This window comes from Megalobrama amblycephala, linkage group LG13, assembly GCF_018812025.1.
Source record: "Megalobrama amblycephala isolate DHTTF-2021 linkage group LG13, ASM1881202v1, whole genome shotgun sequence".
NCBI lineage: Eukaryota > Metazoa > Chordata > Actinopteri > Cypriniformes > Xenocyprididae > Megalobrama > Megalobrama amblycephala.
In genome coordinates, this window is record NC_063056.1 from 36314194 (window position 1) to 36423972 (window position 109779).

Here is a 109779-nt window from a genome sequence, read left to right on the forward strand (position 1 = left end):
TGTACAATATAAGTGTTTGTTGTGCCTAAAGTCAAGTGTTGATATGCATGCATGATATTTCTGATGTCGCTCTGATGAAAGATGTGCTTAGTTTGAGTATAAATATATGTGTGGATAGCTCTCATATAGCTGTTGCAAGGCATGCAAAACTGAATGCCAGCTAAGAGCTTTAAGAAAACACTTATTGATTTTATTGAAATTCACACTATTCTAAATACACATTCCCTCTGCGACAGCAGTCCTAAATTAATGCATATCTGCAATGCAAGTTTATTATGAAACAAAGTTATTGATTGTTGTGTTTAACACACATTTAATTGTAAACTCTATTATAGACCCTATAATCTCAAACTTTTTAAAAATTCAGAGATGCTATTATGTTTGTGCACATGCAATACTTTCAATTATTCTGTCCTCTGACAATTTGCTTTAAACACCCTCTCCCTTCCCCTTCAATTTATTAGCTGCCATCTTTGACCCGAAGAGTGACCCCTATCTTAAACACATTTCAATGCAGCCAACAAAATTAATCTGACAGATAAATCACGGCCTTACAAATGCTGGTGGCGAGGAAGACAAGGTCAAAGTCACAGAGGGAATATAAAATTAAGCTAGAATCAGTGTAGCATTATAAAATCTACTCCATATCTGAAGGTTAAAAAAAATGAAGAAACGGGATATTCTAGTAGCAGCGGTTTGCTGTCTGCTGTCTCTGCTCTGTTAATAGGCCAGGTCATTTTAAACAGCTAGTAGAGCTAGCAGCTGATTTGATTTGTATGACAAGTCAACCAATCGAGCATATTTTCAATGACCTTTGAACTCAAAGCTTTCCAGTTGGCTGCTTGGGGATGCCACCTTCACTTGACCCCTCACCCTACACAGTCATTCCATGGTCATGTGAGAAAACAGGGCCCACACAGCATGTCTAAAAGAGTCAGTGTTTATCCATATACCTACTTCTATTCTTTAAAGTGCCCCATTATGTTTTTTCGATTTCTGTTTCGATCTTTACGTATCATGCAGTGTGTAATATAGCTGGTAGTGAATGTAAAATGTCTGCAAAGTGCCTGAGAAATTGTGGCTGAGGCCTGGAAGAGTTTGGTTTGTGTTGTTGACATGTCGAAAAGACACTTTTCTGCTCTGCGAATCCACTGTGCATGCACTTCAAAAGGATGAGGACTCAGGCTCCAACTGATAGGACAAAAACAGCGCCATTGTTACTGTTCATATTACTGTGTATCAAGTGCTGAGGAAGCTGAAATCCATATATGGTAATGGGAGTTTCGCTTCCGACACGTGCTGTAAGTGATTGACCAATCACAACAGACTGGGCCATCTGACCAATCAGAGCAGAGCAAGCTCTTGGAAAGGAGGGATTTAGAGAGACAGAATCTTCGAACGAACCGTTTTCAGACTCTTTGAGAATTGTGGTGTATTTTGACTGCATGCAAGTAAACCTATTGTGGGAGACTCCAAAACAAAATTAGGAAGCTTTAAATAGCATAATATGGGCACTTTAATACATTTATCTACACTAGTGTTGTCAAAAGTACTGAATTCCGTACCAAGTTAGTTCTGAAATTTTAATAATGTGATGCTTTGAGTGCTGTTGAGCAGATTCGTAAACACCTGATTGGCCGTTGTGTTCACGCGCTCAACAGATATGTCAAGAGTATAACAATTAATTATCATTTTAAGGCGTCTTATATTTTGTGGATGGAAAAACAAATTGCAATAGTCCCTTATGTGATTAACTTTAATTTCATTAATTTGCATGTATTAAAGTCAAAAGATGGTGCTGTTGCGCGTTCTTCAGGCTCTTGCAACAGTGCTTCAGAACATCTTGCAATCAATGATTAGCGCACATTTGTCAACCGATTGCTTATGAACTTATGCTGATCAATTATGACAAAGTTTACTTTATATTATTTATATTGTAATGTGTTGTATACGGTTGTAACAACAAATTAAATCTTCCTCATCTGAAAGTAAATTTCAAAATAAGAGTCCTGCTGTATTTCGGCCTGTTCATTAATCAAAGTCAAGTAGTATGTATATCAATTTCACCTGTTTGTTATTTGGTTACACAAACAAAATTTTATATATTTATATATTTATTTCCATATATTTATATTTATTTTCATTTGATTCAAAGTACACTGTTGTAGCTTCAGGAAGGAAAGACTAAGAACATTATCAATATAAATATTTTACTAGCATCAAGGTTATTATAGTTAACTAAAACCATTAAAAACATTTTTCATTGCTTGAAATAAATGTTAATACTGAAATAAAAATTTATACAAACTAAAAAGACATATTTAAAAACAACAAAAAATAAAACTAAAAACTAAAAAAATATTAAAACTTAATGAAAAATTAAAGCAGAAAATATAAAAATTGAACCGGATTCAAAATATTTAAAAAACTATAATAGTATTAAATGAAAATAGTACAGAAGAGGATTAGGGCCAAGCAATAATAAAAAAATAAAACCATCTCGAGAATAAACTCGTTAAATTACGAGAAAAAACTAGTTAAATTTTGAGAAAAAGGTCGAGATAAAATGTTAAGAATAAAATCATTAAATTACGAGAAAAACTCGTTAAATTTCAAGAAAAAAGTCGAGATAAAATGTTGAGAATAAAGTTAAAATTAAAAATTAAATTAAAATTAAATTACGAGAAAAAAGGTTGTTAAATTATGAGAAAAATGTTGTTAAATTTTGAGAAAAATGTTGAGAATAAACTCGACTCGTAATTTAACGACTTTTTTCTCGGAATTTAACGACTTTTTTCTCATAATTTAATGAGTTTATTCTCAACATTTTATTTCACATTTTTTCTCGAAATTTAACAACTTTAATCTCGAGATGGTTTTATTTTTTTATTATTGCTCGGCCCTAATCCTCTTCCGTAAAATAGTGACATTCAATTTCCAGAAAAATTACAAGATGAAAAAGCTGAAACTGTATAGGGGAGATATATAAACACAACACTATGACTAAAAGTAAGTGATTTAAAAATGTAAGTTCATTGTTGTGTGGCTCTTAAAAAATGATTTGGTGCTCCTTAATGAATTTTTTTGTCTGGAGCCCTGTCTTAAGCAGTCAAATTCTAGCAGATTGACTAATATTTATTATTTTATGGCTTTGAGTCACTTGTGAAGCTTGACAGCCCCAGTCCTTATTCATTGTCAAGTCACTTTTGGTGTTCCATGGTAGAAAAAAGTCTTTGGACTGACATGAAGGTGAGTAAATAATCTTAATTTTAAGTGAACTATTCCAAGTCTTTAAGGTGATGTGGTGCAATTAGACGGATCTGTAGGCAGCTACTGTTCAGCAGCCCAAGGAATATCCTCCTCACTTTACAGCTGGCAGGATTAAAGGGGCTTCCTGTCCCATGACTGACCTTAAAAGCCAATCCAGATGTCCTACAGCCCTCGAGACAAAGAACTCAGGTGACATATCTTGTCTTGAGGGCACTTGAGCTCCTCTTCTAAAGAGGCGGTTCTTTTAAGTGCTCCGTCATCCTGGCAAATGCCTTTTCAATTATTGCACGAGTTTCTCCCTCGCTTGTCTGCAAACACCATAATTGTCCAGGAGAGAGCATTATGCATTCAGAACGGCTTCAGAGGTTTTTCTGGGGTTAAAAGTGACAAATCTCTGAATATTAGATAAAGGAAAAGGCCACACAAATGGAACCTCAAAGAGAGGTTAATGCTCATGAAGAGATTGGAGGATTAGCTGGTCCTCAGGGCCAGATTTTATGCTGAGCTCATAGCATAGTTCTTAAGCCAGCAGAAGACTCACAAATGGAGGGCACAAAAGATGAATATGTAGGAACAAATCTGCAGAATCTTTTTAGACATCTGATACACTACCATTCCAAAGTTTGAGGTTTGTATGTTTTTGTAATGTTTAATGTTAAGCTCTCCAAGGCCAATTTATTTGAACAAAAATACATTAAATACAGTAATATTGTGAAACATTATTACCATTTAAAATGTTATTTATTCCTGTGATGCAAAGATGAATTTTCAGCATCATTACTCCAGTCTTCAGTGTCACATGATCCTTCAGAAATCATTCTAATATGCTGATTTGCTGCTCAAGAAACATTTCTGATTATTATCAATGTTGAAAACAGTTGTGCTGCTTATTTTGTAGAAACCGTGATGCATTTTTTTTTAGGATTCTTTGATGAATATAAAGTTCAAATGATTTATTTGAAATAGAAGTTTTGTATAACAAAGTAAAAGTCTTTACTGTCTGTCACTTTTGATCAATTTGATCTGTCCTTGCTGAATACATTTTTTTTTTTAAATGTCACTGACCCCTGAACTTTGCTTCCTAAATAATGTACAAATCTAAAGAAAGAAAGAAAGAAAGAAAGAAAGAAAGAAAGAAAAAGTGTTTTGAGGTTATTACCTAGATCATTGGTTCTCAACTAACACTAAACATGCTAAAAGCAAATAATCAAATGCATCTAACTATATTTTTGTTGGAACCATCAAATGCCATATGTTCAGTTAAACTCTTAAATTCACAATATTAACAAGGTTGTGTGATGTGCCTTTGTCCATGAAAATCATAAAAAAACTGCTCAAGGGAAAAGAAAATACAACCCAGACTACATTAAATAAGGGTCCAATTGCAGTGAGGATAAACATGATTGATGCTGACCACAAGTTTTCTTTTTCAAAAGAGATATAGAAACCAAAACTGTCTGTTTTACTGTTCAGATTGGTAACACTTTACAATAAGGTTCATTAGTTAACATTAGTTACCTACATTAGTTAACATGAACTAATAATGAACTGCACTTAAACAGCATTTATTAATCATTGTTAATGTTAATTTCAACATTTACTAATATGTTAATAAAATCTTGTTAACATTAGTTAAGGCATTGTGAACTAACATGAACAAGCAATGAACAACATATTTTCATCAACTAACGTTAACGAAGATTAGTAAATACAGTAACAAATGTATTGCTCATCATGGTTAGTTCATGTTGGTTAATACATTAACTAATGTTTAACTAATGATAAAATAAAAAATTAAAATGTATATACTTTTTAACCACAAATGCTTGTCTTGCATTGCTCTGCTAAACGCCACACATTACGTAATCACATTGAAAAGGTCACTCGGAAGTACCAAACCAGCGTCTACAAAGCGAACGTGCAAAAACTAAGTCAAACGGCCTTTACAAAAAAAGGTAAAACAACGATATCGGACAATTTTGAAGTTGGGCTTTCCAACGTGATTATGTAATGCGTGGCGCATCGCAGAGCAGTGCAAGACAGTTCACCCAAAAATGAACATTTTGTCATCATTTACTCACCCTCATGTTGTTCCAAACCGGTATGAGTTTCATTCTTCTATTGAACACAAAAGAAGATATTTTAAAGAATGTCAGTAACCAAACAGAAGATGGTAGCCATTGACTTGCATAGTTTTTTTCCTACTAAGTTAATGGCTACCGTCAACTGTTTGGTTGCCGACATTCTTTAAATTATCATCTTTTGTGTTCAACAGAAGAAAGAAACGATTTGATTTTAAGAACATTTTTGTTTACTTTTGAAAAATATCAGTGCTGTTTAAGGTCACTTTGGTTCTAAAGCAAAACAAGTCTACAAGACACTGTAATAGTCACTGTAGTTCTCCCTCATCACTCCACATATTCCTATTTTCCCTAGGCCTTCAAATTCCCCTTGTTCAGTTCATAACATCATTCTACCCTTCCATTTCTCCTCGCTTCTCTTCCTTTCTCAGTATAAGGTTGTCAGAGTTTTTTGGGATCCAGTGAGCTGTGAAATCGCACAAATTGCTGTTGCTTTACGTCTGGCCCTGTGACAGAAAGAGAAAGAGGAGGAGGAGAGAGAAGAGAGATTTTCTGCTCCAACACTTCTGAACCTTTCCTGCACCCCCCGTAATCACACACAGACACAGAAGCACACGCACAGCTGCAAAACTGCACCCCCCCCATCTCTAATCCACTCTCATCATACAAGCCCCCCACCCACACCCCCGTTCCCACTCGACAACACCTCCACCACTTTGCTTTAGAATCCGGGTCACTTCACCGAACAACCACGCGAGGCCTCGAGAGTGATAAAACCTTCCGACATGGTACCGCATCCTCTGATAAAACTAACACTTTCACCAACTACTATAGACAAGTGTCATTAGCACCAACAAGGTGAAATTGTGATGTTCCAGCCCAATATTTGGGCAAAACATTTGTAAATAATGAGGCTTCTGGTGTTTTTTGAAACTATTTTTCAATCAATTCTGACATATTTACTCACTTCAATGTAAGTGAAATGATGCTGTTGCGCTCCAAACATAACATAAAGCATACTTAATAAAGAATAAATAAAAAAAATAAAATAATAATTAAAATAAAAATATATTTTGGAGCTTGACAGGGCCCACATTCATTATATGGAAAGTATGTGCAAAGGAAAAGAAAGTAGCACATTTTTGGAATGACACGAGGGTGAATTTCAATTGAGATTTAGGCCTACATATTTAGCAGAAATGTCCAGAGCTTCTTCCAAAACATGCTTTGCGTTCATGTGAGACTGCCATAGTGATGCATATATATATATATATATATATATATATATATATATATATTCTTCAAGTACATTTGAATTCCTTAGGAACAGCTACAGTGTATGTTTGTATAGCACACATGCATTTGCATCTTTTGTGTGTTTGAGTATGTCTGTTAGACAAGGTACACATTCTGAATGCAATCTGCTTTGAAAGCTACAGTATGTAGCCTATGTACCTATGTATCTACACACACACACACACACACACACACACACACACACACACACACACACACACACACACACACACAATAATCAATATTTCCGTAAGTGGAGTAATAAAGAGTTAAAACCTGAAACAGTTGCATGTCCACAATCTGTCCAGCTTTGTGTCCAGTGCTGTTTAGTCAGATATATACTTCCCTCTTGTGGTGGATAGCTGATACTACAATCTGTCTGTAGCTTTGAAGTTTCAATCATTTTCAGGATTTTTTTCTTAAAGGGTTAGTTCACCCAAAAATGAAAATAATGTCATTTATCATACCCGTAAGACCTTCGTTCATCTTCAGAACACAAATTAAGATATTTTTGTTGAAATCCGATGGCTCAGTGAAGCCTCCATAGCCAGCAATAACATTTCCTCTCTCAAGATCCATAAAGGTACTAAAAACATATTTAAATCAGTTCATGTGAGTACAGTGGTTCAATAATAATATTATAAAGCAACAAGAATATTTTTGGTGCACCAAAAAACAAAATAACGACTTATTTAGTGATGGCCGATTTCAAAACACTGCTTCCTGAAGCAGTGTTTTGAAATCCGATGGCTCAGTGAGGCCTCCATAGGGAGTAATATTACTCCCTATGGAGGCCTCACTGAGCCATCGGATTTCAACAAAAATATCTTAATTTGTGTTCTGAAGATGAACGAAGGTCTCACGGGTGTGAAACGGCATGAGGGTGAACTAACCCTTTAAAGAGTATGTAGAATAACACAAGGGCACCATTTTGTAGGCTAGTGCTTTAAGGTTTAAAGAGATTTATGTGCTCTGATTCGCGTTTTGACTGTTATAAACTCACTGTAATGTCTCTCGTGGCTTCTTTTCATTGATTGTTGTGTTTTTGAACTGGTCTCCTCCCTAGTGATGGGAAAATGAAGCTTTCATCAAATTGTGCCGAAAAACGGTTCATTCCTTGAAGCTTTTCAACACCGTGCACACTAACGACATCTTGTGGACAAAAGGTGGAAAAGCTACCTTTGCGTCCTATACGACCAAGCCGGTTTTCATTTAGTCTAATAAATCAGTTTGTGTTATGAAAAACATGAAGACAATACAAATAATTAATCTATATAAATACTCTTTTACGTGTCATGGTACTTACATGAATAAATAAGTTTGTGAATTAATTTATAAAAAGCATAAATGGGACGAATTAAAGGTACAGGTTGTAGGACCTGCCACTAGAGGGCGCACTACCAAAACAATAACAATCGCGTGGTTTGATGACGCTAAGAAGGTGCGTGGAATGATGGGATTTGTTGTCTTCTACCCAACCGTGGACGGCCATCAATCAGACGGAAAGATAAATCATGGATTTAACGGATGAGGTAAAGTTTTACAATACTATAATACCATAATACTAATCATGTTGATCGTTATAATGGCATATGTTTTCTGTAAAGATACGAATCAAAACAACTCACCTGTCGAGTAAAACCGGGTGTGTCTCATACGTCCTGAAAAGTGAAGCTGCGGGCTCTTTGATCGCCCCCTGGTGGCTGGATGCAGTACAGGTCATAAACCCCGCCCTCTCAATGCAGTCGAATGAGACCTCAGTGAAAACTTAAAAATAAATTCTGCTTCACATAAAGCTTTCTGAAAGATGGTTTTGGTCATTTAAGGTAGTTGTTATCCCGCTGATATATATTCAATTGTTCGTTTTTGTGATGATTTAGATTTTAGCTAGCAATTTGATGCTATAAAAACGGGGCGTGTCGTGATTCGAAGTTGATTGACAGCTTGTCTGAGGACTGTCGGAGCTTCGAGGGGAGATTGAAGATGTATTAACTAACTGTTAATTTTCGATTTCTTTGTTATTTAACACCAACAAAATGAGTTGTTCAGCAGTAAACTGTACTAACCGACCTACAGGATCTGACCGATCACTGAACTTTTTTTCTGTAACATAAGCTAGCTAATTAATAAATGTTATTAGTTAAGATAACACACGTGTTAACCATGTCGGGAAAAAGCAGGTGATCGTTATCTGGCAGTTACTTATTATTTTTATGGGTATAAAATAATAATTAGCAAGACAAAACTAATGATAGCTTACTCTAATTACAGCAATCGATCTCCTGTAACGTTAGTTGAACAGAATAGCCTATTATTTTATAGGTAGAATTTTAAATTGTGTATAATTTTTATAGTCTATTTAAAATACATGAATGATGACGCATTCGTCTGGGCGGAAGTTTGATACCGCAACTCCGCCTCCGGGCTCCACTGACGATTCCTTCTGCGCATGCCCAGGCTCCAAATTTTTTTTTTTTTCAACAGACGCTGAACTGTTTTGATAGTATTTTGACATTTATAACGTAGATAAAACCACTTTTACCCTTTTCCTTTTTGTCTTTATGCAATTAGTTTCATTTAAAGCAGAAGTTTAGAACATCTTTTCTGATCGTCAACTGACAACTGTACAACACATTGTTAGCCATTGGGGGGCGCTGTGATAATGAAGCAACACTTTCTCAATGTCTCTGACCAATGGAAGAAGAGATAAGATGTACGTAGAAAAATATGATTCCGTTGAATGCCTCCTACTCTGAATAATGTTCATTACATTCAGCCTCAATTTAATAATTCGAGGTGGCGCTGGTCCGAAACTTCTCAGGCTCCTTCAGGCCATTGTGCTGATGACCCATACCGAGTTTTGTAAAGATACGCTAATGCGTTCGTAAAATACAGCATTTTAGCACAAAATTCAAAATGGCCGACGGCCAAAATGTCTGATATGGGAAAATAGGGAGGAGTTCGAAAAAGTACGTTTTTCAGAAAATTCAAAATGGCGGAAAACTTTTCATGACATGGTGTGTAATCGATTCGTCTTGACCCAAGGAATCAGAGGAAAAAGGAATTTGGATTCTAGCCCTTACGGTTCAAAAGTTATTAGCATAAACATGAGCGCAACTTCGGACAGCTGGTGGCGCTAGAGGGATTGAGTTAGAGACTCCAAATTTGCTATGGACACTGATCAGACTGTCTTCTAACTGTGTGCCAAATTTCACAACTTTCCCGCAAGCGGTTCTATGGGCTGCCATAGACTTCAAGAGCGGAAGAAGAAGAAGAATAATAAAAAGAAATCTAACGATTACAATAGGTGCCTACGCACCTTCGGTGCTTGGCCCCTAATAACATTGATTTCCGTAAGGTAATACAGCACAGAAACAGCAGAAATAGACAGCTAATTTACAAGATGACATTATACTTGTTATCATCACCAATGCCGTAATATGGTTTTGTTTTGGTTTTGTGATGTTTCCACATTATACTCATCATCTTGTAAAGTCGCTTTCTGTTTCAGACTGGATGTGAGAGCTGAGAACAGAGCAATAAACTGCAATGTCCGTAATATGAAAGATGCCTGAGACAGTGCTACAGGGAGACAGAAGGACAGCTGATTATCCTTGCAGTGTCAAACGATAACCATAAGTCCCCACAGACATGTTTGAGAATGCAAAGTGCCTTGGTGGAAGAGTGGAGTAACATCTCGCAGCAAGTTCTGGCAAATCTGGTGCTGACCATGAGGATGAGATTCTCTGTAAAGCAGCTGGTGCCACATCAGACTTATAATTCCTTACATTTATATCCATGGGTTTCAAAGACGTCACTTCCGCTATATTTGTGTCCGAGATGGCACTAACACATCAGCGCTTCATTGTATTGATGAACATCTTTAGCTTCAGCGCGAGTGCTCAAACAGCAACACAAAACATTATCTACGATTATGGCTGTCATATTAATAACATTTTAATTGTCTACACTATTGTATTAAAATATTGTGAATTCTAGTTGCTGTGTTTCGGCGTGTTGTTACAGGAAGAACGCATATACAACAGGAGCTATTCTGACTACGTTACTAGTTCAAGTTCATGCGCGCATGATTTTGTGCAAATAAGTTGTAATTTTATGTTTATCTTGTATAAATATATATGAATTACCATATAGCTATAGGATGTGTTTCGTTGAGTTAATTAACCTAGCAAAGCGCTTCAGTTTACGGGTGTTCATTCAGCGTGTGTAACGTTAGCTCAATCAGTGATGTTATTATCAAAATGAGATGATTTGAGGAAAAAGTCTGTTATTGTTCGCGATCCTTATTATTAACCAAACCATGCGTTTTTTGAAAATAATACAAGAACAATATAAGTGCTAGTTATTACAAATAATGCATTCATTTTTTGAAAACATGAACGTTTTAATATTACAGTAGTAAACATTGCTGTTTTGAGCTGCGCACGCTGAAGCTGAAGATAATCAAAACCCATAAACTGAAGTAACGTAGGCTAGTCAATAACTCCGAAACACAGCAAATAAGCCCAAAGAATTCACAACGTTATATTACAAGTGTATACGATTAAAATATCATATATAAGAAGACAGTCCCAATCATATTAATGTTTTGCCTTACTTTTTGAGCCCTCGCATCAGCTCTGCGGGTTATTTACCTCAACGAAACACATCCTTTATGAGATTAATCAGATATTTATACTTATCAAATTTAAAAAATGACGCTAATGCACAAGTGAAGTTTGAACAAGTTGTGTAATCAATGTTTAACTCCAGTAGACGCGCTCTTCCCACAACAACACGTCGAAACAACAACAACCTCTATGTTCACAACGCTTTATTACAATAGTGTTCTCGTTATAATATTATGTAAATTACAGTCCCAGCAGTTATTAATGTTGTGCATTTCTGTTTGGCTGCCAGTGGTGTGGTCCCTTTTGATTGAAGCCAACAATTCCTCCATCAATCTAACTCCTTTGGGATCGAATAAAATTGTAGTTCGGGGTTTCTCTGACGACTGTTAAAACGGCTAATAACACAACATATCCCAGATATATTGTAAACTTGTTGTGAACCTTCTGAGAGCATTTTGTTGGCCTCCCTCTGGTAGTTGTAGCTGCTGTCACCATTAACTTCAACAGGGCGTGCAGCTGTGACCGGACACAAATATGGCGACGATAACATACAGTGACGTCACATGAAACCCATGGATAGCGTTTTTCTGGGCACTCAAAGTGCTTTACATATTGAAGGGGGAATCTCCTCAACCACCACCAATGTGCAGCATCCACCTGGATGATGTGACGGCAGCCATATTGCGCCAGAACGCCCACCACACACCAGCTTATTGGTGAAGAGGAGACAGTGATGAAGCCAATCAGTGTATGGGGATGATTAGGAGGCCATGATGGACAGAGGCCAATGGGCAAATTTGGCCAGGATGTCAGGGTTACTTTTCGAAGGACATCCTGGGAATTTTAATGACCACAGAGAGTCAGGACCTCGGTTTAACATCTCATCCGAAGGACGGTGCTTTTTGACAGTATAGTGTCCCCATCACTATAATGGACCCACACAGACCACAGGGTGAGCGCCCCCTGCTGGCCTCACTAACACCTCTTCCAGCAGCAACCTAGTTTTCCCAGGAGGTCTCCCATCCAGGTACCAACCAGGCTCAGTCCTGCTTAGCTTCAGTTGGCAACCAGTCTTGAGCTACAGGCTGATATGGCTGACTTTATTTATCAAATGTCTGTGAAATTTGTTCAATTTATGTCTCAGTTTTTGAATCTTTTTGTTTATACAAATATTTACATTTAAAGAAATTTGCTAAATGAAAATGAAATTGAAACACCATTATGAAATACATGACATGAAAGTAGGATGGTTTTCAAAATTCTTTTCAAGCCCATTCATTCAAATGATTAATAATGGGAAATAACAAGCACTTCCATTTCAGAGTCCCTGTTATCAGATCTGTTGAAGATGTTGCTGTTCATGTTTGCCAGCGCAGGACATTTTACAAATCCAGACCAGACAATGTTCTACGACCATGTCCTAATAAAGAGTAACCTATCCATGTCACACAGTACAGTTAGGATGATATTTTATGACTAAACCCATGATATAAGATTTTGGCCATACTATCCAAGTCATTCATCCCAGTGTCAACAGGCTACACTTCTTGTATTTCGGCCACACCACAAGGTGTCAATGTAGCCTCAACGCTTTGCTCTCACCTACTCTGAGCTCGATTGCTATGTCTGAGGTAAACCACGCCCTCCTCATTACCCTACGGACAAAGAAATGTAAAAATACATAAATGTAAAAATAAAGAAATGTAGAAATGAATAAATGTGGAAATGAACAAATATGGAAATATACGGTGCCCCTAAAGGGACGTGGTGGTAAAAAAAAGGAGGAAATTTTATGTGCTGTGGAAAAAAAATTTGGGATGGGAGGAATTTTTTTTCTTCAAATCTTTTGCGTTCGCTCGCAAAACGTATGTGTTCCCTCGCAAAACTTTTGCGTTATGAACTTAATTTGGTGACAGTACAGTGTGTTACAGTGAAGTTATTGAGTATTTTTCATAATATAAAATGAGCAAAAGGGTTTCGGGTTTTGCACTTTTCAGACGGTCCCTTCAGGCGTGTATCTCCGCCGCCTGCTCATAGAGACCAATTTATTATAAAGCGCATTTGAGGAAAATTAGGTTGTTGTAGCTCGTTGTCTAGGTTACTATGATTGGAAGTAGCTGCATTTGTGTTTTAGCCTAACAACGTTTAGCTCACGAGTTATTAATCCGGAAAGCTCGAATCTGTGAATATATTGCCAACGTTACTGAACTTGACATAAGCACTGACTGCATTTCTTTATATTTGAGTCCAACAAGATCAAATTCTAAGAGCTGCGCATTATTTGTGTGCATTATTAACGTTACTAACTGAAACACTACTGCCAGCCAGCGGGACATTAAAGAGGAAGTGTTTCTCCGAGCTCACAGCAAGGGAACGATTATAACTTTGCGTGGGAACGCAAAAGTTTTCCGAGGGAACGCAAATATCTTTGCGTGGGAACGCAAAAGATTTAAAAAACAAAACAAAAAAAAAATAATAAAATCCTCCCATCCCAATTTTTTTTTTCCACCAGCACGTAAAATTTCCTCCCTTCCCATTTTTTTTCCATCACCACGTCCCTTTAGGGGCTCCGTAGAAATAAATAAATAAATAAATAAATGTTCACATAAATAAAAATTAATCAATGTATAAATAAATAAAAGAAAAAATAAATAAATGTGGAAAAAATACATGTATACATAAATAAGGAAATAAATGTATAAATAATAATTTATTTTTGCTTTTATATGTATATTTATTTATGTATTTATTTATTTTTAATTTCGGCAGACTTGGGACACTATAAACATTATGTGGGGAGGAATATGTGATGCACTTAATGTTTCTATGCACTAGAGGGCGCGCTAGTTCACTCGCTCGTATGTTGTGTTGGAGTAACAAAAAACGACTGAGTTCCCAAACAAAGTGAGTTAACACGGCAATCGTCTATCATATAACAATATAACACCCACCAAGTTAAACAAGAGAAAAAAGAACACAAACTCAAACATACAACACCACATGTCTTGTTAGATTTGACTTGTGTGCTGTCTAGTTTTATGTTTGAGTTTGTTCTTTTTTCCCTTGTTTAACTTGGTGGGGTTGTGTTTTTGGTTTAGAAAACGTAAGCTTTGCTCTTTATGATTCTATGTTTTGAACTGTGTACTTTCCAGAGACTAACACAGAAAACACAGCAAAATTGTGTTCTGTTTATGAAGTGTTTCATATGGAGTTTCAAACACTGTCATTTTATAGTGATGCTTCAGGCTGAAGAGAGACCTTAGAGTGTATTATTATTACTACTAGCCTATTATTAAAAAATTATATTTTGAATGTTTAAAAATGTTCAAAGAATAATGTTTTCATAACTTAATGGGAATATTAGCTTTCTAAAACATTTTTAGCTGAGATTAAATGTATTATTCCTGCTTGCCTGTATATTTATTATTTGTTCCTTATGCATGTCTTGTGACTTCATGTTCAATTCTCTTTAATGATCAAACAAGTAGTAACATTTCAAAAAAAAAAAACACACACAAAAAGAAGCAAATATTAATAACATCATAACGACGTTACGAGAATGTTGTTCTAGAACGTTTTCTTTTAATGTTATGAGAATGTTCAAGTAAAAATAACATTGTAAGGATGTTCCATGAACGTTGTTCTCACGTTTTCTCTCTATATTACAAAAACATTGTAGTACAAAGTACAAATTACATTGTAATGATGTTCATGAACATTGAACTCAGAACGTATTATGATAACATGAAAACATTCAGCGAATAATAACGTTAAAAGAAAGGAAGTTCTGAGAATGTTACCCTAAGAACGTTTTCTCTCAACATTATGAGAACATCAGTCAAGAACAAATAACATCATAACGTTTCAACAATGTTGTTAATGTTTCCTCTCAACGTTACGAGAATGTATTTTAACTATGAAAACATAAGACTGTTCCAGAAACATTATTTCAAGAAACGTTTTTTAAACAGGTAAAAAAAAAAAAGTCTTTTTAAATTGTTTGTCCTGCTTTTTTGCAGTCTATTTAATCTGTCCCGCCACAGTTTGTAATGAATCTAAAATATAACTAACACGGTGTTTTGCATCATTGCATTGGCAAAGCATCCGTCAACTGAACAGAAAACAAAATCGAGATATCATATAGGCTATCTTAGTGCGCTTATCACAGGGCAAAGGCTGATCTAATAAAAAAGAAAAAAGAAAAGAAGGAAATGCACTATGATCACACAAGAAGCGCATGATTCACGTCTCAAAGCGTCATCACTGCATGCGCTGTGATTTTAACCGCATTTTTCTGTATTCAATTGAAGTTGCATATATTTTGTTCTTGCGTTGGTGCAGGCCCGGTTCCAGAATCAAATAATTGAGGGTGCTTCTGAAATTAGTGAGGGTGCAATAGTAAAGTGCAGATGTAATGTAACGGCTCCACCAAACAATGTACAGTGAGACATTTAAGACTTTTTACAAGTTTTACAAATAATTGGAATAGAATTTAAAAAATATTGATACGAAAATACAAATATTTTTCTAGTCTGCATTTACATTTGTTTTTTTTGTGTGTGTGTGTGTGCATATTTTTGTCCTGTTTTATGGTTATGGTAGCAATTTTGAAGGTGAATCCTGCATTTATATGTAGGCTATATCACTTCTGAAACTGTAGAGTGCAACTGGTCGTAGGTCCTTTTATGGCATGAAAAACAAAACTTTCATTTAAATTCTGAATGTATGATATAAAGCATGCAAAGAGCGCTTCCTTTATAATCACTAAAACGTTGTAACTCATCTCAGTTATAGCTGTCTACACTGCTGCACAATAAGTTTCTTACAATATGTCTAAACTTCGTTAAAGGGTTAGTTCACCCAAAAATGAAAATCATGTCATTAGTTACTCATCCTCATGTTGTTCCACACCTGTAAGACCTTCATTCATCTTCAGAACACAGTGTAAGATATTTTTGATAAAATCTGATGGCTCAGTGAGGCCTGCATCACCAGCAATGACACTTCCTTTTTCAATGCCCAGAAAGCTACTAAAAACATATTTAAAACAGTTCATGTGAGTACAGTGGTTCAATCTTATTATAAAGCAACAAGAATACATTTTGTGCTCCAAAAATAACAAAATAATGACTTTATTCCACAATATCTAGTGAAGGGCAAATTCAAAACACTGCTTCATGAAGCTTCGAATCTTTCGGAATCGTTTTGAATCAGTGGTTCGGATCACTGCCAAAATCACATGATTTTAGTAAACGAGGCTTGGTTACGTCATAAGCGTTTTGAAACTTCAATAGTTCACGTGACTTTGGCAGTTTGATACGCGCTCCGAACCACTTATTCGAAACAAATGATTCGTAAAGATTCAAAGCTTCATGAAACAGTGTTTTGAAATTGCCCTTCACTAGATATTGTGCAATAAAGTCACTATTTTGTTATTTTTGGCACACAAAAAATATTCTTGTCGCTTTATAATATTAAGGTTGAACAACTATTGTCACATGAACTGTTTTAAAATGTTTTTAGTAGCTTTCTGGGCATTGAAAAAGGGAGTGTTCTTGCGGTCTATGCAGGCCTCACTGAGCCATCGGATTTGATCAAAAATATCTTAATTTGTGTTCCGAAGATCAATGAAGGTCTTACGGGTGTGGAACGACATGAGGGCGAGTAACAAATGACATAATTTTTATTTTCGGGTGTTACGTCCCCCTTTTGTTTAGGGGTGACGGGAGAGTAAGAAATAAAAATTAATGAAAACGTATCCTTTCGAAAAACAGGGCCAAAAACGAGAGAGAGTTGGTTCTGTCGGCACTCCCAGAACTCACACAAACACAGATTAACTCTTCAAGGTTTTATTCAAAGTAAAAGTCTGTTATAACAATTAAGAATAAGGCAAAACAATAGAGAGAACTCAAAGTAGTAATGATAAATAATGAGAAGACGCTTCTAGCTTCAGGAGGGGGTTAAAGCCAAAATAACAAACAAAAGGAGTAAGCTACCTGGAAGTAAGGGAGTTTAAATAACCTATCAAACAAAAACATCAAATAAACAACAAATCTCTTACCTGACTACCTTACTAACCGAAAACAGGGGTTAGTAAAAACAAAAGGCACCCACCTCCCTACTGCATCTACAGGCAGTGATAATGGGGAAATTACACACTTAGCACTACAGCATATACATACAGTATTTTATAGCTAGTTTACAAAATAAAACAGTACGCTTTGAAATCATAATTGTAGTGCATTGCGTTGTAAACATTTTATGTAAACATTCTTCACTAACAGTTATTTGTAATAGGCTCTGTCATTGTAAAAAAAATAAAATAAAATAAAATAAAAAAATCAAAGTAGTTTTAATGTACAGTGGCATGAAAAAGTATGTGAACCCCTTGCAGAATCTGTGGAAATGAGAATTATTTTAATTTTAAAATAATACAATTTTATTTTACAAGAGACATGAGTCTCTTGTTTGTCCTGAGCAGTTAAACTGAGCTCTGTTCTTCAGAAAAATCCTCCAGCTCCTGCAGATTCATCAGTTTTCAAGCATTTTTGCATATTTGAACCCTTTCCAGCAGTGACTGAATGATTTTGAGATCTGTGTTTTCATACTGAGGAAACCTGAGGGACTCAAACTCAACTATTAAAGGTGCCCTCGAATGAAAAATTGAATTTATCTTGGCATAGTCAAATAACAAGAGTTCAGTACATGGAAATGACATACAGTGAGTCTCATACTCCATTGTTTCCTCCTTCTTATATAAATCTCATTTGTTTAAAAGACCTCCGAAGAACAGGCGAATCTCAACATAACACCGACTGTTACGTAACAGTCGGGGTGTACGCCCCCAATATTTGCATATGCCAGCCCATGTTCCCAACATTATGAAAGGCATTAGACAAGGGCAGGCAGTAACGTCTGGATTTGCACAGCTGAATCAACAGACTAGGTAAGCAAGCAAGAACAACAGCGAAAAATGGTAGATGGAGCAATAATAACTGACATGATCCATGATATTTTTAGTGATATTTGTAAATTGTCTTTCTAAATGTTTCGTTAGCATGTTGCTAATGTACTGTTAAATGTGGTTAAAGTTACCATCGTTTCTTACTGTATTCACGGAGACAAGAGAGCCGTCGCTATTTTCATTTTTAAACACTTGCAGTCTGTATAATGCATAAACAACTTAATTCTTTATAAATCTCTCCAACAGTGTAGCATTAGCCGTTAGCCACGGAGCACAGCCTCAAATTCATTTAGAATCAAATGTAAACAATATAATAGTATACAATACTCACACAATCCAACGCATGCATGCCGCATGCATGACGAACACTTTGTAAAGATCCATTTGAGCGTTATATTAGCTGTGTAAACTTTGTTTATGCACTGTTCAAGGCAAGCGCGAGCTCCGTGGGCGTGGAGCACGAGAATTAAAGGGCCAGTAGCCCTGAATCGGCTCATTTATAATGATGCCCTAAAATAGGCAGTTAAAAAAATGAATTAAAAAAAATCTAAGGGGTCTTTTGAGCTGAAACTTCACAGACACATTCAGGGGACACCTTAGACTTATATTACATCTTTTTAAAAAAAGTTCTAGGGCACCTTTAAAAAAAGGTTCAAACATTCACTGATGCTCCAGAAGGAAACACGATGCATTAAGAGTCAGGGTGTGAAAACTTTTGAACAGGAGGAAGATGTCACAATTTTTCTTATTTTGTTTAAATATCATTGTTTTTCATTTAGTACTGCCCTTCAGAAGCAACAGAAGATACTTGCATGTTTCCCGGCAGAAAAATTAAGTACAATTTACCTTGATATTTGAATTCAAAAGTTTTCATCTCTCGGCTCTTAATGCATCGTGTTTCCTTCTGGAGCATCAGTGAATGTTTGAACCTTTTTTAATAGTTGAGTTTGAGTCCCTCGATTCTCCTCAGTGAGAAAAGATGAATCTCAAAATCATACATCCACTGCTAGAAAAGGGTTCAAATATGCAAAAATGCTTGAAATCTGAAGAATCTGCAGGACCTGGAGGAATTTTCTGAAGAACAGAGCTCAGTTTAACTGCTCAGAACAAACAAGAGACTCATGAACAACCATCACAAAACATAACAGTCGTGGATCATCAGGTAACCACACACAGTATTGAGAACCAGTGGTTCACATACTTATGAATGGGGTTATTTTAATAAATTCAGCTATTGTTTTGTCTTGTGAACTAAATGCAAACATCTTGTATGTAAAATATCTTACTCAGGACAGTACTAAACAAAAAATAACATGCATTTTTTATTATCCCTCTTATTTTATTAAAATAATTCTCATTTTCACAGATTCTGCAAGGGGTTCACATACTTTTTCATGCCACTGTAGCTACTTTTTGATAGTAACTTGCAGTGTAGCTTACTACTTTTTCAGAAGGGTAGCTTGACTGTAGTTTAACTACTTTAATTTACAGTATGAGTAGCTTGTAGCTTGTCAAACTAGTTTCAGTAGCTTCCCCAACACTGTTAGTTGTCTTGTTTATGAACTCGTCTCCTCACCTCACGGAACGCGGGAACATCTAAATAACTGTTTTTATAGTGTTTTAACATTTATGACGTAGATAAAATCCACCTTTACCTTTCTCCTTTGTGCCTTTATGAAATTCATTTCATTTAAAGCATAAGTTTAAAACATTCTTTCTGATCGTCAACCGACAACCGTACAGCACAATGTTAGCCATTGGGGGGGGGCGCTGTGATAATGAAGAAACACTTCTCAATGACTCTGACCAATGGAAGAAGAGATAAGTTGTACGCCATAGAAACTGAGATCGTAGAAAAATAAGATTCCGTTCAGAGCACGTAACCTGTTATACTAAAACCGAATTCATTTAAATGAACAATATATGTGGGTCTCCTTCAACACTCAAAAAAATGAACTTTCACTGTTGTTAGTTTCACTCAAACCACCCTTGTTCACATTACTTAAAAAAGTCATATAACTACATGAATGTAATTTAACTGCGTTGTTTCTACTAAAATTGAGTATTGTCAGCTTTACTTAGTAAGTTTTTGTTCAGTCAACTTAACATTGCTGTGTGAAACGCACACATTATTGTTGACATAACTAACTGTGCGCTGGATCCGTAGTTCCCAGCATGCTTTGCAAGGGATTGCATTAGGAGAGTAAATTTAGGGATTAAAGTGTTATTTTATGTGTTTTTCAGTAAAGGGAAAGATGTTGTTAGTTTATGTTAGTGTTTAATGTTCAGTTATGTTCGACATTTAGAGTAGTTTCTGTAATGTTTTTGCATTCTGTGGTTACCATCATGCAGAAGAGTGTCGCCTGTGTTTAGGCTGTGCGCACTCATATACACATGTTTATAGGATGAAATTCCTGCTCTCAATTCAATTGAGTTTGTTCAATTAGTTATTTTTTTTTGAATGCATTTTGGGGTGAGGGGCTGCATTCTGATATGTTGTATCCTTTTTATTTAAATGATTATTCAAAAAAAAAAAAAAAAAAAATGTGTTCACCTTATGTAATCAACATAACATTATTAAGTAAACTGCACATATAAATATTATGTAACAGTGACATTCAAATGATTTGTATTTACTCAAAGAAATTTTGTCAGCCTTACTTAAATTTCTTTTGTTCATTCAACTAAATAGTGTTTTGTAAAAATTACTCAATATTGTTGCGTGGAACCACTTGACACTTATTTTTTAAGTAAATCCAACAATTCATTTTTTTGAGTGAAGTATGCGTGTTGAAACCATTAAAACACTCGGTGTAGAGTTAGACATATGCGGCACAAGCCAACTCTTTGATTGTTTTGGAACACTGTTCTGCAAATTTCATTCAAATAACAATTCAGTGTGTTCACATGCCGTGCTTTTGCCTCTTCAGGTCCCGGAAAATGATCTGAAATAAACTTCAAGAGTTCAGAGTTAGTGGGCAATGTTTCGTTTGAACCATTACTGTAGTGTTTGTTAAAGTTTTGTTCTTCACTTTGACTTTGTGACTTGGCATGGGAATATCTGTCCACCCCTGTGAATTGTGCTATGCCAGAATTTAATGCTAGAAAATAAAGTAAAAACTGTATATATACATGAGCTCTAAACTTGTGAATGTTGGGGAGTGTTTGACAGATGGATTTCTACTGCAGGTTGGTAGCTTGATTTTATTTTTCAGTGACTGTGGAAGCATGTGAGGACAAAGATAATCAAACGGCAACATAATCTTTAAGTAATCTTGTACAAAGGAAAACAAAATAGCATGCATTATCTTCACCACCTCCCTACCTATCCAAATCCAAGAGGAAAAAGATGGCAGTCACAGAAATCCTACAGCACCATGGACAGTACCTACAGACGGCACTCCATGATCCTTCAGGCGTTTTCACTTTTTGTCACATGCCTGACATGTTTTATACTGTTTGAGTGAGTGCTGAAGAATGGCTCCTACTCTGAATAATGTTCATTACATTCAGCCTCAAAACATTGAATGGGTGATATCATGAAAAATCTAATCTTCCTTGACCTTTTTCCAATGAAGAAGAAAGATATAGGCTATGCTTTCATTTTTAAACACCAGAAAAACACACTATTACTAGAGATTCTATGTATGTTACATAACCAACCATGAGGCATTTTTATAAATTTATATTAATATTTTGTAATCACAAACTATAGTAACTTGGACACATGCAATGGAGACAATAATTGTACATAAGGTAGACAAGCCTTTATTTGGCATTTCACATTACATGTATATTGTCATCTATAATCTTTATTATAAAAATAAATTTTAGCTCAGCATTATGGTGACAATATTACATTACATAAAGATACATTTTACTCACCTCTTTGATTATTACAGTAATCTGTTGTTGAATATAAGTTTGACACATTTCCCCCACATCATCTTGTCAATAAAGACAATTCAGTCACAAGCTTTGAAAGGAATTCAGAAAGTTTTCAAAACCAAGATAAAGCCTTAATAAACTGTTGGACTTGAACTTCACAGAAAGCTGTATTAAGAAACGTAAATTTCAGCCACTGGGACTCTTAATATACAGATCTTTTATGTGGTAATCTGCATTTCATATCAGGTCAAAGAAGGCATGTTTGTCTATATGTGTAAATTATTGAAGTTGCTCAAAAATTATTGTTCATTTTGTAATAAAGGAAACTAAAAAAACCATACCTTGAAGAAACCTTTAAATGAAAACACAAAACAAAAGAAAGAAAAGAAGAACTCAAACAAATGTAATCCCCATTTCAAATGTAGGCCTATAATAAAATAGTAAAATAATCTTTCATGCAAGACTTTTAAATCAACAGGCTTTTCTAGACTTGAGGTCGGATATTTTAAATTAATGTCTAATATTTATTATTCATTTCTGACATTAGTATATAAATGTCTATATTTAATATACAAATACAGCCAGTTTGTTATAGGCTATAAATATTCTAGAATACGACTTCGAAAATCTCTGAAAGCAATCCATGAACATCAAGACTGACTGTAAGTCTACATTTGACATTTTTGTTTTCATCGTACCTTCATATGTTGTCTCAGTTCCTGGCATCATATCAGAATCAGTAGGCTAATCTGTTGTCAGGCAAAGTTGCGATATTTCACATTAGATCTGTTAGCCGATTCTTAGGCCGCGTACACCTGTCAGTGATGAAAACACACAGCGTCGGCCAGTTAACAGATGCCTTTCTGAAAATAATCCTTCACTCGATTGTTATTGGATTGTGTTCGCCATAAGACTTGGGTAGTTTAATGCATTGTAATTTTTCTCAGTTTTATCAAAACATCCCATCCGCTGCTATCAGCTTTGCCGCATTCTCCCTTCAGTTTTTGCACGACGCCGGTAAGCGTTTTTGTCATTTTAGTTGATTCGGTTTTTGTATCTAAGCAGGTTTAAGTACAGACACCGCTACTGATGAGTGTTGTAACACCGTCAGTTCACCCAGTTAAAGACAATAACAGGATGAAATCACAATCATGGTCTACATAAGGACCACCAACGTCCTGAGGTAACATAATCATACAACATAATATAGGAACACCCACACAATCTTTTCATTTGCATGCTAAAAACCTAGAAATATCATGGCTGAGCAGACTGGGAGGGTTGTAAGACTTACCAATGTGGCTTCTACTTCTACTGGATTCACAAAAAATGCACAACATGAGACAATAAATTTGACTTAATTGGGTGACTACTGAATAGCCAGAGCCTTTTTATTTGCTCTTTGAACTGAAATGTTTTCTATGTTTAACATTTATAATTATGTTTTAAAAGAAATGGTGATGGAATAACAATGTTAAACCAGTAAGAGTGGATAGCACAGTAAATGTATGCACAAAATTCTTCAAAATCCTTTTGATTTCAAATTTGTGTTGCAAACCCTGGTATTGGGTTAGAATAGCACACCAGTATTTTGTTTGTACTTGTACTTGTAGTATTGTAGATTTCTAAACTACATTCATTTGTAGCAGATAAATATGCAAATATTATAATAAATGTTTGAGTCTGTGACACATAGAGCAAAACATGGTGTTACAGACAAAATATAAAATAAACTTGTGTAGGTCTGTACATGTGCTTTTCAATACCCAAATATCTTTTTTTCTAACTATGACTTTACTCATCCTGTGACTTCACACCTCTGTGCACTTAGATAGATGTTTGCTTCTCTGGGAGTTATTTTTAGTTTTAGCATACATTATGTTTCAAGACATCCTAATATTCTAGCGATCACATTTAAAACACATATCCTGTGTTTGCACCATTTTGCAGAGAAAAATATCTGTTTCTGGCCTGTCAGGAGACTCTGTGTGCCCTCAGCTGCCTCCAGAAGTGACAGTCGGTTCTCTGTATAGACTATCTGACTGTTGGAAGCCTGGAATATTTGAATGTCATTGGGGGAGGTCATCTGTGGCTTGAGGAGGGGGCTGGTCAATAGGGGTTCATACATGCCTCTGCAATGGAGCAAGTGGAGACTTGAATTAATATTGGTGGCCAAAGGGCCCCTTTTGAGGCCCCAGGGCCATCTGTACACCAGTTTAAATGGTATAGTCCAATTTGAACACCCCCCTATATTGAGCTAAAATGGAAGAGCCTCTTTTGCAGTGTTTGCTGGGAAGAAGAAGTAGCTACAGTCGGGATAGGGACTTTGGAGAGAGCAGTCTGAAAAGGTAAGAGGAGCTGTGTTCTCCAATGGCCCAGGCCACTAATGGATGGATGGGCTCATTGGGATGTTCATTGGCCTAATGCATGCCTGTATATGGTTTTTTACAAGTCTTGCATGGTGTCTGTATAGGGTGAGAATAGATATCATGGTTAGCATGAACAAGGAAATATGAAGGGAGCTGCTAGGGGGAGCTATACCAGGGAAGACAGCAGCTGGCTGAAAGTGATCCACTCCAAATGGGCTGTAGATGTTTTAAAATACTCACATTGGTTGGGAAAACACAGGAAGATGTTGAATTGTTGTGCTTTGGCTTGTTAAAGATGGTCAGCAATTGTTCTGTCCTGATCCCTTGGCTGCTTGTCCAAGGGAAGTGGCCAATTTGACAGACAGGCAATGCTGTACAAAAGAAAGAGAGGAAACATGTTAATGATGGTCCCTGAAGAATTAAACACACTTAAATGTACTATAAGCTTGTAAATCATGTATATTATTGTGTATTTATGTGATTTTTACAAGATAATTTTGACATATTAGCTTCTGTGAGTGAACTGATGGAGAGCTTTAAAGATGGCCGCTACTTGGAGTGGTGAGTGCTGTTGGGACGGCTTACTTCCTGACTCACTCGACACTCTGCATCATTTATCACTTTACTGAAGCATATAAAACTGTTTTTAAATGAAACTGCATGAAAAATAGTAACTAATAATAAAAGTTATGGTTAGTATTGTAGACTTGGAGAAACCTTTAGGAGATCATATTCCAGTCTTAACTGAGTGAGTGTGGAGTGTAAACACTCTGACATGAACTGTTTTTCTAGTCAAGCATGGAGAATGGCACTAAGTTAAGCACACAGTATGGACTAGTCTCAGATTAGTGTAACCACAGAGTCATCAGGACCCTTGTCTATGTTCTGATATGGACTAGTTATGGACCAGTTTTTTATTATTTATCTATCTATCTATATGTGTATATATATATATATACATATATGAAACTTACAACATTTTGCTGTTGGGATGGTGTTGGTGCAGATGACACATTAACCCTTTCAGTGATGATCATATTAATCAATTATCATTCATCTTTTGATTTTATGTGTCTGTCTTGTTGTAAATGGAGTGAAGTTATATTATATTTAAGTGAGTAATAGTTAATATAAATATAAATGATTAATATAAATATAGTTAATATCAATGAACCTAATTATATTTGTTTACACAAGTTAAGCCATAAAGATGAATTGAAAGGGTTAAATACTCAAAAGTGATCATCATATTAATCAATAATCATTCATCTTTTGATTTTATGTGTGCATGTCTTGTTAGAATTGGAGGGAAGTTGTGTTATATTTAAAAAGTGAGTTATTCAATTAATATAATGAACCTAATCATATTTGTTTACAATAGATAAGGCATAAAGATGAATTGAAAGGGTTAAATACTCAAAATGATCATCATATTAATCAATTATCATTCATCTTTTGATTTTATGTGTGTCTTTCCTGTTGGAAATGGACGGAAGTTGTGTCATAAGTAAGTGAGTTATTCAGTTAATATAAATGAACCTAATCATATTTGGTAAGATGAACTGAAAGGGTTAAATACTGAAAGAATAGAAAGGATGGAGGATGTAGTAGGTGCAACTTTGTTAGTCATATCCTAAAACCATCCAGCATTTAAAGAGTTAAATTTTAGGCCTCATGGGGGCATCACAGTCAATGACACCCTTTCACTTTGTCACTGTCTGGTGTTTTTATCAGAAATCTGAAAATGTAAATTACTGCCCCCTCTGGATGGATCAGGAACAAGGGTCTGTGTTTCCATTGGAAAAATGTAAACAGAGTAAACATGCTCTTATTTAGAGTTGCATCCGCTTTTTTGCTTGATTCTCCAAGCTCTCAGTACAATACCATCACAGTCAACAGTTTGACACAAATTTTGACCTCTAAAGGCAGCTGCACATCATAATTCTGCTGTGAAGTTTCATAAGCTCGTTTCTCTCATAAACTACTACTAAATTTTGTCCCATACACTTGTAAATCCAGCAAGTGTAAATGTTAAAGTTTTCTGTTTGACAATAGTTTTTCAACTGAGTAGATGAATTTGACAAAGCTTCATACTGCATCATGCAGTGTCCTTATTGTGATGGCCGGTTGCCTATCTAAAAGTGCTTTTTAACAAAAATTAACTTTTATATTTTTATAGTTCTCTGTACTACAGCCATACTTCTGTACAGGTATGCCATAATATTATTTGGAAGTCATATTATTTAGTGAGCCATAATGTACTTTGACATCAAAAACATTGATATCTTGTGAATAGGTCACTGTTTAATTGCTTTAATTAGTAGGTCAGACATTTACTTGCACTGTCAACATTGTCACCTCAAAGGATGTTAGATTTTATAACTTACCGTTTATGTTTCAGCAGAATTGTTATGCCATAATATAAGTCATATTCTTTAATGAGTCATAAAGTGACATAAAACATTGACTGAACCTTTAGAACTGATACTATGTCTTGCTTTCATAGCAGAGCTCAGATTTAATTTCTTGCCAACAAGAAAAAACATTTTCACTAATCCATCCCAAATTTTTTTTCCAAAATATTGTGATATGGGGCTTCCATATTAGTGTGTGCTTTTTGAGTTTTAACAAAAATATTTTTTTAATATTTTTATGACCATACTATTTAGCTTCTGTAGAATTATGACATAATATTCCTGTTAATATGATGTACTCTGAGATCTGATAACTTGTTGATGTGTCACTCTTTAACTGCTTTAATTACAAGTCTCAGCAAGAAACCCAGCTAACAAAATGCATTCTAAAAACCTTTTGCTAACATTCTTAAGTTATGAAAACATTTTTTCTGAATGTTCTCTGAAACGTCTTGTTTTTAAATGTTTTTATTAAACGATAAGGAAACATTTCATATTAACATTTTGCGAACATTATTTGAACGCTACTTTTGAATGTTCTCTAAATAATATTTCAAAAATGCTGAGCATCCATCTTAAATGTTTCAGGAAAAAAGTTCCATGAACAATGTATAATTAGTGGTTTTGTGCTAATATTTTGGAAACATTATTATAAAGACTAGATAACTTTGAATGAACATTCTATTAAAAGGGACATATCATAAAAATTTGACTTTTCCCATGTTTAACTCTTAACCTTGAGGCTGATTTGCAGTTCTGGTGTAGTTTTGACATGCCCTGACATTTGTGCTTTTTCAGTTGTTTATAAACATAGTAATGACAAAAGTCTCATTACACTGTATTCAGCAGAAACTAGGCTACAATAATATGTGAGCAACAAGTATGTACATGTTTGTATTTTTGAGAGAACTATATGTGTGGTTTTTGAAAAAAACAAATAAACAAACAAAATAAGTCACTGAAATAAGGCCTCGAAAAACACATACAAAATATTTTTTCACAAGACTTTTGGGAACTGTATATTTTAGCCTAGAGTTTTTGCTTCAAAGTGATGTTAAAATCATTCTGCCTACTCAGACACATAAAACAATGTATTGATTTTAAATTTCTTAGACACTTTTTGTTTAGGGAGCCCATATGCGAAGAGGTGTGAATCTTCATGAATAATGCTGTGATTCACACCTGAGGAGATTAAGACCCTGCCCCTAATGAGCCGCATAATTAGCCATTAGGTCAGGAATGTGATTGAGTCAACTAAGATTGAATGCAATGACAAAAGAAATATATCATTTTTTGATTGTAGTTTATTTAAAGTATAGTTAACTATATAAATGAGAGTCAAAGACAGATTTTGAGTACACAGCTATACCTGGAAATACATCATGTTCAAAGATATATGTGAAAATCACTTACCTGGCATTTGGTGTTTCTGCACTTGAGGAAAAAAAAAGAAAGAAAGAAGAAAAAAACACTTTCCTGTTTCCAGTCAGTGATCTCAGTATCATTTGCATGCAGTTCAATGTGTGCCAATATCTGGTCATTATGATCCTCAAATCTGTGAGAAAAAAAAAACCCATGCTGATAACAGGATCATTGCATTTATTTGATTAAAAAATACAGAAAAAACAGCAATATTGAAATATTTTTACAACTTAAAGTAATGGTTTTCTATTTGAATATACTTTAAAATATAATTTTATTTCAGTAATGCAAAGATTTCATCATTCCTTGCGAACGAAAGCTTCATTGATGTGGCACTACTTAGGCTATTTTACAGTAAACCCTTCATAATCTGTCCAAAACAGGCCAAAGAAATATTGTCTAAACATTCATATTGTTATGACATTTTCTGAATCATTCACACAGAGACACAGAACATGAAGGATTCATATTTAAACCGTCTTTCTGTGGCTTAATATTGACAGACACTAGTCTATATCGCTATTAGAATAAAGAATTTAGGAATAAAAAAATTTGCCATTCACAATCCTCGGCTTGATCAAGTTGATTGTCAAATTGAAAGTGAAACCAGTCATGCTCTTTCTCTGACATAAATCCTTTTAGAATTAAACATGAAACTGACTAAGCTTGATGCGTTGAACTCTCTGTTGCATGTATTGCCTCAGATTTTGCGTTTGAATAGAGCGTGCGCTCTATGGACGTGGCCGCATTAGTGGATAATGAGCTGACTCACAAATGACTGACATCTCTCTCTTTTCAAACAGATTACATAAACAGAGAATATTTGTTTTTCGGAAAAAAACCCGAGGCAGTATTGCAGACGTGACAGATGACTTGAGGGTGTTAGGTTTTATAATCAGGTCCCCGGGGCATCTACCAATCCAGAAAATGTGAAAAAGCACAACCCAGTAACTTTGTTTTGGTAAGCCTTTCTCTGCAAGCATGTGAAAAAACAAGCCGCTCAGATTTCGCTCCCCTAGTGACATAGGAAGAGGATCTTAATCTGCAGGTTTCCACCCACGTTGCCGTCATTTTTGTTTTCGCATGCGACAACGGTGTACCAGTTCTAACATCATGTCAAAAGTTCCAGCAAAGCATGCTAACTGTTCTGTCGTTGGCTGCACAGAACACCATTTAGAGTCTTGTTAGCTTGGATAGCCTGCAAGTTGACTGCCAAAGCTCGATTGCCAAAAAAGAATGTTTCTGCCCGAGTGATATTTTGGAAAAAATATTCATAAACATTAGCCTTGTGTGTATGGCTCTGTTTGGCAAAGAGGTACACTATGTATAGTGAGCGTCCATACGGGTTTTGCACAAAAGATTAACATGACGGCACATGCTAGTGGATGAGTTGAATCAACTCCACAGCAACTACATAAATTTATCCACTAACCATTCAGAAACGTCCAGTTTCATTCTAAAAGTTGTAACTTCTTCCTGAGTCTTTCCATCAGTGTCGACTCCGGTTTGAACAATGTAAGGCTGAACACCGTTACTGACAATCGTTATTTTGGCTGCGTGAGATTCTCCATCTTTGTTGTTGTTGAGCAACCGAAGTGTGAGCTGTTATGGCCATTTCGCAACGCAAGCGTGAGCGGCACGTCAGCTTTACTTTTGCGGTGTGAAGAGGCCATTAAAGCTCCACCCTCTTCTGGAAAGCTGGCACCAGTGTGCCATTATGGCACTGACATCTTGAGTCTCGATTCTGCGCAGTAGTGAGCACGAAGTGGAGCCGTGATATCAATGTCCCGCCCAAACTCAGAACAACTCATTATTTCGGTGTAAAATAAACAGTTATGGAAATGTAGAAATTAAAGTTAAAGCGCCAATCACCTCATGAAGATCCAGAAAAAAGTCTGCTGGTGCCTCAGTGACTACTTCACTCAGAGAAGCTGTCAATCATGACGTCTCATCCCCATTTTTATAGCATCAAATAACTAACTAAAACCAAACGTTTTTTAAAGAACGAACACTTGAACTAACACCAGCGTGATAAAAACTGCCTAAAATGACAGAGATTGTCTTTGGAAATAAATATTTGAAGTGTAATTTAATAGTTTAGTTTGCCTAACGTCCCATTGAAATACACTGAGAGGGCGGGATTAATAATAATTACTGCATCCAGCCACCTGGGGGCGATCAAGACTTTTTGGCTTCATTTTTCAGGACTCGTGTGGCACGCTTGGCCGGGACTATGAGGTCTCTGCGGAACAAAAGTGGGCGTTTCTGAATTTGTGGGTGTTTATAAATCAAATTTAAATTTTATAAATCAAAATTTATAAACATGGGCAAATCAGGTAATGCTCTCAAAAATGCCGCTCTGTTCATGGCATCGCCTACTGATCTGGTAACTCCTATTACTGTCCTTACTGTCCTGCAGAGACCTGGGGTCTCATTTATAAAGCGTGCGTACGCACAAAACGGGGCTGGAAACGTGCGTACGCCAGTTACTACGCAAAGGTTGTGATCTATAAAAACAAACTTGACGGAAGAATGTGCGCACCTTTACGCAAACGTTGAGCTGTGCGTACGCACATTCTGGAGACAAAAGTGATATGAATTGAGATGTGTTACTTTCGATCACTTTTCCAGTGACACGCTGTTTTAATGACAGCGAGGAGCGCTGGGAGCACAATAATTCCTCTTGAATCTAAACTGCAGATGTTATGACAAAATATTTTTTGAGAATGACGATCAGTGATGCACACTTAACTTAGATATTATGGAAGACACTGCTGGATTCGGTGGTCGAACGGTCCGTTGTCCTGTTTGAATAGGTCCAATAATATCTTACTGTACAACCACAGCTGCAGGAGGTGTTGAAGTCGTGTGAAGGATCTTCAAACAATTACTATTTGAAGGATATAATTTGAGGAAAACGGTAAAATTTGCATGTTTTCTTTTTAAAATACTTTGTCAGTGACGCGCCGAGTCAGACGATTGTAGCCTATTTACACTGCAATAAATAAGTAGGCCGATCTGTTTCCACTAAAAATAGCCTATAAACTTCCTAAAATATATGTTCAGCTTATCAGCGGTCCGTGTACGTTTTGATAGTTTGTTTTTCAATTTTAAATGAAATACGCAGAAACGAGAAAACGGTCATTTCCCGTTTTTTCGTTTGTTAAAAATAACGGAAAAACGAGATTTTGACTCGATTTTCGTTTTTTCGGGTCACGGATAGAAAACGGAAACACGACTTCAAAACTCGTTTTCCACATGTGGGCGGTCATTACACGCCCCTTTCAGCCGATTGGTCAATCAAATCTGAGCCAGTGACGTCATCTTCAGTTCGTTTAACAAAATAATAGTCCTCTGCCGGTATATCAGTAGATGTCATAAATCGGCTTTCTTCTGTGCAACCTAACGCGTATTTCACAGAAATATGTTTGCACAGATAAAAAAAAGTTTAAAAAACCTACAGTAAATTTAATTAAGTCTGTTTTTAAGCTGTCATTGTGTTTTCAAAATGTAAAATGTAAATGCCCTTTACATCTGTTACCAAGCGCATGACATCCTTTGGGCTACTACCACCGATCAATAGGCTATACATAATGATAGACTATTCTCTATTATAGATCAGTGGCTACTGCACTCATTTTTTTCTTATTTTAATGTTTTATTTACATTTTATACATTTAAATTCAATCATTTAGCAGACGCATTCCTTGCAGTAGACTATGCAGTCATATTAGAAAATAGGCTATCCATGGCAACACCTAATAACGGTATCACCATCGGGGGGCTTTTTAGTTTTCCTTACTTATAAATGGCCATGCAGATTTTATGTCTTAAATTAAACACTTTTATGAACACAGTGAACATTATTATATGTCACAGTTTACTTGCTATCTTCACTTTTTCTGTCTTTCCTTCGCTTTTGAATGAATTAGCTATACATGGCCCTGAACATTTTACTTTCAATTTCGATTTAACGGCAATTGGCGATTCTGCGTCAATTGCTTTAGTGGACAACAGCAAAACAAAAACTCTCGTATATTAAAGATAGATCTTTTATTATCTTTGTAATTATTTTATTTTGTAAATATTCGTGGCTTAAACAGCGGGAAAATTTACTGTATGCAGTTCTGTAGATGTTTTGAAAAACTTAAACTAAACGAAAATTATTGTTGCCTTGTCAGTATCATTTCTGTTTTTTTCCCCCTGACTTTCAACTGACGCGATCATCGTTTCATTATCCGACAAGATTATATTAAATTAGAATGATAAATGATAAATGTCTGTGAATCATTAAAAAAATCCCAGGGGTTTAGTTTTAGACATGTACAAATAGCAGAATAAACAACAGAACATGAGGATTCATCATCATCACGCACCTGCCGCGCTTCTGTGAACGGAGAAAAAAGGATTCAATTATATAAAAGGAATAAATAGCCTATGTCTATGCGCGAAATTTATTTCACTTAAGTAATTAACATATTACCAAAATGAAAGGGGAAAAAATGCGACAATATGAGTGTCGGTTCATTTTTGAGAAGTTCACAGAAAGGAAACCGAGACAGCAGAAAATGTCTTTGTTTATTTTATGAGCAGTGTTTTGTTTTTATTGTGAGTGTACAAAAATAATAGGCCTATTTAACCCTTCACAGATTCGAATGGTGTTACATATATTTGACCATAAATGTCTGAGTATTTTAAGTTGTTTCCGCTTTTATAAGAAAATTCAAGTGAACGCGTCGGCGCCTCACGCGCTCACACAACATCAGTTTTAGTAACTTGACATAACAGCCTGTTAACTGTCAAAACATAGCCTACATTCAACCAAATATATAAAAAGTTATACTGCTCATTTTAAGTAGTCTGTGTAGGCTACAATATAAAAGCGTTCAAATAATAAATATAGTTTAGCCTCCAAATCGTGATAGAAACATTTGGATTTGTGTCAAATTAGAGAGGTAACCTAGGTTATAACGCTGGTTTCTGTTTCACTTCAGCTTTAAATTAATTCGTTTTGGCTTAACATTTAGGCCTATATATTATTTTTGTCATAACTAAAATAGCTATGTAGCTGTAATTTTGATCTTTAATGTTTGATCTTTACATATTCCCTCAATCTTTTAACCAAAGGGTTATTAACATTAGCCTATATTCAGCAGGCAATGTTAGGCTATATAAAATAAATAAAGAGAGATGAGCTATTGTTCGTTTTTCAAAATTGCTTACACTACTTATTTATTGTGATTTATTGTATTTATTCAAAATAGAATAAAATAATTTTTTTTTTTTTTTTTTTAATCTACAAACAGCATTACAACAGTCTGTGTGCTGATTAACATTTCTGAAATAAATATTTCTGTGAAATACGCGTTAGGTTGCACAGAAGAAAGCCGATTTATGACATCTACTGATATACCGGCAGAGGACTGTTATTTTGTTGAACGAACTGAAGATGATGTCACTGGTTCAGATTTGATTGACCAATCGGCTGAAAGGGGCGTGTAATGACCGCCCACATGTGGAAAACGAGTTTTGAAGTCGTGTTTCCGTTTTCTATCCGTGACCCGAAAAAACGAAAATCGAGTCAAAATCTTGTTATTCCGTTTTTTTTAACAAACGAAAAAACGGGAAACGACCGTTTTCTCGTTTCTGCGTATTTCATTTCAAATTGGAAAACAAACTATCAAAACGTACACGGACCATCAGCAAAACTGCATACATTTGTTTTGAATTGTTTAAAACTATTAAAATACTATCTGGCCAGTTATCTGAAGTATTTTATACAATTTTGTTTTTATGGATATTTAGATATATTTATTCTAAAACATAAAGAGGATATTGGATGATCTTTATCAATATAATGTGTGGCACAAATTCCATTTATAGTCCATATCTAATATTTTCCAATGTCTTGTACCTTTGACGGTGTTAACCGTGGTGTCACGTGGATGGGAATATGTATGGAAATGATATGCAGATGAGGTTATGCATAGTAAAACTAGGCGTCGTAAGCTCCATATATGGTGATTTCGGGGAGGAGACAGGGTGGAGATGCACGTACGCACAATCTTCCGCTGACTGGGATTTATAAAGGGATTTGTGCACAGGATCTGGCGTACGCATGGTTTTATAAATCAGATTTTTTTTGTGCGTACGCAGAATCTAGCTTTTGCGCATACGTACACTTTTAGTAGGGATCCTACGCACAGTTTTATAAATGAGACCCCTGTACTTGTTGGCCGGGAGCAGCAGCTCATTTGCATTTAAAGGGACAAACACAAAAACTGTATGTTTTTGTTCATACCCAAATAGGGGCATATTTGACAAGCTATAATAAATGATCTGTGGGGTATTTTTAGCTGAAACTTCAGACACATTCTGGGGACACCAGAGACTTATATTACATCTTGTGAAAAGGCATAATAGGTCTCCTTTAACATTACTCGAAGAACATTTGTTCATAACTTTGAGAGAACCTTGCCAGAACGTTACCTAAAGTGTTCCTTGTTAGCTGGGAATTTGTGAAATTGAATATATTTACAAAAAAATTACCAGGCTTTTAGTTTGCAACAATAACTGGAAACTGGAAAATGACAGCATATTGTGTGAAACATGTGATTCTCACTGATACTATCAAGATTATCACTAGTCAATCTTGCAATTCCAACTAATTCCTTTCCCCCTCTGTTCTGCCGTAGGTTGGAAGGAAAAAACAAGATCTCCATTTGAGTCATCCTGAAACCTAAAAGTTCATTTTCCTGTCTTAACTGGTTAGAGGTGACACTCATTCGGTGATAAACAAAGTGAAAATGTGACCTTTTCCTCCAAGCATAAAATGCATATTATTTTCTTAGCTATTTAATGTAATCTGCCAGCACTCTGTTTACAAAATGATCCCACACAAAGCCCAGTTGACAGTCACAACACACATCTGTCATGAACTTGACTCTCTTACAGCTGTTCAGTGGCAGTTGCCCGACAGCCTCTCCTTTCAGCGTTTATTCATTCTTTGTTTATGCTTTAGTGGGTTTTTTCTCACTTAACCAGATAAGCCACAACAGGATATACCTTCTTCCTAAATTTTTACACACACAGCCTCATTCATGAAACACGATCTGAATGAATAAAACTTTCTTATGTATTTGTTGCATTCAATTAAATGTAAGTATTGTTTTATAATCTACTGTATGCAGAAATTCATGACTGAGGCCTATTAACTGTTTTTCCACATACACATAGTATACTTTTTGACTCATGCATTAGAATTAGAATAGTCAATGTCAGAATTTCCAATGTGTGTGTGTGTGTGTTCTTCAGAAAGGGGATTGCAGAAAAGCTACTGCTTTTCTTTTTTTTTTTTTTTTTTTTTTTTTCCCTCTTCTAAACCAAACAGCATTGCTGTGGTATGAGTCACTTCCACACCCTTTTTTGACAAAGAGGGAGGGGCTGATTCTCAGACCGGACAGTGAAATGGTGGCTGCTTGTACAAAAACAGCAGCAGCACCATTAGGAACTGAACAGCTGCAGACGCATTTAAAGGTAAGATTTGTAGCTTAGAACATTCTCCTGCTTAAACGTGTATCCTGTGACATGAGTATGGCATAATATTGGTGCTTCATGTACCGAATGTGTTTAGCTGTTCATCTAACCTCCCTCTGAAGCTAATTATGTTAGCCTGTTTACAAGCCATACTGCCATTCATTCAGTCTAGAAACCTATTTTAGTGACTGACAAAGATATTCTGCATGTTATACAAGAAAGTCTGTTTCATTTAAAAAATCTTTTCGTTTATAGTAAGAAAACATGAATAAAATCACAAACATGACATCATTCATTATGCCATGTGGTTTGATGGGTATGTCAAGCTCAACATGCTTATCAACTGTATTGTTTTAGTTTTAGAATTACTAGGTTTTTTTTTTTTTTTTTTTTTTTCTGTGCAAAAGAACTATTTTTGATTAGTACTATTGAATAATTGCTTATTTTACATGAACATTACTTCCTGTGAACTTCCTTTCTGAATGCACAAAATAAAAAATGTTATATACACTTTTTAGACAGTTTAGATATTTTAAATATCTACAGGTATGTCCCAGGCGTGAAAGTTTAATTTTAGCTACTTATTAGGGTGGAAAAAAGTTATAGTTGATTATTACCGCTATGGACATGAAAAATTCAGAACTGGACAGCAACCTTTTATGGTTATAGAAAGACAATATAGCTTTATTCCAAAACCTACTGTTTAGATAAACAGTTGCATTTTAATGTAGAACTTAACAGTCATTGAACCTCACAAGAGATCAATTTGGGACACTCTACATAGGCAGCAACTCAAATAAAAGCATAAGAGTCTCTAATCAAAATTGATTCCAATAGAGGTTGATGTTAGTATGTTGCTAATCTTACAGCCTAATACTGAAAGATCTAATATGCATAAAAATGCAAAACACACAAATATTAAGTAAAATAGTCAATTTTGTAATTTTGCATTGAACTATTTGATAGTTTTCAGTATTGAATGAAATGAAAGGTTAAATTTAAATTTAATATATACATTTATACTCAAACAGAAGGAAATTTCACAAAGCATCTCTCTATTTTGACACTGCAAGTTCAGTTTCCAAATAGAGCAATGCATTTTGGAATTGCCCTCTTTTTAAAGTATACACACAATGTTGAAGGCTAAAGGTTTTCAAGCAGAGAAATTACACTATTTTTTGCCAAAAAAGTTGACGTGCCAACGCAATCCCATAAAAGTGCAAAATTAAAGAACACAGACACAGTCAGATCATTTCAATAATGACAACTCAGTCAATCAAGAGCAACGCAAATTCACGTATGGTTGCAAAAAAGCAGAGCCCATGATAATCAGGTGCGTGTGATCTAACAACTTAGGTGCAAAGTGGCTTAAGACATGCCACAAATACCAGTAAATTGACTAGTGCAAATCTTAGTAAATGTCATTGCATTATTTATTTAAAGTATTAGTTCACTTTCAAATGAAAATGACCCCAAGCTTTACTCACCCTCAAGCCATCCTAGGTGTATATGACTTTCTTCTTATTGATGATCACAATCAGAGTTATATTAATAAATATCCTGACACATCAGATGTGAATCGATGCATTTGTGTTAAAAAAATATCCATATTTAACAAGTTATAAAGTAAAATATCTAGCTTCTGCCTGACCGCCTTCCGTAGTCAACTTACGAAGAAAGTGTAATGCCTCTCGCAGGTCAAAAAGCTTACACTACGTCCAATGCCTTCTGTATTCAACTTACGGAAAAAGCGTAACTGATGCATCATGCACATGCAATAAGGTCAGCTGCAAAAATAACTGTCCACACCTTTTCGTCGCTAATACTTTAGTAAGTCCTGAAAGTTTTTTTTTTTTATTTTACAACAGAAGAGGGTTTGCATTGGCGCAAGCTGTTATTAAATCTGAATTTATTTACAAAATGTCCAAGGATGCATGCCAGTTTTAAACTTCAATGTTGTTCAGGACAGAAGTACTGACATCTTTATACTGTTCTGTTTTTATTAAAAACATGTTTCCCTTTCATTTCAGAATCAGACAAGACTGAAAGACTTGAAGAGCCAAAGTCCAAGATTCAGACCCATCAATGGCAGAAAAACAGCAGATCAAAGCGACTGCGGTCAAAGTGCTGTGCTATGTGGAGAAAGTGTCCTCCTTCGCCTCCTCCATAGATCCTCTCTTCGGGATTGTGACTTCGGTGATCGGGGTCGTCAAGAAAGGCCTCGTAGATGAAGAGGACCATGAGATGCACAAAGACTTCAAGGAGATCCACGAGAAGCTGGAAACCATCTCAGAGAAGAACAAGAAGGTGCTCCAACAGATCCGCATGCACGAGATCAACCAGAATTATAGCAAACACAAGGAGGCCATCAAGCATCAGTACAAAGCTTTCAACACCATGGTGGAAAGAGTAAAACTGGACCCTGAGAACTCAGATCATCACATGCAGGAGTTTGTGAAGATCTACATAGAAGACCAGAGAGACAAGAGCTTAGATGTGTTTTATCGTGGTGTGATGGGCACCCCTACTGCTTTCAGTTCAATGTCCATCCTACAAGTGTACCTGGATAAATGTGATAGGAACAAAAAGGTGATGGAGGCCTGCTGCTCTCACTTGGCCCACCTGTTTTCCATCGGTCTTATGACGCTGATGGCCTACGTCGCCGTCACTGAAGGTGACGAGGATAAAGTGAGAGTCAAATGGGGCCAGAGGGTCATTGAGATTCAAACCAAGATGCAAGAAGCTCTGGACCAATGCACTGAGGAAAACTGAAGATGCACTGAACAATTGCTGAGACAAATCCATTTCATATGCTGAAAGTTTTAATGTCATAAGCAATCTTGAATCAGGAAGTTTCAATAAATCTTGTGGGGTGAAAAATGGGACATTCTTTCTCTGCTTACCAATAGACTTTTCAATGCAGTACTAAAGTAGTGCAATGCATTTATATCACAGCTAAAAATGTTTTTTAAAGAATATTATGCATGTTTTGGTCATTATTGTGACTGAGTTTATTGTAAAAAAAAATAAAAAATAATTCCAATGATGTGAATCTTTGAGTTGCACATTATTATGAACCATTATATAATTATTTGCTTATGTTGTATGATTCTTTGCACAATAAAGGTATTTTTTCCACTCATATTATGGCAGTTTGTCTTTGTATTTATCATGTTATAGCATGTTACGGCACTGTAAAATAAAGTTTTACCAAAGTTTGTAAATATATGTATGTATGTGTATATATATGTATGTGTGTGTGTGTGTGTGTGTGTGTGTGTGTATGTATATATATATATATATATATATATATATTTTTTTTTTTTAGACACACACACACACACTCATATATATTTACAAACTTATGTTAGATTTATCGATTTGACTGCACTAAACTACACAAAATAAGATTATAATCTGTAAGACATTATTAAGAGATTGTATCCAATTTTACAACTTAGTTGCCATGAAAATACAACAGCTTTACTTTGCACTTGCAGTTTTTGCACTTTTTGTGGCCTCTGAAAAATAAATTTGTTTGAGCTTTTTTGGCTTTATTCTCATGTGCGGATCTTTCATGTTTTTTGATTTAGCAGCTTTACAGCTCAAATATTATGCACATTGTAACAGAAAATGTAAAAGCTTTTAAAATAATATTAAAAGACCTAATTTACCTCCGTTAAAAGTGCCTCACAGTTTTTTGCTATTTTTTTTAAGGAAATAAGGAACAAAATTATTCTTGCAGTAATCAACATCACGCCACAAATGCGTACTGAGCTTAACTTGAACTGAACCCGGAATATTCCTTCTAAATAAGTATTTTTAAATAGAATTTATGCTTAACTCTGAGATTGTGATTTGTTTCCTTCTTCAGGGGAACTATAAGATAAGAAAATCTTCCTCCACACGCAATGGCAGACAATGAGATCTTTGACGACCCAGAGAAGCTGAAGAGGGGTCTTGTGAAGGTTCTAGAGTGTGTGGCCACCATCTCGTCTGCCCATCTTCGGTGTGGCGGGCTCTCTCATCCGGGTGGTGCTGCACCATGTGGACGATGAAGACATGCAGAAACTCAGACGTGAGTTTGGCAGCGTGAATCGAGCACTGGATGAAATCTCACAGCAGAACCGTCAAGCACTGCTGCAAATCAAGAAGGAAACAGTGGACAAACAGTACCACGAGGTGGAGGAAAACATTTGCAGTCCGCAAATTCATGGAGATCGTGGAGGCCAAGCCGGAGCAAGTGCAACGCAAGAAGGAAGATTTCGTCGAGAGTTTCATGAATGACAAAGATGACCAGAACATGTACACGCTTTACGAAGGCGTGATTGGGAAGCGCAAACTCTTCAGCCAGCCCGTCCTAGACGTCTACATGAAGCATTCGCAGGGTGACCAGCGCGTCATGGAGAACCTCTGCACCCGACTGGCCTACCTGTTCTGCATCGGTTTCATCGCTCTGATGGGCTACTACGGCATCATAGGGGATGACTTGGAATCTCGGAACGAGGAGTGGGAAGAGAACATGAAGAATGTGCAGGAGAAAATGCAGGAGGTGCTGAGGAGATGCAAGTGATCGTGATACCTTTCTGCACAACCAACGCTCTTTATTGCCTCGTGCTTTGCCTTTTCCTCTAATAGACATCATCGACCTGCAGCATCTAATGCAGCATTATCCTCCTGATGAGCGCAGGTCATGCTGACGGTTACACAGTGATGCCATCATAATCTGCTTCTTGTTTCTGTTTTTTTTTTATCACATTTCTTCATGCCTTTCCTCACTTTAACACTACATGACAAACATAATTCACACTAATCTACAGAATGCTGACTGTGGTTATATAAATATTATTAAAGTTCAAAAGCATTCATAAGCAGTGTCACCTTGAAAATTGTGCTTAAAAGCTTCAACATTACATGAATATAAAGATCTATCTATCTGTCTTCACAAACGTTGCAAAATAAAGAGAATACCATTTTCTGTCTGCATACTAAGATCAAAATTTCTGTCAATGAAATTTTCATATTTATGCTTTTTTTGGCATACTTAAATCTATTTAGTAGTAGATTCAGTGTCATTTTTAGTGCCATTAGAACATTATCAGAGCATATATTTTAATATGAGAAGAGATATCTAAACTGAAGGTTTTTTTTGCATTCCTTTGCCCTTTTTATTTTGGATAAATGAAAATATTATACTTGATGTGCTTGATGTACTGCGATACAATGTACAGTGCTGCATGTTTGGTCTGACACGACTGAAGTTCATCTTGATAATCACATTTGTTTCAAATGTCTTTATCCATAAAGCACTGGCATATATATAAATAATCCTATATAAATTCTGTTTCATGTTCTTTTTGAATGTCTCAAGGATTGGAACATGTTGCCCTCATAATCATTATTAAAATACATTTTCTTGTAATTCAGTCTTTGGAATGCTGTTGCACTTGTACGATTGTACAATATTGTTACATTTTTCAATAAAGATACAAGGAAATATTCCAAGTTGTTTTGACTCAGAGAGGCTCAAATTCATATATATATATATATATATATATATATATATATATATATATATATATATATATATGAATTTAAGCCTCTCTGTATATATATATATATATATATATTTTTTTTTTTTTTTTTTTTTTTTTGGAAGCTGGGAACCCATGTTTGATGCTATTATTAGTGTATGCTGATCTTCAGTCACTAGATGGCGGTAAAAGACCACAACCTGAGCTTATTTAGACTTAAAGATATGAATACTAGCATACTGTTTATAGAATCTACACGTTTTTAATGCATATATAAAAAGCATACAATTGAATGCAACTGTAAACATTTCAAATTGTAGCACGTTTGCGTTTCAACACACATTATCTCACCACGTTGTTAGTATAAATTAATCTAGTTATTTTGCATTTTTACATGTATTTCGTTCAAATTGTAAATATATAAATAAATGTACTGTACATATTAGTATATATGTGTCAAATGCAGCAGACAGGAAATAGTTTTCCTTTTCAAACTTTTAAAAACCCTCCTAACTTGGGCTCAGGTAAAACATCTACTATACTAAATTAAAAATTGTATGTTGTTGCGAAAAACTATTGAATCAGAAGACACTTACTTTTTAATGATCGCAATGTACAGGTGCTGGTCATATAATTAGAATATCGTGAAAAAGTTCATTTTTTTTTATTGTAAATTATTTTTAAAAATGAAACTTTCATATATTCTAGATTCCCTACATGTAAAGTAAAACATTTCAAACGTTTTTTTTTTAATTTTTTTAATTTTTTTTATTTTGATGATTAGAGCGTACAGCTCATGAAAGTCCAAAATCCAGTATCTCAAAATATTAGAATATTTCCTAAGATCAATCAAAAAATGGATTTTCAAAACAGAAAAGTTCAAGTTCTTTAAAGTATGTTCATTTGTACACTCAATACTTGGTCGGCAGCACATATTACAGCAAATGACTTGCTCCTAGCACAAATTACAGCATCAGTGAAGTGTGGCATGGAAGTGATCAGCCTGTGGCACTGATGAGGCACTATTGAGCCTTCAGATCATCTGTATATTGTTGGATCGACTGTTTCTCATCTTTCTCTTGAAAATATCCCATAGATTTAGGGGTCAGGCATGTTGGCTGGCCAATAAAGCACAGTAATATCATGGTCAGCAAACCACTTGGAAGTGGTTTTTGCACTGTGGACAGGTGCTAAAGTCGTGCTGGAAAAGGAAATCAGCATCTCCATAAAGCTTGTCAGCAGATGGAAGCATAAAGTGCTCCAAAATCTCCTGGAAGATGGCTGCATTGACTTTGCATTTGATAAAACACAATGGACCAACACCAGCAGATGTCACGGCCCCCCAAATCATTACTAACTTCAGAAACTTCCCACTAGAAGCAGCTTGGATTCTGTGCCTCTCCAGTCTTCCTTCAGACTCTGGGACCATGATTTCAACATGAAATGCAAAATTTACTTTTATCTGAAAAGAGGACTTTCGACCACTGTTCACTGTCCAGTTCTTTTTCTCCTTAGCCCAGGTAAGATGCTTCTGACGTTGTTTCTGTTTCAGAAGTGGCTTTTCCTGAAGATGTCTGAGTGTGGTGACTCTTGATGCGCTGACTCCGGCTTCATTTGACTCATTGTGAAGCTCTCCCAAGTGTTTTAATCGGCTTTACTTGACAGTATTCTCAAGCTTGCGGTCATCCCTGTTGCTTGTGCACCTTTGCCTACCCAATTTCTTCCTTCTAGTCAACTTTGCATTTAATATGCTTTGATACGTTACTCTGTAAACAGCCACCCCATTCAGTAATGACCTTCTGTCACTTAAGCCGAGTTCAGACTGCACGATTTTAGCCCCGATTTTGGCTCGTCGACAGGTTTTGAGAAATCGCTGACAAATGCCCGAAATCACAGGCAAATCGGTGCTCGTTCACGCGAGTGACAATCACGCAGTGTGAATGAGCAAAGACGTGATCTGAGAGAATCGCCGACGAGTCGCCGACGCCCGTGAGATATTTGGCATGCTAAATATCTGGACCTGTCGGCGATTCAAAATCCTGCTGTGTGAAAAGTGTTCTGACTGAAAACTACATCGGCGATGACCGACAGCCAATGAGAGAGCAAGATACAGAGCAGCGGGGAGTTCAGGGAGGAGTTATAGCTTCGTACACATAAACATTACAATTCTATCAAACAGAAACAAAGCACAAACATTTGCTTGCCCATCCGCAACAGCAGCACATTGAAAAGTTATGTATTTACCTCCAACTCTCGTTGCAGAACACACAATGTCTTCCTCGCGTCTCCCAACCATTTCCTCCTCCATATTCTTCTTTTCTTTTTCTTGTTTTCGCTGCAAATCAGCACACAGGCAATTCGTATTGCAAGCTTCTTGCGGGCTACCGTTTTTAATAATAATAATAACTCCGGTCTTGCACGCGTGATATCGTGTTGTTTCCTTGTCATGTCTCACGTGTGTTTGGTTGTGAAATGTAGTTTGCATGCCAGACAGAGTTGGGCAGAGTACAGGCAACAATGGTTATGAAACAAAAGTTCTCTTTGAAATGTTCAGTTCAGAGGAAATTATCCTTATTTTCCTTTTAAACAATCCTAATTCATTTAATAGTAGCCTATAAACATTAATAAGATTAACTTTACCCCGACATCACAGAAGACAGATTTAGTCTTGTCACCTCATCAGTCAGAAACGATTGCAAAGACTCTTGCGTCAAATCATACACGTGATTCTGAAAGAAAGAAAGAAAGAAAGAAAGAAAGAAAGAAAGAAAGAAAGAAAGAAAGAAAGAAAGAAAGAAAGAAGTGTATGATATTTAGTTATGATACACAAAACAAAACAAAAATGTCAAAATGTAAAAGGAAACAGCAATGGTTTGGCATTTTACTAGGGGAAAAGGAAACTGCAATCAATCAATGAATCAATCAATGAATGAATGAATGAATCAATCAATCAATCAATTAATCAATCAATCAATCAATCAATCGTGCAGCTATGCCAGTCTGACATTTATCAAAAATATGCTTTCAGATCAAATAAATGTGTATCTGTTTGTTTTTATTGTGTTGTTTACCCATCAACGTTTTTTGTTCGGGGGACATTATCACAAAAATACAAGAGACTTTAAAGGTTTTGAAAAAAAAAAAGAGGAATAAAGAAGAAAAAAGCTTTAGATTAACTTTAGACTCAAGACTTTATCTGAAATACAGCCATTATGACAACTTCCCCATCTGACAATCTCTGGTCTCCCTGTAATAGGCCTATAATCAGAATCACCATGTAATAAAACGGGCTAATAAAATAAAATAATTTCTGACGTACCAAACACTATAGGCTATAGGGCTGAAAATCATTCAAAAGCAAACATCTTCTCTGTTGGGTCACATGGGAATAAGTCATCATCCATGTCAGCCATGCATGACGCATTCAGACACAAGGTCACACCTGACTTATTTCCAAACGTTTAGATTGTTAGAAAATAAATGTATATCCGCGACTTGATTTGCAATATTTATAGGCTATTCATATGCATGTGATTTCATCCGCGTATAATTTCATAATAGTCTATGCATATGGACCCTCCTTCATCAGCACACGCTCAGAGAAGAGAACATTTAAGCACAGAGCAGCTGTTATTAAGATTTTGCCTTGAATGAAGGCGACATATAATATCATAATTTTGATACATTATAACATCATAAAATATAAATATCGTTAAGCTCAAATACATAATTAGTGTGTGAAATACCTGCCATCCTTGTGTGGAAAATATCTGCGCATGTTTCTTGTGATCCACTGGAGCTGCTCCATGCTGCGCATTGCGCCTAATATTCCTCTTGATGAACAATCATTGCCCGCTAGTTCTCTCTAGAAACTTGAGAAACTTGATTTTGATCTGTTGTCAAAATATGAATAAAACGCAAGGTACAGCCAAGCACGTCAAAACTGAGACATTTATCCGACTGTTGCCAAGGGCTTTCCAAACCAAAATCATCCTAACGCATCATCAGCGCGCGCAACTCTCTCTCTCGCGCGCGCGCCCTGTCTCTCTGTTCATTTCACACTCACTCAGATCATCACAAATATCCTCCTCGAGCCAATACCTGAGGGAAACCTGAATTTCGGACACGTAATTCGGACAGAAGCTCTTCGACCTGCCAGACGTGAGAAACCTGTTTGAAATCTTTTTTGCTCTGGTTGATGCTGTGATGCATATGTAGGACAGTTATGAGCAAGACTGCGCTTTAAAACGCTTTTCGAGTGTCCTTTACGGAACAGAAGATGCACATTCAGTGGTGCCATATACGCAACGTATGATTCTTAAGTGCAAGTCGCATTTTTTGTGATTATTTAGAGGTTTAAAATGTGTATGGACTTGATTTCACATGATTTGCTTATTAACATGCATGCAGATTTAAAATAGAAAAAAAAAAAATGCTGATGGCACAATTGGCTATCCTTGTAAGATTAGCAACGTGATAAGGCTTTCATGCATACTTTATGCTTTTGGCTGTGATGTGAAACACTTGTACTCCATTTAGATTTTAAAAGGATGATTTATGAGAACAAAAGTATTGTATAATTATATAAAACATCATTACGACAAAGCTGAACAAATGCACTTCAGCTTTTTTTGTCTCTCCCATATTTTTTGCTGTATTGTCTGAGGAAAGTAACTTTTCTAATATTCATTTATGACGTCTTCTCCCAGACAAGAATGAGAGAGACTTTGCTTTGCTTTTTTTGTTTATATGGTAACACTTTACTTGAAGGGGTGTGCATAAGACTGACATGACACCTTCATAATCTTGACATGACACATGTCATGAATATGAAGGTTTTATGCATGTTTATGACAACTGTCATTAAGTGTCATTCGCTCAATTATGTCATTTTTAATGCAAAGATGACATTATTTGAGATGTCTTTGTTACGACAACTTGACATAAACCAACACATCATAACCTGTCAGTGTCTTTGTCATGACAACGTGACATTAGTAAAACATCATAACCTGTCATAAACATGACATAGCAGATTAATTATCAAACTTAAAAAACTACTTAGCTTTATGGGTTAACATTACATTACATTATTTTGGTAACATTTCAGTATAGGGAACACATATATAAACGATTAACTATGACTTTTCCCTCAATAAACTCTTAATTTACTGCTTATTATAGTTAATTGTTAGGTTTAGGTATTGGGTATAGAATGTAGAATAAGATCATGCAGAATAAGGCATTAATATGTGCTTATACTAGTACTAATAGTACTAATAGCTAGTACTAATAAACAGCCAATATTTTAGCCATATGAATGCTAATAGTAATAAGCAACTAGTTAAAAGACCCTAAAATAAAGTGTTACCATTATTTTATAACAGTGTCATCTTTTTTACGAAATTTGAAATTGTCTATTATCTGACCTTCTGTTGGAGGAAACTTAAAAAAACAAACAAACAAACAAACAAAAAAAAAACATGAAATGAAAATTAGTCATGACGCTGTTATAAAATTATTTGTCAGAGTATTGTCACTTAATGACATTTTAATGACAAGTTCAATTTGTACCACTGTACTTGAGCTCAAGATACATATTTATGACACTATTATAATGGCCTCATGTCAAAACCAATGACATGACAGTTTAATGTAATGTTAACCCATAAAGCTAAATGATGTCAAGTTGTCATGACAAAGACACTGACAGGTTACGATGTATTGGTTTATGTCAAGTTGTCATAACTCGGACATCTCAAACAATGTCATCTTTGCATTAAAAATGACATAATTGAGCGAATGACACTTAATGACAGTTGTCATAAACATTCTTAAAACCTCCTTCATATTCATGACACATGTCATGTCAGTCTTATGCACACCCCTTCAAGTAAAGTGTTACCGTTTATATTTTGTCATTATTTACTCTCATGTTGTTCAAAACCCTTAAGACTTTTGTTTATCTTCGGAACACAAATTAATATATTTTTGATGAAATCCGAGAGGTTTCTGATCCCCCATAGAAAGCAAGGTAAGTACCACATTCAAGGTCCAGAAAAGTAGCAAAGGCATCGTTAAAAGAGTCCACATGACCCTAATGTTATGAAGCATCAAGAATACTGTTTGTGTGCAAAAAAGAATGACTTTCTCGGACACTCTCCATCAGTGTCCGACTCCGGTTTGAACACCGTTACTGACTGTTGGAGAGACTTTTGACTGTCAGGATCTGATTTGTTATTGTATGAGTGAAGCTCTCTGGGTGCCGGTCAGAGTACAATAGATATAAGGACGACGAGACAGGTGCTCAGGTTTAGAGGATGTATTGATAAAGATATAAGCCGCAGAGGTACAGGTAGGTATCAGTTACAGGCAATAGAGGCATTAGTCTGGAACATAAGAAATACAATAAAGGATAATGAAAAATCTACAAATAGTTTAACAAATATACAATAATAAACATCCATTGGTACATAAAGGCAGTCAAAGTATATTAAATCCTCATTAATAACATTTCTCCATGAAATATAATATTCAAGAGGGAAAAATTTACATCGTAAGCCATAAGCGATCATCTAACATAATAAACATAACTCCATATATGGATATAATCGCGGATATAATGGATATAATTATAGTGTGATCGCTCGTCTGGTATAAACAGCACACAATATCAAAATCACGTCACAAACTTATCATTGTAAACCGAAGCAGTGTTATACATACATGAACAGAAGAAATAAATCACATGTGAAACAGCGTCATTTAGCTAAACTAACAGAAACCATGACTACGGGCATGTCTTTACATGCGCATGTGACGCAGTTATAAATAACTCAATACCGATCTCAATAGACACAAAAATGAGGCAAACACCTTGAGGTAATTCTGCAGCAAATATCACCAATAAAAGGCAATAAATGTCCTTTCAGCGATCATCAGCATAACAGTTCAGCAGGCAACAGCAGATTAACTCACACACTGCTCTGCTGGAAGATGAAGTGCAATGTCAAAATAAAAGGAGCCTTTACAACAGCCGCCCCCAAAGATGAGAAGCATCTTTGTATTCAGGAAAGGCGACGTTATTTAGGAGGGCTGGGGACCCCAGGATCATCTGAAGGCAACGTTGGTAGTACAACCAAACGGGCTACTGGTCTGGTATAGATCTGACCCTTGATCTGCACATCTGCTGATCTGACATGGCCATCAGGGCTCAGGTGTGTCTGAACGACTTTACCAACAGGCCATAAACCTCGAGGCAACTGAGGGTCAACAATCATGATATAGGTATCCTCTTGTAATTCAGGTGGCGAGGCTTGCCATTTGTGTCTGGTTTGTAGGCTAGGAAGGTAATCCTGGATAAATCTGGACCAGAATCGATCGGCCAGGATCTGGGAATGTCTCGGAAACGATGGAGGACACCTAACAATGAGGCTCCAAGGGTAGGTCTGGGCAATAAGTACTGATTAAGGCTCTGACCTCTGTACTGATGAGAACAATTGAAGACGAGGCGGGACTTTCCATTGTGGCTAACAATATGGTGTGGAATGTACCAACACTCAGGGGTAACAGGAGCAGGATCTGGTACCACACGGACAGCTCCAGTCTCAAGGAGTTTATGCATCTCTGTTCGGTAGGTCTCTGCTTTCTCTGGATCCTTCAGTAGACGTCACTCCACGCTGCGGAGGGTAGGCAAGACTGAATCTCTTGGAGCATTCAACAAGGGCATGTCTTTATGACGAAGAAGGGAAGTGGCTAGGCGATGAACACCCTCTATCTCTTGGGTAATGTTTAGGGCTGTCACAATAATTAAATAATCGTCTCACTGCGATTGTTTGACCTCATCGCGGTGATTTTAGATCACAGCGAAGTCCGAGATGATGCACACATTTCTCTCTAAAAACACAAGAACATCTCTCTCTAAAAAACACAAGAGGGCGCTGCAGCACCTGCAGCATCCCTACATCCACCACTCTGGCTGCACGCAATACAGTGCTCTGATGTCAGTATCATCAGAGTTGTACATCCACGGGTAAAATGGATCTAGTTTTAAAGCCGAATATGATGGCACCGATCTGGAAGTATTTTGGTTTCAAACCAGATGACAAAGGGCAACCAAAGGACATTGAGAAGGCAATATGTCATATGTGTAAAAGAGAAATATCCGTGAAAAGCACTAACACCACAAACTTACGGACTCACCTGAAGACACATCACTCCACAGAATTCGCCGAAATCATGAAGACATCCGCGACCGCGCATCAGTCTCGTCAATTGCCTATAACGCAGGCTTTTGAGCGATCAACTAAGTATAAACGAGACAGTTTCAGATGGTGCTCTTTGACTGAGGTGTAACGCGATACATAGCAAAGGAAATGCAGCCATTCAATACAGTCGAAAAATCAGCATTTAAAGAAATGCTGCAAAACTTCGACAAGCAATATGACCTTCCAGGTAAAACTTACATGTCAAAAACAGCAATTCCAAATTTATACAGGGAAGTAAAGGATGCTATTATCAAGGATCTGTTATGTGTATTGTGTATTAATATTTACTGCTTGGAAAAACTTTAAAATTTAATCAAATTTAATTTAAATAATCACAACAATGTGTGAAAATTATTTCATGAACAAACAAAAAATGTATGAGAATTAAATGTCATAGCAATAAAACAGACAATTAATCGTCATAGCTCTAAAACAGGCAATTAATCGTCATAATCGCCATGATTTATTAGACAATTAACCGTCAGCCAAATTTCATAATCGTGACAGCCCTAGTAATGGTCTTGAGGTCATGCAGTTGAATGGCTTCCTGGTCTTGCTTAGAACGAGTAACGTCTCTACCCTCACTGTTAGGAACTGTATCTAACTGCCACAACCTCTGAACATGATGGAGGAGCTCATCTTGAACAGGTACCAAAGAGGTAAGCAGACACTGGCGAGGAGTAGAAGGACAACCCATAGAAGGAACAGGGCCTTGAAGTGTCCATCCTAAGCGGGTATGAACAGCTACTGGTGCTCCTGGGCCGCCCCATCGAACAGGCTCAGTAGGGGTTATAAGGTGGGGCTGGCCGGAACCAATAAGAAGCAATGGATGGACATCAGCAAGGGCACGGATGGGAAGGACTCTCAAGTGTCTGTACTTGCGCCTTAACTGATCCACAAGATAGGACTGGCGCGACAGGTTAAGGCGATCAGCCGTAAAAGCATGACTGATCTGATAGCTGATCTGTGGTCGATAGACAGGAGAAATCTGGAAGGATATGGAACGACCATGAATGACCTGAACATCGTTTCTGACGGTCCGTAACGGAAGATCTTCTGGAACACCCTGAATGCCCAGGGCTTCAACGGCAGTGGAAAACAGGATTGTTCACTCCAATCCATCATCCAAGAGGGCAAAGGTATCCATAATGCAGGTGTACTGGAACCACCTTAAGCATAACACGGCCGCTAATGGAAGGGCTTATCCAAGAAGAATCTATCTGAGGAGAAGCTCATAAGGCAGCTCTTTTCCACAGTGGTGGAGTCTTCGATAGAGGAAGGACTGACATTCACATCGTGAAGGGAGCGAAGATGTAAGCCACGGCAAAAACTGCAGGGCTTCTTCAGGTCACATCGGGCTGCATGATGGGATCTGGCACAACGGCAACAGCGATTATGGCTACGGATACAGGTCTTAACTTGATCAGGAGTAAGCTGTGCGAATGAAGCACACTGACTCAGGTAATGCTCAGAGGCATCACAGAAAGGACAATAGCGCTTTGCTCTAACAGGCTTGACTGGCTGAACGGAACCCCTACGAGGCATGGAAGATTCAACTTGGGAAGGGGATGAGGATGAGGATGGGGCTGAGGGTGTTCCAACTCCATGCAGGATAGCAACGGATCTCTTTCCAGTATGTGAGCTTTTGGACGTCAATTCTGTATCATAACTATGGCACCAGGTCTCGTAACGAAGCCAATTAGAGAAATCAACTAGGTTAGGGGTAGAACCAGGCTGACGAAACATGTGGCGATGAAACTCTGCTCTCTGCTCTGGGGGAAGCTTGCTCAGAAGGCGTGCAACGTGGGAACCACAACTCAACTCTAACTCCCCATCATGTCCTAAAGTTCTCAGCATGCCGACTAGGGACTGGACTTGGAAAGCGAATCTCTGAATGGCTGGGATATCACCTCGTCTTACATCAGGACTATCAAGAACACTAGCTATCTTCCGCAAAGCTAACTGATGTGGCTGACCGTACTTCTCATAAAGTGCTCTCATAGTATCTGTGAAAGGGGTGACGGAATTTAAGTTAGCATCAGCTATCATCTTAGCTTCCTCGAGCTTAAGGTGATTCACTAAGATCTGGTACTTAAACAGCTTAGTACCATTTGGGGGGAGCAGGTTCTCTAGGGCTATGCGAAGGTGAGCGAATTCACTAGGATCTGGACGAGTAAACTTAGGGATGGTGCACCCTAGGCTCTGCCTGAGGAAGAAAAGCTGGGAGACTAGAATAGGCAGGTGTCGACTGGTGGTGGGTAGGCAAGGGCATGGCACTAGGAGTGAGCAACTCTCTAAGATCCTGAGGAGTAGGTGGCGGAGGAAACTCATCAGCATCTGGAACAACACTAGGCTGAGGAGGGAGTGAGCGAGTGGGAGGGAGCACAAAAGGATACTGCTGAGAACCTGAGACTGCAGGCCGATAGGAAGTAGCTGCATCGGACAACTCTAAGTCACCTAACTTTCTAGCTAAACCTGCATCAGGCTCAGGCCAAGGTGGCGGAGGAAGATCAGGGAAAGTACCACAATCTACTACAGGGGTGGACACACAGGGCTTCTCTGGAGGATTTGACCACTGTAATGCAGAGGACTGCACTGGCGAAAGAGGTTGACCTCTGGCTTGGTTAAGGTCTGTTCTAAGGGACTGTGCTTCTAGAACTAACTCTCTAACTTCTGCATGAACTGCTCTCAACTCTCTCAGGTCTGCTTGAAAGGCTGCACGCTCGTGGCGCTGGTGCTGTAGCTCACTGAGATGTGCAGAAGCAACTGAATCAGCTGCTGAGGGTGAGGAAGGGACTGGCTGAGGGCACACAGCAGGCTGAGTAGGCTTACGACTGAATGACAGGATCTGTGAACCATCTGGATGAGCTCAGTCCCCAACATATGGCTGAAGAGACAGGGTCCAGGCTGGTACAGTAGTCTCCACGGTGCAGGAAACATCAGGCTCTGAGACAGGTCTGCCTCCGGGAAACTGCACCTCATAATGTTGAAGGTAGGCTGGAGGACGAATCAGGCACTTTGGGCGAGCTCCGCCAACAATCTCCTCATCAGAGTCCATCATATCAGAGAGGAACACTCAATCCGGCTCAAAGGACCACAATGTTGGAGAGACTTTTGACTGTCAGGATCTGATTTGTTATTGTCTGAGTGAACCTCTCTGGGTGCCGGTCAGAGCACAATAGATATAAGGATGAGGAGACAGGTGCTCAGGTTTAGAAGATGTATTGATAAAGATATAAGCCGCAGAGGTACAGGTAGGTATCAGTTACAGGCAGTAGAGGCATTAGTCTGGAACATAAGAAATACAATAAAGGATAATGAAAATCTACAAATAGTTTAACAAATATACAATAATAAACATCCATTGGTACATAAAGGCAGTCAAAGTATATTAAATCCTCATTAATAACATTTCTCCATTATAATATAATATTCAAGAGGGAAAATCTACATCGTAAGCCATAAGCGATCATCTAACATAATAAACATATATGGATATAATCGCAGATATAATTATAGTGTGATCACTCGTCTGGTATAAACAGCACACAATATCAAAATCACGTCACAAACTTATCATTGTAAACCGAAGCAGTGTTATACATACACAAACAGAAGAAATAAATCACATGTGAAACAGCGTCATTGAGCTAAACTAACAGAAACCATGACTACGGGCATTTGTCTTTACATGCGCGTGTGACGCAGCTATAAATAACTCAATACCGATCTCAATAGACACAAAAATGAGGCAAACAGGCTTACTTGCAGGTCAATGACTAACACCTTGAAGTAATTCTGCAGCAAATATCACCAATAAACAGCAATAAATGTCCTTTCAGTGATCATCAGCATAACAGTTCAGCAGGCAACAGCAGATTAACTCACATTGCTCTGCTGGAAGATGAAGTGCAATGTCAAAATAAAAGCCCTCTTGTAAAGGAGCCTTTACAACACTGACAATCGTCATTTTGGCTGTGTGAGATTCTACAGCTTTGTTGTTGTTGAGCAACTGAAGCCAGAGATGTTAAAGCTCCGCCCTCTTCTGGAAAGCAGTCGAGAGCAGCAGCTCATTTGCATTTAAAGGGACACACACAAAAACGGCGTGTTTTTGCTCACACCCAAATGGGGCAAATTCGACAAGCTATAATGATCTGTGGGGTATTTTGAGCTGAAACTTCACAGACACATTCTGGGGACACCAGAGACTTATTTTACATCTTGTTAAAGGGGCATTATAGGTCCCCTTTAAGCAATAAATAAGAAAGTGTTCTTAGCTTTGAAAGAACAACCTCTGATCAATTAAAATATTTGCAACCATTTTATTTTACATTATGCAACACTGTGTAAAGAAATTTTGTATCTGGCTTAGTAAAAGAAAGAAAGGCCTCTTTTTTGTAATTGCTTTTTGTTTGTTTTTAGAAATGTCCAGTCCACTAGAGAGGGTTGTAGCCCAGAAGAAGGAGGCGATTGAAGCAGTAATGGAGATGTTTGAGAGAGGAGCCGAGGTGCTGGCCAGCGCTGTTGAAGAGCTGCGTCAGGCTGAACGAGCTGCTCTGCCTGGGAATAATTGCTCTGCTGGGATATTGTTTCCTTACTCAGGGCGAAGAGGCTGAGCAGGAGAAGATTCAATATTGGAGTGTGAAAATCCAAGAAACTGAGAATTGAGAAATGAAGGAAACGATAGAGAAATGCGTGCATTCATTTCCAGAGCAAGCTGAACTGGACATCAAGAGGCTTGTGAAGGAGAGAGAGGATGGGAACCTCCAGGAAACGGCCAAGGAACTGCTGGACTTCCTGGTGAAGAAGTACGACTGGGTGAGCTGGTCCATCAGAGTCGTTGGTAACTTGGGCAAAATTAGAAAATTGAGAGCTGGACAAAACTTTCAGTGTGTGGCCGGACAGAGTTATTTTTAAGTGTCTCAAGGAAATTACATAAACTGGTGGTCTCGTTCTACAGCGCCCCTCAGCCTGTGCCCAATGAGAGCATAAAACAGATGATGGAAGGTCCTGCGAGGAAGGGAGATGCCAAAGCTGTCGTGGAGTTTCTGGAGGAGCAGTTAGCTGGGTTTCTGTTCATGCCATCAGTCGTCACAAGGAGAGCTTTGCTGTGTCCAGTTTTCCTAAAGAATGTCACTACTGGGACAAACACAAGAACGTGAATGTCTGTGTGCATGCAGAGAAGATTTAGACATAAACATATATATATACATTTTAGATGCAAGATATACTTCAACTGTATTCCTGATCTACTGTATCTGATATACTGCCATATTTTCATACAAAATAGGCTGGCTATTTGAGATCTATATTTGCCATGTTTGCACATCATAATGTTATAATATAACTAATTAGGCAGAGAACATGTTAAATGTTGTGATGTTATATAAACCAATGCTTTGTAGTAATAAAAACTGAAGCAATGAGACTGGATGGTATACTGGCAAAGAAAAGTGCTTCCCCATTTAGCCTGCATGAGAATAACCCAAACTGACAGTATCTGTTCCTCATCAGCCATAAAACAGCCCAAGGCAACACGTCTCAGGAAACTAATGCACATGTCTGCACAGCAGAAAGCTCATCATGTTTTCAGACTAAAATACACCCTTTAAAAATTCATGTCAGTTCAAAGTTGAATTTCTACATTTCTAAGAAACAACTTAGGTTCAGAAGTTTACTGGTTTAAATTTTTTTTCAAGATTATACACTAAAAAATAAAAATATTTAGGCCAAAAAGTAAGATTTATGTTTTTGAATTGCATATAAAATTTCCATCCATTTGTAATACACTGCTACAAACAACATAAACGTGATGCATATCTGTCAGTCATATATGAAACAGGTTTGATGTCTGTACTCATAAAATCATTTGCATCTATTTGATTTTATTTAAATAATCATATTTTATAAATGTATTTATTCAAATTGCTTAGAATCAGCATCAATCAGTTCATTGTGAAACAATTAAATGTATTCAGTTAAAAAGTATGAACATGGTTAATATATAGTCAGCTGTGGAACAAGTAATATTCAATTAGGTAAAATGTATGAGATTGTAACAAATTTCATTTACTGATGATAAATATATAAACCTGGTTATTGTGCATTTAAAACACATTCAGTTTATACTAGGGATGTAACGTTAAGTGTATAAAAATTGTGCCCGTAAGTGTATAGAAGTTGGCAAAACCCAGTTTGTAGATATGAGCACGTTGATGACAGTCACTTAGCTGAACTGATACAGGGTCCTTTCTCTTTAACAGGTTTGTTGGAAGACTGAAGACAAGACGAGACGCTGGAGTGGAAACACAAAGACATCAGAGGGGTAAGGAGTCCAGGTAAGTGTAAACAAGACCAGACACCGATGTGAGGGAAGTGCGAGTCTTTATAGTGCTGGTGGAATGGGATTCAGGTGCTGTCAATTAGAACTCGGGTGATTGGGAACGAGTGGGCGGAGTGTGGAGGTCCGGTGACGATGCGCACTGTGTGTTGGTGGTGGGAACTGACTCCGTGACAGTACCCCTTCCACCATGGGCGGCTCCTGACAACCGGATGGGATGCCGACGACAGGGTCTACCTCGACCCCGAGGAGCAAGACAGTCAGGATGGTCTTGGTGGAACTGAGTAAGCAGCGATGGATCAAGGATGTCGTGACGATTTACCCAGGACCGCTCCTCGGGGCCGTTGTCCTCCCAGTCGACTAGGTATTCCAGCACTGGACCCCGCCTTCGAGAGTCAACGATTGTCTGCACCCGGTAGATGTTCTCGCCTTCGATGATCTCGGGAGGAGGAGGTACCACATCGTCACCAGGATCTGTGGAAGGAGGAGACAAGGGTTCGGTGTGAGGTTTTAACAGTGAAACATGGAATGAAGGTGAGATGCGATACTCTGGGGGTACGTTGAGCCAGTAGGTGACCTCGTTGAGCTGCCTCTGGATGGTGAATGGACCTATGTACCGGGGACTCAGCTTGCGACAGGGCAGTCGGAGACGGATGTCCCGGGTCGAGAGCCATACCTTCTGGCCAGGTTGGTATTGCAGAGTTGGGCCTCTTCTGGCATCAGCCTGTTCCTTATGTCTCCGAACTGCCTGTTGCAGATGTACATGAGCTGAGTCCCACACTCTCTCGCTCTGCTGGAACCAGTGGTTGACAGCTGGAACCTCCGAGGGCTCACCCGACCATGGTAAGAGTGGAGGTTGGAAACACAGGATGCACTGGAACGGGGTGAGCCCTGTGGTGGATTGACGGAGGGAGTTCTGGGCATATTCCGCCCAGGGCAGGAACTGGCTCCAGCTGTCCTGGTTCCGGTGGCAGTATACCCGCAGGTATCTCCCGATCTCCTGGATCTTCCGCTCAGTCTGGCTGTTGGTTTGAGGGTGGTATCCTGATGACAGGCTGACTGACACTCCTAGGAGCTTGAAGAAGGCCTTTCAGACTTGAGAGATGAATTGGGGTCCGTGGTCCGAGACAATGTCCTCTGGAATTCCAAAGTTGCAGAACACATGATGGAATAGAGCCTCAGCGGCCTCGAAAGCAGTAGGCAGTCCTTTGAGAGGGATGAGTTTGCAGGTTTTGGAGAATCGATCTACGACGAAGAAGACACAGGTGTAACCACTGGAGGGAGGAAGATCCGTCATGAAATCGATACCCAGGTGAGTCCACGGTCTTTGAGGGATAGGTAGAGGAACCAGTTTACCCTCTGGGAGTTTCCTAGGAGTGTTAGCAATGGCACAGACTGAGCATCCCTTGACATATTGGGAGACATCCTGGGGCATGGACGGCTACCAGTAGTGTTGCTGCAGGAGCGAGAGGGTACGTGAACTACCTGGGTGTCCAGAGCCCGGAGAGGTGTGAGCCAAGTCCATGAGGGTTTGACGGTGAGTTGGCCCCTCAGGACCTTCCGGCGGAGCAGGGTCGGTGGAGTTAGCCTCGGAGATTTGTTGGTTAACGCTCCACTGGATGGGACTGACGATCATGGCTGGAGGGAGGATGGGTTCTGGGTCAGTATTCTCTGGATCAGGTTGGTACAAACGAGATAGGGCATCAGCTTTACCATTCTTATCTCCAGGACGATAGGTTACAGTGAAGTTGAATCTTGTAAAGAACAGAGCCCAGCGAGCTTGGCGATGATTGAGTCTTCTGGCTTCCCGTAGGTATTCGAGGTTACGATGGTCAGTGATGACTTCAAATGGATGAATAGCCCCCTCCAGCCAGTGTCTCCATTCCTCCAAGGCTAACTTGATGGCAAGAAGTTCCCGGTTCCCGATATCGTAGTTCTGCTCCACTGAGGATAGCTTCTTAGAGTAAAAGGCACATGGATGGAGTCGTAGTGGCTCACCCTGCCGCTGTGACAACACTGCTCCGACCCCGGTGGAAGAGGCATCTACCTCTACGATGAAGGGCAGTTCTGGATTGGGATGGACCAGGATCGGAGCGGTTTGGAAAGCTTCTTTCAGATGGAAGGCTTCTTGGGCAGATGGGTTCCAGGACAGAGACTTGGGCCGGCTTTTCAGGAATGAAGTGAGGGGTGCACTGAGAAGACCGTAGTTGTGAATGAAGCGTCTATAGAAGTTGGCAAAACCCTGGAAACATTGTAACTCCTTGACTGTGGATGGAAGTGGCCAGTTCTGAATGGTGCCCACCTTCCTCTGGTCCATCTTGATGCCATGTAAGTCGATGATGTAACCAAGGAAGTGAAGCGTTAACCAACAAATCTCCGAGGCTAACTCACCGACCCTGCTCCGCTGGGAGGTCCTGAGGGGCGACTCTATGTACCACCTACTCACCGTCAACCCCTCATGGACTTAGCTCACACCTCTCCGGGATCTGGACACCCAGGTAGTTCACGCCTGACTGGAGGTGAAGTGCTCGGTGGAGGTGTTGTGAGGGATCCTCACCTGTGTTCGTGGAGCCCTGCATGTGGTCTGGTCTTCTGTCAGACAACAGACGGGAACAAGAGGGTCACAGTAAACACGTAGTTTATTTAAAGACAGAGGCACAAAGACAGGGACAACACAGGTAAGCAGTTTGTAGATGAGGACGTTGTCACTTAGCTGAACTGATACAGATAATGTAGGCCAGTGGTTCCCAAACCTGTCCTGGAGGACCCCCAGCCCTGCACATTTTGTATGTCTCCCTATTTCTGACACACCCATTTCAGGTCTTGCTGTCTCTACTAATGAGTTAGGTGTGTTATATGAGGGCGACATACAAAATGTGCAGGGCTGGGAACCACTGATGTAGGCCACTTTTCACTGGTAACACAAGACATTTGGCATTATCAGGACCCACAAATATTCCCCCCATATATTCAACATTATATTTAGTAGTTTAATGTAGTACTGACACTTAAACTCTGTAAACTTGATTTTTTCCCTCACACAGTAATTTTCATTTTGTGTTAACTATACACAATATTGTCAATATTGTTAACTATACACATATTGTCACTATCCATGGTAACAATATTGTTACATTTTTGTATTGTGATATATTGTGACATGATATATTGTTACACCCCTAGTTTATACTATGACAGACATCTTACCTGTTTCTTGTATGATATGCATCATGTTAAGTTTATTAGTTTGTGTGTAATCCAAATGAATGGGAATTTGATATGCAATTCAAATACATAAATCTTAAATTTAGGCCTACATATTTTTGCGAGTGATAGCCAACTATAAATGTAATTTCAGTTTCCTGTTTTGTAAGGCCTGTTTCACATTAACATGACTTACAGGTGATTGTTGACATTCATTGCTATTAACTCTCTGAAGTGGACACATCTAGCACTCAAAGCCACATCTAGTTAAATTACTGCTTTTGTACATAAATCAGCAGATTCTGGCCATGGGCTGCAGACATAGAGGGTGAGTAACCTTTCACTGTTAATATAAGGACGACGAGCTCCAGAGTGCTGTGATCAGCTCTCCAGATCCACTCATTAAGATCACTGAAGTGCAGAGTGAGGGAACAATCCATCATTTTACACTCAGGAGGGCCTTAACTGAAGCTGCTGAAGCACTGAAGATCCTCCTTCAGAGTCTGAATGGAAACAAATGTCTCAGCCAGTAGAAACTCCTGTATTCATTAGCGGTTGAGGCTTCTGTCCTGGATGGAGTTATTGATCCATGTGGTGTCCTTTTCTGATAAAGGTTTGTAGTGGCTTACACCTGTCTGTTACTAAACCAAAACAAGTGTATTTTATTTCAGTATGACATAGTGACAAGCTTGAGGTTTGTTGAAATGCAATACTTTTTACCCTAAATAACAAAAAGAAACATTGTTTGTTGTCATACACATTCTGCTGGCAGATGGCGCTAAAAACACACTGGAACTATGGATGACATTCAATATAATCAAACACAAGACTACAAAATGAGTGAACCACCAAAACAAATATTGCTGTTTAGTTCTTAAAACAGTTCAAATACACACTTTAACAGATACTTTACTACCAACTACAACTACGACTTTGTTGTTATAGCTATAATGAAAATAAAGGCCCAACCTACTCTAAGAAAGTCAATATCAATATTTTATAAACCAATAAGTGATTTTATGAAACCCAGCATCATAGTACTGCCAGGGATGGTGAATCAATCCCATGATACCTCACTCTGGCAGCATCTGCCAATCACAGCCTGAGCTAATGACATTACCTAATTCACCAGTGTGAGTGTCTCCTCAGCACTGCGGTATATCACTGTCAGTATACTGGCCTCTCTTCCCACAACAGTCCCTCAGCTCCAACAGGAAGGAACTGCTTCCCTTCCAGTCACTTTCGTGCCAGTAATAAAAGAAAAAAGAAAAAAATGGAAGGTGTGAAGATCTGTTTGGTTAAATTGCTGTGTAGACTGATTTTTGACTGATTTTTTTTTATATTCACACTTATCAGTTATTGGTACTTTAAAATCAGGTCTACAGATTGATGCCATCTAGTGGGTCTCTAATGAAGAGCAGCACCCAACAATGGCATGCGTTTGACAGGAATCAATGGTGTTCAAAGGTCAATTAACTTATGTGCATAATAAGTACTTACTTATTTTTTACTACTTTACTACTTACTACTTTACATACACTACCATTCAAAAGTTTGGGGTCGGTAAGATCGAAAGAGGCTACATTTATTTGATCACAAAATAGTAACGAAAAAAAGTAATATTGTGAACTATTATTTCAATTTAAAACAACTATATTCTATTTGAATATATTTGAAAATGTAATTTATTCCTGTGATCCAAGCTGAATTTTCAGCATTATAACTCCAGTCTTCAGTGTGACATGATCCTTCAGAAATTGTTTACAACATGTTATTACAACATTTATTATTATTATCAGTGTTGAAAACAGTTGTGCTGCTTTACATTTTTTGTAAAAACCATGATTTTTTTTCAGAATACTTTGATGAATAGAAAGTTTAAAAAAGAACAGCATTTATTTTAAATAGAAATCTTTTGTAACATTATAAATGTCTTTACTGTCACTTTTGATCAATTTAATGTGTTTTTTTGCTGAATAAAAGTATTGCGATCTTAAAAAAAAAAAAAAAACGTATACTAACCCCAAATTTTTAAAGGGTGTGTATAACAACTAGTCAAGCTTAAGTTTGTTTTTACTGTTTTCAAAAGTTGATTCAGCATACTGGTTAAAAAGCAGAACATTTGGAAATTTTTGTTGCAGTCTTCTTTAATAAATGCACTGAAAAAGAAAATAGGAAAAACAATTACATGTCATGTTAAACTACCACAAGCAAACATATATGCAACTTGAAACTGATGTGACGCACACAGTGAAGTACATAGGAACTGGCTAAACAAACAGGATCATATGGGAGGAGAGGACAGTGTGGATTCCAGCGAACTTCATCTCTGGACTGGGTTTATTAAAGTTTTATTTTATCTGTGGAATTATTACCCTGCAATTTATCCTGGACAACTTGCAGATACTCTTAATTTTTTATTGAAGGTGTCATATTATTATAAAGTAATATTTTAATCAGTATCAGGGAAGGGGGATTTTAGGCCTCATGGTTAAATATTAAGTTATATTACATTCACATGAACATATTTAACCATTATAGGCCTATAAATAGGGCTTAGATTAAGCCAGGATTAGGCCTTAGTTCAGTTAGGACATTTAAAGGGTTAGTTCACCCAAAAATGACATTTCTGTCATTAAAGGTGATAAAGAGGATCTTTTCGTCGACTGAGAAACCAAAGACTGTTACTGAGTTTTTGAAATGAGCGCATGCGTAAGAACAACCCCCCCTCCTTTTGAGGGAACGCCTCCCAAAACTCGTGCCACGAGTATTGGAACACGAGTGTTTACCACCGGCATTCGCTGTATCGTGTTAGTGGATTCATTATGTCGGACTCACCGCAGGTAACTCATAATCTGCAGTTGTTACTCCTGTCTCCGGACAAAAACATCGCATGCGGCGCCTGTGGAGTGTGGAAAGTTACTGGAGCACGCAGCCGCGCTCGTCTCTCACAAGGAACGTCACAGCAGTGATTGACAAGCCAGAGGGCCAATCGTTTACGCGATTGGCTGATGTTTTTAAGGCCCTACCTCATGCACAGATGATGTATATTAATATTATTCCTTTCAGTGCACCTAATAAATAGTCTTTTATCAGTTAGTAAAGACAGTTTCAAGTAATATTGCAAAAATGTATAAAACAAAACATCCTCTTTAGCACCTTTGAGTACTCACCCTCACGTTGTTCCAAACCTGTAAGACCTTTATTTGTCTTGGTAACACAAATTAAGATATTTTTGATGAAATCTGAGGGTTTCTGATCCACACATAGGCAGCAACGACATTGCACCTTTTGACGTCCAGAAAGGTACTAAAGACGTCTATAAAATAGTCAACGTGACTACAGTGGTTTAACATTAATATTATGAAGTGACGAGAATACTTTTTGTGAGCAAAAACAAAACAAAAATAACGACTTTATTAACAAATTAATCTGTGTCCCCGGTCATACTGCTATGCTATTTTCATTGCAGAGCTTCAGTGTTTACGTCTGAACGGTGGCTCAGGCGGCTCCTGCATCAGCATCACACGCATGCGTCGTGCTGCTCACGTGACCAATACTGAGCCACCATTCAGACGTAGAACACTGAAGCTCTGCAACGAAAATAGTGTAGCAGTATGACAGAGGACAGAATTTGTTGAATAATGTCGTTATTTTTGTTTTGTTTTTGCACACTAACATATTTTAAGATAAGTCAGTACAAGTTGCTTTCAGTTAAAACAGCTCAAAAATGCATTTTAGTCTGGGACTAGGCTTAAGCCTGGTCTGTGTTCTTTAAAAAAAGAACAGCAATTATTTTAAATGGAAATCTGTTGTAACATTATAAATGTCTTTACTGACACTTTTGATCAATTTAAAGGCACAATATGTAGGATTTTTGGATTAAAATATCCAAAAACCACTAGAACAGTGTTATATATTTTGTTGACTTGTGTACGTACATTATCCCAAATCCAGAGAAATAAGCCATTTTTTAACCATGACATGGACGTGTCTCAATTAATATGATATTCTAAAAATCAATCTAGCTTACTGCAGTGTGCAACAAGTGTCTCACAGCGTTCGCTCGGCAGCAACACACTCAAATGTCCCTAATATGATAAACAGCACTGCGTTACCTCATACGCTTGACTGGAAGAAGCGGAAGCAGCAACTCTGGCATAATAAAAGTTCCTCTGCTATCAAGCTGTGTGTTGCGATCGTCTCTCATTATCAATCGCTCCAGCTGCCTTGTTTCAGCTCACAGAGCACTCGCCCTGCTCTGCTTCATACTACAGTATCGTTAATAATCTCATCCATGAACATGATTTCTGCCAGAGTCCCATTCTGATTCCTTTCCACCGGCTGTGAGTTGAAGACGACATCTCCCAAGATTCAGCGCTCAAACTCACCTTCATCAAGCTACACCTTTGTTTTCAATAGGTGACCTCTAGCGGCAAAAATTCTACATACTGTGCCTTTAATGTGTCCTTGCCAAATAAAAGTATTAATTTCTTTAATAAAAAAAAGTTATACTACCCCCAAGCTTTAAATTATGTGTATAATAACTAGTCAAGTTAAATAATTTAATTAATATGTTAGTTGATTCTGCATACTGGTTATCTGACACTTTTCTGAACATTTGGCAGTCTCTTAAAAAACTGCACTGAAATAATAGGAAAAACAATTACATGTCATGAGTGATTAAACTGGGTTTGCAATCTGATCTCTTTGTTGGGCTCTCTGCATGTGATTATTTATTTTGGGATGCAGGTTTATTCATCCGAATGTGAAGGGTCAAGAGCCTGAGAAAGAAATTATGGAAATAAACATCAGTGTGAACTGAATCTGGAACACAGGAAGTAGTTGCTTGGAAAAATAAAACTGCTAATTAAAATGAACTTCATGCAAAGAAGAACATTACATGGTTTTATGCAAAAAAATAAATACTTAAGTTTAAGTATGTAAAGACATATTTATCCACAAAGATGGCTAGCATACTACATTTGTAAATGTTGTGTTGACCTTGCTTTTGGTAAACATGAGAACAGACAGCTGAATGTTTTCTCATGGATTTCACAATGATTTTCACCCCTGCGTTTCACAATACATACAGATGTCTCATACAAAATATTACTATAATATCTGTCTTTCAAACTACCACAAGCAAACATATGTGCATCCTGAAACTGACGACACTGTTGGCTAAAGTACACAGTGAAAACTTGTCTGACAGGAACTGGCTAAACAATCAGGATCATATGGGAGGAGAGGACAGTGTGGATTCCAGCAAACTTAATCTCCGGACTGGGAATGGTTTATTAAAGTTTTATTGTATCTGTGGAGTTATTACCCTGCAGTTTATCCTAGACATCTTGCAGATACTCTTAATCTTTATCGAAGGTGCCATATTATGGATTAATGATTTATATACTAAAGTAGTATTTTAACCAGTATCAGGGAAGGGAGATTTTAGTCCTGATGTTTATATTATTATAATATAGTTATAATATATAAATATGAACATATTTAATAATATTATATTCACATTAACATATTTAACCATTATAGGCCTATAAATAGGGCTTAGATTAAGCCAGAATCGGGTCTTAGTTCAATTAGGACATTTTTATAAACATTACTGGTGTGCATCTTGAGACAAAACAACAGCACTAACATATTTTAAGATAAGTCAGTGCAAGTTACTTTCAGTTAAAACAGCTCAAAAATGCATTTTAGTCTGGGACTAGGCTTAAAGGTGCTATAGAGGATGTTTTCGACGACTGAGAAACCAAAGACTGTTACTGAGTTTTTGAAATGAGCGCATGCCTAAGAACAACCCCCTCCTTCACAGCTCATTTTGAGGGAACGCCTCCCAAAACTCGTGCACGAGTATTGGAACACGAGTGTTTGTTTACCACCGGCATTCGCTGTGTCGTGTTCGTGGATTCATTATGTCGGACTCACCGCAGGTAACTCATAATCTGCAGTTGTTACTCCTGACAAAAACATCGCATGCAGCGCCTGTGGAGTGTGGAAAGTTACTGGAGCGCGCAGCCGCGCTCGTCTCTCACAAGGAACGCAATGGCAGTGATTGACAAGCCAGAGGGCCAGTCGTTTATGCGATGATCACACAAACGATTGGCTGATGTTTTTAAGGCCGTACCTCGTGCACAGACGATGTATATTGATATTATTCCTTTCAGTGCACCTAATAAATAGTCTTTTATCAGTTAGTAAAGACAGTTTCAAGTAATATTGCAAAAATGTATAAAACAAAACATCCTCTATAGCACCTTTAAGCCTGGTCTGTGAAACGGGGATAAAGTAATATTTTAACAAATGAACAAAGCTGCTCTTTAGACCATCTTTCCTGACAAAACCACAAGAGCCATCTGCAAGCTCACAGCCTTCCTCTAGTCTTCCATCTGTCTGTGACAGTCTAAACGTTCATGCTGATATGTTTTATCTGAGAGTTTTTGGTTGAGCATTCCATGAATGCCAAAGTGACCCTGTACTGTGATAAAACCCAAACAAAATGGATGACAATAATGTCCTTCAGGCAATAACATTGGATTCACATAACGATTTCGGTGCCATTCCATTTTAAATTCACAACCATGTCACAACTATGAATTATCCATGTTGCTCAGCATAAGGACAACCAAAACCAGATTACAAACTAAGGTAAATGACAAATGATCATAAATTAACTCCAGTGGCTGTAATCACATTTCCCATTTGCATAAGGTGGAGGTTTTTACAGGGAAAAGCGAGAGACGCTTAAGGAAACCTGCCTGGAATCAATAGACACGTGAAGTGTGTCGTGAAGAAAATGCTAAACAAACTCACCATCAAGTGAGATGGTCAAGATGGGAACTAAAGAGATGTCTGATTTAGCACACCTTGCTTTACTGTACAAAATAAATAAATAAATAAATAAATAATAATAGAAATGTTGTTTTAGCAATTAATATTGATATTGCTATTTACCAGTTTCAGTATTGTTATTTGCTTGTTTTTAAGTTAAAGGCCATATATACATGAACGATTGTGAAATTAAGTAACTGCAATACTTCCTTTGTTTGTCATAAGATAAGATGACTAAGCAACAGTTGTGAAAGTTAGGTTTATGAGTTTGATGTTTGTAACCAATCACAAAGGTTAACAGTAAGGATGAAGAGAGCATGTTGCAACCTCAAGCGAAGGTGAGCCAGACGAAGACTTCGGTGAAAAAGAGGAAGAGTGCTAGAAGCAGACAACAGCATTGGTGACAGAGGAAGGACATCCGTCTTAGTAAGAAAGAGATACAGAGACTGATAGGCCTACAACAGGAAGATTGGATCATAGGCATTGATCAATTGATGAGTAATATGAAGTTGGAATTGTAAGTCTGAGAAGTAAAAGGCCTCTTCAGATGCTGCCTGCATTAAGCATAGAGCAATACCTGATAGCCTAACGAGAGGCGCTTAACAGCATCTCCAATATTCCTGGATAAATCTAGGTTATAGAGCTTTTTAGCTTAAGTTGATTTAAGTTTTATTTTGTTTTATTTTGCATTAACTGCTTTGTATTGTAACCATTGCCTTAGTGTTACGATTGCCTTCCGTGAGACTACAAACTGAGCCTCGATAAAGAACAACCACAAGGTAGTCTTCTACGTCATTCCTGACTGGTTTAGACTAGATTTGACTAACCTTACCATATCTGAATAATCCTAGGGTTAAAAGGTGTACTATAAAATGTCACATATAAGATAAAAAAACAAAACAAAACAAAAAATAAAAAGGCATAAAAAAGCGAATGATGTTGTGCTGTTTAGTGGCGTTTGCTAAGGCAAGCAGCCTTCGTCTGTTTTTGAAAACCCGTAACTGTAAGCAGTAAACTTGTGTTGGGCATAAATCACACCTCAAATTTTGCATTTAATACAACTCTCAAATATTATTGATGATAATTTCATCATGATGACATTGCAGTGAACACTGCCATTTATTGCGCACCTTGCATAACTGTCAAGCATTATGATGACAGATTTGTTGTTGTTCAGATTAAATTAAAAGCTAAATCCACTTATTAACCTTAAATCATGACTCATGCTAAATTTGAAGGAAAAAAAATGGGCAGGGATTTCAAATACAGCAAACGGCTACTTGGAAGTCACACCTTAGCAAACTAAAAGACATGGAAGTTGTCTTTATTTCCGATTATCTTTGCCTAATAGTCTGTGGATGATTTATGCATTTTAGACAGAGAGGCCAATTAACAAAGAAAACTACATTTCATAACCCAAACACTTTTACATTTAAAGGTGACAATTGCTTAGAGAAGCCTATCTTTTCTCAAGAACCTCCATAAAATTTGAGGCCTCATTCAACTCTGTATCACAAACAATATTGAAAGTGAAGTTTAATTCTTAGGGAGTCAAATATACACATTAGTAATTTGTTTGTACTTCTAACAGACTTTTTGGAAAGTATGGATCCTAAATCTGCCACAACACACTCCAGGGCCCTGTTTGCCTGTTATCATACATGTGCATCAGCGATCACACCCACTGCTGTGCTACTGCGAGGTCACGTCATCGTTTAAGCACAACTGATTTGCATAGTGCGAGATCTAACAGTGACATGAAGATTTGAAATGCTAATGCCAGACCCTCTGTAATCCACAACATCCCCTTACTGTTCTTCCACAGACGAGTCATTGCATGCCAGCGTGTCCCAGCGACCGCTGCAGCACAAAGGCACTGGGTTTGTCCGCCTGCCATGCTGAAAACAGTAAAGTCTTTCTCTGCCATGCAAAGCAGTGAGACGGAAATGACCTAGAAGCATCGTGCCCCCAAGGGCTGTTTTCACACTAATTTCAGATTGGCAAGTGTTGTTCCCCAAAGTCTCCTAAAAGTCTACTACAACTTATTTATTCGCATTTTTAATTCATTTTTTTTTTTTTTTTATAATTTAGCCTTCTGATGCATGGTATCCATTACTGTTTGGGCCATTCAGAGTGTGAAATTATATGCAAATTACTATGTGTTTATCATAATTCTACACTACATCACTGCTATCCTTGTGTCATTTTTATTTTTATTTATGACAGCACAAATATAGCAACAACATTGTCTCGTTAGGTTTTTGGTTTTAGGTTGTTTCCTTGAACTCTCAGTTCTTGTTTTCCTACGTCCATGGAATGTCCCCATAAAACATGGAAACCCAATGTCTCTGTGTGTGTGTACTGGCCACTGTGAGTGCCTGTACCCATGACAACCCATGTAGGAAGGCAGAGTATGCAGCATGTTTTATACGGGAAAGACTCTAATAAACATTTCTGGCACTATACCACTACATGCTGATTTTTCTCAGAGAAGGAATGTTTAGAGGATGTACTGTGTGCCTGTCCCTCATCTCTTCAGTGGGCTCGGAGGAATGCATGCAGAGGATGGAGTTAATCTGAAGGGGGAGTGCCGCAGGGGAGAGTCTATATATACATGTGGACCCTGGGAGGCTGCTGCTTTTAGGCACAGTTGGACTCTGTTGGAACACTAGAGAACACCTCTGTACATTTCACCAGACTAACGGTGAGTCTCCTTTTTTTGCTCTTTGTCTTTTTTTCAATTTATTATCCTTCCCTTTCTCTTTTTTCACCCTTTGTTATTTTATTTGCACAACTTGGAAAACTTAATATAGCCAAGGATAAAAAGGCAAAAAGATATTATTAAAATACAAAAAATAAAAATAGCTGGCCAGTCTATGCTTTTTTTTATTAACATTTGTCATGAACAGTTGAAGAAGACACTAATGACTATTGCCAGTCAATATTGAATTAAGTTCCACATCCTGACATATTATGGCCATTTAACACTGGATGTTTTGCTTAAGTCAATATACTGACTGCCACGAAGCTCTAAGCAGCATTTGGATAGAAATAAGGGACGTGGCTTTGAACTTGAACAGTTCCTCTTTTTCAGATTCAGTTGGTTTGTTCCTTTCCTTTTTCAGAGTAGAACTATCAAAAAAGGGTCTTGTTGTACAAATTGCTAGACTGAACTTATTTTCCTACATTTCATTTTCTTATGAAGTTATTTTCTTTCTCAAATCGGACACATCCTGGAGTTTTAATTTCAAAGCCATCTTAATTATTCTTACAAAGGAGGACTTGAAACAATCAGGATCATTGTATTGTTCAGTAAGTATTGTTTTGCTCCTAATTCCATTGAGATCAGAATGCTCTTTTAAAAGATGAATTGTTGAGTCATAAATTCCAAATACGAGTTCTACATGATTAGTATTCATAATAATAGCTACTGAATTGTTCACATAATTCACTAAATCATTATGTGAGACATTATTGCACAAGAGCTAAGTGAAGTCTTTAATCTTTGAAATATCAAATGTCAGGTTTAGTCTTGTATATTTATTTGTGCTTATTTATATGTGAAAATCTGAGTCATTTTGTTGTCTGCTGTAGAACAGGGTTTCACCACAGGACAAGTGTATTGGTTTCAGATTTTCTCAGGTCTGGGTGTGCCTTTTTTTTTCTGTATATTGAGTCTTGGGAAATAAGATACGAGTGTGAGATCATCTCCCTTGTGTAATCCAAGTGCCCAGAAATGTTCTAAATGCTCAACATTTAAAGCCATCAAATATATTCTCCCAGCAACCCCTCCAGAAAACTTCTGCTTTGCTATACATCTGGGGTTTAAATGCTGAATTATTCTCCAAAGAAGAGGAGAACAGCTCTACTATTCACAATGACTGTGTGCTCATAATAATAACAATAATAAAGAGTGCTTTGAAGCACAAAAAACTTTTAGTGTATTTGCTTTTAATTCTTATAGCAGACAGCTGATTTCACTGATCTGCCTTTATTGTTGTATAATTTGCTGGCAGGGTGTAAGGTGGAACAGGACATGCCCGAACATGTTTTCTTTTTCTTTTTCTTTTTTTTTTTTTAAATGGCTTGAGCCAATGGAAAACATGTATAAATGTACAAACACTCTGGTATTTCTGCCCCTGTGGTCTGGCTGTCCAATTCATCTCAGGTTAATGTTAAGGTCCTATCCTGAGCAAACAAATATGACCCCTAGAAATGGCTGCATTGATTTCAGTATTGATTTTTATGTTGTGGCTTCCACTTTATGATATATGTGCCTTGATCTGTTACAGACAAGGGTAAGAAGGATAAGACGGCCTCTCTGCTTTGAACCAGAATGAATCCGGTGGAAAAATGGGTTTTGCAGAACAAGGACAGTATCGAGAAAGGAGTGGAAATCATTGGGCAAGGCTGCGAGATTTTAGCGGCCACTGTGGGACAGTTCCACCCCATCCTGGAGGCCGTGTTTTTGGCCTCAGCCGAGATCCTCGGCAACCCAGGTGGAACAGAAGCCAAGTTCCTCGCTGAGCAGTTTGAAAAGATCAACCAGAAACTCGAAGGTATTCAAGATGAAATCGACCAAATCGCTTTGGAGATGCAGCGGGCATCCATGAACATGTTGAACTTTGACTATGAGGCAAATATATTCACTCAGTATGAGAAGTTTCAAGACTTTGTCAGTGCTAAGCCTAAGTTCAAGGAGTGGAATAAGGAGGAGTTTATAAGCCAGTATGAGAACACCAAAAGGGATCTGAACATTGATGCCTTGTACAATGCTGTAACTGGAGAGAATTTTGCTGGAGATGGCATATTGGACACGGTTGTGACCACAGAGAAAAGGAGTAGAAAGTCAGTGGAGGAGTTCTGCGCCAGGCTAAAGAAGATATTTGTCATGGGCATCATAGCAGTCATAGGTTACACCGCCCTGAAAGAGGGAGCGGCAGCTGAGAACATAGTGAAGACATGGCAGAATCAAATGGAAGAAGTAGAGAAACGCATGAAAGCGGCGGTGGATGACTGCATCAAGAATTTCCCCTTGCAGGCCAAAACAGATGTGGAGCAACTTCTAAAGGGACCAGTCAGCGTTAACCCAGAGTTTGCAGGATCTATACTGGATATCCTTGAGAAGAAATATTACTGGGTTTCATGGTCAGTTCAAGTGGTAAACCACAGTGGCGGCTTTTTCTTGTGGAACTGGCTCGCTGGCAAAAAGTACCATGGAAGCGGTGGAGGTGGCAACTTTTTTGATCTTCTGGCCGCAAATAGCGTCAGAATTGTGGTATCTTTCAGTGCAGACCCGAAACCCATCAACAAGAGCCAGCTGCTAGATCAGATAGAGGCACAGAAGCTGAAGGGAAACATGGAGTTTGTGGCTCAGATGCTGGGGAAGACTTTTCCCAACACTGTGGTCCATGCCATTAGCACTTATAAGAAAGTAGAAGAGAAAAACAACTTCCAACCAGAATGTTTCTACTTTGGGATACACAATAATGCATACATGTGCATTCATTCTGAATAGATGTGTGAAGCGTTGAAATGGCAATCAGTCTTCTATATATTTTTGGTTTTAAAAATTGTATCAAATAGTCCAGCATTAAAAATAAAGCAACTGGATGTCTGGATTGTTATTATGCACCTACAATGACAAAGTATGTAATTGCTGGTTCTTCACTTTATTTTTGCATGTCAAGGCATAAAAGAAATATATAAAGATAAATATTTGTCTTTGACCAAACATAAATGCTTACATTTTGAATAGAAATTGTATTGTTTTGTAGTTATGAAGACTTTTGAAAGACCAGTTGAGTGGCGAAAACTTCAGTGATCGACGGAAAAGATTCGACAATGCTTAGAAACAGATACTTTAGGTTTTACTCAAGGCTTCTACTGGAAAAATTGTATGTTCAAATAAAATAATGAACATTCAAGTGTAAGAATTGAAAATATCTAAAGATATTTTAAAATGAACAAAGACATAGCACAAAGGTGCTGATAGTGATCAAACCCTGTAGGCAAAGATTTGTGTACATCGGGGGTCTACAAATGGTCACACCTTTGGTACAGTTTTAATTGTACCAATCAATTTGATTGGTCAGTTTGAATGTCTCACATTTGAGTTTTGGTCACATGGTCAGGGAAGGGATAAAAGAAGATTGTAACTGTTGCTCTGGTCTCTTTTTATACTCTGGTCTTCTTTCTTGGATTCTTGGCTCTTGGGCACTCTCTTGCCCTCTCTCTCTCTCTCTCTCTATTGCTCTCTTTCTCTCTCTCAGGTAACTTTTTACATACATGCTGTGTACAATTAATGGTATATGATTTTATCATCTCATACATCTATTTTGCAATTATTTTAAGTGTAACTATAATCAGATATTGTCATTAAACCCTTTCAATTACAAATGATGTGCTAACTAGTTTTGATTTAGTATTAACATTAATGTGCTCCCTATTGCAATACAATATTGTCACACTATAGCAACGCTCTCCCACATATTTTGCTATTGTAACTGTGCTTATTTCCGTCGTTGGTATAAGTTGCAGTGGGTGGTAATAGACAAGAAATGTACAGTATTCTAACATCTTACTGATAAAGTTTCTTTAGTCGCTTGGCAAACCTTACAGTCTGAACCGCTGTGGGAGTTCCACCCTTACACAAGTAATCTATATATTCTCTGTAATCCAGGAATCATGTCCATTTCATGTTTATGATGGTATGTAATCACAAATAAAACAACTATGATTATGATCAGACTTGAAATTTGTTTCAAAGTATCAACAGACATCCAGATGTGTTCAAGTAATGGACCTTATTCTAGATAGACATTATAGGCCTACTTTTTTTTTTTATTACATTTACTGTATGTCAAAGTCATAGTCTTGTTTTAATTTGCAAAAATAAAATATGTCTAGCTGAATAAGGTTCATATTTTACAGGAAATGTATAGGAGACTTTTAAAAAAGACTGAATAATGTTCCTTATTAAAAAAAAAAAAACGTACTATGGTAACCATTTGTCAATAATTAAAGGATAAAACTTTTACAATAATAACAAAAACTGCACAATGGAATTTTTGTGGAAAACTATGGTTACTGTGGTAAATTATAAGGAATAAAGAACCATACTTCATGTCTAGCAAGTGGCTCGTTTGTAGTCACTACGCCACCCCGAAATAACGGGGAAATAAACAAAGAATCAAAACACGTTCCACTTAAAGGCGTGAGTTAACATTTAAACAAATAATCTTTTATTAAAGTTAAAATAATTAAACAATAAATTTAAAACCAAAAATCAACAGCATTGAATTATAGTGGGCCTCAACTAGCATAAGCAATGGGGCGCACCTTACCTCCTTGCTCCTGCGAGAGTAGGCTACTGCGCCCAGCACTAGGGGACAAATAACAGGTTCTCATACATGCCTTAGCTTCTTCAACCCATTCATTAATATCCACCCAAGACTTCCCACTAAATTTTGGCCATCTCTTATCTCTAGGCACAAATACAAACCTTTCAGTTACTGGAGTACAGTCAGTACTACCAGTCAGTGATGGAAGTATAAGGGCAGTAGCTGTGGCAAAGGTAGGCCTACTAGGTCCTGCAATTCAGACACCCTCTCCTGTCGCAATCTCTCATTGTCACCTCCATTATTATAAAATGTACCTACTTAATGTTGTAGTACTCAGCACCAACAACGAACGGCACCTAAGGAAGTCGAACCAAAAACTGCAATCTCCAGAGCACACGCTGCTGCTTTGTTCCAAGAGAGAGAGAGAGAGAAAGAAAACAAAACAAAAACACAACTTACATCAAAAATATACGGTCCCACGCCTCTTCCATATATTCTGTGGACCCTGCCGACAATGCCACATGTAGCAAGTGGTTCGTTTGTAGTCACTACGCCACCCCGAAATAACGGGGAAATAACCAAAGAATCAAAACATGCAAATACGTTCCACTTAGAAGAGGCAAGAGGTGTGAGTTTCCGTTTAAACAAATAATCTTTTATTAAAGGTAAAATAATTTACAAACAATACATTTAAAACCAAAAATCAACAGCATTGAATTAACTTGGTCGAATAAAAGAAAGAAAAGGGAAAAGTTAACAATCAGTACAGGAGCTGAGGCTTCCTTTATGAGAAGCAGGCTAGTGTGGCACATCCAGAGCACAAAAGTACAAACCTACGGAGCCCCTAAAGGGACATGGTGGTAGAAAAAAAAAATGGGAAGGAAGGAAATTTTACGTGGTGGTGGAAAAAAATTTGGGATGGGAGGATTTTTTTTTTTTTTTTTTTTTTCAAATCTTTTGCCTTCCCTCGCAAAGATGTTTTAAAAAGTTATAATCGTTCCCTTGCTGTGAGCTCGGACAAACACTTCCTCTTTAATGTCCCGCTGGCTGGCAGTAGTGTTTCAGTTAGTGACATACGTTAATAATGCACACAAATAATGCGCGGCTCATAGAGTTTGAACTTGTTGGACTCAAAAATGAAGAAATGCAGTCAGTGCTTATGTCAAGCAGTTCAGTTAGCAATATATTCACAGATTCGAGCTTCCCGGATTAATAACTCGTGAGCTAAACGTTGTTAAAACACAAATACAGCTGCTTCCAATCATAGTAACCTAGACAACAAGCTACAACAACCCAATTTTCCTCAAATATGCTTTATAATAAATTGGCCTCTATGAGCAGGCGGCGGAGATACACGCCTGAAGGGACCGTCTGAAAAGTGCAAAACCCAACACTTAGTTTGATTAAAAAGAAAAAAAAGCATAACGTTTATGATTATTAATTATTAAATACAATAATATAATAATAACTTCACTGTTATTAGTAAAAATATTAAATAAATTGTAATGCCATAAAATCCAGTAAGCAATTATCATGCAAAAGCTGTTGTATGTAAGCTGTGTACCAACATCATTTGTGTAAAGAAGGCCTTTATGTGCTACTTGCCAAACTAAGTGTTGTAGTACCTATAACCAGCAGGAGAGCAGTGATGTATGAACTGAATTTGATGACAGTACAGTGTGTTACAGTGAAGTTATTGAGTATTTTTCGTAATATAAAATGAGCAAAAGGGTTTTAACAACGTTTAGCTCACGAGTTATTAATCTGGGAAGCTCGAATCTGTGAATATATTGCCAACTGAACTGCTTGACATAAGCACTCAGAGCCGGCCCGTTATATAGGCAGTATAGGCAAATGCTAAGGGCACAATCTCGCTAGGGGGCGCCAAAGAGGCCGGATGCGTGGACAGGGGCGGATCTACCGGGGTGGCACGGGGTGGCATCTGCCACCCTAAGAAACAGCTTTGCCACCCCCAAAATTATCACAGAATAAAATATGTAGCCTAGTGTTTCAAGTACTGCTTTTCAGGAGCGGCGCATCAATATGATGTCTAAAAAAATTGCGTAACACAAAGTGATGGCAAGAAAACACGTCTTTCAATAAACTGTGCATGATGGTTGCACGCAGCGCTCCCAGTATGCTTCATTAACAAATGACTCTTATGAACCGGTTCTTTGAGAGTCAAAAACACAGCGCAGCCAAGTTCACTTACGATTTTTTTCCCATATTTGTACGTGAATCGGAAAATTATTGCTTCCCGGCTAACTCAGAAGTCCTGTGAGAAATGTAGTCCCATCCGAATATGTCAGATTAATTTTCGTAATTTTTTGACGAGCTGATTCAGCGACCGCCCGCTCCACTTTCATCACGGATAAAGGTATTTTTGCCATCCGACGAACCATGAAATCAATACGGAGATACCGATCACAGAAACTAATAGCAGAGTTGGGGTAAGAATCTAAACGTATTTTAGCTTTTCTCGATTGCTAACACATTAGAAGTGATTCAGATGGCCCAGTTTCCCAAACCATTCGTTCAGTTATCAAAACAAAAACACATTTCTCAAAACGTTTAACAATGACAACATTAGGTAGCAAAACTGATGACACACCAGTAAAAATCGGAGAGAGCTGAATGAATAATTTACAGGGGTTTTAAACTTACACAGTACCAGTAGGCTACTTTAGATGAGGGAAATGTCACGTTGTACACCCTCAATGTTGTGATTGTCAATTTTTTTAGCCATTTGTTACATGTAGCCTATACTGTATTTTTTGCAGCGCTGAGAAATGATTGCCTAGGTATATAGTCTTGTGCAGAGATCGAGTCAACTGGATCATCCATTGTGAAGGCCTCATCGACACGACAGCCAGTAGCACAGTTCCTCAACAGACCGTCCATACCGGCGTGAATCGTGATGAATACGATCCTCAACTGGATGGAACTGAAATAAATACTTTGATTGTTGCGATCCTATCAGACTTATGATAGCAACCTGATTGTAACAAAGCACTGTTCGCAAGAGGAGAACTGGCCCCCCGACTAAGCCTGGTTTCTCCCAAGGTTTTTTTTTTTTCGTTTTTTTTTCTTCTCCATTTTAACACCTATTTGCCACTTGTTTGCCATGCACCTGATGTCACCTGATGGAGTTTGGGTTCCTTGCCGCTGTCGCCTTTGGCTTGCTTAGTTGGGGACACTTGACATTTGATATTCAATAGTATTCTTGACATTTATTCAACAGTGCTACTGATCTGCCTGCATTGACACTATTATTTAAGAGCTGCTGTGCAGCCAAATTATGTACCAGTTATCAATGTAAAGCTGCTTTGACACAATCTGCATGGTAAAAAGCGCTATATAAATAAAGGTGACTTGACTTGACTTGTGTCAGAAGACCAATACACTGCTATAGTACTGTACTGTAATGAAATTTAGCTAAATGTGCAGAGGATGCTTAATTTACTTTTACTGCAATTGACAGTCTACTGTATTGTGGTGCATACCAAGTTCATACTTATTTTTCTCATGCTTTTCATCTACTGCAAGATCAATTTATAATAGTAAAATGAAAAAGAGGTATTTTTGTTACCGTGTTATATGAATTGATCTCACTAGTGTTCACTGGGCAGTGCAGTAGTGTGTGTATTTGTTATGTTTTGTGTGTCATCTGATGCAAAAGTTTGATTTTGTCAGACAAGAATAAGTTTTTGACTAGAACATTTTATTTTGACCTGGATGTTTGAGGTTTGTGCAAGTTGGTGTATAGTTTTGATATTGTGTTTAGCTGTGAGAAAATGTTGAATTGTTTCATGAATTGTGCATTAGCAATCAAGAAAAACAATAGAGACTGAAAAGTTTGAAGGACAAATTTATGTTGGCTTGTCATAAACCCAACTTCAAGTCTTGTTTAAAAAATGTAAAAACTTTGGTCAGTTAGTCCAGAATATAGATGTTCTGGGTGATTGCTAAAGTGTTGCTAGGTTTTTGCTAGGAGATTCTGGGTGGTTGCTAGGCTCTTGCTATGCAGTTGCTGATGTGTTGCTAGAGTATGTGGTTGATAGGGTGTTCTGGGCGAACACACACAGACATTCCCACCTCTGTTAATAACAGAAACTCAAAAACTGTTTTGTTGCTCTTTAACTTGCACTAAAATGTGATTTATACCATTGAAGTAGCCTGTCTAATATTAATAAAACTGCTCATCTCCTTTAGTGATACAAGCTCAGACTCATTTAGAAGTTTTTCATATAGTGTTTACTTGGTGCCATGATGGATATTGAAATTTTGTTATTTATTAATTTCATACAGTATATAGATACTTTCTGGTAATGCAATGTTTGTGAACACAATTGTGTATGTAAGGCTATAATTCTCCAAAAACTATACATGAGCGCTTGCTTTGGTGTTGCCACCCCTTTGCCACCCTATAAATAATTTTGTAGATTCGCCCCTTTGGATAAATCGCAATATAAGGGGGCGCCAAAAAAAATCTTGCCTAGGGTGCCAAAGAGGCTAGGGCCGGCACTGTAAGCACTGACTGCATTTCTTCATTTTTGAGTCCAACAAGTTCAAACTCTATGAGCCGCGCATTATTTGTGTGCATTATTAACGTATGTTACTAACTGAAACACTACTGCCAGTGCCAGCCAGCGGGACATTAAAGAGGAAGTGTTTGTCCGAGCTCACAGCAAGGGAACGATTATAACTTTGCGAGGGAACACAAAAGATTTAAAAAAAAAAAAAAAAAAAAAATCCTCCCATCCCAAATTTTTTTCCACCACCATGTAAAATTTCCTTCCTTCCCATTTTTTTTCTACCACCATGTCCCTTTAGGGGCTCCGTACAAACCCGCCAATCAGAATCACATCCACAAAATTCACTGCAAATAATGACCAGAAATAGTTACACAGCAATAATGACAACCCTTATTGAAGTGCAGCCTTTGCAACCCCAAACCAGCCCGCTTCCAGGAAACAGTCTGCTCCTGCAAAATACAAAAGAGAAAAAAAAAGAAAATCACATTAGAAAACAAACGAACCAAACACCAATGTAAATAGGCAAAAAAAAAAAAAAAACACATTCAAGGTCAATTTTCTAAACAAACAAATAACAAAAACCAAGAAAAACAACTCACAATACTGAAATGAACAAAATAATCAGTTTTACAAAAACAATAGGCCTACACATTAAAGACAAAAAAATTATGTCTGTCACAACACAAAGATCACACAAACTCAGAACTGATCACGGCTCAAGGTTTCAAAATGACCGAGACCACGAATACCACATAGCGGTAATCACTCCAATTAATAGTGACTGTTATCAAACAGTCAAAAATCACTAAACTGAGGGTTGGTGACACTGACAGTAATACCAAAATAAATCAATGCAAAAGCAAATAAACCCAAACAAACAAACAAAAAAATGATACAACAACCGCAAAACAAAAACATCAGGCCCACTTAGCCATTGGACAAGAAATGTGACGACCCAAAGCAGCAGCGCGACTCAGCGCGAGAGAGAGAGCGAGAGAGAGAGAACTGCAATGCATGCAATGAGGACACTAAACACAACCCTCTGTTACAAATCTCAATTTTAAAAGACAATGACTTACAAAAGAAAATAAACAACTCACTCACCTTATAATTACACGATGTGACACTCAAAACTGCACACACCAAAGTCATATGGTAGCTCCTTTAGTTGGTATATTAACAGCTGCTGCTCCAACCTGGCTATTGTGCTGCCATGACGCACAGGTGGGAGCCCTAAAGACACACCACAATAAAATGTATAACTGTAGTTAACTCAAACCAAACTTCCCACACCGCAAATGCACAACATTAAAACTTACCATGGGGGTAAGCAACACACACACAGGCTTGGACCGACATCACACTAAACAAGTAAAGATCACATAATACATATATTGCCAAAAATATTGGGACGTGTTCTCTGGAGTGACGAGTAATGTAAATAAATAAATCTACAAGTCACAATGTCTACAGTAACTAAATATAAGTTATCTATTATATTTGTCCATTAGTACTGTTGATAAATTAAGGAACATTTGTGTTGGATAAAAAGTGAGTTAACACATCAGCAGCTACCTCAACATTTAAATGTAGCATTGAGCACATAAATCTCAGAGGAAAATTGAATCTTGACAGATGATCACGTGTTTATCTGGTGGAGAGAGGCTGATGAAGGAATGATGCCATCAAAGGCTTTGAGTGAGTATAATACAGAAATGAATACAACATTTATTTAAATCTTAAGCTGTAGTTTATATGAATTATTGTAATTTCAAACAGAGTATTACAGCACTTTTCTGATTCTTGATTTGTGTGCATATGCTGCTGAGCTGTTGTGGAGCAGGACCTGCAGGGCAAGGTGACGGCAGCATTTGGGAACAAAATCAGGGAGAACCTGAAACATAAAGTAAGATCATTTTGTTACTTTTAATACAGAAATCAAATGACATTCTGCTGTCAAAATGACTGCATTTGTATTATGTTTGTACAAGGATGTGAAATGTCCTCAGACTGGTGTGAGCACCGAGGATGAGAGTCACAGCAGATCCTGGAAATGGTGTAGTGCCGTGGATGAGACCCTCCATCACTCCACCTGCCCTTATTGCAACATCTGGCCCAGATGTTGCTATGATTTCTTCATCCTCAGTGAGCCCAGAGCCAGCGAGAACATCTAGAAAAAGACCAAAGGATATTGAGGATGTGATTTTGGTCAAGTTTGTTCTGCTGGTTTCTGTTCATACATTGGAGCCCAAATTTCATAAGCTTCAAAAGCATCATCAAATAATGTCATGAAGCGTCTACAAAATCAGGCTCCATTCACTGATATTGTATGAACAGAAACCAGCAGGACAAACTTGACTAAAATCACCTTTTGTGTTCAGAAGTGAAGAAAAAAAAATACACAGGGATTGAACAGCGTGAAGGTGACTAAATAGTGTCTGAATTTATTTGTTTGGCTGAATTATATCCCCAAATAGAAATTGTATGAAATGTATGTATGCATTTATATTATACTTATATTATACTGTTTTATTAAGCATTTGTGAGACACTAACAAAATAATTTACAAAAATCACATTTACATTTATGCATTTGACAGAAGCTGTAAAGCATGCGCCCTCTAGTGGGCGTAAAAATAATGACAGTGTCGTGTTATATCTGTCGTCATGAAATGACGTATGACTGTCATTGCCAAACAAAATGCGTGTTCATTTAAATGCAATGTGTGGACTTTTTACACCATTTGTCCTATTTCCATTTACAAAAATTAAATTTTATTAATGACTACATTCACCCACCCCTAAACCTACCCTTAGTGATTTATAGTGCATTTACACTTTATGAGCACATGTGTTCCCTGGGATCGAACCCACGATCGCATGATCACATGATTGCATATTGTTATTGTAATGCTCTGCCAGCTGAGCTACGCGAATACACAGATAAAAGGGAACAATGCATTAAAATGAAAGCAAATGCTCCTATGGGTCGTAATTTCATGAATTAAAATGAAAGTGTCCTGTTGTCGATAGGGGCGCCACTTTAGTAAACGCTCCTATGAGTCGTATTTCAGGGAAGTGACAAACGATATGGTCGTATTGGTTGGAGAATATGTTGCAATTTAAGAATGCAGTTAGCAAATAATGTAATAATTTAGGCAATTAATTTACAATCACTGTTAGCAGTTTAACTGAAGGTTGAAGCAATGAGCTCCTGGAAAAATGAATTACATTAACAATAATTAGGATATATAGAAATTGGGCAATGTGCATGTTGATCCAGATGATTGCGTCTTCTGAAGTCCTCGCAGGAGTTGGCGCAGTCTCTTCATAGGTGTTGGTCACAGTATTGGACTTACAGTGCTATAGGGACGATCCCTGTGGAGCAACTTGGAGTAAAGAGCCTTGCTCAAGGACACACTGGTGGTGACGGCTGCGGAGATCGAACCAGCAACCTTCTGCTTACCAGTTCAGTTTTAAAAATTAGCATGTAAATGTGAAAATATGAAATTAAATATGGCAAGAAACAGAATGCTGACATGAAGTGTAAAACGTTTTAATTTGTTTAAAGGTTTTACAGGTAGTCATCCTCATGTAGAGCAGGCACACAAATGTTTGGAGCAGACACAGTGGCAGCCAGATTGTCCCGCACATCTTCTCCCACTCTTGCTTCAGAGTTGTGGGGGTCAGGGGACCATCATCATGGTTTTCCTCATCCTCTGGATCAACAATGTCCTCATTGAGAAGAGCAGCAATGAGGGACATGATGGAAGGCAAAGACAGGCGAATATGTTCTCGGTGGTCAGTTGCTTCAACAAAATAAAGCCGCAGAATTGGCACATCTGTGTTGAGATGGCAGTAGGATCTGAGGTTCACCACCTGTAAATACATGATTGTTAGAGCAATAAGTTTGAATAAAGCTTTTTTCCATGTGTTGTTGATGTATGTATTTATTGTGATGGTTACTTTTATTCATTTATTCACGTTTCTTATTGTTGTAATTATTTTATTAATTCATGCATTAATTCATTGCTTGACTGTAAACAGATGTATTCACCTTGGTTGCATTTGTCTAGTGTGTGTTTGTAGAGCTATTTTGACTCTGTGAAAGAGAAAGCGCCCTGAGTTCAAGTGAATAAATTATTATTCACCTCTATTCAAAAGAATCAAAGTAAATCACTCAGAAAATTTAGTAGATCAAAATAGGATGTATTAAAAATGAAACAAAAGAAAATACAAAATATGTGTTTCTGTTCACAAAAGCATTGTACAAAATAGACACTACAGTTTCACAAATTCGGGTATTAAATTCTTCAAATAATAGTGAAGCCCATAGTCTTTATAACCCTTCAAACTCGTTGGGGCCCATACATGAAGATACGTTCCGTTCAGACAAAAAATAAATAAATAAACAAACTGTACCTCCAGGTGACTCAAACCAATCAACCGCCGTTCCGATAAATTATGAGGAGAGCAATGACGTTCAGCAATCGGAGCGATGATAGTGAAATAGTTGCTTCGATCTAGTTGAACAGGTTTCCTCATTGGCGCAGACAATCGATGTCTCAATGACAACGACCAGGGAAATCCCTCGCTGCCAGCGGAACTCCGAGTGTTGCCGGGTAACTCAGAGCACTGTCCGATGTCCTCACGAGTTCCTCGCGCTGTCCTCGTTCGTCGGTAAATAGATTTATAGTCTTTGCGCAACACTCTGCCTTGCGCATGCACTGGGTTAGATCATGCTGACAGAGCCTGTTTCACACTGCAAGCGTGAGCAGCGCGTATTTTTTTCGGCGTGCATGTTAACCAACGGATGCATTCACACAGGCAGCAGGAGCAGCGCGTAAAGCCTCGTTTAGGCCGGGTTTACACTGCACGCGTGTGCGGTGCGTTACGGCTGCGACGCGGCTACCGGAGCTGATACGCGGCCACTCTAGTCAATGCTCGTGTTTACACCAGCCGCGGCGCGGTGGTTTGAGAAGCCTCGCCTATTTTTGACGGACGCCGCGTCCAAGACGCGCAGCTCAAATACAAAATAAAGTCAAAATAATCACCCTGAGTAAACTCCCGCTCATATTTCACTTCACTACGATGCCAGAAACTGACAAGAGATTCGAAGTTGAAAAACTTGAAATTTCTTTGTTTTTGTTGTCCATAACTGGAATTTTATTTGTATTAACTTCATCTGTATGGCTACAGCAAAATAAAATATGGCATAGCAATAAACACAATTAAACCGGGCAAAATATAACAATTTAGCCATTAAAAACATGAAAATCACGAAAACAACGTTAGACAGGCAAATCTCGTGGTCTCGCGAATCCAGCCGCTTCGCTTCTGAAATGTTTCTGGTGTGAGTTGACACTGCGGAGTGAACGGAACAAAACCTTGCCGGAGCCGTAACGCGCCGCACACGCGTGCAGTGTAAACGAGGCTTAAGCGTCAAGCAGGAGCGTCGCGTAAGCAGCAGTGAAGCGAGGGTTTCGGCGCCGAGTCTATTTTTGCTGCGCTGCTGACGCTCAATTAAAGTGAAAGCACACTTTTTATGGACAAAATAAATATAATTCCACACAAAAAGTGTTCAAAATGCGCAGAATAAGCATGTCTAATGAGTTATAACCAGTGTTGGGCACGTTACTTTAAAAAAGTAATTAGTTATAGTTACTAGTTACTTCTCACAAATAGTAACGGAGTTAGTAACTGAGTTACATCATTATAAAAGTAACTAATTACCAGGGAAAGTAACTATTGCGTTACTTAAAAAAAATTAAAATATGTCAAATAACTTGAATGCCCCCATTATTAAATATAAGTCTAAGAATTAATAATTCTTGATCCGACTCGTGACTCATGATCCACTCTTACTTATGAAATTTCTCTGTACTGTCATTAAAGAAAATGTAGTTTCATATGTTTAAATAGTCCTGTGTTATGTTTTAAATTCATTTACTTGATTATGAAAAGTGAACACCATGAGTAAGATGCATCATAAGATGTGCAATATATCGGGAGTCATGGAGTGGGTCAGACATGATTTGGACCACTTCATTAAGTTTTGTTTTATAGAAAGCCTCTCTTTAAAGTGAATTTCGTTTTTTAAAAAATTGTATCTTAATTTTAATCAATGTTTCATCAACCAATTGCCTGGATTTAATAAATAAGAAGCAAATATAGTAGAAAATATAATCATGACATGGAAGCGCGGATGCGATCACTGGCGCGTGAACTGGAGCGCGACTTATAGGCTAAATGAACCGAAACTCATGCGTATAGGCTGCTTGCCTCGCAGACATGAGAAATATATCTATAGAAAGCTTGAAATATCTACTTTAAAATGAAATAATTAAAAACGAAAAGAGTCTACTCTGATTATGTAATCCGAATGAAATGTGCATTTTCTCTCTAGGCGCGTCCAGTATATGCGGAGATGATGAGAGTCAGCAATGTCAACTTCATCTTTGCAGCCGACACTGATTCAGAAAATATTACTTTATTAATTATTTTTTTTTTTTTTTGTCATATTCATAATCATTACTTTTGGCGGTTGTTTATGGCAAGCGTTATGCGTGCACTTGAGTGCATAGCCTATATTACACAAACGCTCATTATTAGTTTATTCTCTCCAGTATTTAAGAAATTAAATTAATATAAATGTGATTAGTCAACTAATGGCTTAAATGAACAACTACTAGTCGACTAGAAAAACTTATTTCACATATTTCCGATCCAGCATGTCACATGTTTATCGTAGTAGATAGGACCTTCGAACCAGAAAGACACAGCTTACATTTGACTAAAAGGTGTTTGTCTTTATGCTCAACTAAAGTGAAATAATGAGCATATTTCCACTTTGAGAAACTCGTCTTGCTCTCGCCTTGACTCGCCATGACTGCCGCACATACTTGAATAAACGGAAACACGCCCACAGTGCGTCTTCGTGTTTACAGTGGTTGGCATCCACCAATCCTGCAATGCGTCGCTGCTGTAAACAGGTTGCTGTAGGCTACACTTCAGCCAAAATTAATTAATTAAAAAAAGTAACGTACAACGCACCATATAGTAACGGTAACGGAGTTAATTTATTTAAAAAGTAATGAGTTACAGTATTAGTTACTGTCAAAAGTAACTTGCTTACTAGTAACGCGTTACTGCCCAACACTGGTTATGACAAGTATTTGAGTATGACAGAAAAGAAAATTAAGAATCAAAAATAATTATATAAGATTTACCCATTTAAACTTGTTTTTAATTATTCAGTCTGGGTTAAAGTATGGTGCATTATAAAACACTAAAGTAAACTAGCCAGAAAATGATACATAAACATTATTTTAGTTATTACACAGATATATAGGCCTATAGACTGCAGCATACCCAAATCAAACCCGAGTTTGCTGTCTTGTAAACATGTGCACGCGGCAGATGATGTAAAACACAGAGCTTACCTCACGTGAGGCTTTTATTTATTTTTATTTACGTTTGAGAATGTTGTACACCTCCCCATGTTAACAAACTTTCAAGACTATCAAGTTTATAAATGACCAACTTATAAAAACAAATGTATAGCTGTCTTTGTAAAGAAACGCTCACTTTATATGTAGCTACGAGCCGGTGCTGTGACGCTGTACAAACGCTTCCAGTGTGAATACTCGCGCGTCTCTGCAGCTGCAGTGAAGATAGTTGCGCTTACGCGCTGCTCACGCGACGCTCACGCATGCAATGTGAAACAGAACGCACGAGCTGCGTTGTCCACGCGAATTCTCAAAATAGGGAGAAATTGTAGAAACTTTGTTTTAAAGTCCCCTCTCCCCTTTCACATTATAAATTAGTTACGCGGCTTTCGTTTTAACCACTAATCTATGGGTCATTATCACTATAAAGTGCCTTTTGGTGTCCGCATCAGAATTACTGAAGGTACACCATGTATCCATTAATTGCAAAATTATGCCAAAATTGTCCACCCTGTCATCAAGCTGTGACCTGTGCATAGTTTTTGCCACATTCTGATAATGTTTTCACTAGGGCTGTCCATTTAACATGTTAATTTGGTGTGATTAATTATGGGAAAAAAATAATATGTCGAAATTAACGCATTTAGTGCACCCTGCTCCGGCCAAGACCTGTACGAAATCTTACATGGCATGCAGTTTCATAGTGATGGAAGATGATGTAAGACAGCGACTCACTGTGTGATGAACCCTGTTAGAATGTAGTTAGAATGTGCCTAAATTCAAGATATGAAGATAAAAAAAATGCCCCGAATGGGTTTTTGTCTTATATTTATATTATATGATATATTTATATGAAATCACACAAGAAAACGTACTGTTTTCCTGAATATCTGCTCGATTTGCAAATGTGATATTTATGTTATACAACAGTAAAATAAACAACAAGTTAATAAACACAATATTGTCAATATTGTATGTTTTTGTTCTATTTTGCAAAAAAAAAGTTCCAAACAAAGCCACAGCAGAACTGTTGTGCATCTCTGAGTAACACAAATCGGTGATTTATTATGAATAAAGCCACGGTTTTAAATGAATCAAGTGAGCAGTTTTACTTTAATACTTAGAATATCATATATTGCTAAAGGGTTTCTTCTTGTTCATGTTGTTTCTCTGATATTCTCGTTTTATTCACCGATTAAAGTCTTTGTCCACCCTGTCATCTTGTTGTCCACCCTGTCATATTTTTGTCCACCCTGTCAACTTCATCTTTTATGGAAATTAGCAAATTATTTTAACAACTTAGCAAAACCTTTTGTGTGATTTCTTTATAAAGAAAAGAGGGCCAGTTAATATTGTTTGAAAGTTTGAACAGATATCTTTGTTGTTAGATGTTATTTAGAAAAGAAATTGCAAGTATTGCACATTTTATAGGGAAACAAATATTTTTCAGCAGTTTCATTATTATCAAAAGACTTTTCTGATTAACTAAAATGTATTGTTGAGAAAGAGACCAAGTATCTTACTGAAAACCTACATTTTAAAATCACTATGCAATGAAAATATATTTAAACTACTTTGATTTAGTCCATGACAGGGTGGACATATTTTGTGGTTTGCTCGTGCATTGTCTGCTTACAGTTAATTTACAAAAAGTGCTGGAGCTTGACCAACATGGATTTCTAACAGCCTAAGGTCTCCTTAATACAACAAATATAAAGTTAAATGGAAAATCACAACTTTTTATTTTGGAAATTGTGCAGTCTCAAAGGCACTTTATAGTGATTTTGACCTAATTACAACACACACATCTATTTGTTTAATATACAGATCACCAGCTCACGCTGTCACGTTCTTTCTCATACTCCCCCTTAGCTCCTCCCCATCACCTCTGCCCTGAACATCCGATTGGTCAGACACAAGGTAAGAAATAAAAATAAAACAAACTAAACACATTCACACTTACACAAGTATTGGTCAGCATTTATCATTATTATGGTGTGCAAGTGTTGGGGTGGACTAGCAATGCAATTCATTCTGGGGTGATCGGTGATCTTGATTTTTAAGTAGAGATACTTACATTTTTAGTGTATAAAATCAACAGTCTTCTCCAAAGATCTTCGAGCAGCTGCCCGACGCTGAGGAAAACCGTACTAGCTACATGAAGAGTATAAGTTGGTCTCCATCAACTGTGCGTTGAAACCATTAAAACACTCGGTGTAGAGTTAGACATATGCGGCACAAGCCAACTCTTTGATTGTTTGTGCTTTGCCAACATTTACGTTAGAGAATAGAGTAAAAACTGTATATATACATGAGCTCCGCTCTTGTGAATGTTGGGGAGTGTTTGACAGATGGATTTCTTCTGCAGATTTTATTTTTCAGTGACTGTGGAAGCATGTGAGGACAAGATAATCAAACAGCAACATAATAACAAAAAGGAAAACAAAACAGCCTACAATATCTTTGCCACATCAATACCTATCCAAATCCAAGAGGAAAAATATCTCAGTCACAAAAATCCTACAGCACCATGGACAGTACTTACAGGCAGCACTCCATGATCCTTCAGGCGTTTTCCCTTTTTGTCACATGCCTGAAATGTTTTATACTGTATGAGTGAGTGCTGAAGAATGCCTCCTACTCTGAATAATGTTCATTACATTCAGCCTCAAAACATTGGATGATAGAATGGATCAAGAATAGATGATATCATCAAAAAAACAAATGTTTCTTGACCTTTTCCATTAAAGTTTTTGGGCAGTAATGAAGAAGAAAGATATATCTGTACATATATGTTATGTTTTTTCTGGTGTTTAAAAATAAAAGCATACTATTCCAGTTTCTATGTAATATTGATAAGGGTAAAGTACACCAAAGGTTTTGATGAACAGGTATCAGCAATCTTCACAATATGTTTGTTAATAATCATGTTACATACATAACCAGCCATATGGCAATTTTTAGTTAATTTATATCAACATATACAGTAACTTGGACACATGCAATGGAGACAATAACCGCACACAAGGCTTTATTTGGCATTTCACACAGTATGTTATATTTATAATCTTTATTATAAAAACTACATTTTAACTCTACATTATGTTGACAGTATTACATATACATTGGTAACATTTTACAATTAGGTTCATTAGTTAAACATTAATGTATTAACTAACATGAACTAACCATGAGCAATACATCTGTTACTGTATTTAATAATCTTTGTTAACATTAGTTAATAAAATTACAGTTGTTTAATGTTAGTTCATGTTAGTTCAGTGCATTAATAATATATAAGATATTAATAATATATAAGTAAATGTTAAAATTAACACTAACAAAGATTAATATAAGTGCAGTTCATTATTAGTTCATGTTAACTAATGAACCTTATTGTAAAGAGTTACATATACATTTTACTCACCTCTTAGATTATTACAGTAATCTGATGTTGAATATAAGTTTATCCATTGTTTGACACATTCCCCCCCACATCATCTTGTCAATAAAGACAATTCAGTCACAAGCTTTTCAGGAATTCAGAATGATTTCAAAACCAAGATAAAGCCTTAATAAAATTGTTGGACTTGAACTTCACAGAAAACTATTAAGAAACTTAAATCACAGCCACTGGGACTCTTAATATACAGATCCTTTATGTGGTAAAGAACTCAAACAAATTTAATACCCATTTCAAATGTAGGCCTATAATAAAATAGTAAAATAATCTTTCATGCAAGACTTAAATCAACAGGACGTGGGGTCAGATATTTTAAATTAATATATTATTAATGTTATTTTATTATTATATACGTCTGTATTTAGTAGCCTATACAAATACACCAAGTTCAGTATAGGCTATAAATATTATAGAATACACTGTGCTGATGTCCGTCAAAATGTAATTTGGTAACAATCCAGACAAGTGGAAAATCACGAGTAATCTCCTGAACATAGTTAATTGATTTATTTTTATATAATTGCCTCAGAATGAACAAGAAATGAAGCTCTAGCGCAAGTTCTGCCGGGAAGACTCAAATGTTACGTCACTTATTAATTCAGATCTAACCAATCATTATCTAACACTTGGAGTATAAAAGATTGGTACTTACACTTGTCTGAGTGCGCAGAATCTGACGCAAACTTTCACCTCCATCCTCCCCACCACCACCAGGATGGTCCCTGTCCATACTCCCCGGGGGGTGGCTACGCCCCTGCCTTCAGCTTCAGGCAGGAAACGCAAAGTCTGCAACCCTCAGGACGTGAGCTACGGACGGGGCCTACGCCAAAGATCATTAACCTTATATATTCTGCTTGCTGTTTGGTAATAAATATCAGTGTTACGTTATCTTGCCTCCCGAGTCTTTCTGGTAGAACTGTGTTGGTATGTTGTTTTTACCAATGACAACAGGAGATAAATAGACGAGCCAGTACAAATGCTGAACATTTCTTGAAATAATATTTGCTGGATTTTCAGGTTCTTCCTCTCAGTCTTTATTCAACTTTTCCCCAGGGTTTTTCAACAGAAATTCATTAAAGTTGATCATTCCAGTTGTATCGTAACTGTATAATAGCGGGTCACATTGTAACGCGAGCCCGATCACACGAAAATGCATATCAATAGTACGAGTTTGTAATCTCGTAGAATGCTTATGGTACGCAGTTTTTCGCGTGCATATGATACGCACTTTATGGCGTATTATACGTACGAAACCCCCATCCTACCCAAGGGCGTATCATATACACGCGAAAAAACCGCGTACCATAAGCACGCCAAAACTCATTTTGGCGTATATATTCTACGAGATTACAAACTCGTACTATTGGTACGCATTCTCATGTGATCGTGTTGGTAACGCAGTGTTACAACGAACGAACCCTACACTGATAAAAATTATATGCTTGATTTACTTAAAAAATATAATGAATTCTTTTGCATAATTTTATTACGTAGATCTAACAAGACTAGTCTTTGTACAAACTACTTAATTTTTCTGTTTGTTGAAATAAAATTTGCACATAAAGTTAACTTAATTTTAGCATTCAAGACACATTGGACACATTCAAGAACCATTTTCACAACTTTTACAAAATCTTCACTCTGCAAAGTCTCTTTTTGTTAGGCGTTAGCCAGAAGATGGGTATATTCCCTTTATGGCATGCCCAAAACAGTTGTTTTTATTATTAAAACAACTTTAATTGTTGTTAGCAGGTCCTCAACCCAAGCACATTTTCTACACTTCACCACGATGGTAACCCCAAAACTATTAACATAACAGAAACTTTTAAATACCAACATAATAGAACAGTAAACATTAAAAAGTCTCTCCATTTTCTCATGTTGCTAAAAACTGCTTAAAATAACAGTTTATTTCAACATTTACACTCCTAAATCAGCCCCTTTGCAAAGCATGATGGGTTGTGAAAGTCTTGTTTGATTGAGTCCTGGTTGAGTTTACTTGATTGAAACATGTTATTTTAATATGAAAACATCAAGTTAAGTCAAAAAGTAATTGTTTTAAGTCAAATTAACATGAAGCAATTAAATTTGAACCAGAAACCTAATACAATGGTGTTGAATCAAAATAAGTTGTTTACATAAAGTGAACAGCATCAAAAAATAATTTTTTTGAGTGTACCTGCGCAACTGGAATTTAAACCTTAGTGTCTTCTGATATTGAGTGAAGCATTAAAGAACTACCCAAACTGCTAAACAACAGATTGGAGATTAAAATAATATCAAAATAGATGAAAAATTATCTTAATAGGCTATATTTATGTAACACTACTGTTAAAACAGCAAGACCTGGGTTTCAGCAATTGATGGTGAGTTGGCTGGGTTATCTCTGGAAAATTATTTTTTTAGAAATTACAATCTCGCTGCCAGTGCCTCCAATAATGTGTGTAAACTATACACCAAGAAAAGAGATTATGTATGCTGTTCTCCTAATTAAATAAGTGAATTTCTCTATTTGCTATGGGCTGTTTTCTTTATAAACCACACTGTAATCAAATTATTAAATGCAAAAATACAGTGAAACAGATACAAAAGTAGTAATAAAGATAATTATTTATTTTACCAAACAAACGCTCTGAAACTTAAAACGGAAATAAAATGTTCACTTTCTTTTAGAATGAATCAAATGAAACCCCCTCGTTTACATAATGTAAATTATGTAGGATAGACACAGAGCAAAATAAACGTGATATCACTTATAAATTGCAGTTGTAAACCTCTATGAATTTAAACTGTAACTGAAATTATACATTCACACTTATTACGTGCTCAACTGTTCGTAAACCAAGCGCTTGGATTTTGTTGGGGCCCTTATTCGGTGGTGCACTTATAGCAGTCTCAAACAGATGATGAAGGTTTTAAAGTACACTGTCAAACTGGTTCGCTACTCACTCAGTCACAACGAAACACTCCAAGTCGCGCCGAGAAGTGATTATGTGATGCTTTGATCCTCCTCAGCTTCACATGCACGGGGAAAACAGTCCAAACCTGAAATAGCTGATGCGTCACACACCCGAAAAAGGCCGACGAGTGGTGCACAAAGGCCTGCGATCTCCCTCAGCACAAACAGTTCACGTTCCGCAAATGCTCGCAGGAAAACACTCCGATATGGTCCCAGATTCACTAGGTCCTCAATTCCAGAAGAAACAATGAGCAACAAAAGTCTTTTCCAACATATGGCGGCTGTTTCGATGGACAGAGCAGACCTAATCCCTTTAGTTTCTTTTTAACACACAGAAAACCTTCCCGTTGTCAAAAAAAATATACATATAGGTTATCTGTATCGGATATAGGACACAAATACTGTCGCTAAAATAAACTTTACAGATTTCCCAATCTAACTCCGTCAACAGCTCGCCATCGCCAATCTCTATCTCTTCCGTTTCGCAAAAACCCATTCGTAGCTCCTCCCCCCATCCATTACGATTGGTTGCATGTGAACACACCAATAACCCAATGAAATATATCTTATTCATTAGTATTTTAAATATCTATACATAATATACAAAATCCAATTTATGTACATAATATTGAAGTAAAACAAATGAAAATAAGATAAAGGCGTACAAATATTCACAGGGTTACATTTACTTTTGCTATTGTTAAATAAATGTCCAGTGATATCTCCCAAAGATTTCTAAATTTTGGCGCAATTTTTCTCTATATATTGTCAATATGGCAACTTGTAAATACGCTAAGTTTCTTCATGCTAGAGTGTGTTACAACTAGCCCCGCGTTAGTTTGTGCCCCGCACTCCCCTAGTATTTACGCACAGATTTAATCTTGGAGTGTGCGAAGTTCTGTAATGAAGCTGAATGTTTTTAAGTTACAAAGCAAACCATATAAAACACACTAAACCTCATAATTTGTGTATGGTCAAACATAAAGAGTTCACTTGACATTATAATACCACAGCATGCAGAGCACAACAATTTGCGTGCGTTGACTTTCCGAAAAACCCTGCATGGATTAACCATGACAATAATTCAGCAGACGCAGGGATACATAGACCAGAAGGGGGAATCGCACCCTGAGTAAAAGATAATATTATAATTCTTCTATTCTACATTTTCTGAAGTTCAAAATAAAATATTAATGCATTCGTAATTTCCATTTCTGAGCTATAGTGTGCTATGTTCCCACATGTCCCCTCTCTTCCACCTTTTTGAACATTTGGTCATGTAGGCTATTAAAAAAAAAAAAAAAACGCATTAGGCTGATATAAGAATTATGACAAACAAATCTACAGCTGAACTGCTGCAACACGTGGTGTTGTTTTCGAATCAGCGTATTTGAAGGAATCAAACGAATGGATTGAACTCACTCATTAAGACAGTGACATGCCGCCACCTGCTGTCTGTTTTAGTTTCATATTAAACGCAGAGGTGTAAAAATGTTACTCAAATGAAGATTTAAATACTGAGTGAAAATTGTAGTACCACATTAAAATTGTACTTGAGTATTAAAAAAGTAAAAGTAACAGCAAGAATGAAAACTAGAGATTCTTGTTTAAGCTTTTAATCTCTAAAAACATGAAGTGAATGAACCACATACAAAGTTTTATCCTCCTTTAGAACTGTTTGTGTTTAATTGTATTTAATTATCAGACTATAAGACTACTACCTAATGCCGGTATGCAACATGCTGCTCAAAGTTGAAAAACCTTGGATTTAACTTAAGCAGAAGCTGATTTTCAAAATTGTGAGTGTCAAGCCTAGATCATTTGGGGCTGGAAATCAATCCTGCAGTGCCTGAAACACTGCTGTCTGAAACACAGGCCAGATATCCATCCAACTTTTTGCTGGCTTCATGTGTTGTCGGTTTCAAAGAAGCAAAAAAATCTTCATCATCAGATGAACTCAGAGATGTATAGTAACGAAGTAGAACTACTTCACTACTGTACTTAAGTACTAAAAGGCGGTATCTGTACTTTACTAGAGTATTATTTTTTTCTCCTACTTCCACTTTTACTTCAGTACATATTTTCGATGAGTTTAATACTTTTACTCCGATATTTTTTTATGTGCTGCATCGTTACTCGTTACAATTATAAAAATGTTGATGAAGCTGACGCATCAATGAGCGAATCAAGTGATTCAGAAGCTGCGCGTGCTCCCGTTCTGCCTTTTGATCAGCTAAAAAGATCAACCAAAGACGAACCAAAAACACTACCTTTCACCCCTTCAACTTCAAGTGATCGTGGCTGTGAGAGTGAGGAAGGAGACCAACCCTTGTCAGGGCACATATACGAGCAGCGAGAGAGGGAGAGCGCGAGCGAGCGAGTCCCGGCCGCGCGCGCGCGCATTCACCGTCTTAAAACAACACGAGCGCTGTCTTGCTCTCAAATTGCTCTCTATTTGTTTACATAGTTAATGTGCACTGTGAAGTAACATATACAAACAATGAACAGCTGTATTTTTATTAACTAAGATTAACAAAGATTAATAAATACAGTAACAAATGTATTGATCATGGTTAGTTCATGTTGGTTATTAGTCTAATACATTAACTAATGTAATGTTAACAAATCAAACCATATTATAAAGTTTTACAAACAAATCATTTACTCAGAACACCTCTTGAAATGAGAATATAAGTGTGCTTACCCAATTTTTTTTTTTTTTTTTTAGTAAGAGTGGTAGTTTAGCCTAGTTTAGACTGGAGTGAGGTGAAAACAGAAAAAAAGTGCAAAGCAAGTTGTTGTTAGCTAGCTGTTAATTTTATTCAATTGTATATGGTAGAACTATTAGTCAAAATAAACTTTTTGGTAATGAAATCAAAGTGCTGACAACAAACAAAGCATCTCAACTTGTCTGCATCTCAAGTGGTCTTCACGCACTCAATACTTGTACTTTTACTTTCAGTACTTGAGCAGTAAATTTTAAAATAAACTACTTGCAATACTTAAGTACAAAAAAATTTGAATACTTTAGTACTTCTACTTAAGTGTGGTGCTTAAAGAGCACTTCAACTTTTACTCAAGTCACTTTTTTGATAGAGCACTTGTACTTTTACTCAAGTCTGGGTCTCTAGTAGTTTATACATCTCTGGATGAACTGTTGGCCACGGGTGCTCTTGATCCTATAGCTGATTTTGGACTGTCTTCGCAGCTGAATCATGTTCTTCCTCCATTTTCTTCCACTGATTGACTGTTATAATTTCTCTAATTTCCAGGTCAACAGAGAGTATAGAAAGAGAGGTGACACTCTGATACTTTTTAGGCAACAGTCACTAGATGGCGCTCTGGTAGCGCGGCCGCCATTATGGGGTGAAAATACTAACTGGACCATAGAATCCTTCACATCTTACGCTCCCAAATTCGGCGTAGAACACAGAAGTAGAATCACAGTAGAACAGTTTTTTTAATTAAGTCACCAGTAAATTGTATGGCTCCTACAGTAAATGTTGTATTGTCTTATTCATGTTTTATTTTACCAGTTGTGGAATCCAACCATTCACCCATCTGAGGTAAAGTAGTTAGCCTACTTTATTGAGTATTTCCATTTATGCAACTTTACACATTTATTAATAGTAAATTAATAATTAATAAATTTAAGATCATCATGTTTGCAGCGAACAATATATTTCAGACCTAGTGGAGTAATAGTAATAATATTACTCCACTAGTTCTGAATTGAAATAGGCTATATTGTACCTTTTAATGGATCACGCTACAAACATAATGATCTTATAATACATGATGCATTGCTGTGTCCGTTATCGCATAATTCACACTTTTGGACACTTTTGCTTTAACGGACATTAGACAACACTGCAAAATCAAGCTGTTATATTCATATATTTATTGTCGAACATTCCCATTTTTTCTGATGCATGTCCTTAATTTAATTTCCTATGTTGGTAATAATTCAGTGTTTATAAGCCTTTTAAAGAATTTTAACCCAAACTGACTGGGTTTCTAGAGAGCAAAGGTTTTGTGAAAAAAGTGGAAGACTTAAACACAAAGTGTGTAAAATAAACTGTAAAAAGGATTTGATGATCACTAGTCATAGTATTTTATTCTGTTTTGTCATCATTCAGGTTGGATTTCAACTTTAATGTACGTATTTTTATTTTTATTTATTTTTTAACAAAGCAGCTGATATCGCCATAGAAACTAGTGGACTGCCGACTCGCTTTCACCCCAAGTGTGCGTGTTTCTTACTTGGTATGGGAATATCTGTGCACCCCTGTGATTGTGCTATGCCAGAATTTAACGTTAGAAAATAAAGTAAAAACTGTAGGCTATATAAACATGAGCTCCGCAGTTGTGAATGTTGGGGAGTGTTTGACAGATGGATTTCTACTGCAGGTTGGTTGATTTTATTTTTCAGTGACTGTGGAAGCATGTGAGGACAAAGATAATCAAACAGCAACATAATCTTTAAGTAATCTTACAAAAAGGAAAACAAAATGGCATATATCTTCGCCACTTCCCTACCTATACAAATCCAAGAAAAAAAAAAAAAGATGGCAGTCACAGAAATACAGCACCATGGACAGTACCCACAGCAAAGAAACAAGAAGCGACACTCGATAGAACGTTCCATTGCAACACCGGCGCCAGCAGCGGCCCTGCGTTTCCACCATTTTGGGGTGAAAGAGAGTAAGCTATATGGCAATATCAGCTACTTTGTTAAAGAAAAAAACGTACATTCAAGCTGAAGTCAAACCTGAATGATGACAACACAGAATAAAATACTATCACTAGTGATCATCAAATCCTTTTAACAGTTTATTTTACACACTTTGTGTTTAAGTCTTCCAATTTTTTTCACAAAACCTTTGTTCTCTAGAAACCCAGTCAGTTTGGGTTAAAATTCTTTAAAAGGCTTATAAACACTGAATTATTACCAACATATAAAATTAAATTAAGGATGCATCAGAAAAATTGAGAATGTTGGACAATAAATATATGAATAGCTTGCTTTTGCAGTTTTGTCTAATGTCTGTTAAAGCAAAAGTGTCCAAAAATGTAAACGGACACAGCAATGCATCATGAATTATAAGATCGTTATGTTTGTAGCGTGATCCATTAAAACTTACAATATATATTTAAATTCAGACCTAAATATTACTATTACTCTCCACTAGGTCTAAAATATATTGTTCGCTGCAAACATGATGATCTTAAATTTAGTAATTATTAATTTACTATTAATAAATGTGTAAAGTTGCATAAAATGGAAATACTCAATAAAGTAGGCTAACTACTTTACCTCAGATGGTTGAATGGTTGGATTCCACAACTGGTAAAATAAAACATAAATAAGACAATACATTTACTGTAGGAGCCATACAATTTATTGGTGACTTCATTTTAAAAAACTGTTCTATTGTGCTTCTGATTTGGCAGTGAAATTCGCCGATTTTGGGAGCGTAAGATGTGAAGGATTCTATTTTCACCCCATAATGGCGGCCGCGCTATCAGAGCGCCATCTAGTGGCTGTTACCCAAAAATATCAAATACCCTCTTGGATTCTAAGCTCTAAGCACTCCATGATCCTTCAGGCGTTTTCCCTTTTTGTCACATGCCTAAATGTTTCAAACTGTTTGAGTGAGTGCTGAAGAATGGATCCTACTCTGAATAATGTTCAGCCTCAAAACATTGAATGGGTGATATCATGAAAAATCAAATCTTCCTTGAACTTTTTCCAATGAAGAAGAAAGATATAGGCTATGCTTTCATTTTTAAGCACCAGAAAAACATACTATCACTAAAGTGTCTATGTATGTTACATAACCAACCATGTGGCATTTTTTAAAATTTATATTAATATTTTGTAATCACAAACTAAAGTGACTTGGACACATGCAATGGAGACAATAATTGTACATAAGGTAGACAAGCCTTTATTTGGCATTTCAGTGCAATATATATTGTCATCTATAATCTTTATTATAAAAATAAATTATAGCTCAGCATTATGGTGACAATATTACACAAAGATACATTTTACTCACCTCTTTGATTATTACAGTAATCTGTTGATGAATATAAGTTTATCCATTGTTTGACACATTTCCCCCCACATCATCTTGTCAATAAAGACATTCAGTCACAAGCTTTTAAAGGAATTCAGAAAGTTTTCAAAACCAAGACAAAGCCTTAAAGGGGTGGTTTAGTGTTTTTTTCTAGGCTTGATTGTGTTTTTGGGGCGCAGTTTAACATGTCTTAATGCTTCATTTTTTAAAAAAAAAGCCGTATTTTTCATATATTTTACCTTTATTCTACACCTCTGTTTCCAATGTCATGAATGGCTCGTTTGACTTCCTGCTTCTATGAAGCCACTCCCTACAAAATACACAATGTGCTCAGATTGGTTAACTGGCCCAGTGTATTGTGATTCGCTGAAGCATCCGGAAACGCCACGCCCCTTACCATTCGTTGCTTCAGTGAAAATGTAAATAATGCCGTCTATGTTGCTGTATCAAATTGAGCCCGAATCAGATCCACATGAAGAGGGTCAAGCAGAACCTCTGCAATCGCGGCTTTAAAAGGACGTTCATGAATAGGATTTCATTTAGTATTTGTGTCAAAGTGTTTAGATATGCTGTCACTGCTGTTTGTTAGCTTTCAATATACGGTTTTATCCTCATTAAAGCTTTACTGTAGTAAATACATGACCGAGTAGTGGCATTTTTGTAAAGGTAGCGTTTAATTTGTAGCATGAACAACTGTTTGTCTATGAACATAGAAGTTTGTTGGTGTTTGCAGAATTTAGCTAACTGGCTAGTGAAGCAAAAACGCATTGGTCTTTGTTTATGTCCTTGATGCAACCGAAAATAGCAACAGAACTATATGTTTAAAAGACATGTACAAACAATAAAATGTACTTACAGTTTGAAGCCAATAAACAGCTGCTTTTAAAGTAGGAACTGCTTCTTTCAGTAAAAGCCTTTGTGGAAATCCAGCATTAAACTCATGTAGATTCTGGAAGCTGTCTTCAGCGCTGCATCCAGTGTAGAAAATATCACAGATTAATGGGTTATATTATCTTTTGACTCGTCGCGTCCGGTGTACACAACTCTTCCACTTCCATTATGCCGCGCTGCATGGCCTCGCCCACTTTGTTGCGTGTTCCCGGGGGCGTGTTTTGCAGAGTTTATGATGTCACCAACCCGGGAAAAAGCTTGTTGTAGTCCAAACCGGTCGTTTTTGTAGGCATTAAAATGCCATAACTTTAAAAGACAATATCTCCGTTTGCATTGAACTTTCAGCGCTGTAACTTTGCAGATGTTGTTTATGCTCAAGCAGCAACTTTATACACTAACTAAAGTTAAAAAAGTGAAATCGCATTGAACCACCCCTTTAATAAACTGTTGGACTTGAACTTTACAGAAAGAAGAAACCTACATTTCAGCCACTCTTACTCTTAATATACAGATCTTTTATGTGGTAATCTGCATTTCAGATTAGGTCAAAGAAGGCATGTTTGTCTATATGTGTAAATTATTGAAGTTGCTCAAAAAATATTGTTCATTTTGTAATAAAGGAAGCTACAAAACAAAACAAAAAAACATACCTTGAAGAAACCTTCTTGAGTTCCATTAAATGAAAACACAAAACAAAAGAAAGAAAAGAACAACTCAAACAAATGTAATCACCATTTCAAATGTAGGCCTATAATAAAATAGTAAAATAATCTTTCATGCAAGACTTTTAAATCAACAGGCTTGTCTAGACTTGAGGTCGGATTTTTAAATTAATGTCTAATATTTATTATTCATTTCTGACATTAGTATACAAATGTCTATATTTAATATAAAAATACAGCCAATTCGTTATAGGCTATAAATATTATAGAATACGACTTTAAACGCACACTGTGCTGAGGTCTGTCTAAATGACTGACGGACGCGACGCGTATACAAAATCTCTGAAAGCAATCCATGAACATCAAGACTGACTGTGAGTCTACGTTTGACATTTTTGTTTTCATCGTACCTTCATATGTTGTCTCAGTTCCTGGCATCATATCAGAATCAGTAATCTGTTGTCAGGCGATGTTGCGATATTTCACATTAGATCTGTTAGCTGATTCTTAGGCCGTGTACACCTGTCAGTGATGAAAACACACAGCGTCGGCCAGTTAACAGATGCCTGTCTGAAAATAATCCTTCACTCGATTGTTATTGGATTGTGTTCGCCATAAGACTTGGGTAGTTTAATGCATTGTAATTTTTCTCAGTTTTATCAAAACATCCCATCCGCTGCTATCAGCTTTGCCGCATTCTCCCTTCAGTTTTTGCACGGCGCCGGTAAGCGTTTTTGTCATTTTAGTTGATTCGGTTTTTGTATCTAAGCATGTTTAAGTACAGACACCGCTACTGATGAGTGTTGTAACACCGTCAGTTCACCCAGTTAAAGACAATAACAGGATGAAATCACAATCATGGTCTACCTAAGGACCACAGACGTCCTGAGATAACATATTATAGGCCTATATAACAACATATGAACAGCTATACAATCTTTTAATTTGCATGTTAAAAACCTAGAAATATAATGGCTGAACAGACTGGGAGGGTTGTAAGACTTACCAATGTGGCTTCTACTTCTTCTGGATTCACAAAAAAAAAAAAAAAAAAAAAAACACAACATGAGACAATGTATAGATTTGACTAAACTGAGTAACTACTGAATAGCCAGAGCCTTTTTATTTGCTCTTTTGAACTGAAATGTTTTCTATATGTTTAACATTTTGAATTTAAATGTTTAAAAAGAAATGGTGATGGAATAATAATAGCACAGTAGTGAATTGCACAATAAATGCACAAAATTCTTCAAAATCCTTTTGTTTTCAAATTTGTGTTGCAAACCCTGGTACTGCTAGACTAGCACACCATATGTAATTTACATTCATTCAACTTGTATATTTCTAAACTACATTAATTTGTAGCAGGTAAACATGCAAATATTATAATAAATGTTTGAGTCTGTGACACAAAAGAGCAAAACATGGTGTTACAGACAAAAGATAAAATAAAATAAGCAACCTTGTGTAGGTCTGTACATGTGCTTTTCAATACCCAGATATCTTTTTTCTAACTGTGACCTTACACATCCTGTGACTTCACACCTCTGTGCACTTGGGTAGATGTTTGCTTCTGTGGGAGTTATTTTTAGTTTTAGCATACATTATGTTTCAAGATATCCTAATATTCTAGTGATCACATTTAAAACACCTATCCTGTGTTTGCACCATTTTGCAGAGAAAAAATATCTGTCTGTCTGCATGTCCAGAACATGTGGAAAGTACTTGTACGTTACAGCATCACAGTATGATGCACTGATTGCATATAATTATTTTGTGTTTTATTGGATGAATATTGTTCTTGTATGCTGATTCATGCATTAATGAGATAATTTAAGAGTTAATTTTAGAGCATGTTTATTGGCTTTAAAGGAGCAGTAGCTTGGAAATGTCTGTGCCCTCAGAAAATCTGTGTTATGATGATATTGAGGCTTTTCTTATTGATATAAAACAGTGGTTGGTCTCAAATCAGAACGTGTATACCTGTTGATTGGTATTCCTTAAAATATACATTAATCTCCACTGCTAAGGCTGCTAAGCTACTTTATTTATGATAGAAACAGGTGTCCTATTTGGACACACACTGACACCACTGGAAGAGTGTGCTTTTTAACTCTGTGCCAGCATATGCAATAGATGGCTCATATTTCAGTCCCCTATTTGGATAAATTTAGTTTATTCTAACCCTTAATGTATTACTTAAAGCTTTATTTTAATAAAAAGCCCCCCAAGAATAGCTTCCACCAGTGTCACCAATGGCAGAGCTTGGCAGCTGGCCTGTCAGGAGACTCTGTGTGCCCTCAGCTGCCTCCAGAAGTGACAGTCGGTTCTCTGTATAGACTATCTGACTGTTGGAAGCCTGGAATATTTGAATGTCATTGGGGGAGGTCATCTGTGGCTTGAGGAGGGGGCTGGTCAATAGGGGTTCATACATGCCTCTGCAATGGAGCAAGTGGAGACTTGAATTAATATTGGTGGCCAAAGGGCCCTTTTTGAGGCCCCAGGGCCATCTGTACATCAGTTTAAATGGTATAGTCCAATTTGAACACCCCTCCATATTGAGCTAAAATGGAAGAGCCTCTTTTGCAGTGTTTGCTGGGAAGAAGAAGTAGCTACAGTCGGGATAGGGACTTTGGAGAGAGCAGTCTGAAAAGGTAAGAGGAGCTGTGTTCTCCAATGGCCCAGGCCACTAATGGATGGATGGGCTCATTGGGATGTACATTGGCCTAATGCATGCCTGTATATGGATTTTTACAAGTCTTGCATGGTGTCTGTATAGGGTGAGAATAGATATCATGGTTAGCATGAACAAGGAAATATGAAGGGAGCTGCTAGGGGGAGCTATACCAGGGAAGACAGCAGCTGGCTGAAAGTGATCCACTCCAAATGGGCTGTAGATGTTTTAAAATACTCACATTGGTTGGGAAAACACAGGAAGATGTTGAATTGTTGTGCTTTGGCTTGTTAAAGATGGTCAGCAATTGTTCTGTCCTGATCCCTTGGCTGCTTGTCCAAGGGAAGTAGCCAATTTGACAGACAGGCAATGCTGTACAAAAGAAAGAGAGGAAACATGTTAATGATGGTCCCTGAAGAATTAAACACACTTAAATGTACTGTAAGCTTGTAAATCATATATATTATTGTGTATTTATGTGATTTTACAAAATCATTTTGACATATTAGCTTCTGTGAGTGAACTGATAGAGAGCTTTAAAGATGGCCGCTCCTTGGAGTGGTGAGTGCTGTTGGGACGGCTTACTTCCTGACTCACTCGACACTCTGCATCGTTTATCACTTTACTGAAGCATATAAAACTGTTTTTAAATAAAACTGCATGAAAAATAATCATCTTTTACAATTAAGTAACTAATTATAAGAGTTATGGTTAGTATTGTGAACTTGGAGAAACCTTTAGGAGATCATATTCCAGTCTTAACTAAGTGAGTGTGGAGTGTAAACACTCTGACATGAACTGTTTTTCTAGTCAAGCATGGAGAATGGCACTAGTTAAGCACACAGTATGGACTAGTCTCAGATTAGTGTAACCAGAGAGTCATCAGGACCCTTGTCTACATTCTGATATGGACTAGTTAAGGCAGCACAGTTTTTTATTATTTATCTATCTATCTATATGTGTATATATAATATGAAACTTACAACATTTTGCTGTTGGGCTGGTGTTGGTGCAGATGACATATTAACCCTTTCAGTGATGATCATATTAATCAATAATCATTCATCTTTTGATTTTATGTGTGTCTGTCTTGTTGTAAATGGAGGGAAGTTGTATAAGTGAGTAATTTAGTTAATATCAATGAACCTAATTATATTTGTTTACACAAGTTAAGGCGTAAAGATGAATTCAAAGGGTTAAATACTCAAAAGTCATTATAATATTAATCAATAATCATTCATCTTTTGATTTGATGTGTGTCTGTCTTGTTGTAAATGGAGGGAAGTTGTATAAGTGAGTAATTTAGTTAATATCAATGAACCTAATTGTATTTGTTTACACAAGTTAAGGCATAAAGATGAATTGAAAGGGTTAAATACTCAAAAGTCATTATTATATTAATCAATAATCATTCATCTTTTGATTGTATGTGTGCATGTCTTGTTAGAATTGGAGGGAAGTTGTGTTATATTTAAATAAGTGAGTTATTCAATTAATATAATGAACCTAATCATATTTGTTTACAACAGATAAGGCATAAAAATGAACTGAAAGGGTTAAATACTCAAAATGATCATCTTATTAATAAATAATCATTCATCTTTTGATTTTATGTGTGTCTTTCCTGTTGGAAATGGACGGAAGTTGTGTCATAAGTAAGTGAGTTATTCAGTTAATATAAATGAACCTAATCATATTTGGTAAGATGAACTGAAAGGGTTAAATACTGAAAGAATAGAAAGGATGGAGGATGTAGTAGGTGCAACTTTGTTAGTCATATCCTAAAACCATCCAGCATTTAAAGAGTTAAATTTTAGGCCTCATGGGGGCATCACAGTCAATGACACCCTTTCACTTTGTCACTGTCTGGTGTTTTTATCAGAAATCTGAAAATGTAAATTACTGCCCCCTCTGGATGGATCAGGAACAAGGGTCTGTGTTTCCAATGGAAAAATTTAAGCAGAGTAAACATGCTCTTATTTAGAGTTGCATCCGCTTTTTTGCTTGATCCTCCAAGCTCTCAGTACAATACCATCACAGTCAACAGTTTGGCACATCATAATTCTGCTGTGAAGTTTCATAAGCTTGTTTCTCTCATAAACTACTACTAAATTTTGTCCCATACACTTGTAAATCCAGCAAGTGTAAATGTTAAAGTTTTCTGTTTGACAATAGTTTTTCAACTGAGTAGATGAATTTGACAAAGCTTCATACTGCATCATGCAGTGTCCTTATTGTGATGGCCGGTTGCCTATCTAAAAGTGCTTTTTAACAAAAATTAACTTTTATATTTTTATAGTTCTCTGTACTACAGCCATACTTCTGTACAATTATGCCATAGTATTAATCTTGTAAAGTCTTTATTTAATGAGCCATTATGTACTTTGACATCAAAAACATTGATATCTTGTGGATATGTCACTGTCTTGCAATGCCAACGTTGTCACCACAAAAGATGTTAGATTTTATAACCATACCTTTTATGCTTCTGTAGAGTTATGCCATAATAAGAGCCATAAAGTGACATAAAACATTGATTGAACCTTTAGAATTATACTGTCTTGCTTTCATTTTTTTTTTTTTTTTTTTTTTTTCAAACATAATTAGAACGGAACTGAATGTTCTTTGAATAATATTTAAAAAATGATAAGCATCCATCTAAAATGTTTCAAGTCAAAAACGTCCATGAACGATGTGTAAATAATGTATTGTGCTAATGTTTTGGGAACACTATTAAAGACCAGATAACAAATGTTCTTTTAATGTTACTGGAAGAATGTTTGCTCATAATGTTGAAAGAACCTTGCCAGAATGTTAGCTAAAGTTCTGAGAGTGTTCCCTGTTAGTTAGGAAGGTGTGAAATGTAATATATATTTACAAAAAAATTACCAGGCTTTTAGTTTGCAACAATAGCTGTACATTTCTACACACCTTTGCTCGAAAACGACAGCATACTGTGTCAAACATCTGATAATATTCTAACTGATACTATCAAGATTATCACATTTCAACAAATAACTGACCCGAAACTCTCTGAATATACTTTGCTAAAAGTTTCTTTTTCCCCCTCTGTTTTGCTGCAGGTACTTGGGAGGAAAAAAACAAGATCTCTATTTGGCACATCTGGTCTTTCTCACTGCAACGTAAGATTTAATTTTCCTGTCTTAACTGGTTAGAGGTGACACTCATTCTCTGTTAACAGGGTTCCCACAGATCCTTAAAAAGTCTTCAATTCAATTTTTAAAATGTAAGGCCATAAAAAGTCTTAAGTCTTATTTATACTTATGAGAGGTCTTAAATTTTAGACGGCAATTTGATTTAGACATATCTAAATAATTTACCAAATTAAAACGTACATATTATTTGTATTTTATTTTTCTTTGTGGATTTGCTTGTTCACATGACAATTCGCGGGCCTCGCGGCATTTACGACAGCGGTAGCTACTGTCTCTTGCACGCGTAAGGAAGAGAAAGCAGAAGAAAATGGGTAAATGTCAGTTCAGTAACCGTCGTAAGTTCATTCTTTATGTGCTTAGGGGTGTGTGATAAGTGTTGTCTATGATGATATCATAATTATTGTTTTAACGACGTGCGAGCTGACATGAGTTTGTCACTAACACTTTCACTGCATGATGTATGCAGTTATGTCCTCAAAATACAAAATACATGGGCATTTTTGTCTTATAAGTATATCATATGATATGATGTAGTCTACAATATCACATGAGCAAGAGTGCCATTTTCCCTAAATCAGAAAGATTGCAAATATGATTTATTTTATACAACAGTTAAATAAACAATAAGTTGACATTTTAGACACAATATTGTCAATATTGTTTGTTTTTTCTTCATTTCGCCAACGAAAATTTCAAACTGAAGAACCGCACAAGTCTCTATGCAACAGACATGTATAAATATTTTTTATATATACTGACTGAATCCGCATTTTGAAAATCAGTTTTGATTCAACGACCCTTTCAATATAGGCGGTCACTTACTTCGTTCCTGAATGAATCAGTCGTTTGAACAAATCAGTTGAATGAATGACTCGCTCATTAAAATAAGTTAAAATTAGAAATAATTTCATAGTTAAATTGAATTAAATGTATGCAGACTTTGAAACATATCAAAGCCACTTCTAATGCCGCTTTGTGTCACCTCTGCATTGCAAAGATTTTGTTCATGATTTCATTTGATTGGTAACAGCCCTATACTGTGCTTTTATTCTAATAGAATTGATTTTGAATGTTAGAATTTGATCTAAAAGGTGAGGCATACATCAAATAAGTTTAGAAAAATGCCCTTTCGTAGGAAAAAATGCCCCTGGAAATCAATTTAAGGTGGCAAACATTGCTTTTGAAACAACTTTAAAAAATATTTTTTGTCAATATTACACACCCCTAATGTATAGTATTAATTTTTATTTCTTCAGGTCTAAAAAAGCCTTAAATTTTACTTTAAAAATGTGCAGCAATGTGCAGAAAATGTGACCTTTTCCTCCAAGCATTCAATGCATATTATTTTCTTAGCTATTTAATGTAATCTGCCAGCACTCTGTTTACAAAATGATCCCACACAAAGTTCACAGTCACAACACACATCTGTCATGAACTTGACTCTCTTACAGCTGTTCAGTGGCAGCTGACATGCACAGTTGCCCGACAGCCTCTCCTTTCAGCGTTCATTCATTCTTTGTTTATGCTTTAGTGTTTTTTTTTTTTCTCACTTAACCAGATAAACCACAACAGGACATACCTGCTTCCTAAATTTTTACACACGCACACACAATCTGAATGAATAAAACCTTCTTATGTAATTGTTGCATTTAATTAAATGCAAGAATTGTTTTATAATCTACTGTATGCAGAAATTCATTCAGCATGTGTTTGATGACTGAGGCCCATAAACTGTTTTTCCACATACAAATAGTATACTTTTTGACTCATGCATTAGTATTAGACTAGTCAATGTCGGAATTTCCTCTTCTTCTCCTTTTTTTTTTTTTTTTTTTTTTTTGTTCAGGCAAACTAAATGTTCTCTAATTTACTCATCTGCTCCCACTAGTTATTCATTCTTGTCTATAAGTGACAAGATTCATTACTGAACTTGGTAGAACGCATTGCAGCCATTTTCCATGCAGGGTGTGTGTGTGTTCTTCAGAAAGGGGATTGCGGAAAAGCTGCATGCTTTTCTTTTTTTTTTTTTTTTTTTTTCCTCTTCTAAACCAATCAGCATTGCTGTGGTATGAGTCACTCCCACACCCTGCCCTTTTTTGACAAAGAGGGAGGGGCTGTTTCTCAGACCGGACAGTGAAATGGTGGCTGCTTGTACAAAAACAGCAGCAGCACCATTGGGAACTGAACAGCTGCAGACGCATTTAAAGGTAAGATTTGTAGCTTAGAACATTCTCCTGCTTAAACGTGTATCCTGTGACATGAGTATGGCATAATATTGGTGCTTCATGTATCCGAATGTGTTTTGCTGTTCATCTAACCTCCCTCTGAAGCTAATTATGTTAGCCTGTTTACAAGCCATACTGCCATTCATTCAGTCTAGAAACCTATTTTAGTGACTGATAAGATAAACTGCATGTTATACAAGAAACTGTTTCATTTTAAAAAATCGTTTTGTTTATAGTAAATAAACATGAATAAAATCACAAACATGACATCATTCATTATGCCATGTGGTTTGATGGGTATGTCAAGCTCAACATGCTTATCAACTGTATTGTTTTAGTTTTAGAATTACTAGTTTTGTTTGTTTTTCTGTGCAAACCGGTTTTTGATTAGTACTTTTGAAAAATCCCTTATTTTATGTGAACATGAGTCAATACTTCCTGTGAACTTCCTTTCTGAATGCACAAAAACCTATAAATAAAAATTAATGTTATACACACTTATTAGACAGTTTAGATATTTTAAATATCTACAGGTATGTCCCTGGTGTGAACATTTAATTTTAGTTACTTATTGAGGGGAAAAAAAGGTACAGTTGATTATTACCGCTCTGGACATGAAAAATTCAGAACTGGACAGCAACCTTTTATGGTCATAGAAAGACAAATATAGCTTTATTAAATTTCCAAAACCTACTGCTTAGATAAACAGCTGCCTTTTAAGGAACCTGATGGTTATTGAACCTCACGAGATCAATTTGGGATGCTCTACATAGGCAGCAACTCAAATAAAAGCACAAGAGACTCTAATCAAAATTGATTCCAATAGAGGTTGATGTTAGTATGTTGCTAATCCAACGGCTTAATACTGAAAGATGCATAAAAATGCAAAACACACAAATATGAGGTAAAATAGTCCATTTTGTAATTTTGCATTGAATTATTTGATAGTTTTCAGCATTGAATGAAATGAAAGGTTAAATTTCAATTTAAAATATAAATGTATACTCAATATAATATATTAGTATAAACTTATACTCAAACAGAGAAGGAAATTACACAAAGCATCTCTCTATTTTGACACTGCAGGTTCACTTTCAAAATGTAGAAATGCATTTTGGAATTGCCCTCTTTTTAAAGTATACACACAATGTTGAAGGCTAAAGGTTTTCAAGCAGAGAAATTACACTATTTTTTGCCAAAAAAAGTTGACTTGCCAACGCAATCCCATAAAAGTGCAGATGGGAGTGGAAAGTTCTGCATTAATGTACACATTAAAGAACACAGACAGTCAGATCATTTCAATAATGACAACTCAGTCTATCAAGAGCAGCTCAAATTCACATAGGGTCGCAAAATAATCAGTACTATAATAATCACACCTGATAATCTTATGATAATCAGGTGTGTGTGATCTAACAACTTAGTGGCTTATGACATGTTGCAAATAATTGACTAGTGCAAACCTTAGTAAATTTCATTACATTATTTATTAAAGGATTCGTTCACTTTCAAATGAAAATGACCCCAAGCTTTACTTGCCCTCAAGCCATCCTAAGTGTATATGACTTTCTTGTTCCTGATGAACAAAATCGGAATTATATTAATAAATATCCTGACACATCCGATGCGAAGCAACGTGTTTGTGTAAGAAAAATATCCATATTTAACAAGTAAATATCTAGCTTCCGCCAGACCGCCTTCTGTATTCAATGTACGAAGAAAGTGTAACGCCAAAAAAAACGTCCACACCTTTTCACTAATTTTTCACTGTGTGTCTTTAGTAAGTCCTGACAGTATTTGCTTTTTTTTTAACAACAATAGAGGGTTTGTGTTGCCGCAAGCTGTTGTAAATCTGGTCCTTACTATCTTAATTTAAAATCAAACTGAATAAAATGTCCATGCCAGTTTCAAATTTTAATGTTGTTCAGGAAGACGTTTTTATTCTGTTTCCCCTTTCATTTCAGAATCAGACAAGACTGAAAGACTAGAAGAGCCGAAGTCCAAGATTCAGACCCATCTATGGCAGAAAAACAGCAGATCAAAGCGACTGCGGTCAAAGTGCTGTGCTATGTGGAGAAAGTGTCCTCCTTCGCCTCCTCCATAGATCCTCTCTTCGGGATTGTGACTTCGGTGGTCGGGGTCGTCAAGAAAGGCCTCGTAGATGAGGAGGACCATGAGATGCACAAAGACTTCAAGGAGATCCACGAAAAGCTGGAAACCATCTCAGAGAAGAACAAGAAGGTGCTCCAACAGATC

The 109779-nt window shown here is 37.0% G+C and overlaps 4 protein-coding genes, 3 long non-coding RNA genes and 1 pseudogene across 23 annotated transcripts in view; 5 read left to right on the forward strand and 3 right to left on the reverse strand.

Moving 5' to 3' along the window:
• Positions 1-21990: 21990 nt before the first annotated feature.
• Positions 21991-45579, reverse strand: LOC125244259. Of its 3 annotated transcripts, XR_007179271.1 has the most exons (6): positions 45152-45579; positions 44046-44134; positions 43650-43740; positions 28327-28468; positions 24740-24870; positions 21991-24262 (listed from the first exon to the last, which is right to left on the reverse strand). It is a non-coding gene; the product is annotated as an uncharacterized LOC125244259 (long non-coding RNA). The 3 variants fall into 3 exon arrangements; XR_007179272.1 differs by having other exon boundaries at positions 21991-24870; XR_007179273.1 differs by lacking the exon at positions 43650-43740 and having other exon boundaries at positions 21991-24870.
• Positions 35724-39013, forward strand: LOC125244257 (protein rapunzel-like). Its single transcript, XM_048154336.1, has 2 exons — positions 35724-35871; positions 37902-39013. Exon 2 carries the CDS (start codon positions 37957-37959, stop codon positions 38641-38643), a length of 687 nt encoding a protein of 228 aa, XP_048010293.1. The 5' UTR covers positions 35724-35871; positions 37902-37956; the 3' UTR covers positions 38644-39013.
• Positions 39297-41370, forward strand: LOC125244258 (protein rapunzel-like). Its single transcript, XM_048154337.1, is given in 3 exon segments — positions 39297-39868; positions 39870-40067; positions 40069-41370. Coding segments are annotated over 3 exon segments (660 nt in total). The 5' UTR covers positions 39297-39782; the 3' UTR covers positions 40445-41370.
• Positions 45580-54166: 8587 nt separating the features above from the next.
• LOC125280819 lies at positions 54167-55014 on the forward strand (annotated as a pseudogene).
• A 13588-nt stretch (positions 55015-68602) lies between these two features.
• Positions 68603-72810, forward strand: LOC125244255. 3 transcript variants are annotated; one of them, XM_048154335.1, is made up of 3 exons: positions 68684-68769; positions 69271-69377; positions 70358-72810. In XM_048154335.1, exon 3 carries the CDS (start codon positions 70402-70404, stop codon positions 71581-71583), a length of 1182 nt encoding a protein of 393 aa, XP_048010292.1. In that variant the 5' UTR covers positions 68684-68769; positions 69271-69377; positions 70358-70401; the 3' UTR covers positions 71584-72810. The 3 variants fall into 3 exon arrangements, with proteins under 3 accessions (XP_048010291.1, XP_048010292.1, XP_048010290.1); XM_048154334.1 differs by lacking the exon at positions 69271-69377 and having other exon boundaries at positions 68603-68769; XM_048154333.1 differs by lacking the exon at positions 68684-68769 and having other exon boundaries at positions 68876-69377.
• A 5325-nt stretch (positions 72811-78135) lies between these two features.
• On the reverse strand, positions 78136-80351 carry LOC125243723. The gene is made up of 4 exons (XR_007179096.1): positions 79967-80351; positions 79790-79837; positions 79048-79176; positions 78136-78392 (listed from the first exon to the last, which is right to left on the reverse strand). It is a non-coding gene; the product is annotated as an uncharacterized LOC125243723 (long non-coding RNA).
• A 17924-nt stretch (positions 80352-98275) lies between these two features.
• Positions 98276-109779, reverse strand: part of LOC125243348 — a 30143-nt gene continuing 18639 nt past the window's right edge. For 2 of the 7 annotated variants that reach the window (XR_007179023.1, XR_007179028.1), the window contains 2 exons: positions 102364-102494; positions 99114-100474 (listed from right to left, as the gene is read on the reverse strand). This is a non-coding gene — a long non-coding RNA (uncharacterized LOC125243348). Of the gene's footprint in view, positions 98864-99113; positions 100475-101288; positions 102495-109779 lie in introns of those variants that run through there. The other 5 variants (XR_007179027.1, XR_007179024.1, XR_007179029.1 and 2 more) reach the window with 5 other exon arrangements.
• LOC125243346 (protein rapunzel) overlaps positions 99726-109779 on the forward strand; it is a 15432-nt gene continuing 5378 nt past the window's right edge. Inside the window, exons 1-3 of one of the 7 annotated variants that reach the window (XM_048152944.1) lie at positions 99736-99822; positions 105206-105265; positions 109488-109779. The exon at positions 109488-109779 is cut by the window's right edge and continues 754 nt beyond it. In XM_048152944.1, coding sequence (XP_048008901.1) covers positions 109543-109779 — 237 coding nt within the window. In that variant the 5' untranslated portion in view covers positions 99736-99822; positions 105206-105265; positions 109488-109542. Of the gene's footprint in view, positions 99823-100036; positions 100173-102037; positions 102103-105205; positions 105266-107244; positions 107506-109487 lie in introns of those variants that run through there. The other 6 variants (XM_048152943.1, XM_048152942.1, XM_048152939.1 and 3 more) reach the window with 6 other exon arrangements.

Excerpts from the sequence above, each read along its gene's own strand:
- LOC125244255 (XM_048154334.1), top strand. The coding sequence starts at position 70,402 with ATGAATCCGGTGGAAAAATGGGTTTTGCAGAACAAGGACAGTATCGAG.
- LOC125244257 (XM_048154336.1), top strand. The coding sequence starts at position 37,957 with ATGGCAGAAAAACAGCAGATCAAAGCGACTGCGGTCAAAGTGCTGTGC.